Source organism: Cupressus sempervirens, chromosome 6 (assembly GCF_028749045.1).
Source record: "Cupressus sempervirens isolate cs-2001-9-10 chromosome 6, ASM2874904v1, whole genome shotgun sequence".
Taxonomy (NCBI): Eukaryota; Viridiplantae; Streptophyta; class Pinopsida; order Cupressales; family Cupressaceae; genus Cupressus; species Cupressus sempervirens.
Window position 1 is genome coordinate 411981729 of NC_143123.1, and position 143752 is coordinate 412125480.

Below are 143752 nucleotides of genomic sequence, written 5' to 3' on the forward strand. Positions count from 1 at the left end.
TCTATCTGAACATGGATCCAATATGCAGTTAACATTATCAAAAGCACTAGAGATGGTAATCCCAGCTAGACATAAGCATATGAAGTTTTGAGCATGTATATCAACACCTTGAGTCTTTTGGATACATATTAGTGCATTTTATATCTATGTTGAGGTAGAACTTTTTCCACATCATCTTGTGGTTTTGGATTTCTAGTTTGTAACCTATAATTGATCCAAATAAAGGCATCTTTTTATAAGTAAAAATCAAAGAAGGTTATGTGGATTATATATGAAATAGCCAAGTAGAACCATTTAGGGGTATAGCTCTGATACCATGTAAGAATTTTCCTTAGGGCAACATCACACCAAGATCAAGAAGCTCAAGCACTAGCATAATATGGACCAATAAAGTATGATCAAAATAACAATAATGATAATATCATTGTGTACATACACACTAGAAGTGCCTATATATAAAGGCCTCTAGAATGACTAGGAGTCATCAAAGTGATAAGTCTCACAACTAAGCACATGTCCACCAAGAGTTGATTATCCTCCATTGATCACAGAAGTTAGTGTAATGATGAGAGGATAAGCTTAACACACTAATACATTTGGCATTGATTTGCGATGGCTAAGTGTCACAATTACGACGGTAATGTGTCGCCACTGCGATGGTAGTAGTTGTCGTTGTTTTTTAGTCACAAATTATGACGTCTATCCTCTACCGTCACAATTTTGATGCCACTCCATCGCAATTTCACCATTCTAATCCGGCACAAATCTCGTCGCAATGCGTGCAGCTCCCATCGCAATTTCGATGTCTTCCCACACATTGTGACGGGGTCGCGTTGGCATTTGGCCATGGGGTCGTTATGCCCATTACTTCCCTTGACATCACAATTGTGATGTCCATGGAAAATTGTGATAGGGACACACGATGGCACCGGTGGCACGGTAGCTATGGTGTCAATACCGTCGATCATCACAATTCTTCCAATGGCGTCGCAATTGCAATGTAAATGCAAGAATTGCGATGGAGTTGCTATGCGTGCGATGCATGTTCCGTCGCAATGGATGTGCAGATGTCGCAATTGCGATGTCTGCGGCTAGCTCTTGGGCGGGGCCACTGTGGCAGCGATGCCAACTACCGTCGCCACCACAGCGACCCCACCGCAAGCATATTCAGTCTGCAGTGCCTTTTGCTTCACTTGATCCTGACTAGCAAAAGCTTTTTGCTTCTCTAAAAGTTGAGATGTTCAGGAAGATCAAGTGGGAAAGATAGAGAGGAATAGATAAAGAGATATGGAGGAATAAGGAGAAGGGGCGATAAAGAGATATATAGATGGTGAATGAGAGAGAAAGATATAAGGAGATATAGAAAGAGGGTGATATGGATAGAGGGATAAATAGATTATAAAATAAGTAGAGAGAGCTAAAGCAGAGATGGAGATAGGGAGAGGTAGCAAGAGGAAGATAGAAATCATGAGATATGCTCCTAAATTTTCCAATTAGAGTCCTTTCTCATTGGACAAATAAGGAAGATATTCGTAATGGTGCCTAGTAAGCATGTATTACATAAATACATGCAAAACATAGAACAATGTATTTTTTCTATTTGATTTTCTACCTCTTCAGTGTACCCATTGCACATCAATGTAGTATTGCTAGTTTTTTATTCATGTTATGCATGGCAAAAGCATATAGTAAGGGTCACATCAAAGTTTTCATTGGTAAGGAGAAACCCAACAAATTACCCACCATATTACATGGGCCTAAGGAAAGCTTTATGCTTGACCAAAGGCAAGGCACCTACAGCTAAAAGTCAGGATGATTGAACTGGAGTGAACAATGACTTTATAGAAAACACTTTGAAAACTTGTTAAGAAAATCTATCAACCTGCAATAAGATTGTATTAAAAGTAGAATTATACAGATCCATATTATTAAAACTTAAAATACCTGTCAGTATTAAGTGTTCAAAAAAGCACATGCCGGACACCTCTTGGAATGTTCAGGGCCTCCATAACCTTTGCTACAATAATAAAGAAATCCAAATAATATTAAATCTTTGCTGAAACTCCAATTCACAAGGATGTATAGTTACGCTCTAATAATCAAATACTAACAGTAAAAAACACAAAGCTGAAATGGATATGTCGCTAGTTTTTCTCCATTCATTCATAAAACAAGCTTGATACTAAAATGTAAGTGTTTTCTTTTTAAATTATATCATGCTGATCACAAATACTAATCACAAATTAGTTATCCAAAAGGGTGCAATAATGACAGAGGAGCCAAATACTAAAAGATGCAATGAAGAGTTGCAATTCTTCAAATGATATTAAAAAGACATCAATAACCAGTCCAAGGACATTATTCAGATAGAAGATTACTTTATATTCTATATAGACATAAGTGGTAGTAATCCACTAGACATCAAAAAGCCAGATCCCGTGAGTACAATGATTAAGATCAGGAATAGTGACATATATATCACATAAGTAACAAGAGTTACATCAGAAATTGCAACAGTATAGATCACCCATCATTGGGTCATCACCATTATAAAGATATTATATCAGACAGAGATCAAACAAATATCCAACATCTTTACAAACCAAAAAAAATCAATCATATCACATTTCAATAAGGCAGATATTAGATACAGTGAATAACTTCATACTAGTATGGTAAATATCACATTTACATTATGATAAATCTGTAACAGTGATTACCTGGTCTTGCAAATTGCTCTACAAAAATTCTAATGATACTTATTGCAGATCAGTAATCAACATTAGATCGTCAGGATCTATGACATTAGGTCATTTAGTTGATTGTCACTATACTTACAACTTCAATATATATAATCCTTGTTTAGTCTTTGATATTGATTGGATTGGGAATTTTCACAAAGTCATTTCCATCATTATTGGAAGTGATTTTGGTTATCAAAGTTTGATTGAAGATATCAGAACTACTTAAAAAGACATTTGCATATTGTTCATCTATATTCTTTATCAAAGATCAGTTGCATCTCTCTAGCATTGAATTAAAGAATATATCAGAAGCATGGGTGATATTACTTGTACATAACATCAAGATACATGCACAATTGCATTGATATATCTACCCCAAAAAAATATTGTTATTAATACCTAACATTTATTTGTGGCAAAATAAAGAATTGACTATAAGTAATAATAGAAAGAAGTTTATTGTGATTTAAAATATAAGGATTTAGTTACAGACCCTTAGGGGTCATATAAGGGAACATCAAACATTAGCTCTAACCTCAAATAAGGGATTGTTAACAAGCTGAAAGTTATCCTTGTTTCTGAAGTCAAATCTCTCTTCTTCCAAACTTTCCTTGTCTGATTTCTCTGGACAACGTTTTAGGTCATAGGTCTCAGCTAGGTTGTCCACTTTATCATTTCTTCCTTTGTCTTTTGGTTCCTTGAAGTGTTTTGTTCCTACACCTTAATTTTCTATTTTTTATGTTTTCATGAACATCTATCAACTTATCATTTTTTCGCTTATATCAATCCAAGGTCCTATGATATATAGTTGTTGATCTATTCTTGCTTACTGTCTTGTTACCTCATCCTTAAAGGACTTCAATGCTATATGTTGAGATTTTTGACAAGGTAAATGTGAGTGAAGTTCTTGAAGCAATATTTGAATTACAATACTTAGTCTAAACAATCTCTCCTATTTAATTTTCTACAACTTCTCTCTTTCTTATGAAGCTATCGTCTTGGCATGCCTAGATATCATAGAGCTCTTTCAACATCTTCAGCACGATCCCTTAATTTCCCTAGTTCTTTGCTTGCCATAGTTTCATCAAAACATTTTCTCACCTACTTGTTCCTATCCTTCACTATCACATCTCTTTCTCTATCTTCCTCGAGGTGATTAGATTTGACACACAATGTATTTTTTGATTGACTGACATTAGAAATATTACTCTTCTCATGCACAAACACTGACATGCTAGTCAATGTCATGTACTTTTTAAAAGGTGAAGGATAATTTTGATCAACATCCTTATCTTCAAGTAGCTTCACATAATCTGAATGATGACCCCTAGATTCAATCCCTACTATGTCATCCTCAATGTATGATGTTGAGATGCAATAAGAATAATCTCATAATCATCATCAATCCATGTACTCATTTCATTTGTGACAAAAGGAGGACTCAAAAAATTAACTGCTTCTATTCCTTCCAAGTGTCAAAAACTATTTTCTCTCCTTGTATCTTGTTACCACTATTTTTGGTGGCCTATTAAGGTTAGATTCTGAAAATCTTCCTCCCATTCACTTCCTAACTTGGTTTTTTCTCGTTCTTCCTTTTTCAAGTGAGGCTTCAGTTTTTCCTCTTTCTCAGTTTAAATGTTGTGGTTGTTGTATGGATACAAGTAGCTTTAGGATTTAAATTCTCCACCTCTAGCTCATGGAAACCCTTTGCTTCTACATATGCACGAATCTGTCTTTTGTACATAGCACTATGCATTGGAGTGGTAATTAGATTTGTACTTTTTACACCACTTACCAATATTTGGCATGAGTAAATTGAAAAACAGAAATAAACACAATTTGAAAGTTAACATTATGGATGGCCCCAACACATGAATATAGAGGATGGTCCCTCACAATGACCTTAAGACAAAATTTTGAAGAAGTTTACAAGGACATAGACATAAGGCTGTTATCTTCACCTTTATACATTAGAAAAGTAACAACTTTGTACAAATAAATAAATAAATCAATCATTTACTAAAACTTTCAATTTATTTTCCAGCTTTTCAATCTCTAAATTTTGTCTTTGTAGATTTGTAGTGAGAAGATTGTGGTGCACAATCTTCGAAGTTTGCCAGCCTTGTAGCAGTTCTAGTTGTGAGTGGAATTTGAGCACATTTGAAGCCCTCCACACCAAGAAGTGCAAAATACTGACTCAATAGTACTTAAATAACCCTGTTCTTGTGCAATACATTTAGCATCTACCTCTCATTGACCTTCATGACATACTTTCATATTTAAATTCAATTGTCAATGATATGGACAAGCCTAAGAGACACTCTTTTTTAAGGAAGGTAAAACTAAAATTAATAAAGAAGTAGTAGAATGGGCAGAAGGTATAACCACATAAGAAGGCAGAAGGTATGTGAATGGATGCAGCTAATAATTTTTCTCAAGTTGAATCAATATCATCAACTTCAAGAGACCCATACAGCCACTAAGAAGTTCTACTCATAGAAGAAATTTGTAAAATATTAATTGTAATTGCAATTTTTTATCATATAACACCGTGATTGTATTAAGCTTCTTTATTGTTTGTGAATGAATGAAAAACCACTTATTTTCTCTCTGATATTAGTTTTATAAATGTTATTAAATGTGCTTTTTTTATGTTTGGAAATTTTGTTGAGTTGAGTCCAAGTCAAATTTGGGTTTGTCAAGTTTTATAAAGTTACAAGTTTCGTAATTAGTAACTAAGGAATAAATAATGAATTCATTAGTGATGTCACAGTCACCTTACTGCTCATGAAAAGTAACTCTTCTCCATTTTCACTCTTCCATGAGGTCACTTGTCCACCATACAGCAATACCTACACAAATATAACATTAATAATTTATACATATGACCTAAAAGAGAATTGATAAATTGAAAATGACATCAGAACCACTTGCAAATGGTAGTGCTGATGGACTACCATCTTGCAATAAAGATAAATTGGATCAAGCTATCAATGTCTTAAGCTTTGGTGGAAAGAATTTCAGTGGGTTGTGTTTCTTCACTGACAAAAATAATCTAAGCTTATTAAATTTCTTCAAAGATCATAATAAAATATTTTGAAGTAGGAACAATCAGTATACTATATAGTGTAGGTAACATTGATGTGCCTAGAAGCCTTTTGTTTTTAGCATAAATAGATTTAACATAAACTATTAGTCTATTAATGAGGAATGTAGACCTGCTTGGACTTGTTACAATCCTAAAAACTAGAACCAATTATTTTTTCCTTTACTCACAAGGTTATAAAAACTACCATAACCAAAGTCCAAAAAATCCAAAATCCAAAAAGGCATGAATTGGAGAGAAAACTCAAAAGCTTGATAGAAAGAACTTAAAACAATAGATCATTTCAAATCTCAATACAACCTCAATGATGAACACAATTCAAGAACAAAACTTATTTATTGACCAAAAGAATACCTTGGAGCTTCTCTTAGATTGAGATTCCTGTGTAGATTTACTATTATTTGAACCAGACATTGATGTCCAGGCATGGTTCAGCATAACTTGAGTTTCTAAGCCTAACTTTCTAACCTCTGAAAATGGAAGTTCAAATGTCGATCCCAAAAAATTAGTTGAATAATTGACCTACAATAAAAGAAAGTGAGGAAAATTCATATACATATTCTATTAAACATTTGAAGACATGAGATTTCTACATTCCATCAGGTGAAAATTGAAAGAGCTTCTAGCAGTAACTGTGTAGACATTTGTCAATCTAACTAAATCAAATTAAAACAAAAATTATGTTAAAACACCATACAATTAGAAGTTACAGACTGCACAACATTTTTGTAGTAATAGAATCTTGACAAAAACGTAAACCATATCTAATACAATGCAATTACATACTTGGGTCTTCCCAGACAACTAAGTGGTTGGTCATGACTAAAAATCTGAAGTACAAGATCAAACATTGTTGGATAGAAAGGCTTCCCAACTTCAAGCCATCCAATCTCATGTTCATTTTTTTCCAGGACTAAATCCCCAGGTTTTTCCTCCTGAAACTCGTCCAAGAATTGAACAAATGCCTCAAGTGTCAGATAGCCAATCTATTGGGGGAAACTAAAGCTTTCAGGGTGAAACCAATCATGTTTGTTGAAAAACATTTTAGCACTTCACAAATAGTAAGGACATGATTTCTATTCAATATAAATATCATAGAAAATACTATCATATGCTTACTAGGTTTTATGAGCAATAGAAAATCCTCATTTCTACTAAGCATGCCCGAGTGACAAACCTGTATTAGACCAGTAATGATCTCTAGGATATCAGTAGATCACTACAAATTACTCACCTGAAGGTAGATGCTTGTCTCAAATTGGCTCTTTAGAGCATATTCATTAAAAACTGAAGCCAAGGAAGCGATTTTTACCTACAATGTTTCCAAATAGATAAGGATGGTATCGTAAGAAATTAGAGTTATGATAAAATAATAATCTTGCAGTTGTTTATGCAAGCTGAAAGGCAGTTAGATAAAATAATTAGTTGTCTTAGAAAATCCTGGAGTGAAAACAAATAACTATATTATTTTGGATTTTTTAAAATTAGAATACTAACAATATTTTTATCATACTATCATAATAGAAATAGAAAATTGTGGATGTCCAAACCTATCAATAAATGCTTAAATGCAACACCTTTTCCTATAGAATAATTCATCTACTCTAATTTTAAAAACTTATAGAAATTATATTTCAAAAGTTTGTTAGGTAAAACACATAGATAGATGTGACATTATTCTCATGCTCAAATTACACACCCAGTGATAGAATAACATATATTAATTCAATGAAACTAATTTTAAGAAGGGTTCAGTAATCTAGATGCATATTTCACATGTGAGCAGTGGTACTCTGCAACAATAATGAGATGATGTAGTTTAGATTTTGGTGAGAATGTTGAAATGTGTTAAATAAATTTAAAGTTTCATCTAGAGTTACTTGTTATTGAATGTACATGTAAGTTCATAAGGATCATTGTGATGAAACTAAGTTACAATCATTATTCCAGGAACAACCTGTCAAATAATAAACAAGTCAGAATATGAATTTTATTAAATTTTAAAAGTTTAGAGATTAGAGATTGGGTCTGTGAAATTTTAAAAGGTTATTGTTTCAAGTGGTTCATTTACAAATCTTGTTTCATTTGATATGGTTAAAAAATTGAATCTACCAAGAATAGCACATGTTAGGCCTTACAAAGCACAAGGATTGGATGTTGGATGTTATGTTGATGTGAAGGATCAAGCTTATGTTCCCTTCACCATTGGATCATATAATGATGTTGTACTATGTGACATTGTACCTTTGAGTGGTTGTCATATAATTTTAGGAAGGGCTTGGCAGGTTGAGAAGAGATCCCTACATGATGGCAGAAAGAACACCTACACTTTCACAAATAATGGAGAGAATATGGTATTAACACCATTGGAGGAGCACAAGACAACTTGGAAGGTGTCAGCAAGCATTGGCGTCTTTGAGAGGGAAAGGTTCCTAAGAAAAGAGGAACATGGTGAAGCAATGGAAGATGTTTTGATAAAAAAGGATGATGCTTTGAAGCAAACAGCTAATGAGAATGAGGTTGAGGAAAAGAACCTAGAAAAGGATGATATGAAGACAAGTTGTCCATTTGAAGGACAAATAAAAAATGAGCAGAAATCAAGTGTTGAAGAGCAAGGAGATCCTAACACCAAAAAGTTTCAAAAGGTTGTAGCAGAGGTAAAGAGAAAGGATGTTGATGAAGACAGAAAAAGATCAGGTCTTGAAGGGCTTGAGGGAAAGGAGATGATTGGAACAAAGATGAAAAGTACAAATGCTGATGTAAATAGCAAAGAAATAAGGGTTGGAGAAGCAAATATGATATTGATTGGTTCTATATGGTGTCCATTGAAAGTTGGACAAAGAAAATTCACAAAGACAATGATGACTGAATCAAATAGAATAGCCACCAACCAGGAGTTGGTATACCAAGGCAAATGGCAAGGGTGTGAAGATATGTTGCAGACAGCAGTAGAGGTCTCAAGGTGCAAAGAGACTAAGGATGAGAAGACAGTGGAGATGAAGAGCCAAGGGAAGGCTAAATAAGGTGATTATATTCCAAGCATGGAGAAGCATGAAAATATGAGTTATTTTTGGTTTTTTATTCTAATTTTGTTGCAGGCATATGAGAATATGATGGAGATTCCTAGTGTGCGGAAGATTGCAATACTTGGTAAGAGTTATGTTCTAGAAGGAGCTTGTTATTGCTTCTTGTTTCTAACTATTATTAGTATCTTATTGAGCTTCACTTTGTTTCGAGAATAGTTTAATATTATCTACTAAATAGGGCCAACCACGTGAAGGTGGAAGCTCATTTGGCCCTACCCCCCTCCCCCTAACATCACTCTACATTCCCCGTTAACATCTAACATTCATTCATTCTTTCAACCATTCATAAAATGTAACATTCAATCAATATCACATGATAACATTCAATCAATATCACATGATAACATTCATTAACACATTAGATTCATTAACATGCAACATTCATCAATATTTTGCATTAACACATAATTCATGAACATTCATTAGCACATAATTAAATTCATTGAGACATAAAATTCAGTCATTATCAATTAAGGTATGTAGATGACAATCATTTCTTTTTTTTCTTTCTATTTCTTTTTTCTATGTAAGCTTTAAGAGGAGCATCAGTGTCATCATCAATTCCCCCCTCATCAATTGTTCTGTTCTCTGTTCTTGATGATCTCAAATTCCTATGATGTTGCAAAGGGGGGTCCTCTGCTATTTAATTATTTTAAATAACATAACTATGGCACTCTTTACCTGATCTGACCACGTCATTTTGGCTAGACTCAACGTCAACACAGTCATGAACATTGACCCCTTGATCTTCTACAGCTTCTATACAAAATGTTACGTTAATCCAAACACCAATTGCAATTACATATAAAAAATTTAATAGCAAATTTATACCTCCACCACTGGGATGCACATCATGTGAACCTTCAGCATCCACAGATTGTGTAGAAGGATTGTTAGGCTGCATTCTAACATCCTATGCATTGTTATCATTGCTTGCTTAAGACAGATATACTCACTTTATATTGGAACTTAACATCAAATAGACTAATTGATAAAGTATTCAATTTGAAATAAATTTCATTTAGCTTATTTACCTATGGCTCAGATGCATCATTATTAGAACCTTCCACACTAATTTCAGCTCATAGCCATTCAGCCACGGCTCTATAGCCTTGTTGGAAGCCAATTCTCTTATCCTCTTCTATGAGGCATCTCTTGAACTCTGAGCCCTACATTTTTGCATGGTATGGTGAATTTTACTTGCATTGTTTCATCAACCAATGGAGGGTAGTTAAAATATCAAAAGTAAATGGTAAATAGTTAGCAGGGTTTCCAACCCTTGTTATACCTTATTTTGGTCATGTTAGAATTGTTCTAAATTGTCTTTGGTCTTTGGGAGTCCTAGAGGATCCAATTTCACTCTTGGTTGGGTGTGTAGAATAAAGGTCAAGTGCTACAATCTGCCCTGTCACTGGTAACAACAAGTTTGCCTTAGACCTAATTTGTTTTGGGTTGTGTTGATGTTTGTTTTGGTTTCCATTTATGTTAGAGGGTTGGAGTTGTCCAAAACACTTGGTGTCAAGGTTGGGTGTATGAGGCCTTGAATGGTACAAGGGAGAAGTAACTAGTATGCAGCCTTATGTGATGAGTTGGGTCCATGAATTAAAGGAGCAGATGTTGTAACAGTAGATTAGTTCTTAGGCCTAAGAATGGTTAATGGTTATTAAATTAATATGATGATCATGAATGATCTTGGATCCTCAAAATATGTGAGGATAAGAAGCCTATAATATAGGATTAAGGCATCTATCAAAGTTGCCAAGTGTTGTAAGAATGTTGTCATAACAACATTTTGCACTTATTGCAAATATTCCATGCAACATGGATAGCCTTGGATTCCTTTGATTGTGGGAGGTTATTTTCGACCAAATAGGCCCTGGAATGGTGGAGAAGACACCTAATGGAGTGATGTCTTGAATCTCCAAGCATTGGTTGCATATTGTAAAAAGTTTGAGTTAATGAAGTGGCTGGAAAACTCTATTTTTGAAGTGATATTTCGGTTTTTGAAGGAACAATCATACTTGAAGCCTAAAACATGTTGATACAGTGGTTGAGACGTGTTCTATAGTCATTTTTAAGACTTTTTCATGTTATGTGTTAAGGGTTTGGATGAAATCTTGAATATGATAAACCTAAGAGCCAAGAACCTTCCCAAATCAGTAAAATGGGATGAAATCTAAATGAATTCAATGTGAAGAAGGTCCCCACAATGAAGTTTGAAATTTGTGATGTTTTAGTGGATTTGGCACTGAGATCCATCTAAGTGAAAGTGAGAAAGAGAACCAAAATTAAGGTGTGGATCATCCAAGGTGGAGTTTTCAAGGTGTGACTCTTGTAGTAAAGAGTGAATAGGATTTAGTTAATGATCTAATCCTATTAGGAGATCCTATAGAAGCATAGGATACTAGGAGATAAGAGAAATCTCTTGGTGGAAGTGGAAAACTAAGCCTAGGAGTTTTATCTTACACCAGTGCTTCCAAAGCGTGTTACTCTGCATCATATATTGGTGTAGAGGAACACTGAGATCCAAGTTGAGGATTAGGAGCATAGACAAGCTAGTCTATCCTAGAATTTCCCATCACATTATATAAAAAATTTGATAGAATTTTTCATTTACTAATACTTACAACTCTTGTTTGAAGTTTCGAAAAACCACCAAAGCCGAGCTTGTGTGTCCCGCGCTTTTCTAGTCTTGCCTTTGTTGCCTTTGGTGTGTTAGGCAATCTATAAAAAATTTGAAATATGTTAGATAGTATAAATATAGAGGTTTATTAGTACATAATTAGATTCTCAACAATATCACATACCTTCTTGTACTCTCCACTGGTGTAATATTATTTTTCTTGTCAGCTTTATACTTTCCATCCAAAATCAGAGCCTGGCACTCAACCTCAGGAACATAGGGCGGACGCTCGTACCTGGGGTTATCCCGTAATTTTTTTCTGTACTGGTCCCTAATATACTTCAAACATAAACCAACTTTTTCAAGGAGCTTGTTTCTCTCAAATGCACGAGGTCCAAAGAGTTGGGTCATGCTCTCTATAAGATCATCCTTCAACGGTTTGCATTGGTTATTCCACCTTTTAAGTAAAAAAAAAACATGTTAGACTCATAAATGAAGTGAAGCTACCTTTAATATAGTTCAAGAAATGGATGAAAAGGAAAACTATTATAGCAATGATATGAAATCAAAATAGTGGTTTGGGGTTTTAGTTAGGATATGATGTTCCACCAGATACGCAGGGTGGGCCCGAATATTCACAAACACTCATCACCAAGTTTTCTCCAAAAAAGATCATTCCCTACAAAACAATCATGGGATCATTAGTCGATGAAGAGTGATCAAAAACTAAATTACTATTATATCACTATAGAATAATAATAACTTTAAAGTACTTGGAACTTTGGCTACTTTTAATGGAATGCCTTCATCGTCGCTGACAATCAATATGACATCCTTCACCGTTCTCATACTAGGAACATAGGAACATCCAGGAAATGATGTTGCAGCTCCTATTGCAAAAAGTTTCATAAGTTTCATAAGTCTTTATCACGAAGTATAAAAGAACAAATGATAATTGATGTTAAAAAGTTGTAAAAAAAAAACTGTTTGTTGCGTGGACTAGCATGGACAAGATTGTTAGAGCATTAAAAAAAGGATTGTTCGAGCATGTATTGTCAATGATTATGATCATGATCATTCCTATATATATTTAGTGGAAAACAGAAGTGGGGAATGGAACATGCGATCTACCTGAACCACCTACAACACCGTCATCATGGGAACGGGGCTCGAAATCACGCAAAAAACTCTATAAAGACAATGCATCCATATTTTAATTAATGCCATAAAAGAGTATAACATAAAAACCATTATTGAACTCTTGTTATAATTAAAAATTTCATTAATACTTACTTTTAAGGTTTCAGAGGTGTGCATCAATTCAGCTCCCCTTTCTCTTATTTCCTGAGTAGTAGGCTTTATGGTTGCCAAACGTAAAATTTCTGTGCCAATTTTCTTTAGCAACTTTTTAGTCAAACTGATTGGGTCATCAGTGTTTGCTAAATCAATATAAAAAGGGTCCTCCTCAGGGGGGGCTAATGATCAGGGACTGCAAGTTCCTTTCCCTCCCTCCGACCACTGGCCCTCTGTGACAACAATAGTATTTGTATTATCAAAATTACTCCAAAACAATGAAGAAAACAACATTAAAAAAATAACATTTTGCTTCTATCTAGTTTGCACAATTACAATGAGTTTTACCTGCTCGTGTGTAGATGAGTCGAGAACATCGCCAGCATCGCCTCCGGGCGGTTGCTCCATATTGTGCCCCTATGTCAAAGATCAAGTATAAAAATGTTAGCCAAAAATTTATTGACTAAATGGTATGTTGGAGTCACTGATTAGAAGTTGGTTTAATAGTATGTACCACCCCCATGATAGTAGCCTCGTTTGTATCTATGTGGTTCAAATTGTAATCAATAAGAAGCTCTTCCCCTGCACGTATTGATTTTATCACACAGATGAATACACAATTTCCCTCGCGCACCTCAAATATGCAATTGGGTTGCTTTATAGTTGACCCAGGTCGTGTACTATTTATAAAACCCACAATATTCCCTGTTGCTTTTGGCCTTCCATCAATGTATATAGCCACACTTTTACTTTGATTATTGTCTTGCTGTTGTATATAATTTGTCGAGAGGGCATACCTACGCATACTTTTTTTATATTGAACAATATGCATCCAACTTTTGTAATCATAACATGGTCCAACATACTCCATCAATTCAGAAACTTTGTTGTAAGACACCTTTACGCTGTCCATAGAAAATAGGCCCAAACCATGTAGTGATGATGGTGCTATGCAATATATCCTCTCGTTAACACAAAAATCAGTGTTTATTGGAGGAAGTTCCTTGGGTACCCAATGTTTTTGTAGATGTTGGTACCTCAAGGGCAACTCGATGTCACCTTCCATCTCATCATCATAAGAACATGACCCCCCTTGAGCAAGAAAAATTTCATGTGTTTATTGAATTTCCTTCTAGTCCTTTGACCTCTAGTTAATCTCCCTGTTCTAGATAAATTGCATGTATCACTTTCCTCTTCTATTCCTATATTTCCCTCACTCGAGGAAGACACTTCTGAAAAATACCTATTCATTGGTACCTGCAAATGGGAGAGATCTTAGAAGACATCAATCTTACTATTGATAAGTGTATTAAATAGACTATTTATAAGGAGTATTGACTTATACATGTCAATCCATGAGACTGTGCGGGATGCTCCTGAAAGGGGTTCAGTTTCCTGCAAATGTAATTCAATTATCATGAGCATAATCATATCATAATCATAATCACATCCATCATTAGCATCACATAAAAATTAAAAACATTAAAAGGTACACAATAAAACACTTAAATCAGGCTCACATTATAAGCCTACTAGGGAAGTAGGCCTAGTGAAGGGCTAAAACTGGGTTTTTGTATCAGCTGATGAGTTGAGGGCTTAGTCACCTTGGGGACATGCTATTTGAAGTTGTTTGATGTGTGTGGAGGTGGAGGAAACACCTAGTTAAGGTGAAGTCAAGTTTGGCGCCTATTGAGGCATTGTGAGCATTTGATAGTTTATTGATTAGATTGCTTAGATGAATCCATTGGATGGATTGAAGGACATTCATGGGATTATTCCAAAGATGTAGAACCTAAGGTGGCATAAGGATTTGGTGTGCACTCTGATAGGTTATGGAGTTGGCTTGGATCAAGGAGAGGGATCTTATGAAGATGCTTGGTTGGTGTTGTGAGACACTATGGAAGTCCCTCTTGTTATGAATGATTGCAAGTCCACCTAGGGTCTCTACATCACCTACAAAGGCAGAATTATTAACCAACAAATTGGGTAAGCACTTATATTATGTTTTCCCTATGAATTTTATTCTAGGTACAACTCCCTTTTATAGATATTTAATGAATTCCCTTTTCTAAACTAAACACTTAAAAATGCTTTTGACCTGAAAGAAAATAAGGCTCAATACATTCACGCATCAATATGTGTTTTAAATAGTTTTATTTAATTAATTTAGATTAATAGTTAATTTAGATTAGCAGTATTCTATTTGTAGTTGAAACTTGTAGCTTTTAAATAGATAATGAATGAACTATGTAACCATATATATAAGAAAAATATATTTCTATCAAGAAATGAATATTAAATAGATTAAGGATTCATGGCATACCTCTAAATTCCATCATCATCATCCTCGTCATCATCATCATCATCATTCTCGTCCTCATCATCATCATCATCAGTGTCATCATCATCATCCTCGCCATCATCATCGTTGTCGTTGTCGTCGTCCTCATCAACATCATCATCAACATCAACATCATCTTCATCATCATCATCAGTAGCAGCATCATCATCATCATCTTCTTCTTCTTCTTCATGAAAATTTGTGTCAGGAACATCATCCAATAACTATCGATCTTGATCACCATCTACATCATCTTCTACTTCTTCGATATCTTCTTCTTCCATCGCATTATACTTTATTGGCCTTCCTCTCGGTTCATGTCTAACAACAAATGACCAACCCAGTTTATGTGGAACCTCTGAGTAAAATACCTACTCACATTGGCTTGGAAGAACATAAGGCTCATCCCTAACTGGCTCAAATGACCTTGTATTAACCATTGTAAATCCATTATCATGTTCAATAACAGTTCTATCAGGATCATTTGGATTAAGTCATAGCCTGTACCATTTGACAATGAAGAGTACTAATTTGAAGAAACTAAAGTCACACTCAAGTATCTCATCCAAAATGCCATAGTATCGATTTTCAGACTCTTGAGGATGTAAGTCATTTCTAGATGAAATATTAGTCACTTGAAAGACTGCAGTTATTCGTAAATCACAAGTTTTCTTCATGTCATCCAACACTTTGACGCGAAATTTTTGACCATTACAGAACATAGACTTGTGGTGTTTAACCTACAATAATATGTGAAACATGTCAAAATTATTTTATCGTGAGTTGATAAACATACGAGTGATTAATAAATTTGTACGTACCTGGAAATCTCTTGAACAATGTGCTAAATCTATTTCCCTTTGCGTAACATTGGAATCTCCATTACGATGAGCTTCTTTAACCAATGAAGATACACCTTCCCATGTTAATGTGTGACCAGAATGTTGACATCGTTCAGTCCATACCGTCATCCAATCAAAGATTGTTTGCAATATACAAATGTAGTGCATCCCACTCTCGAGCACCTGTACAAAAAAAAAAAATACACAACTTACAATCGATTTATTTTGAAGATTAAGAAATAATTTATTACAATAACATCTTATAATTTATTACCTCTCACTTTCCTCAATGTACCTTTCCCCATCAAGTACTCCCCTTCTAATTTTTTAAAAGGCTCGAGATCCCAAATGCGATCTACATGGATATTTGATGCAAACTTAGGAAGATATTCAGTAATGTACACCATAGTCTGGTATACCATATATCCCTCTACCATAGAACCCTCAAGATGTGCTCTTTGTCAAACCAAAGCCTTCAAAGATTTCAAATGCCTCTCAACCATCCACATTGACCTAGTGTGTACAGGTCCACACAATTCAATCTCCTCAACTAGGTGTATGAGGTAGTGTTCCTGTGCATTGAAAAAAGTTGGAGGTAGACACTTTTGCATTTCACATAGTAAAATGAGGAATTCTTCTCTTCCAATAGTTTATATCTTCTTTATGGATTTTTTTAGATGACAACCACCTACATTAAGAGATTCAAGTCACAAAAAATATATAGATATGAGACTTTACAAAATAATATACAATAGATTACATAGCAAGAAAAAAAAATCGCGAATATTATAAATATATACAACAAATTGAATAAATATTACTGCTTACCTCATATATTTTCCAAGACCGTATATCACTTGTTTGATGTTATTGTTGAAGTGCTCTGGGAGAGACAGAGGAAGCACGTACTGCAATAATTATAAACCAATCATTTCATTATTTTCTAACATAACATAATGAACAATACACATAGTTTATGAATATATTGTAAATACAGAAGAACATAACTTAGCTTGACGAAAGTATGCCAATCATGCATTTTGAGCCCTGGCCCAAATTCACTTTTTTTTTATATGAGATTGTTTATGTTTGCAGCAAATCCTATGGGAAATCAAATTTTTCGTATGACTTCTTTTATGGCATCACTTTGCTACTCCGTTAATAACCATGGAAGGGAACTTATATTAATCTGATCTCTGTTGCTATTTGAGTGAATGAAATTCTTCAATGCATGATTGGATTCATGTATGTCATTACAAATTTTGACAATTTTTTCTTTGTCACACCTTCCATCCAATATTTTCCACAATTTCTCTATTATATTCTTTCCAATATGCATAGTATCAAACAAATGCACAATTTGTAACTGCTCGTAGTAGGGCAACCTACTAAATTGTCTGGGATAGCTTTTTAGTCCCTTTGGAAGGTTGTCAGTTTTGCCTTAACGACCTTCACGATCATCAATTACACAATTAGTCAACAAAAATCACAATAGAAATATATAAATTACAAACATAAACCATTAGGTGGAACGACATTACCTTGACGATTGATTCTATTATATTCCAACTTCCATAGGCGAGGTGTCATTCTTCATGGCTTTTATGTAGTCTCTTCTTTCCCATTGAAAAGATGTTTTTTCGTACTTCGATACTTATGATTCCTGTGGAGGAAGTGTCTACACTCATCAAACACCTGGTTTCCTAAACTTTTTAAATGACGAGATTTCATCTTTGGACCACAAACTGGACATGCAAATTTTCCCTTTGTTTGAAGACCTACAAGATAATGATATAATTGGATTATTAAATATGTTGAATTTTATAATTAGAATTATTGTGTGCAACTTGAATTCACTATAACATACCACAAAAATGTGTTAGCCCTGGGGCATCATGTATTGTCCATGCAAGTATTGCATGGAATTGAAATTGTCTTTGTCCTATTGGTCTAGACACGTCATACATAGTGACACCATTCCATAACTCCACCAACTCATCGATAAGAGGCTCAATATATACATTCATATCTTTTACTTGATATTTACCTACTTGAATGAACAGTAACATTACATAATTATTGTGACCGTTTTACTGCAAGATTTGTAAGTACATGTAAATTAATAACTATCAAATGATAAGATACCTGGAACAATCATTGCCAACATAATGTGCTCCCTCTTTATTGACATCCACGGAAGAATGTTATTGTTGATAACCAAAATAGGCCACACTGAGTAAACAGATCTCATCTCTCCAAATGGATTAACACCGTTCGCTACTAATGAAAGCCTGAGATTACAAGGTTCTTCTTTGAAGTGTTGTCACTTTTCCTCTATGTGCATAAATGCCGAACCATCTGCAGGGATCCGAATAATGTCATCTCGACTTCTATTGCGTGCATTATAATCCATAAATTGAGCCAAGCTACTACACCTGAATAATTGTCGCATCCATGGAATAATGGGGATGTAACGAAGAACCTTTTGAGGCACCTTTTTTGTTAGTCGATATGTTTAATATCTACTCGTATGACATACAGGGCATTGTGTTGCAAATTCATGTTCTTTAGAATATATAATATGATCATTAGGACAAGCATGTATTGCTTCATACTCCATTCCAATATCTTTCATAACAGCAGTTAATTCTCGATATGAGTGAGGTAGAATATTTGATGATGGTAACAGAAACTCGCCTATCAATCTACAGCAAAAAATATAAGTTGTTAATATAAACAATATTAGTGGTATATTATTCACCCTTTGTTAACTATAAAGACATATATGACATACCTTAACATACGTGACATTGTTATGTTGGATAAACCATTCATAACCTTCAAGTTCAACAACAACAATACAAAAGAGAGAAGAGTTGTTTGGGAGTCTTTGTATAGGGGCTCGTATGCCTTCTGAAGTAGAGGTACATCGAGGCTATCATCATCATCATGATCAGATACGCTTGGACTAGATGTGTCATGGATCAATGTATTTATACCATCCTCTTCAATTGTGTTTTCTGGTGCATGATCATCATCTTCCATGGGATCATTATCTTCACCTTGGATATTTGCAACTCCATGTTCCTCCACTTCGAAAACCATATTCTTCAGATTGTTGTGGTTCATATCATGTACTTCCCTGGGAAGATCAACCTATATAAAATTGATTAACATAAATAAACCATGATCATCAACTCATCATCAAGTGATTTCATATGTATATAAATTGTTAAAATGATATAATGAACGACTTACCAGTGGATGATAGTCATGCCCCCCTTCAATATGACCATTCTCCCTATAATGTCTCTTAATTGTTTTGATTAGCAGTCTTCTACGGTTTAAGCCCTTACAAATATTACAAGGACAATAACATTTTCCATCACCTTTTCTTTTCAAGTTAGACCACAATCTAGCGATTGTCTCCCTATTTTGTTCTTCACTTATATTATCTGACATGATCGTTCTTTGTAGGAAGCAAAAATCGGGCTATGAAAACTTCGGTCTACAACTTTCACAAACTAAGCAAAATTTTTGAAAGTACACAAATCTCTTAGACCTAGCTAAATACTTTAATATTTTAAAAATACTTTCTTTGACTTTATTCCTAAGATTATTTTTAAAACTTTGACCAACCGCCTGAAGGTCTTATTTCAAGAGACCTTACAACATTAAGCCACTAAAAGCAATTTCAAAAAATATAAGCTAAAATTCTAGTTAAAATATACATTAGAATAAAAAAATATACAATTTTCATACTCGAGCGCGCGGCTATAACTTGTGCAACGGCCTTCTTGCTTAGCTGTAGAAGCTCTCCAACAATCAAATTATACAAACTACAAGGCCTAACAAAAATTTCAAAACATATAAGCTACAAGTCTAGTTAAAATATACATTAGATTAGATTCAATAATAGCAAGCAATGTTATTCAAAATTAGATTCAACAAACCTTAGTAGTGTAAATAGCCATCTCCTCTAAACTGGACTCCAGACACGAGGGGGCATTCACATACTCTTCCCCTAAAGGTATCCTAACGAACAAAAGCCACTATTCTTGAGTTTGTGAATTACACCTCGAGATAAATGAAGCTTAAAAGGAATGAAATTTTTTTTCATACATTTAAATCAGGATGTAATATTTATTCATAAGTATATACCTTGCAAGCACTTAAAATTGTTGTTATATGTGTTGCAAGAAAAGAAGAAGTTTATACTTATGTCTATAGATGCACTTCCTGTATGTGATCCAAAGCTCGAATGTTATCAAGTGTGTCCAATGATGGGGAGAGAACTCCCTGCAAGCAGAAGATCTACAATGAAACAAAAGAAAAGAAAATTTTCTTATAGTAAGAACAAGTTTGGTATGTTGGACAGGGTACCAACAAAATAGTGTATAATATATTTTTCTTTACCTAGCTTTCAATTCAACATGAGAGCCTTTAATAGAAAATTCAATTTGATAACATATTTAACAAGAGTTGCAGGGCAGCATAGTTCCTGCGTAAGTCCAAGAAAATGTGTGAGGATAGACATAGATTTGCGTAACTCCAAGAAGATGTGTGAGCATTGACAGATTTTGTGAACATTTTCTATCTAATGAAGATTTTACTGCAAATGGAATGAACCTAGGGGTCGATTGGTAAACTGATTATTTGTATCAAATGGTGTAAAATTGAAACTAAAACCATTTCAATTGGCCACGCCACTCATGGACTGTTCCTCCATATGTTATAATAATTTCATCATATATCACAAATATGAAATAGAATATGTAGCACACTGAAATAAAGCATTAAAAGATAGTGTCTAAATGTAATTAAATATATGGAACTGGTTATAAGAATCTATACAAATCAATCAGAATGGGTTGAAATCAGTGCCCAACTTAAGAAGATCAACACGATAATATGTCAAATATTTATTGTTAATTTATGCTCGTAGCTGTAGGGAAATTAGCTAAGCGAGCAACAAAAGAGCTAATAGTTTTTAAGAGTATACCATTTAAACTGTGTATGCTCATTTAACAAGAGAGCCCATAATTTGGCATGAAATACTCAAGACAATAGAGGAGCTTCTACCAAATTCCCAAGAAATCTAGAAATTGGATGAACTAAGATGATTTTTTAATTTTATTTTTGCCCAAATTTTTTAGTTTCCTTTAAGCTTTCCTTGTTGGATTATATATTCTTCTCCCATTCTCCTTAGAACTTATAATCGAATTAGTTAGCTAGCATATTGTTGTGAAAATACGGGTCATTTTTGAAGATACCCTGCTAGGATCCCAAGGAACTTAATATGACTATTAATAATGAAAAACTCAGAGAGTACGTAAAAGAGAAGGGCAACCATAGATTCTTGTTTTAAATTATAATTAGTTTCAGGTCACTTATATGTCATGTCAGTGGCATGAAAATTATTTTAATGTGTTCTTTGATTGAGGCTTGAATATAAAGTCCATAGGAGACATTCCAGTTTATTATAACTAGATGAAAAGGTAGAAAAAGTGTTACATAATTGAAAGGCAAAGGCAACTTATGAACAAATAAATAGGAATTCAAGCAACAAATTAAAAAAGACTATGTGAGAAATTGATATATGAAGAAAGATGAAGAGTAATATCAAATATGAATTGAAAAACACAATATTATCTATTGAGAAACAAATCCCAACTAGCAGGAGAGAAAACATGCAATAAAACAAGAATTGATTAATTGCTCGTCTCCAGCCACCTGAAAATTTCTACGTGTTGTCATTGAAATATTTTACAAAAAATCCATCAACAAAACCCTAATTAGTATTACTATTTGGAAAATGATTCAGAATCTTGGACCCAAGGTTTGGGGCACTAGGGCCTAGATCTCATAAGCTTATCAGCCTTAGCGAGGCCAAGTACAAAAGACTCAAAAGTTGTAATATTCTGCACAATTCTCTTGTCAAACTCCTAAACCAGATATAAATTTAGGCTATGAGGCACATACAACAATTCCCATTGCCAGGCATGAAAAATGAAGTCAAGCTCATCATGCACAGAATCATAACCGTAGGCAGAAATGCCCATGTCTGAGTTGGACATAACACAAAAGCCACAACTATATATTTGATATGCATCTTACTTCAGCATTTCATGTAACATAGCCAAATCCAAAAGAAATCTCGCAGATAAACTACTTGAGATTTATAACCTTTATCTTCCAATATCCAATGGCTCCTTATAGGCGTTAATACAAAGAAGCTAACTGTTAAAAACTATGGCAATGATAAACATTTTGAAAAATAAAATTGTATTAGGTATAAATAAAAAATAGTGAAGAATGGTGTAGACTTGTAGCCAAAAGATAACACAATGAAAATTGATGAGCTCTTTGTTATCACCCACCTCAAAGAAACGTGCATATCAACTCCAAGTGTCAAATGTCAGTTGTAAGTGCAACAACGCAAGTTTTCATCTGTGTAACTTGTTTTTCTACTATAGTCAATGCTGATACATCCTGCTTTAACATAAATAGATTGAAAAGGAAGCATTGTCAACTTAAGAAAAATAGTAAAAATATACAGATGGATAAATGATGCATTTGTTTGGTATATTGTTACCTAGTTGAGCAATAACAGAAGCTACGCTGACTACTTGAAACTTTTTGTAAGGCTTTTCCTGCCCCTGTGAAGAAGATGAAAAAATGCCATAGATAGTAATCAAAAGGAATTAAGCCTACTAACAACAGCATGATTTGCATTGACAGAAAAAACCACAAACCCATATATTTAAAGAATGACTTGAGTGATCTTTCAAACAATTTGAAAATGAGTTCTGAACAAATACTTTTAACCATATTTCCTTTTATTATGCTATGTCTTCCTGCAAGAAAAATAAATAGATCTACAAGAAAAATATTACACATGCTCATCTGCATGCCAAACTAAACATGCAATTAAACAAGTGTTACACCATTTGTAGAAATGGGAAGCTCAGGAGCACCCTCTGTGAGAATGATAGGCCCAACACTTTGGTACTTGCTCCCTCATGCCAAAATGTGCCAGCAAGCACAACAACCTAAACACTAATTTTTTGATTTTTGCCTCTTCTCTTTCATGGCCAAATGCTACTCAACGAGTGTTATCGAAACTAAATCTATGCAGAACATCATACAAATTTATAGATACTCTTTTGTTGCAGACATTAGAGAGGACGAAAATGAGGTGACTTGAAATCTCTTGCCATCTTGGGCACAAAATTGCGAAGGCATATGGTATTGATTTCATAGCTGGTAGCCTTCCTCTCTTAAAGTGATACCTTTATTAACCTGGCTCTGATACCATGTTAAATAATGAAAGATCTGTGTAAATGTAATGGATCTCTCTAGGTGATAATCAATATAGAATGGATATGAATTAATTCAATATTGAAAAATGTTTGCCAGGTCTGAATATATAATTAGATCACTTATTAGAATTCCCAATCTGAAGAGATAGAATCATTTATGAATCTCGATAATCCATCTCTTGTGATCGGTCATCTTATTTAGTGCAATCAAGAGGCATATGAGGGGCGGTTGTAACTGTTCAACTACATGTCTCCTTGAGGAGACACATAGGCATAAACTTAATTAGCCAACAAATCCAAAGGTTATTGATTATGATTAGTCACCAAACAAATTATCAAGAGACCCTATGGTCATCGTCATGATTATTTGCTAAGCCAATTTCAACATCAAAGCCTCTAATATGAATATAGAGGATCATAACTCGATCCCATATGATTGTCATTCAATCCATCTTGATTAGGGATATACTACCCGATCCAAGAGATAGATATAATGTGATTGTTCATATTTTCATACTTAGTTTAATAATGACAATATCAACTCAATACAAGGATGCCAATCAACTCACTGTCATCACTGCTAATGCTTCTAAATTAGCACAAGTGCTCTATATTATGTTTTTGGTACTAAGTTAAACGAGAAAGAGAAAAGAGCATGATTAGTTGTCACATATTATTTGGCAATCTTAGTGCCAAAAATACAACCTTTAATGTGAAGTGAGGAGCTGCAATAGAGTGCAAGGATTAGAACCTCTCCCCAAGTTTTTAGTAGACTAGGGAAGATGAAGATTTAAAATGTTGTAATGCAGTTTATGAATCATGATAATGATTTTTAAAGATAATCACTATAAAGACAATCCTAATTTTGGTTGAGTCCTAAGTATGCCAACCATGCAAGGAACTTTGTATGATGCTGCAAGGAATGCATTGATGCATTTTTGGATTTAGTCTTCTCAATTAAATTCAAATGAGTCAACCTTGATAGAAAACACTTTTGTACTCATTTTTGGACTCATTGGATATATTTTATCATTTAATTTTTAAAAAAATATATTTTTCTATCCCTTCTGCTCTCTAACATCTAGATGATAGATCATAGAGTGAGATCTGAAACATTGTGATTCAAAAAACATATACAATCTCTTCTAGAACAACATCAAGTAAAATCTTGGATAGCAGAAAAATTGTTATGTATAACAGAAAGTTGTTTTTAAATAAACTTAAGCAATTTTTAATTTACCAAAGTTTTTGCTAAGCCCACATTTGCCAACTGTGTAAGGAACTTCATATGATGCTGCGAGGAATGTGTTGATGAAGCCAAAAAATGTGATTTTTTGATTAATCACTAATTGCCAATGTTCATGATTATGTAATTGTGAATGACATGTTTGAATTGTATATACTCTGATTTACAATCAATTTTCATCCTATCACTATGAAAAATGGTAGTGTGATGTTGCTTGTATTACAAAAGGGATGTTGCTTGTCAATCTTGCTGAGGGTACTAACCCCAAATCCCTATAAGGGACATTGCCTCTTGACCCTTTTAGGTGCTCCATCCCTAAACCTGTGCCAACGATTGTCCCCAAATCAACCCTTGCTAACCACCATCCCCAAATCAAGATCCTAGTTCCCACCCTTCCCAAGACTCTAAAGGAACATAGAATTTTTTGCAACTTTGTACTTAGTTTTTATGTTGACTTCATACAAAGGAAATTGTAATTGAAAACTATCAACAATTAGTTATCATTTATGCAGTGTGTAGTATGTATTGTGCAATAGAATTTAATCAAATACAATATGAACATAAATAAGAAAAAATGTATCTCATAATTTATGGAATAAGCTTTCATTTTATTTTATTTTTGTATCTCTATTCTATAAAACCATGTTTTGTTAATTTTTTCATCTTTATTTTACGTGTGTTGAAAATATGATTTTTTCTTGATTGATTCGTGATAGTTCGATAATTTCTGAATCTTTTGGTTTGCCTTTTTTTTACTAAGAAGATTTTTACTACTATGGTAGATACTATAGACCTTGGCAATGAGGGCCATACTTTCATAACTATGCCAGATATATAATACCACTGAATTTATGTGTAAGATACATGCAACCAAATGTGCTTTTTATTACTGGCCATTTTGTCGACTTAGGGCCTTTCATTTCCAATGAAAATAATGTTCTATTATTACTTTTATACTTGAATTAATGAATATTGAGCAAGGATTTTTGAATTTTATTCATTATATGAACGTTTAGACTTGAATCTTGATCTCATGTAATGGGATACTTGTAACAATTTTCCAACTTGTATCCCAAATTTTTAATATATAGTCGTAAATCTATTGCTACCATCCTACCATAATGGGCTTCGGGAGTGAGATCTTACCACCCAAGGCTATGCAAAATAAAATAAGCTTTGATGCATTGGACTATGAGGAACAACAAATTTTCATGGATTTTGCATGTCTATTTGTTGACAAATCCAAGCACACTGCCATGGAAGTATGGGAGGCATCAGCATGGAGCTCTCGGCATGCAATGGAAACACTTAAAAACAAGTGTCTTGTTCAAGAAATGAAAGTGCATTCATGAGAAACATTAACAGTTATAATGAGAATGCATGACCATCTACGAGACATGGGAAGATAAATTGCAAATAGCTTGAGCCCACCGCATTTTTGACGGCCAGGAGATAATTTCCATCTGGTATGGTTGTGTCTCCTCCCATTTTCTACTTCATATCTATAATAATAATGATTGGAGAACAAAGGAGTAATGGGTTTGTTTGTTTTGCACCTTGCCATCATCCTCCTCTGAATGTTGCCCTTGGACCTTTCGCCGCAGAGATCCCCATACAATATAGTAGGTCAAACAAGCTCAATGCGTCAAGTTAGCCGTTGCGGGTCTCTGCCCCTCTCAATGCGTCGAGTTAGCCAATGTGAGTCTCTGCCCGGCCCTCTCAATGCCTCGAGTTCACCTCAATGCCCCTCTCAATGCTGCTGAAGTCTCCCGCGCGCCTTTCCTTTCTGAAGAATCCTGTGTCAATTTCTTTCAAATGAGGTTTTTCGATTTTTTTTTCTCTTATATCCCGGTGGCGTCGTGATTGCGACACCTTCCATTGCAATTGCGACAGAATCAGGCTAAAATTGAAAAAAAAAAAGCCAAAAACACATTACCTTTTCTTGCCGTCGCAAATTGACCCCTAATGTATTAGTGACATAGGTGTATCTCATAAAGAGATGTTGTAGACATCATGTGCTCAATTAGAGTACAAAAAACTGTGTTGTCTACATGACAACTCAGATAAATATGTAAACTCCTATGTTGTCAACAAGACAACTCACCTAACTATGCATACTTCTAGGTATCTTTATGATAAATAATAAAATAATGCATTTAACCTAAGTAAACTTAAGTAAAGTGTAATTAGTAAATGCTTAATTACACCAACAATTTCTCTTAGCAAAAGAAAGGAAGTTCATTATTAGCCTAAACTACTACAATATTTGATTCTTGATTTATTTTCTATAACTTCTCACTCTTGATGAACTTTTGTCTTCTTTTCTATAATTGGAGCCATATAAAATAAATCAAGAGTTGAATTGGTTGAACTTTATTGTACCCATATGAAGTTTTTATGCTAGGTCAAGTTCAAAACTAACATCTATGTTTTTCCAATGCTGAGTCATGTTTTAGATCTTGTCTATTTTATTTTGTCTCATAACAATTGATTTTTTTCTTATCATTGTAGGATTGTGGAATAGAGACTCATGAAGACATTTGACATGGAAAAGGAAATAAATTCTTTATGGAGAATTTTTTTAAGACTAAGATCAAGAATACATAAGCAACTTCTATGTGGGGTGCTAAAAGGTGTCATGGCCTTGCCAATCTAAAACAAGTCACATGTTTATGAATTATCACTTCCCTTACAAGTACAAGTAAAAGACCTTATAAGTAAGCCTAGATTATATAGATTAATTTCTAGCAAAGGCATGTCTAAAACTATTGCCACATGATAAGGTTGACAAAGGCTATTATCAATGCCTCATAAAAAGGGTTGACCCAGTAATTAGTTATGATAGTACAAAGTTCAAATAAAAAAGAAAAAATGTCTTAAGGGGCTCAAAAGTTATAAAAGTAAATGTCAAATATGGCAAAAAGAAAGTGAATGCAAGAGACTTGATTAGTAAAAGAAAAGTCCCAATGGTACGCTATATATGTGAAGAGTATGATGAGGGCACCAAGACAACAAATAAAAATAAACAATCACCATGAAAAATACAATGAGGAAATGAAGACATACTATTGAATTGTAAAGTCTATTAAAGGTTGAGATGCTTGACATGAAAATATGGGCTAGAAAGAATTGAAGGAAGGAGGATAGTGGGCAATGCACAAAAGTGATAGTAGATGGGATATTGAGAGGACAAACCATGTTAGTACCTGGGTATGCATCCTATGGGTTTGGGTATGCATACCCATATAGCCTAGTAATATACTAATAAATATTAAACATACATAATAACACTAAAATATCCAATCAAAAGGGATAAGGAAGGAACCTACAATGAGGGAGAACAACTTTAGGATACCTTGCCATAGTGGTGAGTAGGTGGAATAGCTATTAGGGCACCCTAGTGCATTGTGAGAGGGAAATAATGGTAAAGGGTGCCCTACCATAATTTTTCTTTCAATCCCTAGATTGAGTAGTTGTTGATGAAGATAATATCTCCAACCATGTAAGAATTAAGGTGGATTGCATGGAGGGTGCCTTTTTATTTCATATTTTATATGACTGAGGTTCACATTCCTATCAAATTTGCCACTTACTAATGAATTTATGTTTTCCATTCTCTAATGATAGATTTATTTCATGAATTGTGTCTGCAATGTTCCTAACTTAATTATAGGTTTCCAGAAAAAGCTTAGCTCATGTTGTTCTTGTGTAAAGATTGTACTTCTAACTAAATTAAATGCCTTGTTTTATTTGGTTGTATGAATTTAGGGAAAATTATAGAGTGTTCATGGAAACATTACATGAAGCATGAATTACTAAAAAAATATTTCAAAACATACTAAAATTTTATCTTGCTTGCCTCTGATTACAAGTGTCATTTATCCTCCTATTGCACCAAGTGACCCAAGTCATTTTTCTTATGACTAGTTCAACATCTTATGCTTATCTCTTCATATCTTTAGGAAGCTCCTAAAGTGTGACCTCTTGCATCAAGTTGTAAGATATGCTAATGAAAACATTTGATGCAATGCTCCATCACTAGCTTAGGTAGCCTCAATTAGGGGAATCACCCATTTACCTCTTAGATATTCATGAACATCCTTAGATAATGACTTAGTAAAAATATCACCTATCTTCTCCTTTGTATTTATGTATTCCAATCTTACTTCTTTGGCTTGAACTAGCTCTCTCAAGTAATGGTACTTGATAGCAATATGCTTGCTCTTGGTGTGCATCACAGGGTTCTTAGATATGTTTATAGCACTTGTGTAATCACATAATATAACAACAAGTTCAATGATCTCTTCCTTCATTCCTTTCAACAATTTCTTGATCACACTATCTTTGAACAATTAAGTGTTGCAATGACATATTCAACTTCTATTGTGGATTGAGAAGTGTAGTTATGTTTCTTGCTTGTCCATGAAACCAATGTCTTTCCTAGAAAAAAAATCTCCATCACTTGTAGTCTTTGTATCATCAACATTTCCTTTCCAATCTACATCAGTGTATACTTTCAATTCAAACTTGTCATTTTTCTTGTAATATAGTCCATAGTCCTCTGTTCCTTTCAGGTATCTTAATATCCTTTTCATAGCCAACATGTGATTCTTCTTAGGATTTGTAGAAAGACTAGCAACAATCCCAACTGCTAATGTAATATCTAGTCTGTTGTGAACAATATATTGTAGCTTTCCAATCATTGATCTATACAAGGTTTGATTCACATCTGCAATATCATCACTCTTTGAAAGTTTATGTCTAGTAGCCATAGGTGTACTAACCGTTCTTGAGTCTTCCATCCAAAAGGCTTTTAATATCTCTTTTATATACTTTGATTGTGTAATGTATATGACTTTCTTATTTTGATATACTTGCAAACCAACAAAGAATTTGATCTCTCTAAACATACACATCTCAAATTCCTTCTTCATTTTATTAGAAAATGATTTACACAATGAATCTTGTTCTCCAAATATGATATCATCCACAAATATATCAGCTAACAGTATCCCTTTCTAGCTTCAGTCTTCAAGTATAGATTACCATTTCCATGAGTCCTTGCAAAACTAATCTTCACCAAATATGTGTGCAACCTTTCATACTATGCTCTAGGAACTTCTTTCAATCAACCATACAATGCTTTTTGTAGCTTATACACCATGTTCCTCTTTCTTGGATCAACAAATCCTTCAGATTGTTCAATATAGACTTCCTCTTCTAGAATTCCATTCAAAATTATATATTTGACATCCATTTGATACACTTTGAATCCTTTTTAAGTAGCATATGCAAGTAGAGTTCTTACTCCTTCCTCTTAATCCCTCTAACTAGGCCACTCCTAATAGGGTGATGAAATCCTTTAACAGGGTCAAACCTAACAATGTGTATTGTGAAATGTCCCTTTACTGGTTTTGTATGATATTTCCAACCTCTAATCAGATCTTTAACATCAAACAACCAATCTTTCAAAGATCCACCAATTTCTCAAATAAACCCAAATCAGGTATGTCCGAAATAGTGCCAAAAAACTTCACAACTTCACTAATTATTAATAAATCTGAAAATGGACATTTTTATAGAAATTTCAGCAGTATAATGGCCTACAAAATGACATTTCCAGATCTATATAGCCTTAACACAACAACTCACAAATGTAGGACAAAAACTATGCTCATCGGGCTCTTGAAATTAACACAAAAATGCCCGGAAACACCACAAAAACACTAATAATCTATCTCAAAAGTTTAATCACATCCCAATACATATATTCAACTCTATTTTAACATCTTAAAGTCTGAAATATAGTAGCAACCCAAACTGATATGAAATACTCAACTGGAAACACCAAACTCATACCAAAAAACACACCCGAAAACTCACAAATCTGCATTGTTCAGCACAAAGGAAAACTCTGTATGAGCATGCACATGGAATGGCTTCAAACTCCCATCCTTAGACTTCTTGGAAACCTGCAAAATCCTATTCTTGGGTCTCCCTGGAAACCTGCAAACTCCCGTTCTTGGGTCTCCTTCTCCACAGGTTTGGCAGCCTCTGAAGAATAACAAAGAAATGAGCAAAAATCAAATTCTGGAATGAGCCCAGAATGCCTCCAAACCCCTTAAAAGAGGGCATAACCCTAACTCACGTTCAAGAGGGGTTAATAAAACATATTTTAATAATAATTTTTATTTATTAGTCCATTCGCTTCCAAAGATTATCCCCTTTTGTTGAAACTTCACCTTTTTGGGCCTGCCTGCCTTAGCAAAGATTATTATTTTTTTAATTATTTGAAAAGGGGACATGACAAGATCTATCATAGAAGTATAATCATATCCAAATACCACTGAAATGTCTCTTTACTGGTTTTGTATGATATTTCCAACCTCTAATTAGATCTTTAAGATCAAACAACCAATCTTTCAAAGATCCACCAATTTCTCAAATAAACCCAAATCAGGTATGTCCGAAATAGTGCCAAAAAACTTCACAACTTCACTAATTATTAATAAATTTGAAAATAGAAATTTTTACAGAAATTTCAGCAGCATAAAGGCCTACAAAATGACATTTCCAGATCTGCATAGCCTTAACACAACAACTCACAAATGTAGGACAAAAACTATGCTCATCGGGCTCCTGAAATTAACACAAAAATGCCTGGAAACACCACAAAAACACTAATAATCTATCTCAGAAGTTTAATCACATCCCAATACATATATTCAGCTCTATTTTAACATCTTAAAGTCTAAAATACAGCAGCAACCCAAACTGATATGAAATACTCAATTGGAAACACCAAACTCATACCAAAAAACACACCCGAAAACCCACAAATCTGCACTGTTCAGCACAAAGGCAAACTCTGTATGAGCATGCACATGGAATGGCTTCAAAATCTCATCCTTAGCCTTCTTGGAAACCTACAAAATCCCATTCTTGGGTCTCCCTGGAAACCTGCAAACTCCCGTTCTTGGGTCTCCTTCTCCACAGGTTTGGCAGCCTCTGAAGAATAACAAAGAAATAAGCAAAAATCAAGTTCTGGAATGAGCCCAGAATGCCTCCAAACCCCTTAAAAGAGGTCATAACCCTAACTCACATCCAAGAGGGGTTAATAAAACATATTTTAATAATAATTTTTATTTATTAGTCCATTCGCTTCCAAAGATTATCCCCTTTTGCTGAAACTTTGCCTTTTTGGGCTTGCCTACCTTAGCAAAGATTATTATTTTTTTAATTATTTGAAAAGGGGACATGACATATTGTAACCTTTAACATGGTTTGGTTTTAACCCAAGCTCACTTTAGAAGAGTGCAAAATTGGTAGCATGTTACTGGTGGTTTTTCCCAAATTAGATTTCCATGTTAAATCTTGGTGTCATACTTGTGTGAATGTTATTTGTTGTGTTTTATTTCTTATTGCTTTATAGTCTGCAAGTAGGCTATTATTGGATAGTGAATTGCAAGTTATTGTTACTACTATGTTGATATAGAGATTGAGTGGATTACTGAATAAATCTGAGTTTATAAAAGTGGTTAAAAGTTAATTTCGAATATCTAGACTCGAGGATAATTGATTCCCCCCCAACCTCTGGGTTTTATGTGAAATCACACCATAATGGATGGCATTTTAGTGGCTGATGAGGTGAAACACTCGGCTCGAATCAACAAAAGAAGGTACATGCTGCTAAAGCTTGATATTTGAAAGGTATACAATAGAGTTGACAAGGAATTCATGTTTTAGGTTTTAAATAAATTTGACTTCTGTCACAACTGGGTTAATTGGATAAGGGGCATGATATCGAGCTACTAGAATTTAGTCCTTGTAAATGAAAACCCTCAAGGATTTTTTGGAACTTCTTATGGGATCCAACAAGGAGACAAAATTTCATCTTTCTTATTTATTCTCCTTGCAGAAGTCTTTGGCTTTCTTATCTCTTGATACAGAGCTAATGACCAATGGAAGGGAATAAGGGTAGTGCATGGTTTAGACCCTAAGCACATTCTCAATTCGTTGAAAAAAATTTCATTTTTGGTGGACCTTAATGGCTGAGGCCAGAACTATGAAAAAGGTTTTGGATGCTTACAATGTCACTTTTGGGCAAGTGGTAAACTAGAACAAGTTAAAAATATATTTTTTGAATACAAAGGTAGGTTCACAATAGGACATTGCATGTCTTTGGGGTACGCATTGGTAAATTGCTAAGAAAATTCCTTGGTGCTCCCCTTTTCTCTCATGCAACAAAAAGAAATATTGGAAGGAGCTAGTGGATGGCTATTGCAGACACATGGAAGGTTGGAAACATTGACGGCTAACTTTTTGGCTAGGCAAATACATATGCTAAAATCAATGATTTCAGCTATGCCCATTTACTCCATGTCTTGTTTTGATATCCCACCAAGGTTATCTCAACTATCCAACAAAGAATACATAAGTTCCCCTGGAATAGACATAGGGCACATGAAAAATTCCTATTGATGGCTTGGGAAAATGTTTGTCAACCAAAGGGCCAAGGTAGAGTTGGCCTTTAGGATTGGAAGTTAATGAATGCAGTAATGGACACAAAGCTAGTGTGATACATTTATTCTCAACCAAAAGGCGGGCTAGCATATTAAGGGCTAAGTACTTGGATGACATGTTTGATGAACACATTCTTACTATAGCCAATCCTAGAAGGGACTTTTCTATTTAAAATTTCTTCATGGAGTGCAGGAACCTCATTACAAACCACCTCACATGGTGGATAAGGGATGGACAAAATACATATTTATGGTACGATTCTTAAGATGATGAGAAACCTTTGGCTAAATTGGACAGAGATGGGACATTCATCAAGGCTACACATAGATAATGGGGATGGAAGGTTGCAGATTTTAAGGATCAAGGCAACCTCTAGCATGACTATCGAATGGATTGGGAATGCTCTAAAACATTGGACCTGCTAGAGAAGGGGAAGGAATTACTCAATTAAATTATGAGAAGTAGGCATATTACGACATCAAATCAACAATACTTCCTTCTTTGGTGTGGAACAAAGAGTTGATGGTATTCGATCAAGGTGGGTTACATTCTCCTAGACAAACATCATGATTCATTCAAGTTGGAGACAAAAATGTGTTGGCATAGATCTTGCCTGCCAAAAGTTGGTGCTTTCCTTTGGCCTTCTGACCATGCCAAAATTCTAATAGGGGATAGGCTAAAGCAATTGGGATTTACAGGACCATTTAGATGTGTTCTATGGAAGAATTATAAGGAAATATTGGATCATTTATTTTTAGATTGTGAGTTATCTTAGAAAGTGTGGGAATTCATTTATAAGAGGATGGGTTGGCAAGACCCAATGCCAAAAAAATTGATGGCTTGGTTGGATGCTTGGCCAACCTTTTCTCATACAACCCACTTCTCCTCAATCCAAAACATAGTTGTAAAGACCCTTGCTCAAACTGATCACAATTTGTCCAAATTTTCTGCTTGTAATTTTGTCAAACAAATCACATGCAACCCTGTAACTTGCTAATTTGAATGCAGAATTGTTATACCAATGATATTAAAGATATTTACTATTTGAAAAGAGTCCTATGATGTTGAGACAAGGTCCTTGATGCAATGTAGATTTCTCTTTTGTATTCTGAAATGTAATAGATGTAGTATCATGTCCTAAATGTGCAACTACAACTCATAGACATTATATCAAACAATTGACATACATCCTCTGATTTAACATTCAATGCTCAAAATCAACAAGTGATAACTTTCAACTAATGATATGGTATTAAAAATGCAATTTTCTAACAATAAAGTTAATGCCAATGCCAAGACTTTTGGTTTACAACTCATATAATAATTCCAAACAGGTCTGATACAAAATGTTCAACTACAGCAACTACCATGAATGCACATAAAATATCATTAAACTTGTATGAAAGAACCTGTTTGTAGATGGTTGTAATAATTTTCTCCAATGCTGCCTTTCTGCTTTGTTTTTTCCGATTTGCTTTTTTCAGATCTACTTTTTTGCTTTGCTTTTTTGAACTGCTTTTTCGGATCTTCTTTTTTTGGACTGCTTTTTTGGATCTACTTTTTTCAGACTGCTTTTTTTAGATCTGCTTTTTTTGGACTACTTTTTCGGATCTACTTTTGTCGAATTGCTTTTTTGGATTTGCTTTCAAAAACTCAAACCCTTAGGTAGTCTAAGTATACAAATTAAGCTCAACTTGAAATGGTTGAATACCACTTCCAAAGTGCAACCTTTCAGAAGATCTTTCACTTCCTCAGTTATGCAATCTCTTGAGAGGTATCATTTTGAAGGATTATGCTGAATATTTGTAGACTATCAAGCTCCACAAATGCTCATAGAAGATGTAGTTGAGTTACCAAATCCCGTGTGTCCAAATGGGAGGCCAAGCCCTCTATTTATCAACTTTCCTAAGAAGTTACTAAGAACTTCTAGAAACATCCTTTTCTAAGAAGTTACTATGAACTTCTAGAAACATCCATTATAAAATCCCATTATAATGCACTTTTTTTATAATAAATAACTTTGTAAAATAAAAGTGCAACTCAACTTAGAATTATAACATGTAGGCCTCGTATAAGAAATGATGATAAAATATAAATAAAATAATATCTTCAAGAGCATAATGAGCCATCTAATCACCAAATAATGCCAAAAATGACTCTCTCATCAACCCCATCTGCTTACGAGAGTTTGGAATAGGAAAATCCATGATTAACGCCATGTCGAACTAAAGAGGGGACATTAAAATAGTGCCACCTATTTCTATGTGGGAGATCTGGAAGGACTGAAACAAGCGATTTTTTTAAGACAAAACAGAGAACTTGCCTAGATTCCTAATTAGAATGGAGAAAGTAGTTTCAAAGGTTGTATCAAACGTAGAAACACGAAATAGAGACACCTTGAATAAAAAAGACACATTTATACAAATGAACTAACCAACGATCAAATACCAGCCCATTCATAGGCTTATGAGAGTTGATTCTCTTGGTCAAGAGAGTCATCTTGAATGGTACCCCTTGACAATGGTTGGTTAAAAATAAATTTTGTTAGTGCCACTAAGGGGAATCCAAGACCTTGAAGAATCAATGTAGTGGCAAGAACTCATGAAGTTAGAAATGTGGCATTACACGTTAAAAGAATAAAGGATGCAACCAATAATCAAGAAAAATGTTAGGTTGTGGTTGAGGTTGTGAGGGTTGGCATATCGCTTGGAGATCATAAGATTCATTTGGAAGGGGATTCCCAGATAGTTGTAAATGACATCATGAAGGGGCAACTTGAGGCATGGTATTTAGATAAATATGTTAGCCAAGTAAGATTGTTTCTCCAAGGGTTTAAGGAATTTAAGGTAATGCATGTGTTAAGGGAGACTAACACTTCCGCTTACAAACTCTCTGAAATTGGGGTGACATACTCAATTGAAGATAATTTTGAGTTATGGGAGGATTTTTGAAGCATTTGTATTGAGGACTTGGATGGACCAATGGGGCTTACAAATTTCCAATGATGAATGTGTGTTGAGGACTTTAGATAGGATTGCAATGATTAGTGATCTAATTCAAAATGGATTGGAAGGAATTTATTTGGTTGGCACGAATACATGTGTGGATTGGAAATTCAAAGCATGTGTCCTTCAACTCTTGTCATTTCTCAAATGTTTGATGCAAGTGCACATGCTTACAAAAGAAGTCAATTTTCTTTTGACACAATCATTATTTAATAACATTGTATCCTCCTCCCAGGTTCACATGATTTCATTATGGATTCACTATATGGTGGCACTTTGTAGTTAGAGAAATGGTGGCATGATCCCATCACCTTGTATGATTACCGACTTGTGTCACATGGATAACATCACCGAAGAACACTCTAGAGTCTCTCTTTGTGTTAAATTAAAGGATGTGAATGATTTGGTCATTTCGAAGACAACATTATTTGATAATTGATTCCTTGTGATAATTGAGGCTAACTTCTCCCTCAAGACCACTGGTCATATTAGTACATTCGAAAGGTGTATCACTATTGGAAGGATGAGGAATGTCTTCAAGATGGATGAAGACACATTAGGGGAGGCCATTCGACTGATTTTTGGAGAGTATTATTTGGAGAATGACCTCCAGATGCATTCCAATTTGGACATTTAATTCTTCTCTCCTTTTGACTCTTGGACTCATGGCAGCTGAATCCAAACTAGAAGTGCATATGGTAACGCCCAACTGTGTGGAGGAGCAATGCTTAGTGGGTTTTGAAGACATAATTCATAGGGCTGAAATCAAGATTGGCTTGCACATGAGGGACCGACTCTAGTGAATGATTGCAGGTGATTTGGGTGAGCTGCAACCATTACTCATTTCGGCCTAAAATTTGTAAATCCTTAATAAATTGGCCAACTTTTATCTCACTCCCCTTTTAACTATTGTTTTTATATTTATTAGTTGTGATCTCCACTTTTAGCTATTATTTTTCTTTTTCTATTTATTTAAAAAAATAAGTACTTGTGATCTCCACATTAGCTCATGTTGTGATGTCTATTTGTTTAACTTTTGATTTTTAAAATTGATTTAGATTTTAGTTTTTAATTTATTTTTTATATTAGTTTTTTTTTCCTTTAAATATTGTTTTTTAGTTTCCATAATTTATTTAGTCAATAGAATATTTGTTAGAGACATTGCTATTTTTCATCTTTTTTGGTATTTTTCTTATTAATTTTTCATAATAGATTTTTTGATGGGGTTTTTAATTTTAATTTTTTCATATTTGATAAATTGAATTTAAATAAATAATATTTATTTATCTATTTAAAATATTTAGTAAACATTATGTTATTTAAATTAAAAATTATAAATAATCTAATTTGTTCACATAGGATTATATTTTAAATCTCTTTTAACTTTTGTTTTTTTTTTTTCTATTTATTTAAAAAATAATTACTTGTGATTTCACCTTAGTTCATGTTGTGATCTATTTATGTAACTTTTGATTTTAAAAATTGATATAGGTTTTAATTTTTTAATTATTTAAATTATTTTATATTAGCTTAGTTTTTTCTTTAAATATTATTTTTTTTACTTCTATAATTAATTTAGTCAATAAATATTTATTAGACATCGTTATTGTTACTAAAATTTTGCACACTTGTAAAAATTTTGTATAAGAGCAAGTAATCAAAAGTGCACGAATGTTATTCATCATGTACCAAAAGAATATAAATGTCCTTGTATTTTCATTTTTTGAAATACAACTGATATTTACATAAAATGAATGAATATGAAAATGCTCGAAATGGAAATCTCACACAAGCCGTGAGTCTGACTACTACTTCTACACATATTGAAAATAAAAAAAATACAGCATAGGAGAGTAGAGTCAGAGGTAACCAGTCATTGCCTTTCAGCCTTTGACTGGTTATTCGATCTTTATTGCTGCTCTTGGTCCAGCTCTCGGCCTGATAGCTCTGTGATGTTCGTCCTTGTCCTACATGAAAAGCAATGGGGTTAGATCTTAAACGATCTAAGCAATGATTGGTTATCACCAACTTGGTACCCACGCATGCTATATAATTCCTATTCTGAATACGTGTAAAAATAGTAGAATAAATTCTAAATGCTTTAATGTAAAAAATTAGAAAATATAATGTTAAAGGGACATATTATTTATCTGATATGAATCCTTTCATCATAATCAAGCATCAACATATTGATCTCAAAAAGCAGTACTCTACATGTTCAGATTCACATCACAAAGAGGTAATTTCTCAGTGTCACGAGCCCGTGCTCGAACCTCGTGGAATACTCTTTTATAAAATCTCAGGATAGAATAGTAACAAAGGAGAATATTGTTATGCACTGCAGATATCAGAGAAGGACATGCAGGTTTCCTTTTCAAGTATTTTTGTTACAAACAGATTAGAGTTAAACAAATGCAGAATCGGTTATGATTGTTCTTACACTTCCAACAATAAATTTTCTAATACTCTCAATGTAAGCCCTGATACAACAGTCAAGAAAAGATGAGGAGTAAAGTAAAATTCATAACAACAGGAAGCAGTGATACTTTTCTTTATAATCTTGGAACAAAGCCCTTACTGGCAGCAAACAAAGACCGAAACTAGAACAAGTTCGAATATGGAAAGCTAGGCAGGTATACAGAAAGCCTAGAAAAGAAATGAGCAGCTATAGTGTCCATCTAGTGGAATTACATAATGGTGGTGACTTATTTGCGATGAAAACTATGGATAAAACGATGGTATTAAACTGCAATAAGGTTCATCGAGTTTGCACAGAAAGAGAGATTCTTGACATGGTGGATCACCCATTCGTTCCTACTCTTTATGCCTCTTTCTAGACAGAAACACATATATGCCTAGTAACAGATTATTGCCCTGGTGGGGAGCTCTTTATGCTAATTGACAGACAACCTACAAAGGCTCTTCAAGAAGATGCAATAAGATTCTATGTTGCAGAAGTAGTAGTTGCCCTTAAATATCTGCATTGTCAAGGCATAATTTATGGAGATTTAAAACTAGAAAATGTGTTGATTCAGAGCGATGGACATGTAATGCTGAAAATTTTTGACTTATCATGTTTGACATCCTATAAACCTCAAGTCATGCACCTATAAATGTCTCTGAGAAGAAGAAAGAAGAAAAGAAAGTAAATCATTTTCATTTTTTTTATGCCAAGGTAAAACAATGCTTACTGAGTGCATTTTGTGCCACAAGTTGAGGTTTTCTGGTGTTTAAATGTAGCAGAGATGGGGCAGAAATGGAGTCCAAAACCCATGCAATAGCAGCAAAGGTGGAGACTTATAGAGGCCTAGGAGAGTCAGGTTCCCACGTCTGCAAAAGATCACGGCCTTCCATGGAACCCGCAACGAACAACAAGATACTCGCAACAGGATGCATTTTCAGCAGAGAAGAAAGTGCATCAAAAAGTGACTACAATAGCTTCATTATTCCCATCCAATGATAGGCAAATCTCATGGAAAATAAAAGAATTACGACATTACCAGTAATAGGCAAGGTCGTGGCGGCCCGAGCTAATAAACTCATAGATGCAAACGCTTTAAACAACAACCGCATACCTTCCAAGTTCTGCAACGGCGGCCTGATCCAAAAGACAGCAAAGATGCATGGAGGAATGGCAGAAAAATGTGGCAAGGGTCTGGTTTTTCCCCATCAAACCCTCTTTCTTCACAACTACAGGTTTTTCTTTTTTTTGCAAAGTGCGGATTAAGCAAAAATGAAGAATGTGGCATCGTTTTTAGGGTTTGAGATGCCTTTGTATGACACGTCCCAAAAAAGGCTTTTGCCTTGTGTCTTTTTTTTCCTTATCTTTCCTTTTACCTTGGCTCGACTCTTAGTCATTTCTTTTTTTGCAAATGATAATGTTGTTTATACTTTAAGGGTTTTATTAGACATTTATTTCTTTGTAAAATAATTCATTATTATAATGTAATTTATTCTTATTATTTTAGTAAATACTAATTATTCTAAATAAAATATTAAGTGATTAAATATCACTTAAATGTTTTATGTAAAATAATTAATACTTATTAAAACAAAAACAATAAATATTATAATAAATTATTATCTAATAAATATTAAACGCCTTATATTTTGTTACAAGATATAAATCGTTTGAATAATTATTATTGTGCAAAGAAATAAATATTTAATTTTCCTTTAGAAGATTGAAAGCAGATATTTTTCAAATTATTATGGCTAAGTATTGAGTCAGGTGTTGATGGGACTTGGAGGCCATAAGAGTTACTGCTTTTTGGAGACTTTTGGAGTCTATTTGGGGCTAATGACTGCATTGATGAGGGGCAGTTGGTGATATTATCAGACCTTGCCCTTTGGGGGGATTTGTGGACACCTTTTGGAGTCTTTGAAAAGACTGAATTTTGGCCTTTGGGGCTTAATCTGACCTAGCATTTATGGCTTTCAAAATGCAGTTGGTTGGAGGGGGGGATAAGTATGAGTTGAAGGCTCATTTTTGAAGGGTTCTTCTTTTTCTTTGCTTGGCCTATTTTGTAAGTTTTTCAGACTTCTTGACAGGAGCAGGGATCATTTTGTAACCCATTATTCAGAGATATATACAAATCTGCAGCACTTTTGGGCATTGATTTCAGCTTATGCCTTCTCTTTTTTCTGTATTTGTGTGTCATGTTGATGCCTTCTACAGGGTGGTTTCAGTTTTGCAGGTTGAAAGTTGTGTTACAAAGATGTTTTTTGGATTGTGAGTAATCTATTCTCCTTTTTGAAAACTGTTATTTTAGCCCTCTTATTAGCTTTTAGCAAGGATTCTGATTATTGAGTTGTGCAAGGGAGTTTTGTTATTGTTGTTTCATGGTGTTGCCTATGTGTTAGATCTCAGGGATACTTTTCTGGTGCATCACCCACTAGGTTTTAAAATTTCCATTTTCTGTTATCTTTCTCCCCTTTTCCTCCATCAGAAGTTCAGTTTAGTAGTATAAAGTGATATACCAGATAGGAAGTCGGCCTAGAATCCGGAGATTCATTCCATCCACGGTTCACCCACAACCTTGGAATGTTTCCATGTTTCTCCAAAAGGTTAAGTTTTTGCAAACTTAACAGGGTGCATTTTTGGTAGATAACAGTTTTGGCACGCCCGGTGGAACGGTTTTATTGACTAAAATCTTTTAGAACTGATCCTTACATAGTTTTTATGATTTTTTGTTGATTCTGATATGCTGTCAATAAAAACAGACCTATTTAGAAGGTATTTTGCTGCATATCTGGCGACTCAGTCTCATGGTTATGAAGAGTAGTGCTGTATGAAACGCATTGAGACTAGAAGCTCAAAGTCTTTTGAGTATTTAGAGCTTTCTTCACCAAAAAGAAGAGGGAGAACACTTAAAAGAACTCCTCCTTCAGAGAGAAATCAGTCTACACCATCTGGTACAAAAGAAAGACCGTTGTTGTCTTACGGAAGAAGAAGAAAGTGCTTAGACAAAGAGGTTAGAAGGCATTCAGCCTCACCATCTTTCAGAATAGGGTCTCTGTCTTTATTTTCCACACCATCTATAGCAGCACAAAATAGTACACATTCAGTAGGTGTTGTTGGAACAGTTTCAAATCAGCAAGTACCTGTGCCGCCACCAGCAATGGCGAGGCAGTTTGCTTTTGTGCCTTTTAATCAAGGCAGCCCTTTGAATATTGCTCAGCATGACAATATTCCCCTTGCAGCACTAAAAAATCTACTAGAATATACAGGGGAAGGGCAAACCATAGCATTAGAGCACATTAGAGACGTGGCAACCCTATGTTATGCCCATCATATCACGCAAGATAATGTAGTTGTAAGATTGCTAGCAACTTCTTTGAAGGGGAAGGCACTTCAATGGTTCAGAGGATTGAATGTAGGTTCTATCGCCACATGGGACGACTTAGGAGATGGTTTGAGCAAATATTTTGAAGACAAGTCAGACTATTTGTCCTTGGTGGAGCAATTAACTACTATCAAAAGGGCCCCCCCAAGAACAAATGATGGATTTCAATATGCGGTTTCAAAGGACTTGGAATAGGATTCCGATTCAAGTTAGACCCTCTGTTGAACATGCCTTTTTATACTATTTAAAGAGCCTAAACAATGATATATCAGTCTTAATCCAGTCTATGGGAGGAATTTCTCTACCGCAGTCATATGATTTAGCTGTGAGGGCAGAAAATTGCCTAATTCAGGCTGGAAAAATAGCACCAAGGTCTCCAATGCCTATATTTCCTGATATTCAGTCGAATATGCCACTGATCATCCCTCCTTTTGCAACATTACCTACTATTCCAACATTACTAATTGCTGCAACGAGTGATTCAACTGCTGCAGGGCCATCTCAAGAGTTACAAGATATTAAAAGTAGTTAGCAAAAAATGGAGAATATCTTGCAGACTATGGGAAATGAGTTGGTAAGCATCAAGAAGAAACAATACCAAGGATGGCCCCCCTACCAACAGCAGAATCAAAGTGGGAATCCATATTACCAACAGCAACAACAAAATAAAGGTGTGAGGCCGCCTTATCAGAATAATTATCAAGGAAATAGACAAAATGTGAACCCGAGGCCATTTCAAACATATGCACCAGCGCCTTTGAATGCTGTCAAAGACATAGTACCAACCCAGAATAATTTAGCTGCTGAATATGAATGGTGCTATCCATGTAATCAGCCGCATAATCAAGCAACATGCTCTAATGGGGTCATCAACCAAGCATTGATGGTCCAAAATGCTGAAAGTACATAATCGAAAGGAGCTGGAGATACAACAGAACAACAATATGATCCAATTCTAACTAATGCTGCTTTTATAAATTGGCAAAGAGAGGAATTTTGTGGGGTGAATGGTGATGCACCAGTTGCAACTTATACCAGAGCAAAGAAAAAGCTTTGGAAGCAGAGCAAGCTGCAAATAAAGGTAAAGAACCTGCAGTCAGTGAGGCACCATTTAACCAAGGACATGTGTCACAAAGAAATCCTATCATGCCAACTAAAGAGCAACCCCAGCCACAATTAAATCAGGCTGATGTCAAGGCGTATCCTAAGATACTCCCACCTATGCCTTACAACATAGTGGACAACATGAAAAAGGTTAATGTCACAATGTCTATGTGGAATTCATTAGCCATCCCGGGACAAACTGATCTGCTGAAGAAGGCCTTGACTGAAGAGAGGAGTTCTATGCAAATGACTGATGGGAACCCCAAGGTGGTTTTAACAAATGCTATTTCGGAGGTTGCTTCTCAAGACAACAATAAATTTCAAGGTAAAAACGTGAAACCACCTCCCTTTTACATATCTTTGATAATTGGAGATAAGTTAGTACATAATTGTATGGTAGATAGTGGAGCTACCAGTTCTGTAATGCCCAAGAAGATTGTTGATTAGCTGGGTTTGGTTTATCAGCCTTTAGAAAAGGGGGTAGTGCAGTTGGATGGTTCCACTGTTAACACTTTAGGGGTTGTTAAGGACACCAATTTGACACTCCATGCATGCCCCAACTTCTCCATTCCCCAAGATATCTTTGTAATTGATCTTCCTCCATATTTTGCCCTTTGTTTATCAAGAGAATTTATCGCAAAAATAGGAGGATACCTTTCCTCAGATTGGTCCCACATGCTGTTTAGAACCCGTTATGAGACCAAAGTGACCATCAAATCAGAGGGGCTTGCAAGGAACCACATTGAGCTGTATATACCCAACGTGATCAATGCAAATTGTGTTGCATTTGATCAAAATGAAAATTCTGTTGTCTCAGAAGCAAGTACCCAAGTAGAAAACATTCCTGATATTCTCCTTGATGAGTGGGCAATAGAAAATGCTTTAGGAAATCAAAGCAACACTATTTTGGAGGCCGGTTTGGGAAACTATATATTCCAGGAGGCTGGTTCAGTTATACCAAACCTTGTTAAAAGTTCAAACGAGTTTAATGGTGAGCAAGAAAAGGTCTAGGAGTTGTACTTTGATGGCTCTAGAAGTAAGAACAGTTCTGGCGGAGGTGCAATGTTAGTATCTCCTCAAGGAGAAAAGTATTATGCAGCTTTTTGATTCAATTTTGCATGTACTAATAATACAGTTGAATATGAGGGGTTGATTCATGGACTCGAATGGGCTAGAATGAGGGGTGTCAAATGCTTAAAGGTATTTGGAGACAGTGAATTAATTATCGATCAGGTTAGGGGGCTGAATGTGACTAAAAATGACACATTGAAGAACTACAAGCACAAAGTTTGGAACGAAATTGAAAATTTTGATGCTTTTAAGCTTATTGCTGTCCCCAGAAAGTTAAACCAGCACGTTGATAGGTTGGCTGCTGTAGGAGCACAATTTGATATCGCTACAAATATTAACAAGGAACAGGTACAACAACATATCAAGATCATAGTCAGGCCTTCTATACTTGATAATGATGTTAATTGGCAAGTGTTTGACAGTGATGAATAGATTTTGAATTTCTTGCTTGAAGAGGATGTATTTTCAACATCCAATCAGCATAAGCTAGAGCAACAATATGGCGATCAGATCATACAACTAAAGTCCAATAAGCTGCCTAAGGGATTAGTTACCCTTGAATCAATTTTTAATGCTGATGATCAGGCCAGAAAGAACAAAACCGGCCTGCTAGTCCAACAGGACCATTATGAAGACCTTGAAATTACCAAAGAAAAAAACTTAAAATTCGGAAAGGTAATTTCTGCAGAAGAAAAACAGTCTTATGTTTACCTTTTTCAAGAATTTAATGACATTTTTGCATGTGAGTATGCAGATCTTAAGGGTTTTGATCCACAACTTGCCCAGCACACCATTGATTTAGAGCCAAACTCTAAGCCTATAAGGCAGAAGCAAAGACCAGTTAATCCAAAACTTGAACCTTTAATGCAAAAGGAGGTATTCAAGCTTATTGAAAGCGGTATAATCTTTCCCATCAAGCATACTAGCTGGGTATCAAACCTTGTTCCCGTTAGGAAAAAGAATGGGGAACTAAGGTTGTGTGTTGATTTCAGGGACCTCAATAGAGCATCACTGAAGGACCGCCACCCTTTACCATCCATGGAGCAAATGCTCCAATATGTTTCTGGTTCGGAGTGTTTTTTCGCTTCTTGATGGTTATTCGGGATATAACCAAGTTTTGGTTAAAGAGGAAGATCAGTTTAAGACTGCATTTACTACAAAATGGGGTACAATGGCTTATAAAAGAATGCCTTTTGGTTTGTCCAATGCAGGAGCAACGTTCCAAAAAGCCATGGACATGGCTTTTCATAATCTGATGTACAAATTTGTGCTGGTTTATCTCGATGGCATCACAGTTTATTCAAAAAAAGCTGTAGATCACATTGGTCATCTTACACAAATTTTTCAGAGATGTAGAGAGTTCGGTATATCCCTTAATCCCAGGAAATGTGTATTTGTTGTGCATGAAGGTAAGTTATTGAGCTATGTGGTGTCTAAAGAAGGTATAATAGTAGACTTGGAATGAGTTGTGGCTATCTTAGAGCTTCTCTTACCTCATCATAAGAAGGGCTTGCAAAGTTTCATAGGAAGAATAAATTTTTTTAGACACTTCCTACTGGATATAGCCACCCTGTTAAAGCCATTAACAACAATGTTGAAGAAAAATGCAGTTTTCAGTTGGACCAAGGAAGGAAAGAACAGTTTTCAAAGGATCAAAGAGGCCTTAGCATCAGCCCTGACATTGGTAAATCCTAACTTTAAAAGGGATTTCATTTTATATGCTTATGGCAGCTATGACGTCATTTCTGCAATTTTAGTCCAGCAGAATGACGAAGGCTTTGAACAGCCTATTGCCTTCTTTGGTAAGGGCCTCGAGGATCATGAGCAAAGATACAGCTTTGTCGAGAAACATGTATTGGTTGTTGTAAAGGGCTTGAAGAAATTCAGGCACATGTTGTCTCAAACAAGGTACATATTATGGTGGCTCATCCTAGCGTCAAAGAGTTCCTACTAAGTAAAGATCTGAATGAAAAGAGGGCCGGGTGGATTACTAAGGTGATGGAGTATGACATGGACATCCATATTATTAAGCTGGTTAGGGGGAAGGGTCTTTGTGAGCAAATTGCTGATGTAACTATCACGGGAGATAAAGAAGCAGCAGAAATAGCTCTGGTCATACATGGAACAACAACAAATGACCAACCAACAAGCTGGTTAAGTGAGATCACTCATTTCCTTCAAACTGGAGAGTGCCCCCCTGATCTCAACAAGGCCAAGAGAAGGTATTTTCGATTACAATATGTTCCTTATGTATTAATCGATGATATTTTGTTTAGGAAGGATCACAGTGGTATGTTGTTAAGATGTGTAGACAATGATCAATTTGACAAAATCCTTTTTGAATTCCATGATGGACCTTCAGGAGGTCACTATTCACCTAGAACAACAACATTTAAAGTTATGAGGGCTGGCTATTATTGGCCAAGCTTGTTTAAGGATGCCCATGCTTGGGTAAGGAAATGTGTGAAATGTGCCATGTTCGCTGGAAAAGAAAAGCTGCTAGCTTTACCATTACAACCCATTCAGGTACAGCAGCCCTTTATGAAGTGGGGAATAGATTTTATCGAAGCAATTAATCCACCCTCAAGTGCGGGGCACAAGTGGGTCCTAGCTACAACAGATTATTTTACCCACTGGACGGAAGCAATAGCCTTGAAGGAGGCTAATGAATCGATCGTCCTTGCTTTTTATGAAGATATTGTTTGCAGGTTTGGGGTACCTGATTCCATTATATCAGATAATGCCCTTGCATTTATAGGGTTGAAAGTAAGTAATTGGGCAGTAAAAAATGGTGTTTACCTTAACACTTCTTCTAATTACTATCCTCAAGGGAATGGATTGGCGGAATCCACCAATAAAAATCTGATAAGGATCATTAAAAGAACCTTGCAGGACAATCAGCGTGACTGGCATTCAAAATTGAAAACTGCATTATAGGCTGATAGGATCACTCCTAAAAGGGTGATTGGAAATTCCCCTTACATGCTGGTATATGGGAGAGAAGCACGACTACCAATATCTACCAAGCTTCCAGCATTAGATCTAGCTAGCCAGCTGGTCCTATTTGAACCAAGTGATCCCATGGCAGTAAGATATGCTGAACTTTTGGAGTTGGAAGAAATCAGAAACAAAGCGATGCAAAGTATGGAGTTCCAACAGCTGCAAACTAAGAGAGCCTTTGATAAGAAAACAAGGTAAAGATCTTTCAAAGTTGGAGATCTAGTTCTCAAGTGGGACGAACTCAAAAGTAGGCCAGGTAAGCATTCCAAGTTCGATGCTTTTTGGAGTGGTCCATTCGTCATCATAGAGTGCAAAGAGCACAATGCCTTTCAGCTTTCAACGATGGATGGAGATGTCCTACCAATCTCGGTAAACGGGATTCACCTTAAACCTTGTTTTGAGGTATGATCTATCGGGCTTTTCTTGTATATAATAGTTTAGATGTTTGGTTTTCCCTAAGTGCTGTTCCAGCACATGCTTGCTGTAGTTTTGAGTGTTTCTTGTTTTCATTAAAGAGTTTCCAAAGTGTTGCACAGCTAGGCAGAGCAGAATAATGCTGCATGCATGCAAATATCATAACTACATACCCATGCTTACATACATGCACATGCAATAGTATCCTCAAATCTGAGAGTCATTAGGTAGTCCATGTACAAGTCCAAATGCACATATCTAAACATGGATACCTAGCTATAAAACCTACATACACCCAACAATACCCTAACCTGCCTATCTGTGTCATGTTTTGTGATTCGGCTATATGAGAATACACAATAATTCCTTTTAGCTTAGTATCACGAGCATAACTCATAATGATGAAGAATTTCTTCTTCACCACTACAAGTGATACCTGTGACACTGAGCCGAAAACAACAGTCACCCATTCTCATATACCCGAAGTCACTCTATTGCCCAATGGTCTGATCGGTAAGGCTACTAGTTTTGATATCTAGCAGGTAGACATATAGCAGATGTCGTCAAATTTGTTACTAAAAATTTGCACACTTGTAAAAATTTTGTATAAGAGCAAGTAATCAAAAGTGCATGAAAGTTATTCATCATGTACCAAAAGAATATAAATGTCCTTGTATTTTCATTTTTTGAAATACAACTGATATTTACATAAAATGAATGAATATGAAAATTCTTGAAATGGAAATCTCACACAAGCTGTGAGTCTGACTACTACTTCTACACATATTGAAAATAAAAAAAATACAGCATAGGAGAGTAGAGTCAGAGGTAACCAGTCATTGCCTTTCAGCCTTTGATTGGTTATTCGATCTTTGTTGCCGCTCCTGGTCTAGCTCTCGGCCTGATAGCTCTGTGATGTTCGTCCTCGTCCTGCATGAAAAGCAATGGGGTTAGATCTTAAATGATCTAAGCAATGACTGGTTATCACCAACTTGGTACCCACACATGCTATATAATTCCTATTCTGAATACGTGTAAAAATAGTAGAATAAATTCTAAATGCTTTAATGTAAAAAATCAGAAAATATAATGTTAAAGGGACATATTATTTATCTGATATGAAGCCTTTCATCATAATCAAGCATAAGCATATTGATCTCAAAAAGCAGTACTCTACATGTTCAGATTCACATCACAAAGAGGTAATTTCTCAGTGTCACGAGCCCGTGCTCGAACCTTGCGAAATACTCTTTTATAAAATCTTAGGATAGAATAGTAACAAAGGAGAATATTGTTATGCATTGCAGATATCAGAGAAGGACGTGCAAGTTGCCTTTTCAAGTATTTTTGTTACAAACAGATTAGAGTTAAACAAATGCAGAATAGGTTATGACTGTTCTTACACTTCCAACAATAAATTTTCTAATACTCTCAATGTAAGCCCTGATACAACAGTCAAGAAAAGATGAGGAGTAAAGTAAAATTCATAATAGCAGGAAGCAGTGATACTTTTCTTTATAATCTTGGAGCAAAGCCCTTACTGGCAGCAAACAAAGAACCAAAATCAGAACAAGTTCGAATATGGAAAGCTAGGCAGGTATACATAAGGCCTAGAAAAGAAATGAGTAGCTACAGTGTCCATCTAGTGGAATTACGTAATGGTGGTGACTTATTTGCGATGAAAACTATGGATAAAATGATGGTATTGAACCGCAATAAGGTTCATCGAGTTTGCACAAAAAGAGAGATTCTTGACATGGTGGATCACCCATTCGTTCCTACTCTTTATGCCTCTTTCCAGACAGAAACACATATATGCCTAGTAACAGATTATTGCCCTAGTGGGGAGCTCTTTATGCTGATTGACAGACAACCTACAAAGGCTCTTCAAGAAGATGCAGTAAGATTCTATGCTGCAGAAGTAGTAGTTGCCCTTGAATATCTGCATTGTCAAGGCATAATTTATGGAGATTTAAAACCAGAAAATGTGTTGATTCAGAGTGATGGACATGTAATGCTGACAGATTTTGACTTATCATGTTTGACATCCTATAAACCTCAAGTCATGCGCCTATAAATGTCTCTGAGAAGAAGAAAGAAGAAAAGAAAGTAAATCATTTTCGTTTTTTTTATGCCAAGGTAAAACAATGCTTACTGAGTGCATTTTGTGCCATGAGTTGAGGTTTTCTGGTGTTTAAATGTAGCAGAGATGGGGCAGAAATGGAGTCCAAAACCCATGCAATAGCAGCAAAGGTGGAGACTTATAGAGGCCCAGGAGAGTCAGGTTCCCACGTCTGCAAAAGATCACGGCCTTCCATGGAACCTGTAGCAAACAACAAGATACTCATAGCAGGATGCATTTTCAGCAGAGGAGAAAGTGCATCAAAAAGCGACTACAACAGCTTCATTATTCCCATCCAACGGCAGGCAGATCTCATGGTAAATAAAAGAATTATGACATTACCAGTAACAGGCAAGGTCGTGGCGGCCCGAGCTAATAAACTCATAGATGCAAACGCTTTAAACAACGACCGCATACCTTCCAAGTTCTGCAACGACGGCCTAATCCAAAAGACAATGAAGATGCATGGAGGAATGGCAGAAAAATGCGGCAGGGGTCTGGTTTTTCCCCATCAAACCCTCTTTCTTCACAGTCGCGATTTTTTCTTTTTTTTGCAAAGTGCGGATTAAGCAAAATGAAGAATGTGGTATCGTTTTTAGGGTTTGAGATGCCTTTGTATGACACGTCCCAAAAAAGGCTTTTACCTTGTGTCTTTTTTTCCCTTATCTTTCCTTTTATCTTGGCTCGACTCTTAGTCATTTCTTTTTTTGCAAATGATAATGTTGTTTATACTTTTAAGGGTTTTATTAGACATTTATTTCTTTGTAAAATAATTAATTATTATAATGTAATTTATTCTTATTATTTTAGTAAATACTAATTATTCTAAATAAAATATTAAGTGATTAAATATCACTTAAATGTTTTATGTAAAATAATTAATACTTATTAAAACAAAAACAATAAATATTATAATAAATTATTATCTAATAAATATTAAATGCCTTATATTTTGTTACAAGATATAAATCGTTTGAATAATTATTATTGTGCAAAGAAATAAATATTTAATTTTCCTTTAGAAGATTGAAAGCAGATATTTTGCAAATTATTATGGCTAAGTATTGAGTCAGGTGTTTATGGGACTTGGAGGCCATAAGAGTTACTGCTTTTTGGAGACTTTTGGAGTCTATTTGGGGCTAATGACTGCATTGATGAGGGGCAGTTGGTGATATTATCAGACCTTACCCTTTGGGGGGATTTGGGGACACCTTTTGGAGTCTTTGAAAAGACTGAATTTTGGCCTTTGGGGCTTAATCCGACCCAACATTTATGGCTTTCAAAATGTAGTTGGTTGGAGGGGGGGATAAGTATGAGTTGAAGGCTCATTTTTGAAGGGTTCTTCTTTTTCTCTGCTTGGGTTGTTTTGTAAGTTTTTCAGACTTCTTGACAGGAGCAGGGATCATTTTATAACCCATTATTCAGAGATATATACAGATCTGCAACACTTCTGGGCATTGATTTCAGCTTATGCCTTCTCTTTTTTCTGTATTTGTGTGTCATGTTGATGCCTTCTACAGGATGGTTTCAGTTTTGCATGTTGAAAGTTGTGTTACAAAGCAGTTTTTTGGATTGTGAGTAATCTATTCTCCTTTTTGAAAACTGTTATTTTAGCCCTCTTATTAGCTTTTAGCAAGGATTCTGATTATTGAGTTGTGCAAGGGAGTTTTGTTATTGTTGTTTCATGGTGTTGCCTATGTGTTAGATCTCAGGGATACTTTTCTAGTGCATCACCCATTAGTTTTTAAAATTTCCATTTTCTATTATCTTTCTCCCCTTTTCCTTTATCAGAAGTTCAGTTTAGTAGTATAAAGTGATATACCAGATAGGAAGCCGGCCTAGAATCTGGAGATTCATTCCATCCACGGTTCACCCACAACCTTGGAATGTTTCCATGTTTCTCCAAAAGGTTAAGTTTTTGCAAACTTAACAGGGTGCATTTTTGGTAGACAACAGTTATTTTTTCATATTATTTTTTTGTATTTCTCTTATTAAACTTTCATAATAGATTTTTTGATGATTTTTTTTGTGATTTTTTTGATATTTGATAAATTGAATTTAAAAATAATAATATTTATTAATTTTTTTAAAAGATTTTTTTATAGGTAAATGACTAAAGCCTAGATTATTTATTATTATTATTAAGATTAATCATTATTATGTGTTAATCATGACTAGATTCGAACCCAAGACCTCTCCGATGAGAGGCTCACAATTTATTGATGCGTAGGCTCTTGCCTATCTTTTAAAAATATTTTAGTAAATATAATGTTATTTAAATTAAAAATTATTAATAATCTAATTTATTGATATAAAATTATATTTAAAAAAATAATTTTATTATCACAAGCACAAAAGGGTGCAATTGTTAGTTTAATCAATTTGACCTTATTCTCCTGTAAAAATTCTTAAAAATAGATATTTTCAAAATTTTTAATTATCTAAAATTGTTTCAATCTTAATTGAACAAGAGCTTTGATGAGCTTTAGTCCCGCCTTATGCAAAAGGATATAATGCAAAGATTTTAAGATGAAATAGTAAATTGTAATATATAAATATATCAATAAATTATTTATTATTGAAGATTATATTCAATTTGTAAATGTATAATTTATGAGATGTAGCAAAATAAAATTTTATGTGACAAAAAGATAAGTTTAATAGGATATGAGTGAACCAATTCCAAAAAGTACCTGTCAACGACTAACATTAAAACACATGTATCTAGTTAAAAACTAGTTAATTTGTACCTTTCAAAATTGACTTGAAAAAATGACTGCTGAAAATAGATTCCACATTTGTCATTCTATTTTATTATAAATAATTTTAATAAATTAAAAAGCAATATAATAAATTCATAATGAACTCATAAATTACATATTATCTCATTGAATTAATCCATATATTCAAATCTTTGAAGAAAAAAAAGCAAAAGCTACTATGTTTAAATTTGACATTTATCATTATATTTGAATGTAAGTAACTATTTATTGAAATTTAAAATATAATATGATTGATACACGTTGAAATCTTATATTTCATATTTCTCATCCTATTCCACTACATATTCAAATCTTTTAAATTAAAAAATTAGATGATATTTCAAAATTAGATATATAAAATTGAAATAGACGAGTCTACGAAAAGAAACAACCCCCACCAACAAAATCATAGAGAAAAAAATAAATTATCTTAAGTCCACCCAAAAACAAAAAATAATATCATTAAATTAGCAACTAAAGTGAAAAAGAAACCAATAGATTCATGTCACACAAAATCAGATTTCAACAAAGACATACTCTTGCATTCCTCCTTCGTTATCCGAGATTCTTTCACTTCATCTACTTTGAGTCTTATCCTCCTCGCCACCATGTATATATTTATGGTTTTAAATGTCCACTAAGGTTTCCATGTCACCAAATGAATACATGGGAATGTTAATTCATTTTCATTCAATGTTCAGTTTACCGGATGTGACCAGTATGGTCGGGCTATTGACAGAGAATGTGGACCGCTATCTAACAAAGAATGGCGTGGGGTCACAGAACTTTTTAACATGGATGCAGGCCTGGATAATCCTGCCGCTAAATTTAAAATATGTTGGTCCCTTTTCAGATTAATTTCATCCTTCTGAAAACATTAGTCTCGCCTTTAAAAAGGCTAATAAGCATATAGAGGGAAAAAAATATAGAATTTTTGAATGTGAAAAATAATAAAACCCCTAGGAAAAATAGCAAGAGCCAATAAGAAAAGAGAAATATTCATTCAATAATTCAAAATAAAAATAAAGGCACAATGAACATTATAGAAACTATGAAAAATAATTTTAAGTTGCACTGTTTTCGAAAGAAATTAATGGTATAAGCGTTCTGAAAACAATAGTCTCTGCCTATCTAATAATCTTGGTATTTAATTAATCAAATTTCACACTTTAAATATTTAATTATCCAATACTAACTATTGTTCTACTTCCACCTCTTCAATTCCACTTCTATTGAGTCTAGTCAATAATCCATTTGAATCGTGATCTCTATAAAAGCAAGTTTACTCTCCCATTTCCATTATTATAGTTTTCAAAACTTGGAGCAAATTGGTTCTACGAATTTGAGAGCCAATATTACATCACAAAGAAGACTTTACATGGATTGTATGTAACTATATTTTATTTGGAATTCATTTGATACTTCATATTTATTTTTTTTGTTTGTCTTCTTTGGTGGAGTAGCATTTTCACTTTGAAAAACTACATTTGTGATGGTTGTAACATCTCTTTCGACACTTTTTGAAATCTTGTACTAAACTAATTTAGTTGACTAGATATCCTCTCTATCATTGATTTTCAACTAATTTCTAATTCTCTTTTCTATTTAAAATATGTAGTTATTATATATTATAAATTAATATTTTTTAATTTTTATTAGTAAGATGTCGAAGTCATGATTATTATTATGTGTTATGATTAAGTTATTATTATTTTTTAAGTGCTTTCAAACCCAAGACCTATCAGATAAGAGGCTCACAATTTACCATTGTGTTGTAGGCTCTTGCTTTTATAAATTAATATTTTTCATTCAATTAAAAATATTATATATATCTATATTATACCATTTTTTAATAAATACTATTATATTATATCATTATTATAAAAATATTATATAATATTTTTAACAATAAAATATTTAAATTAATAAAAATATTATATAATAAATTTATTATTATTATTTTTTTTACTATAATAAATTTATTAATTAAATGAAAACTAATAGAAGTACTGAGATACTTGTTAAAAATGGTAATAATAACATAAAAATTAGAAAAAAAATTAGGTAATTACATCACACGATAAGATAGTACCGATGACATTTACCATAACCTAAAATTTCTTCTTAATAATAAGTTGCAGTCACCGGTTTTATTGTCAAACAAAAAAAATATCTCTTTTTTCATATCTACCCAAAACGCATGTCATCCATGACTGAACATGTCAAACGCACAGTTTACCGACCTCGAAAGTCTTCTTTTTGAAGCGGAAATTTATCTTTGACAGGGACAATTTTTTTCTGTAAATCATGGCCGCCAGCGCTCATGATGTACAGAACTCTCATAATATTCCTGATTGAGACAAGAAATTCAAACCTCGGGAAGAGGTTCGTGAGCTTCTACGGTGAAGCAGGAGGAAATGAATATTAAAACCCTAATCTACATGGAAAATGTCGCATCAGTAAATAGTATCGCATGCTACACTTTGTCAGTGGTTATTATGCTCAGTTGACCAGCTTTAAAATGCTCTGTGCATTCATATGCACTTCTCATGCACCATTATTGCTGACGTTGTAAGCGGCTCTATTTTCCGCGCACTCAATTTGTTCAGTATATCGACGGTTTACAGCTGATCCAGTTCTCTAGGAATTAATCTGTTCTGTTCGGTGCACCAACTTTCTGAGCCCCTGTCTTTTCCTTTTTTAAAGCAGTTAGACGACCTAATCACACGGATTGGTAAATTTTTAAAGCCTACAGTGGCGCAGCTTCCCAGAATTGTAAGGTGCGGATTCATTCCAGGGAGCTTGGTAATAAGTGTAAATCGTCCCGCAAAACTATTTTGACAGGAATAAAAAATACAGTTGGAGCCCGTCAAATCCGCGTGTGTAGCTTTTCCACCTGGTCAGAACTGTCAGATTCTCTTCATGCAATGTCCGCGTGGCAAGTATACATGTCATTATTTGTTGACGTGTTAGGTTTTAATTGGCGTAGACTGTGTGATTAGCGTATGACGTGGCAATCTGAACGTCCTTGGATTTGAAATGCGATTTGTCGGCAGCCAGAAAGATCGTCGGGAAATTGACGGGTTACCCCGGTTGCGTCGGGGCCCGGTGGGCAGGTGGGCATAATTTCTTTCTTCCCACCTGGTTTTGTAAAACGAGGGAATCCATCAAGTGCGGGTTGAAGTTATTGTGACTGTTTTTGTTGCTTATTGTATAGGAATTGTCGTCACTCGGCCACTGAAATTGATTGTATATAATGCTCAAAATTGAACAACGGAGGCTTTAAATTCCGGCATCGTGGTGGAATTTGATGCCTGAATTCTACGAGGAAAGGGGGAAATTCTTCTGAATTTTCCGAATTTTGTTGACTCCCTTTTCTCATTTCCCGGTATTTGAGTGCATTTCCCGGCACTCTATAGCAGCGGGATCGACAATTTATGCGTGGTAGATGGTAAGGTATTATCACTCCTTAACATTGTCAATGCGAATTCAACAAAACTTGGAACAGTTTCTGCAAATTAGGGCAAAATGGAGATTATAGATGGATAATTCGAATCTTTTAAAAGAGTCCGCGACTTTAAAAGTATCATATATTATTTGCTCCATTTGCTGTTTTTTTGTGAGGCTCGTCCGAATTGGCACTGGGCTGGACGCTTTGCAATTTCTCTTTTGGAAAATTAATAACAGAGACTAGGTTGGAAGCTTAATTCGCTGTACGTTTTTGTGAAATTGGTCATCTTTTTGCTTCGCTCTTCGTTAACGGGAAAATTTAATTTGGGGAAAGCAAATGGGGATCTAAAAACTATGCAAGTAGAGGGATACGTTATTTCATTTGCCTTTAACTATACAATCCCAATTTCTGGATTTTAGTTCTCTTTTAGCGGTGATGGTTTTGAGCGCGCTACCTTTCGCTTTTGATCGGAGAGGAATCAAAAATGTTTTTCTGTGAAGTAACTTTTGCTTTTAAATTTTTGTGAACTGGCCATGTTTACAGGCTAAATGATATATTAGATATAAATATCAGATAAGCTCGAATTAGAATATGAAAACAATGAAAACGCATTGGTTCGTTTTTCTTGAAAATGCAATGTAATTTTTTTCGTCTGAAATTGTCTTGAATACCCTTACTAACGTCTTGAATAATTTGTTGTTTATCCAAGGTAAGGCCACTTTTTGGTATTTTATAGTACACCTTGTAAGCAAGTTTTAGATCTACAAGCATCTCATATGAACGTCAGATTCGATCAGCATACTGCAACACATTCATACCACCTTCTTAAGTCTCAACCTCATGGCCTCACCTTACGTGTGTAGACATGGTTTTCTACTCAAACAGATCAACCAAAGGAAGTTGACCTGGAAGGGAATATCATATATTTGCAGTGTAAATTAATGAAATTAAGTGCACATTTCAGTCTATAACTTACAATTATCTCTAAAAAATGCCTTTTAAGTATGAGATTCTGAATGGACAAAACTAGGTTCAGGTTTCAGATTGAAGTTTCCTTGACTGTAATTTCTTTTGGATGAATAAAAGTAATAATTAATAATTAAATGGCATAGTAAGGAAACACAATGCACGATAACTTCTGGTTAATGGACAAAACTAAGTTTAGGTTTCAGATTGAAGTTTCCTTGACTGTAATCTCTTTTGGATGAATAAAAGTAATAATTAATAATTAAATGGCATAGTAAGGAAACACAATGCACGACGATTGGTTTCTGTTGGCTGATAAGGGCAGATCAACCAGAAGAAACTTCGCTAAAATTGAAACTATTTTGTTTGGTTACATTATAACTTCTGTTTATACTTAACAAGACCACAATCCTGTACTGTGCTCTAACAATCCCTATCCCCTAGCTGCCCTTGGATGTATGTATCAATGGCTATTGGAGCATTCAAAGTATAGTTCTAAAAAGTTAAAACAATGGAGGCAGCAGATTCTAATGCAGAGTCAGCATGGCCAGGAGATGTTTCAGAGCTTTCATTTATTCCATTTGAACCAAAGCACTGCCTTGTGATGCAAAATCCTCTACTAAGGCTGAAGATTGATTTTGCAACTGTGTTATTTGAAGGAAACATATATGATATTACCAGAAAGCTGTCATAGTAATTTCTTGATTAGTCAAGGTATGACCCTGAATAACTAATCTTTTGAAGTTTTTATTTATTATTATGCAAAAGATAAAAGTTGCTCAATCCTGTTCCTTTGATGAGTAAACTTGTAGTTGGTGGTCAAACCTGGAGAGTATAGATATTTTGACATAGTAAGACTTTCAAGAAGATTTTTCTTCTAAAGAGAAAAGGAGTGAGGTCTCAAGGGAGAATCAAGGAGACCTTAGGCAAACGAAAGTGGATGTGAGAGGCCAATGTGTATTTTTTTGAACCGTGGAAGTTCCATTATGGCAGTTTGGGGAAATTCAAAAAGAGAGTGTTGTTGTGTTTATGGTCCTTGTAGTAGGCATAAATTCACTAGTTTTGACTTTAATAAACACTAAAATAGGTTCAGAAAAAGAAATCAAAGAAACACATATTATGGATCTTAAGTTTTAAGACTGCTTCACACTTGCAAAAATAGAACTTTGTTGTATAATGTGCACCATCAAACTAACTTTATAGGTTTTACTTTTGATTAATACATTTGATTTTGAAAGTTTTCCATTAACAAGAATGCCTTTTCTATGTCACTCTCTTAATTTTCTTTATCTTGGTCCTAATATTCTGATTTTGATCTTGACACCTGATCTAGTGCCTGTGAAGGTGCTCTCATCTTTTGCCTATTGCTTAGGATCTTTATGCTTTAATGACAATGCAGGTATTCAGGCTACATGAAAGAACTGAAGGGTAGGAAAAAAAATCCCAAACCGATTGATGTCGAATGTGCACTTGTAAAGAGATGCTTAGGTATTGTGGGATTAGAGCTAGTGAATATAATAAATGTGTATTTGGTAATTTTACCTTTTACTTCTCTATTTCCATGTTCAGCAAACTTGTTTTTGATGAAGATTTTCCATATTTAGCTATTCAACAGCTCTGCTAAAGATGGATTTCTGCAGTAAAAGATTTCGTTCTAGTTGGGATATCTTTTATAGCTAGGATTGATTTCAGTTTGCAGTTACCCATCTATTAAATACTTTTTTTGTGTTTCGGTCGCAAATACCATTGCAACTTATTCTGGTCCATGTTCCTTGCCAACGATGCCTTACTACACCTTCCCACTAAGCAATTCTTGTCCTTCCATGTCCCATTTTCTGTTGCTTTTATGTCCATTCTTATCAGTGATAGGACTTGGATGATCCTGGCTTACCTCTAATATGTATGCATGCCAGTGTGTTTCTGTTAACTAAATATAGTTTTCCACTTTAGAAAACTTAAAGATTTACATTTTAGAACCTGAGATGATTTACAAACTAAAGTCAATTTTGAATTTTAGTTAATTGAAGCCAAATCTGAAGCAATTAATAAACCAGTAACAGGAATAGCTGTGTTAGAAGCAAATAGAAAGTTGTATTGTCAATGTAGTTTGAGGCATATTATGATTGCACTGTATGTGCTGATGATTATCTGGCCAAGACATAAGTAATGTTAACTCAACATATACCTTGAAACTGCATCACATAATTGAGGTACTGATTTTTTTTATTAAGATTTCTGGTTAATATGATCACTGCCTAGATACAGCTTGTCCCATTGTCTTAGTACTGGAGTCCTATGGAAACACAAATTGTAGTATGTCGTTGTTCCAATAAATTATATTATGTGTACCCGTGTCTCAAATCTATAAGTAAATCCAATCTGTCCAATTGTCTAATTATTGTAATCTTATGGACTATTGTTCCCGTATGTAGAGCTTACATGTACATGTAGGCCTTGATAAAGGGAGGTAATTTCCATTGAAGTTATTTACTAAGTGAAATATTTATGAGCATATGAAATAATCCCTTAAGTTTTTGCTGAAATTTGACCACCAAAGAGAGTTTATTCCAATTATAAGTATTATAAGCATCTCTTCTTTATTTGCTTGAAGTTTAAGTAATGTTTTAAGTTATGTAATTGCATCTGAAGTTTTGAACTCTACTAGCAATTAAGTAGTGATATCAGTTTTGACCTACAGCCGAACATTATGAACGAGTTCTAATTGAATGAGTTTTAATTATACTTGAATGCAGATACTGAAACTTTTAAAAAAGTATGACATGGATTCTTGGAAGGAAGGAATTGGTTCTACTGTATAGTGAAACAATTACCAAACGATAAAGAAGGAAATATTGCAGAAGATGGGATGTTGCGTTTCAACTTGGAGCAAGGAGCACAAAACATGTGCAAAGATTCACCTTCAAAAATCTAAAAGGAATCGAGGGAAAAGTGTTACCCCTGTTTCAGGTGGAAAGAGTTGTCGGACAACTGTGACTTCCAATTCTGGTGCAAAGAGTAGAGGTAAAATCTCCACTCCTGTTTCAGATAAAAGTCATTTAGCATATGTTTGTATACATTTAGGTTGCTCACTCAGATTCAGATACGAGTGTATCTGAACTAAGTTTGGTGTCAATTATTGGACTTGGGTTTTCTTGCAACCTACCTACACAGTTTTGCACTGTAATACAAAGGCAGGGCTACGTTTTAGTTGTTGCAAGTGTGTTAAATAGCAAAGTGGCAACGTGGTTCTCATATGCGCATATTGCTATTTAAAATCTTAGATATAATTAGGCATTCTGTGTTACAAGCTTTTCTATTATCTGTTTCCATTCATTGCTAATTTTGATTATCCATTTCCTTTTCCTGAAGAAGAAGTGTAGCACAATGTGCAGCCTTTTGTGTTTGCTAACTTTTAGTGGGTTTCAATTTTGAAAAGGCTTATTAGGTTCCATAAATTTAATACTTTGCAACTATTTTCCTATATATGTGTATCCTTCTCTTTTGTTTGGCTTTAGTCCAATGAAAATCCCCTCATTTCTCATATTTTATGCTTGTTTTTAGCATTAACAAAGATTTGAGAAACTTTGTATCTTCCTCGCCCAATTGATCATTGAAAAGATCATCTCTATTTCTATTGTGAAATTCATTGAGGAGAAATATATTAAGAGTGGGATTTTTTTGAATTTTGTTCAAGGATGAGGAATATTCTTGATGTTTTTTTCCTCCTACTTTTGTGATTCGCATCTGTAGTGCAAAGCATTTTGAAGTTTTCAACGCCAACTGATAGTACTAGCACAGCATCAATAATGATAAATGGGATGAATGTTCACATTTCATGTTCAGTGTGCTCAACCTCTCTCTTCAAGTTGGGTGTGCTTAACCACCAACATATTGTGATAATTATATGTGGGATGGAGCTGATTAAGCTTCTTTAATGGGCAAGGAACATTTATCATGGTTGTTTGTTTTTCTATTCCCTTGCTTTTGGAGTTAACATTTGTAATGCAAAGTGTTTCCAAGTTTATAAGGCTGATTGATTGTATTACCATGGGACCGCCAATATTTAAAAAGATGAATATTTACGTTTCATGTTAGTGTGCTAGACCTTTTGATGTAGTGGCGGGTTGCACAACACACCGAACACAGATTTGTCACAGGAAAAAAACGATTTTTTAAATATTGAAATGAGCCCAAATCACATTACATTAATGACAAGATAAAGCAGAGGATGAATCCTCATAGGATTCAACAGATTACAACTTCTTTCCACTAGCTTTTGGAGCCTTCTATCCTTTATCTCTTCAAATCTACCTCCAAATTCTGCTTTCGCTGCTTTTGCATGACTTATTATCTTCCTCTCCTTCACCACTACTCAAAAATGCTCTCAAAATCGTCATGTATCTCCTTGGTGCCCTTGAGCAGCACTTTGAAAATTATAACTCCTGACCAAAAATAGTCTAATTTCCTGGAGCCTTAACTTTTGATATGGGCACCCAATTTTTAATTTTGAACTAATCCGGGTGCTCTACATGGTAAAAAACTGCTTTACTCATTTTCCCTTGTTTTTGGGGTCCCAAAACATTATTTGAAGCCTTAAAATCCCATTTTAAAGGTTTTAATTGGGATGTTTTAAAACATAAATCTTTAATTTCTTCCCACCCAGACTTGATTTTGACTTGTAACACATTCATCATGTACAAAATACAGTTTTAGAGCTTTGGAGAAATTTCAAGTCCCTATGTGCTGTAATGTCCCTTTTTAGGATGCCTGGAGATTCTGGAACAATTACTTAAAACCTCTATTATTGCTATGCGCTATAAAAGTGGAATATCATCTGAACTTGTATAAATTGAAAGAATGTAAATAATGACGATTATCAATATCGGTGATTAAATGAATAGATGTATTCTTAGAAGAATTGTCCTTGTAGGTGTACTTACACTTGACCAACAATATGGGCTTTTGATATATCTGATATGGCAATGTAATTGGCCAGTCTGTTCCTTGACAGAGAGATAGTTATAAGATGTTTGATGATGGTTGCTAGTGGTTGGAGATGAACTAGTTTCTATCCTAATATCTTCCCTTGAATACCAGTTATATATATTATATGTATCTTGTATTTCACATTAATTTTCCTCTTTATCTTTTCTTTGTCTTTATCCGATGCCCAAAGCCCCCCTTTCAGATATTGTTGATTGTATATAAATGTACCAATGGATTGCTGAAAATATGAACATACAGATATATGTCTTCCTTTCTATTGTTATCTATCTTTTCCTTCTTATTCCATGCTTGTATATATTCCATGTTTGTTTGTTTTGTTCCTCCTCCTTCCCTCCATACCCATTGAGGATGGATTCGTATACCTTGTGTTTGAGATGATGAGACACATCCCATAATCAATTCCAAATGCACCTTTATAGTATTAATTACTGCATTACAATTAGTCTCTTTATTGATTGCTATCTGCTGATTGATATTCAATTTATCATATTAACTGCTAATTGTGTCTTTTGATGATATTGTTGTATCACTTCTGATGACTAGATCAGAGGCTTATAGTGTAATTATATCTTGTAAGAAAGATGTTATTTCTTTGGGATCTTCCGTCTTTAATTGCTGATTGCAATGAGTCACAAACATTGTAGTCACTGTGTACCTTTTTGGGTTGATATTTTTTAGTAACTATCATTAAGTGATGCTTACATCAGTGTGGGCAATGAACATTAGCCGGAAGCACCTCCTATGGAATATATATATTTATATCTTCTTCCGTTTATGGATAAGAGATCTTTCATGCTGAGTGGTAACAACTAACAAGTTAAGCCACGTTGAAGCACTTTATTGGTGTTGTGGTGGCTAGAGTCGGCCAAAATATGGAAAATAATATTCAGGGAGTCCACATTATTATTGTAAGGTGTATATGTGTTTCACCTTTCTAGAAATATAATGATAATATGGTTCTAATGTTTTGATGCAATAATCTTCAAGAATATTTCCCACCCTTATCGTATATATAATATTTGCCACTTTGACAAGTGAGAATGATTATTTCCTTCACTTGATTGCCAATAACTATTAATCACTTTCATTCATTGTTTGTAAAAAATCATGAAATCTTACAAGTAGGACTATTTTCTAATGTTTGTCAAGGTGATCATGTCAAGGATGTGACATGTGCTTATATGCAAACTTAATAAAGTAGGGGCCTTGTGAAATTTAGCCCTCTTTGAAAATTTGAATGTTCTAAACCACTTTTCAAGACTTTTAAATGGAAATAACCTTCATGGATATCATCAAGTTCAAAACTAATAGAAATAAAAATAAAACATTATTTTGAGGATGCAAGATTGTCCATACATCCTGGATGCTCTTGCATCAAACACCCTGAGTAAATATGAAGAGTGACCTTGTCACATCTCTAATGTTTGAAGAAAACCAAGACGGTCAACCCATGCCCTAGACAACTATGAGAATCTTCAACTAGCCTCCCTTTCCACTTAATCAAATATTCTTCATATTGCCCGTTTCTTGTACTTATGCCCACATAGCTATTTAAGATTTCTTCCTTCTTTGGTGTAGTTACTAATATTTTCCACAATTCTTGTAGTCATCAAACTTCATTGTCTGCTTCATGATGTTTTGTTAGCACGTGTTCAATGTTGTCTTTGATGTCAACTTACTTCGTTCATTGATGTCAACTTACTTCGTTCATTGATGTCAACTTACTTCGTTCATTAATGTCAACATGAAGAAAGAATTGTATGAGTTGAGTATTGTGCTTTATGTATTGTCAACTTGTGTATATGGAATGTGTTTGGTTTATGGGAAGCTAAAATATGTAGGAAATAGCATTTCAAATTTGATATGCTGGAAAGAGTATTTGAAGCTTCTTATGCAAGAAAGAGTATTTGAAGTTTGATCTTGAATGTTTAGATGTTTGGTAATGATGATAAGTTAGAATGTTGAATAATTGGAAGCTGACAAGTATGGGAAGCTAGTATACATAGGAAAGAGTCTCTAAATTCTGTATGGGGGAATGCTTCACATTGCTTTGCAAAACAAGTTGGTAACTTGCGGTTTTGGTGTTGTCATGCACGGTTTGTGAATGTTGCACTATCCCACTTTTGGGTCCATAGAAGCCCAAAGGTTGAAGTTGTGTTCTGTTGTTTGCGTTAATGAGGTTAGCTAGTAGGAATGATTAGTACTGGTCTGGACAATGCTCCAAATTGATGTTTCCGAGTGCGGGGCTCAGGGCTCGATGAACATGTTCCTTATGTTTGTGCAATGTTCTAGTTCAATATCTAGGTTTGCTCCGCAAGTAAAGTTATGTTGCTTTGAGTGTGACATTGTTATCTATGCTGGTCTCTAGTTGACTTAGTTGATTTGGATTATATAATTTATGACTTATTAGTTTTAATATTCTTAGGAGGAAGAGTTAAGAGGCCAGTATGGATCTTACCATGGTGTGTTGAGATCCACATTGGATTATGAGCATTAGAGAATGTTTTTTGGCTTACTAGTTAACATGTTTCCATGCTTTGTTACATATTAAGTTTGGTCTTGTCTTTGGAGAGTGTTGTGGTGCTTGGGTTTTGATTGACTCATTTATGGAAGGTGTGTTCTCATGTATTTAGGTCTACTTTATCTCTTGGGGTCGACTGCATTGAGCGAAAGTGCTTGTGGTGGCCGACTTTGTGTAAATGATGCTTATCTCTACAGTGGCCAACCATATACATGTGTGTGTGTGTGTGTGCATGTGCATGTGTGTGTAGATGGTTGAGTTGAGGTGTGGATTGACAGGGATTGTATTGGGTTCAAATGAGAAGTCAATGTGATGCAAATATGAAGGAGAAGAGGTGGAAATCTGCGAGTTTGATAGAGTTATTGCAGTAGTTGATTAGGAGATTCTATATCTTTTCAGTTCATTATTTCCTGTACTTGTTAGAAGATAGTGTCTCTTTTGGCAGCCTGTGCAAACCTATATCTTTCCTTGAAGAAGTGACCTTTAGTGATTTGTAAGTTACTATATCTTTTCTTAAGGTTGGTGCCTTAGCAGAGTTCTTTTTAGGTAAAGTACACTCCTTGGTGCGTGTCCTAATTTTTTAAAAATTGATATTCATTTAGTGAGTTTGATTCTCATCATGGTTTTCTCCACATTGGGTTTTCTATGTAAAAATTTGGTGTTCATGTCTTTGTGTTGTCATTGCAATCTTTCTTTGATGGTCAAATTGGATAAAGATAATTGATAATTGTGTGATGGAAACGTTTTAAGATCTGGTTAAGGATAATTCATCCCCCCTAAGATTGATAATTGTGATGAAAGTTTTTCCTAGTCTGTTGGTATGTTTGACAAGGTAGTTTCACCTTATATACATTTCCTAAATCATGTTTATTTAGAATGTTTATGGTCCAATTTTCTTCATTTTAAACTTGGTACATGTTCCAATAAGAAGTCTTTAGATTTTTCTCAGGTGAGCCTTAACTTTGTTTCCAACCTTTAAACCTTCACTTTTGGTCTGCTTTTGCCTTGTATTGAGCATTCATCTTATTAATGTGCATCCATTCATCTTCGTTTAAGTTCTTTAGGTTCTTTATGAAGTCCTTGGCATTCACATTCCTTTTCTCTCCCTTGGCCATCTTCCTCAACTTGAAGCATTCCTCAAACTACTACATTATACAATCTAGAATGGGAATTTACTAGCCCATTGATAGAAGTGTTGTAAGAATTTTTTCCCTATGGTAAAATCAAATCCCATCCCTTGGGCTTATGTCCTCCTAAGCATTTCAATAAGTTGGCTAACCCTTATTCAACACTTATTGTCCATCATTTTATAGATGGTGTGTAGAATTGAACTTCAAATCGGTCCTCAACTACTTTTATAAGGTCTTCTAGAAATACCCTACAAATTTGGTATTGCTATTTGAAACTATACTCTTTGGTAGACCATATATCATACCACCTCTTAAAAAGAAATTGTGCAGTGTGATTTGGATCATTAGTCTTTTGACATGGAATGAAATGTGTCGTCTTATAAAATTTGCCAACCACCACAAGTATTGAGTAATGTCCTCTCTACGTCCTTGGTAAACCAAGTAACAAAATCCATTTTGATATCTTTTCTTATGGTCTCTCTAGTATATGTAATGCTTGATATAGTCCAATGATCTGACTCTAACTGTAATACCCCTAAATTGGCACATTGGTATTCTGAACCAATTTCAGTTTATCAATCTTACTTAAGTCCTATTGCACTAGGCATTTCTGATTTTGATCATCTTTACTTGACCTAAGTGTCAAATACAGAAAATCATTAATCTGTATTAATCACTTACTTTATTTAATTCCTAAATATTAATTGAATTAGCTAAATTAATATATTAATTTAATTATAAGTCCTAAGTACTTTAATTAAATTAAATCTACCCCTTTAGCTAATACACATAAAGAAGGAATTAAAATACAATGATATTAATTAAATATATTATAAGTGTTGAAACTAATTATTTATTTAATTATGATGACATGTTTGAATGGATCAATATCCTTTCCTATTTCATCTCACATGAAAAAGGAATTAATAATATTGATTAATTCAAATATGCTCTTCATAATTGTTGGAACTAATTATTTAATTAATTAGAAAAAATATTATGAGCACATATTTGAATGGATCAATGTTATCTCCTATTTCATCTCATTCAACCCTATTAAAAATGGAGGACTTAATCTCACTTTCAATCAAGACCGTCCATGTGGTTCGATCTTGACCGTTGATCAGGTCCAAAGTTCTATTAAAGAAACCTTCAATCTCTCATTTTGGAGGATGCACATGAAAAGTATCGAATTAATGCTAATTTGATTAGTCAAGTGCCTTGCATTCGAATTTAGACTAAAATGCATTCATTCAATTATTACTTTCCATTGTTCTTAAATTAATTTCAATTTCATTTAGATTAATCTAATATCTTTGCATTCGAAAAAACATCAAAAACATAGATTAGATTGCATTTGCATTCTTCCAAATCCTTTTTACTAGTTTGGTCTGGTTATTGATCTCTCAATCCCGAGAGTGAATAGTAAAACCCCATCTAGTTAGAAGGAAACAGATCGCCTTGTGCAGGCATACCGAATGGATAATCCCATGTTCATTTCAGGATGTTTCTAACATGTAATGATCATGTTGAAGTGTGTGTGGATTTAGAGGCCCATAATTAGCACTCACGGGAGTGCTAATTATCAAAATACCTTATCAAAATTTGGAAGTGCCAAAACAGGTTGCATTGTGACATTCTTTCTTCTTCAACACATTGAAACTTTTGGCTACTTCTGCAATTCACTTAAAATTCCTTTTATCCCCCCTCATTGTTTCAGTTAAGGGTGCACAAATACTACTACAATTCGTAATAAGCTTTCTATGTAAACTTTCCAAACTATGAAATGGTTTCACCTCTATAAGTCTCCTTGGCATAGACCATTCATTGATAGCCCCCACTTTCTCTAAAATCATCTTAAGAGCCTCAATTGAGACAACAAATCCAAAGTACATCAATTCTGTCAGAACACTGCTTTTATATAAGTTTATCAACAACTTCTTCCTTTGCTTCTCAAAAATTCTTGAAATATGCATTATGTGCTTCTGTAGAATCTTTCTTAAAATTAAAATGTCATTCAAATAAATATTTACAAATTTACTCAAAAATTCTTTCAATGACTTGTTCATGAGCTACATGAATGTGCTTGTTGTATTGGTTAGCTCAAGTGGCATGAGCAACCACTTGTATAACCCTTCATTGGTTTTGAAGGTTGTCTTGCACTTGTCTCCTTCTTTGATCCTTTTTAATGATGTTTTCTCTCCAAATCTATCTTCTTGAAGTATGTGGATCCACTCAAGCAATCCATTATGTCATCCATTCATTCGATGAGAATCTATACTTGGTCATAATCTTGTTGATGGCTCGAGAGTTAATACAAATTCTCCATTCTCCGTCCTTTGGTGTTAGTACTATAGTTACTTTACAAGGACTCAAACATTTTGTGATTAGTCTAACAACAAATCTTGAATTTTGTTTGTTTAGTTTGACATACTCTCAATAAAAGGTTTCCTTTTTCAGAAAACTAGCTCATAGTATCAAATCCATCTGGCAGTATGCTTTCATAGGTGGCAAATACTCAAGTGCATTAGTTGACACAATTTCATGACACTCCAATAGATTTGAGACTTCTATTTGTATATCTAGTTCTTTTTTTATTAACTTTAGGAATTAATGCATAACAAATGTTTCTTCTTCCTACCATCCAAAAAATTTCTAACCTCAACCAAATAAACTCTTCCATTACTACATACATTTTCTTCCACTTCCTTTCACAGGCTTCAACTTGTGGTAAACTCCATGAATACGTCTTGGCATGTCCATTATGTGCTATATTTTGATCGAATTGCCAATGCTTCTCAAATAATATTTGATAAGCATCTATAGGTGTGACATCATATAGTACCTCATCATGGTAATCCAAATCTTGAGCTTCACTAGACATTGCTCATTGACCAAGGCTCTATGGCCCTTCTTCAACCATGCAATCCAATATGGATGTGGATGTCTTCTTTCCAATTGCAATTTGTTTACCATTTCCCGTGATGCAAGATTATTAGTGCTCTCAACATCAATGATAACATTACACATTTACCTTCACACTTGCCCCTTGTGCAAAATAAAATCTTCCTTTGAATGGGCTATTTCTCCTCATCCACCCTGGCTCTTTTTGTGACAAGAACTTCTCTTCCTACATCTTCAAAATGCTCAAGCTCAACATTTTCATCTACGGTACAATTTGTGTATTACCCTTAGGTCTACTAACTTATTGAGCCACAACTCATTTGGAGTAGCTAGGACTTGAATCTAGGACCACTCATTTTCTATTGGAGTTCTCTAGCAACTGAGCTGCTGGCCCCTCTTGGCCAGACCATCATTGGTCTGTGTGTGGCTTATTTCAAATAGCCCACCTAAAGCCAAATTGCTGGTGTGTGGGGCTCCTAGCTTGGCTTTGATACCACTTGTTGAGTTACAACTCATTTGGACCAGCTAGGACTTGAACTTGGACCTTCCATTGGTTGTTGGAGTGCTCTACCAAGTGAGATACTAGCCGTTCTTGGCTAGCCCTTCGTCGGTCTGTTTGTGGCTTATTTCCAAGAGTCAATTTGTCCTCCCTTGATGTTGGGACACTCATATGCTCGATGTCCTCCACATTGAAAGTAGGTTCCACAAATACCTCCTCTTCCTTTGCTCCACCTCTTGCTCTTCTTCTTTGTTCTCCATTATTCGGGTAAGGAGGGTGATAGGCATTCTCTCTTTTATGGTTCTAACTAGTGCTAGCTTTTTCATTCTTCTTTTGGTATTCATTTCATCCTTTATAGGATCTTCCACTAGCCCTTCCACCAAGACCTCTTCCTCTTGGCTTGATTTCTAATTTTCTATCAGCTTCTCTACTACCTTCAAAGAAAATTGATAAGCATCTTCAATGGTAGTGATCTTGGCCAAACTTTGATCCTCTTGTGTACTTGTCCTGAACCCATTTATATAATGAGCTACCTTCTCCTAGTTGGCTTTAGAATGACTTGTTCTAATCATGACCTTGTAGAACTCTTCTTTGCACTCTAGGATAGACTTAATTGCCTACTTCAAACCTTGCCTCTCTTTCAACAACTCTATCTTGTAATCAATGGGATTGAATTTTCTCTTTAACTTTTCCACCCTCTGGTCCCATCTTGTTATTTTTTCTTTTTCTCTTATGTTTCTCTCTAGGTGTACTTCCACCAAATATTAGCATGACTTTTCAGCTTGGTCTTTGCAAATTTGAACCTCTTAGGATCTTCCACCTCCTCATATTCAAATCATTCCTCCATATCATTTATCTAATTGATCATCTCTTCCAAGATAAGATTTCAAAAAATGTAGAAATTTCAATCCGTGGCCTGTTTCCAATCTTGGAGGCGGCCTTAAAGTCCTTGACTTGTTCAGGATCTTCTACAACATCTTGTTCTTCTTCAAACTGTTCTTCACTGTCATCTCTTCTTCCCAGTTCAAACCCTTTTTGTAGCTTGTATTGCAGTCCTTGAACTTGCTTTTGTTGGGCTATAAAACCCTCTTCTCGTACAAAAATATTTCTTCTTTGTTTGTTTCTTCATGGAAGCATTCTGATCACTTTTCTCAGAAACCCACAACCACAAGTCTTTGTTGAAATTGCCTCATAATCAGCAATCTGTTTACACTCTTAAAACTCCTGCTCTAATACCACTTGTTGAAGGGGCGTATCGCATAACACACATTTCTCATAGGAAAGTATTGAGTATTATTTTGTTGCAATTAACAAAAATCACATTGCAGAGATGACAATTTAGAAGAGAGGATGAAACCCTACAGGATGCAACATATTGCAGCTTCTTTCCACTACTTTCTAGGGCCTTCTGTTCTTTATCGCTCGAAATCTGCCTTCAAATTTTGCTTTACTCCCTTTTGCACGACTTACCACCTTTTTCTCTCCACAATAAAAAATGCTCGAAAAATGGTCATAAATATTTCCTCGGCAACCTCGAGCAGAAAGTTGAATCCTATACCTCCCACCCAAAAGGCCAACTTCTGGGAGCCATAACCTTTGATCTGAGCACCTGATTGAGCTTATTCTTTTTTTAATGGTTTTTTGAGTGACAGGGATATGTTTCTGGTTGCTTGTAAGGTTGAAGATCTCCTGTAGCATGAACTCATTCTCATTGTATTCCTAAATTAGTCTAGCTAATATAATTGATGTGCTGCTATTGTCTGTTGAGATTCTTCATACAAAGGTTTCCAATTCCATGGTATGTGCTGTTATTTTGCTGAAATTGGTATATATCTCCAACTTGCATAGTTTCTCCTATTATATTAGATATTCACATTCTTTTCACAGTCATGCTTGCAGAAACTCACATTTTCTACTGCCTGATTTGAATTTGTGGGTGCTTTTATCATTCAGTTCTTTCCTTTCACTTCTACATTTTAGCTTTCCAAATGAAATAGATTTAAGAAATGTTTTAAGTGTAGTGAGAAGTGCTAGAATGGTTAACACAGAATTCCTGTATTTTTGCATTTGATATATCTTGAACAAATAGAAAAAAATATTTTCTAACCAACCATTGTGCATTTTTTTATTGGTGAAGTTGAAATCAAGGAAGAAACATGGTTTGATCCTGCAACGCACTTAGAATCAGACTGTGATGAAGACTTCTTAAGTGCCCATGGAGGTAATATATACTTAACTAACAGTTATGTCTATACCACCTGACAGCTTACTGTGTTTTACAGTTACAGATGGGTCTATATCACGTACTTTACAACAGGATTTAGTTTGGTTGACTACACATTTTTCAAATTTGAAAATATCTTAATGTTCCTTGTGTACATGTTAGTTTTATAATAATATAAAATAATTAGGGTTTTTTTGCCTGTATGGTATGCAGACTTTTTGTCTTCAACATGCAACACAGTGAGTCATCCAAACAGTGCCAATGTAACTCCTCGACATAGTCTATGTGATAACAATATAACTTTGATCTCTGGTGAAAAACCACTAAAATTGGGTGAGCTATTAAGTGAAAATTTGCCATCACAAGAGGTTAATGCAGGTGATGAAGCAAGCAATTTTCATGGACAAAATAATGTTGATGAAAACCAAAATACCTATGGTGACCTTCCTTTACCAAAAGAAATAAAAAATGAAAGGAGCAAAGTTTTAGGATCTTCTGAAGGAAATTCCCATTTATTGACAGAATTCACAGTTGGTTCAGACTGCGAGGAAGAAAAAGTAGTTGACTATTGTGGTGTGCAGTTAAATGCATCTTGCTTGCCATGCTTGATTCCAAACGTGGGCTTAATTGAAAAGAAAAGATCATTAAGTCCTAGTCCACCATCCTCCAAGAAAAAGGCATCATTGTTAAAGCTATCCTTCAAGCGTCGATCTGCAGATGGGCATGAGAACAACAATTTCTGTAAGTGCGCTATGCTTATCTATTTTAATATGTTCTGTGAATATATTTAGAGGAAATGTTGACTTCAGGAGAAATATGGTGTAATTCAGGAGAAACGGTATGTTAAGTGTATGCCAAAATCAACAATGTACTTGGGTGCTGTACATTACACAAGTCATTGACTGGCATGTTCTGCAAGCATTTTCTTAAACATTGTCCATGTTTGGTAAAACAATTGTCTGGAAATACTTATGGCAATAATGTGTGTGTATCAATCAATCTAACAAAAGAAAAAGCAAATAGACCAAGAACTTACCTTTTCCACTCATTGTAAGCTTGCAAAGGTGTAGGAATGAGGCAGAAACACTTAAAGAAGATCCACAAACCAACCATCCAACTCCTTGCACACCAAACTCTTGCTCAACCATCAATTTGCTCTAGCTCAAGAAAGAATAACCTATTTGCACACCACAAATGAGATGTATAAGTCAGCATAAGCCTTTCAAATCCTTTTTTTAGTGTCGTGGATGTCAAAAAATTATTAAATTTGCAAAAAAAGCTTGGTCACTGTCTGCAGGCCCCTTTTCATGCAGGTTCGCCAGATTTGGAGGTGGTCTTCCCAGGTCTGATCGACCTGTGGCCTAGTTTGAGCCAAGCATGTGTGGCATGGACCTTGTTGAGACCCACAAGTAGACCGGACTAGTTCAAAGACCAATTCAAACCGTGGTTGGTCCAGTGTCTAGTTTGGATGAGTTGGACATCCTAGGCTGAAATAATGAAATTTGTAAAGTCTTCATACTAACCTTTACATATAGAAATTTAATTCTTGGAATTTGATGACCCTATTGAGTATTGATTTGTGGTATTAGTACTACGATTTCCTAGTTACATTCCCCATAAATGCAACAATAGATGAGAGTAATTAAAAAATATACATCATCATCTAGTAGACATAACCACTATATTCAACATTAGTTAGTCAATGTAATCGATAGTATCCATGGTTGCATGAGGCAAGATTAAAGCATTCTCATAACCATTTATTCAATATTGGTTAGGGCATGAGTATTTTGCAACTTTGGGAACTACAAGGATGGAAAAGATCCTAAAGTTTTTTATGAAACAAATTTGAGGCAAGGCTAGGCACATCAAATTAACATTAGTGCTTGTTTTAACCATTCAATTACATTCTTTCTTAGCTCCCTTGCCTAAGACTCCTCTTCCATACTTTAGTGGCAAGGTGATAAATGAATAGATAAGACTTTTGAGCCATTGTTTATTTGAGAAATTTTTAAGTAAATTTTACAACATTTTTGGAATAACTTAAAATTTCAGAGTGTAATTGCTAAGTTGTAAAAGGTAAAAGCACAAACCTGTGTCACCTTTTATAAAGAAAAAGGATCCTAGAATGCAAACTGTTTAACTTTAATGACATAAATATGGTAGTTGTGTTTAGAATTTGAAGATGATGTAAAGTGATGAAATGTGTGAAATTGGATGAATTTTATGCCTACAAGTTTTTTAAATTTTTCAAATAAGAATATATTCATTTAAAAAAATTTAAAACCCTTTTTTAACTGCAAAAAATATAGAGTGTAGTTGCCGTCAAACAAGTATATGCAAATCATTTTTTTTGCTTTGATTTGAAAATATTTTATTGATGACATGTATAGCTAGGGCACAAAAATAGAAATATTGGGTTTTGATGTATATTTTCTTTGTTATAAGTACTCAAGATCGACCTTATAAAAAACCAATAGTTTTCCCCTCCCATCAAAAATTCCCTTCCAAATCTACACCTTTTTGAAAAACAATTACATATTCTTGAAGAGGACTCTCTCCTCTAGGGATAGATATAATTTTTAATTTTTTTTGATATGATGTACTATTTTTTTCCTTTTTTAAGGGAGCATCTTCTCAAATGTTAAAATACATTTTTATAGTATTTTGAAAGTATAACCTATTATAACTAATCAAAACACTATGAAATTTATATGAAGATGATATTGACTCTGAGATTTATAAAAGGGTAATTTTAATTTTTTTTTAAAGTTGAGTTTTGATAGAGAAACAATATAACACCAGTACTGGGGTACGTCGGGACGTCGGAACAAGTTTCCTGGACGAGGGAAAATGAGCCTCATTTTCGGGATAGCGGGGGACGGTCAAGGGATGACAGCAAGGGGAGGAAGGGGCAGGGAGGGGTGTTGTATTGTATACATATAAAACTTGAAATGCTTGTTATGCAATGACGTTTCAGTAGAACATACCAAATTAAAAACCTGAACATAGCAAAATTGCAACATGAACTAGAACTATTGAACATTTAACATAGTAACATATTACATACCCAATAGTAACATTTAAAAATCAAAATTCAAATAGAAATCCAAGTTCCTATTTTAGCGGCAACATGGTTGCATAATGGCGGAGGTGGGGTACTTGGGTACGCAAGTACCCGGTGCGGGGATGTCTTGGGGACGGGTACTTCGAGGTTTGGGAGGGGGGTGCCAGTCCTCGTGTAACACTGTTGAGAAATGAGATTTGACCAAAATAGGTTTAGTAGTCCCAAAATGTGATATGGATCTGTGCTTTTACCCTAAATCAATTGGAGGACAAGAGCACTAGAGGCTCTCATCTATCACTACTGATGGGGTTGTGAAATTGTATTAGTGACAAAACTATTTGTACCAAATTGAATAAAGTCAAGAGGAACATTTGATGGCAGTGACAGATTCATATGCTATTAAAGATCAAGTGGCAATGGTCAATAATGATGGGTACAATTGAGAATATTGTAAACTTTCTCGTACAAGTCCGAAAGAGGAGATTACAGACATCATTGCTATTGCAAACAGTTGTATAGGAGAGTAGTTGGGCGGAGATCCTAATGATTTTTAAACTTCTTAGAAATGTGATTGATCAATGATAAGTTCATTGTAAGTGAAAGGGAACAATTTCTCATATGGAGATCACGTGCAACTAGATCAAATAGTAGTGTGCAAACCTATATTTATTCACATGCCTACAATTTTGTTTATTTTGATGTACTTTATCTCCTTAGGAATTCACGCTAGTTACCATATGGGTTAGAATAATAATGTGTGAAGGAATGAGGTAAAGTAAATAGTAATAATAACTCCCATATTTATTATGGATGTTAGGAGTATTTTATTATTGAGAATCTTTGTAATGGCTTGTTAGTTTAAATATTATAATATCAAGTGCTACAAATTCTTGTATGAGATTGTAATATACAAGTTAATAAGCCCGTGCTTTAGCCACACTGTGCTCCACCTATACCCTACTATTATAAGGGTAAGGGCCCCTAAAATAGAGATTGTTGCTCTCACTCTTAGAGTGGGGCGATGGGCGAGCTTTTGGTGACATTTATCTAAACTTTGATTGGGTGGTCCTAAGTGAACCTCCTTCCTTGTCCCTCGTGGTTTGCCTCACCCGATCTCCGCATGCCAATGACCAAATAACTTTTCTACAAATAGAAATGGTTACAGGAGGTTATACTATTCTCCCATAGTTTAGGAGATAATAACTCCTATAAATATGCAAATGTATTGAATAGTATAGTATTATAGTTGTGCAGACATTTTTAGCTTCTATAATTTATACCTTAATTTTCTTATATTGAGAAAGGTGATATGCCACTGTATTTGCTATCAATACTTGGTTATTTGTTTAGTCTTTTAGACACAATGGTATTTAAATGAGTGACAATGAATTAGAATTAATCCAAGCGGCTTTAAAAATTGGCACAACATGGATCCTATGAGGTTGGCATCCATTGCCATTTTTCTACAATAGTTCATGTTTCTCTCCTAACATGTTCAAAGAAAAATGCAACAATATAGGAAGATAATATTCCATGTTAGCTTTATAAGTCCTTGTCTTGTAATATTATATATTGGTTGGTCCAGATAAAACTTATAGTGTTGGTTCTTTTGTTACATGATTTTAAAATACCCACTTATGCTACATGTCTTGTTTGTGATTACAAATAGGGTGCACATATAGCTTTTGCTCTAGTTGGTTCATTTGAACATGATTAATTAAAAGCTCAATGCACATCTACTACATGGTTTGGTGCCTTTTGATTACAAAGAGGTTGCAAGATATCTTTTTCCTAAGAATAAAGTAGGTTCCATATTAGTATGGAACACGACATTGTATTGGGGTTTTTTAATTCTGTTGTTTGAAGCTCACAACCATACTTAATATCAAATAGCAGATATATAAATTTTGATGCAAAGGAGAACTATTGAGCATGTTGAGGGGTGTAATGCCCCACCAAGGAATTCTTGGAGCAAAGGTAAAAAATATGCCAAAAGAGATAACATATTTTTTTTAAAACAATAGCATGAACATACAATGGCATAGTATTACCAACACATGGCGAATAAGAATCATGCCAACAAGGTAAGCAACAAAGAAACAAAAAAGCATAAGCAAAAGACTACCAACTTCTTCCAAGGGTTCTATGAGGACCCTTTACACAGTTTATTTTAAACACCCAAGCCAAAGGTTCTTATACAACCAATCATGCCGATATCCATTTAATCAGAAGCTAAACAAGATCCATCTATTGGCAAACCACTCAAAAGCAAGCACCAATCATCCTGAAACTGCAAATCAGTCAACAAACTTATTGCTTGACATAAGTAGGCAGAGATATCGAAGAATAAGAATAGAGGTCGATAGGTAGGCACAAATGCCAATTTCCAAGCGTTGGTGTGTAACAAACTGATTTTCATAACAAAATAAAGGTGATCTAAAAAGAGTTTTCCTCAACTATTTATTGAACAAAATATATTGAATTCTTTTTCATGAGACATTAATGCTTTTAACTACCAAAACTCAACTGAAATAACTACAATGATCAACTGAAATAATTGTAACAATGATCAAATGTAATAACTGTAATAATGATTAACTGAAATAACTATGATAACAATCAACTGAAATAACTGTAACAATGATCAACTATAATAACGAATAACTGAAATAACTATGATAACGATTTACTATCTTTCCTTGCATACAAGTAAAGTAAATGCATAACATGAAAAAGAAAGGAGAACATACAAGAAATATCTGGTGAGTTTTATTGGTTGTGCAAGCCTCGGCTTTCGATAAGAGGAGAAGCATTGACTTAGGCTTAACCTCCCAACCTCGGACCATATTCATCCCCACACAATCTATTGAATAGAAAGACCCTCCCTACCCTGGGATCAGGCTTGGGATATTTTTAGTCCAGCCACTTGAGCATTCCGGTGTTTAGAATGTCTGCACAGTTATGGACGAACATATCTGAATAACAAGCACTACTGACATCAAGTGATCATAGATGGCAAACATGCCTATAACGACCTTGGCCAAGTTTTTCTGATGGGTTCAATGACCCGATCACCACTGCTCAACTTGACAACAGGGAACAATAGTATGAACAAGCATGAGCTATTAAATGAAATTAATTTAGAATTGTTATGTCATGTCCGACTTTTACTTCCATTTTATTGTAGATTTTGTCTCACCTCTTCACCTTTTCCATGGCTATATAGCTGGTGAGTCATAGGTGTTCGAATCTCAGAGCAATCGGCTCTGTCTGTTAATCCTCAAAGAATATTATATGTTTCTAACTTATCACATTCTGTGATCCAAGAAATGTAACTTTAAGACTTGCAGAATAAATATCATTTGATTCTGACTTTCAATGGCATAAATAAAATATGATATCATGTCATGAATACTTGGCTTTTATTCATCATAAACAGTTCTGTCCTAGGGAGGGACTAACCAATGATATCTTAGACAAAGATGATTTGCATCATAATTTGGAGCTGTATCTTATTGCTACATTATTCAGAATGTAGTAATATTTGATAATAAAACATATTGCAATGCTTGGGATATAGACAACCACATAACCTGGTAAAATTCTGGAAATAAATTGGAGTCTTGCTGGACGCTAATAATCAGCTCCTTCATGGCATAAATCCTCAGGCGCAAATCTCAGTGTAATTATCAATCACATCTTCAGCAAAATATCAATGAAATAGGGCAAAATGTTGCAAGGAAAATGCAATAGTTATTAGGTGGTATTTTGCAGGGATATCGTGTGATATATGTAGAGGTATCGAGTGATATGAGAAGAAGTTGGGTGTTATGAAAAGAAGTTGGGTGGTATGAAAAGAAGTCGGGTGGTATGTTTTTATGTACACGATCTCTCTAGGCTTCATAATATAAGAAGGTATTCGAAGTCTCTTTGGCTTCCAAGAAGCCGTATCTCATAAAGAAGAGACTTGACTCTTGATCGCTAATAAAATCTACCAAATGTGCATTTCGGTTTAGCATGAAATTGAATAAATATGGAAAAAAAATTGAAGGTTATAAATCAAGGATAATAATAATATATATCTATTTACTTGCACGTAGATGTACTTATGAGGTGGCATCATATTATTTATTAAAGTAATATTATGGTGTCACTTTTATTCCTATATCTATGTGCACGTACATATGTATACATTATAATGATGTGGTGGGAAAAATCAATCAAAAACCATTTGAGGTACGCATCATTTTTAATTAAAATAATTAATGTTTTAAATGTTTATTTAATAGCTCATGCGGGTCCATCGATTGTATCTCGATAATTGGACTACGCTAGTATCCCATTCTGTTGATCTTGTTTAGCAATGCTTCTCCCCTTCATCTTCTCTTGCAATCACCCGTGCAATATTTATATGATAATAACAAATTCCATAATAACATTTGATATAGATAAAGAATTTAATTATTAACCATAATTCCAAATTCAAGCAACTGCTAATCATCACATGAAAAATAATGGATAACAACCATCTTCATTAAACAATTAACTACCATCTTCACATGATTATGGAAGAAAATCTATTCAATCTAACAGCTATAAATAAATTTAAAATTAGGTCAAAATTTGGGATGTAACATACCAGTTTGTAGATGCATGCTCTGGTTTGTATTTTGTTCTAGAGCAGAGACTAATTTGTCTCAACTGGAGGGGCCGAACATTGCAAGCTTTGAAGGAGAGTCATTGGCATTGCTTTAAGGATTTCATCAAATAACTAAGTAAACTTAACATGAAATTAAATAAAATTAAATGCATGATTACAATATCATCTAATCTGCTATAAGAACATTAAACTACATCATATCAAGGCTCAAATCACCCAACGTCAATACATAATCATATCCACGTACTATAGTATATTGTAATTAAATAGAAAAGGACATGAACTACATAAATGATAAGACAATAGTGCAAGAATTAGAAGAGAATCTTGGGGCTGCTCAAACTTGTACACTAGTCTCCGACAGTGATTTGTCATGCCACCCAAACACGTGGTACCTCAGGTCCACCCCATTGTGCTCACAGAGATAACTATATGGCTCAAACAATCATACAACAATAATGCAAGAGAGTTAATAATCACAAAAGGATTAAGTATGCAATCCAATCACATGAACACCCTATATAGATGCCAACAATAACACATACAAGGGGAATGACCACATATAGAATCTCCATAGTGTGGTATGGGTGGAGTTCAGAAGTAGGAGTGTCATTGCATAGTCCCAAGAATGACTTACGTGGAGCCAAGTAGTCCTCTTGTGGAGATGACAAGGCTTGACTTGTTTGAAAACCATGCCTTCTACCAATGCGTCCTTTGGTCTATGAGAGCACTTAAGGCAAACATGAGGAATATCTATTATTAGTGTCTACCCCATTAAATCTAATTATGTTATCACTTGTATTAAGCATATCTCCAATGGGATTCCAGTCAACCCCTTTGTGCCTTGACAATTGTTGAGAGCCACTCCCCAATTCTAGCTCCACGCCCATCTCAAGTTTGTGACCAAAATAGAAATCACAATGGCACCACATACAAGTTCTCATATCTCATTTTTCCAATTTCTCATTATATACTTGCCAACAATGTCACAACATCTGCTCCATTGGTACCAAACCAAGAGCTTGCATCATCATTGATCCTCCAAAAAATCTGATTTTCCATGCCATGTTACCTCATATCCATGACTAATTTCCATTCACAACCAAAGCTTTCCCAACTATACACACACATCTTATTATTATGCGTTTACCACATTATTTTAAATTATGTTGTCACTTGTATTAAGCAACTCTCCAATGTGATTCCCTTCGGCCCCTTCGTGCCTTGACACCCATTAGGAACCACACCCTAGTTTTGGCGCCACACCCATCCCAGACTCATGACTACATTGTTCTCAAATCTCATTGTTTCAATTTCTCATTATATACTTGCTGACAATGTTCATGACATCTGCTCCATTAGTACCAAACCAAGTGCTCTGATCATCATTCTTCCACTTTTATGCCATGTCATATCGCCTCATATCCATAGCTAATTTACATTCACAACCATGGTTTTCACAACTATAAACACATAGACACAACTCTATGCGTGTATCCAAATTCCTGGAACACCCATTGGTTCCCATGCATCCCACATCACAAAAATGCAATCAAATCAATAAAGTTCCTATCCAATGAAAATCTGACAGCACACCTCATTTCCAAACCTAAATTGATAAAATATGCAATCTCGAACCAAAAAAGTCAAACAAATAATCTTTGAATCCATCAAATTAAATATATCTAAACATCTTTGACTTTTATCCATTAAATTGAGAAACAAAGGAGGAACGAGAAAGTCTACCTCAGCTGAGCAAAATTATCAAAATGAGAAGAAGTACCAAAATGCTCCACCAAATGAAATGAAAATCCAGAGGCAAGTAGAGCTTGATGATAGAAATCCATCAAGCTAACACTTACAAAGACTTTCCAACTCCAACCCATAATCCATGCAAATCCTCAAATAGAGAAGAAGAGAATTTTTGCAACAAGTCAATTTGCAAATTCACAGCTTGTCAAAAATGAACTTTTGGCATATTAAAAAGAGTATTATCCTGAAAATGATAAAATATAGCAAAACCTCTCAACTATAAAATTATAAAATGGACTTATAAAACTCAAATCCAAAAAATTATAAGATTCCAATTAATTAAATTGACCGAACATTAAATAAATTTATTATTAATTTAATACTTAATTGGGACAACTGCAGATAACTAATAGTGCACAAACGCTTGTCATTGCTATAACACAATATGCAAGGGAAGCAAAACATTGCCAAATGGGGATTGTCGCCCAAGAGTAGGAATGACAATAGGATTGATAATATAAATGGTCATATGACTGCCTCCCTTTCACCACCATTGGGGATATTATAAGCACACTCAAACTTGTGAAGCTAGGTGGAGTCAATTTTTGGTACCTGCCATCACTCAGCATTCTCGCGTCAAGTGTACTTGCTCACATATAAATAGTCAAAGCACATAGAAAATAGTCAAATATCACAAATCATTGAAAAGGGAATTTTAATGGCATATTCATCCTTCTGTAATTGAATGTTAAGACACCCTCCCTTTTCTCATCTAGCTAAATGCATCAAATAATCAATAATAAGTGTTAAATATCAGTAATTATCATTAAATAATATGAAGCATCATTTAAATAACATAAAATGTCATTAACAACAATAATGAATATATAATGGATCCCTCAACCTGATTTATAACAATACATAATCTACAAAGAAACACCATATCAAATTATTGGCACAACATCAATGCTCATCATGAAATCATCAACAACCCAAAAGGTTAAAATAATATCTATCTATACAATTGTATCCAAACATCATCATATAACATCATGCCACATCATTGTTAAGTCATCATGCATATATGATGATCACTGAAATTGCTAGTATATTCTACTATCCACATCAGTACTACCATCCCAAGAACAAAAGAATATAACTATAACTGGATGCATCATAAGAATGCCAATACAACACATAATATGTGAACAATCATATGATAACCATAAACAAAGTCTAGCTTGGTTCAATGGTATAAGCAACAACCAAAAGCATGATAATAACTTCAACAAATCTAGCGTCCCTGTCAAGCATGCAACAAGCACTCTATCAAAGGTTCTCACAATCAGGCAGGAGGAAATAAACAACATGCCCATGCAACTGTAGAATCGAGATCACCAAGAACTAACACATCAGGGGTCCTTCAAGGTCAAACAACATTTATCCTTCCAGCAAACAATATGCACACAAAATTACATAAGGCAACGATGAAGCATCTAGAACCAGATTATGATATCACAGTGGAATCCATATCCCTCTACACAGAGGTACAACCACATGCGCAGTGCTGATTTTGCAACCAAACAAACACAATGAAGAAAATAAAATGGGAGGGGCACTACAAGTGGCTCAAATCTATTTAAAATGTGATTGAGTGATATAAGTACTAGCTGGTTGAGATGGGTGAATACACTGAGTGTTAAAGTTCACCCAAAATGTAGAGGTAAAAGGTGTGAACACAACTATGAGAAAAAATTATCTTTCTTGCTTTGTTCATGAGGCTACAAAAAACTTGAACCTTCATCTCAAATTAAACTCACCTCATTTTGGCGATATGGTTTCTTGGAGTTTTCTATGCCCCCTTTTTTGGCACCTTGTATACTTTTGTTTGGAAGTGGATTGATTACGAAGGTTTATAATACTTTACTGCCATTTCAAGGATGAACATCAAGGACTTTTATATGGATGCATTATTCTTATAATATTTATGTTACATATTTTTGAGCAAAACTCAGACCCATATTTCAATAGTAGTGGCTCACATGAATCATCTTGCATGAGAATTAATGGTCTACTTCACATATTTTGCATTTAGGTGATGCTCATAAGGGTGAAGCATTGTAACTACTTAGAAGGTCACCCATCCTAGTATTGCTCTAACTCATGCTTAACCATGTTATTTTTCACAAGATGAAGACCACTTAGATTGCTACCCCATTTGGAAAACCTTCAGCAAGCATTGTGCCTTATGAAACATTATATAGCCCCTTTAGTATTAGTTAGATGCAATGAATGCTAAGTGGACCATTCTATCTCATGAGAGATGAGTTCATGTGAACTATCACTCATGCAAAATGCTTAATGTGTTTCATTGAAAAATTACAAAGTTGAATCCTGTTACAACTATTATAATTTGACACAAGTTGAAAAATACCTTCTTATTGTTGGTTTTCTCAAATCCTTGCAAATGTAGATATATTGCTTTCTTGGTATATACTTTCCAAATGGTAGCCACCTCTCTTATATTAGATGAAATATGGATATACATGTCTTTTTATGGGCCATGTCTATTCATTAGTATTTAATATAATAGTTTGTTATTTAAGACACACACACACACACATATATATTTGTATATATATAAATATCATATATATAATATGTATAATATACCTAATTAAATTTATATCTCATATATGTATATATGTCTTAAGTGAATTTCATCTGACTGAAACTACACTAACATTAATACTCCCTCTTAGTTAGGGAGGGCAAACACAAGACCATATTACCTCAATATAATAATATTAAAATCTTTGATCAGAAGATATTCAACATTTTGATATCACATTTGATATCATGAGTATTGGCCTTAAAAATATCAACAAATGATACTCACCAAATGCTTCGAGTAATAATATTGGGAGTAATCACCTTCTTAATGTCATCTGATATGAAATTCACCATGTACTCTTTCAGCAATCACCTCCTGAATGTCAAGTTGCAAGATATTCACCAAATATTGTAAGTAATGGCCTCCTGAATGTCATCTCATATGATATTCACCAAGTACTCGGTGTAATGGCCTCCCGAACATCAATTTTCATAACATTCACCATGTACTCAAAATGTTTATAAGGTATGTGCATAGACATTCTCATAATGCTTACCATATGAACATCCACCATGCGAAGTATGATCTATCATGATCTGCATAGACATTGTAAGATATCCATCATGATAGAAAATTAAGTTATTTTAAGATCGTCACTTTTCAATAACTTCTGCAAATACAAGTGATAATCATTTGGAAGTAGTCACTTCCTCATGATGTACACATGGGGCAGCCCATTAAAACCATGTAGTCACACAAATGGACTTTCAGACTCCCTTTGAATATAAATCATCTGAGCTTCTCATCCAAAATTTCCTTTGAAGAAGTGTCAAACTCCCTCTAAGTCTAAAACCAATCTCTCTTTTCTTGCAATAACATTCTCGGAAAAGATCAAGATGAATAGCTCTTATAGTGTATAAATTCAAATAAGAGAGAAACTAATTAAATGTTTGACATAATTTTATAAGATCATTCCAATATAATATGGTTAGATTTCTTTAATTTGAACATAAACATATATTCCATCTTCTGCATCTTATATTCCACTATACATTTTGATTTTAATTTAGATCCATAAATAGTTGCTTATTACTCTTAACATAAATATATTTTAAATAGGTAATCATCCTATATATAATATTTGAACAAAGTAAGGAACTTATTTTACCCACATTACCTTAGTTCCTTATGCTGGCCAGACGACTCTCCCAATTAGCCATGTAGTATTCTCTTTTGCTCTCTAATATGATGGATCCCTCTTAAAGAGATCAGTTCCTTAGATCACTTCACCAGGTCACTGATGAGTTGACTGTCCTTCGACCACACTGCTGATGTGTTGTGATTTGATGGCAATATTCAGTTTCTTAGGTTAACCTTCATTTTTGTCTTATCCACCATTATATGTTGATTGTACCAATTTCCCAATTACTCCCACTTCCTTCTACCTAATCCATGGTCGCCCACCACATGGTCGATTGGGTTGTTCCCTTGTTGCATATGAATCTCTGTGAACTCTCATTTTCCTACTAATAGTTGGGATCTGTTATATCCTGTGGATGCCACATAAGGCTCATTATTCACCACCTATCCTTATATCCTGTGAATATTCCTTTTATTGGATGGCTGCTACGTAATAGTCTATTTTCTCCCCCCATTTATTTTGGTTATATATTTCTATTTTATATCTCTTCCTTAACTGCATATTTTCCATTGTGCGACTCCACAACCAAATCCTCTTTCGCATGTGCATACTGGAACAACATAGGTGGATTGATCCTTAGCACTTCATATGTTGTCGACCGAACCAATGCCATGTTCTCCAATACTGCCATCGCAGTGTATTGTATGAAGCTGAAAAGAACATTCCTCCAAAGAAAATGTTGAACATTAAATTATGGCACAAATCATCTAGCTTTAGGCCGAACTATATCCAGAAGAAGTCACAGACTTTGTTTCAATCCCCATGCACAAGCAGTGGTAGCAGAGGGATCATGTAGATTGTGACCTCATCCAAGATCTTGGGAAGCATGCCCATGCTCGCAATTGGAGCAAGCTGGAGCTCAATCCACTTCCAAATATAAGTTTTCCCATTCATTCCTAGGCTGGCAGGTCACACATCTGCAAGATCTCCGTTCAACATTGATCTTCACAGGAAATTAAAACACATCTTCTCACCTTCAATAGTTGATTTCCGGCCTTGGGCTGTTTGAACTCGTAGGGTGATCCAGTATCCCCTAGCCCCTTTTTGTGAATATGTATCTTTAATATTTTAATTAATGGAAAAGGTCTATTCATAAAAAAAAATCATGCTTCAATATCTCTCAATGTCGTTGCTTATTTTGAGAATGAATATTATCTAATATTATGTGTCACTTTGTTGGATTCTTTCTTTTATCATCTTCATTTGCAGCTTGGCTCTGATACCATGTTGGTTCTCTCAGATCACTGCAAATGTAGATGTATTGCCTTCTTGGTATATACTTTCCAAATGGTAGCCATCTCTCTTATATTAAATGAAATATGGATAGACGTGTCTTTTCACGTGACATGTCTATTCATTAGTATTTAATATAATAGTTTGTTATTGAACACACATATATATACTTGTATATATATCAATATCAATATATATTATAATATATGTAATATATCTCATATATCTAATTAAATATATATATCTTTAGTGAGTTTTACATGACTGAAGCTACACTAACATTAACACTTATCAATGCATCTTCTTGCTCTCTCGTTTAGTGAGCAAGATAGAAAGCCATATTAATTGAGAATATTACTAACTCATCTTATTGTGATTTAGAAATTGATAATATTACTACCAATAAGGTTTTTCTTTCGGAGGCTTTAAAAAAATTCATGCCATGCAATTTTATCCCTCAAATCTTGTACGAAACTTTCATCTCGTGGTGATTTCATTTTCTAGTATGTGATAGTGGATGTTCTAGGAAAATTTGTTCATTATTGATTTTCTGGCCAGTTGCCAATTTTTTATAGAATGGCCACTGCACTTAACATTACGAGAACATGAATCCCATTGTAAAATATCATTAAGGATGTGAAGAGTTAAAACATGTGAATCAATCTCTTCTAGATCATCTTGATGACTTCTATACGACACTTTTGCAAACTCTTTTGGTCATCAACCTTTTCCACAATTGTAAACCATAGGTTTTGTACAAGGAGTTCCTTGGTAGGATTATCTCTTTCCCATAGTTAATCCGGGCATGGGTATGCCAATGAGGGTGTTTTATGTTGTCACATTGGCTGAGAACAGCTTCCATTATCTCCCTCAAGTCATTCTTGTCTATGTCATCTAAATCTAGGCAACAGCTGAGAAATTTAATTATGATCTCAATCTTCCTATCGGCCCATGGGTGATAGTGAGTTGAAAATGAATGAAAAATTCTTATTCATTAATTAGCTAATTAATTATTTTATAAATAAAATGGGTACTTTTGTCACTTCTTAATTGTCAAGGGATATAAACTTGGGTGTTATTCTGCTTTTAGAAAACCTTAGCTATGCTGGCAGTTGATTTATTAAACAGATCTTTGATTCAGTTTGAATTCTTGGGTTCCTTGTGATAAATGCTATGTACCAATCTCTACTTGTGACACACTTCTAACTAGGACCAGTACACAGTAACGACATTTGTCAAAAAACATTTAAGCAGTTTTTCCAGAAAATACCTGGTCATTAAAATCACAAGCTATGGAAGTTCAGAGCTTTAATCTCCAAGTAAACTAAAATATCTTAATGCAAGTATTCAATAAGTCATTCTAACTTTGAAAGTGGTGAATTTTAAATTTCACATGCTAGTATATGTGGACAGTTGTAAAATTTGTTGGAAAAGAACTCGTCCAATATTTTAATCTTTGTGAACACGTCATATCACTTTTGAGTGTTATGGTGATACGTGGGGACTCAGTTATGTCATCAATATAACTTTGATATTCTTTTTTGTGTCTGATGGTGGAGATTGGGCTCACCATGGTGTTGATATATTGCTTTCTTGGAATACTTCCATGTCTTATTGAGTTGGTTCTCCATTTCTAGGCTTGCAATACCCATCTTTGTTAGAGTTACGTAGGTTGTAGCCAAGTTGGATCTTTATAATGGATTCTTTATATGAAGTTGAGCTGGAGTCCCTCCCAAAAGATGCTTCTGTTCAGGGAACTGCCATCATCCCAGTTAAGGATCTCACACTGGGCTGTTAAACCATGTCACTAACCCCATGGGGATAACCTGGACACTTACCAACAATCTTCTCCATGACATTACCCAAAGGGATTCAAACTTGTGACCATGCTCAGATATTACTTGGAAGGAGTTGAGCTGGCCATCATTTCCTAAAGATGCATCTTTTCAGGAAACTACCAGCGTCCCAGTTAAGGATCTTATAGGATGCTGTCAAACCATGCCACAATTCCCAGGGAGATAAGCTCGATACTTACCAACATTCTTTTCAAACATTTCTAGTGTCTTCTATGTACAGTTTGGTTCTCTATTTATTCAATGAAATGCCTGTCAATAGGTTGCAATCTCTTCTTGGTTAGTTCGTTTTTGTTAGCAATCTATCATTATAGAAAATGTAGAAATGACATTTTTCTCTTTCTCATGCCATTGAATGCTGAGTTTTCTATTTTGTTTCTATTTTTTCTATTATATTACATTTGTTTAATCTCTCAATGAATGTTTTTATCATTAATGAAATCTCTACACAGAGAAACTCACTTTTAATGAAATCATATATTAAATGTTTTACTTCTTGCATATTCCTCTTCAATTTGAAGGTTATAATCTAGTCATGCTAGAACATGTCTTTTTACAATTTTACTTTTTTTTCCAGTAATTTTAACAAGAGATGGGAGCCTGGAGCACATATGATAATTGATAAGCTATCTAGATTTGACCATTCAATTGCTAAATTGTGACTGCGGACATTTTTTGCAAAGGAAAAAATGTTTTTATTATTAACATAGTTGTTTGGATGATCTGATTATGAAGCTCTCTGACATATCTCTTTTGGGCTTGTTTAAATTTTGAAGTGGAACTAATATTTGACTTTATGCAGTTTCTTCAATAAAATTTGTAGAGAGGCCTAAAGCAGGATCACAGGTTCCATTTTGCTCAGCAGAAAAAGCAATGCCAGGATCGTGGTCACCAATTGAACCTTCTTCGTTCAAGCTTCGTGGTGAAAATTTCTTAAAGTATACAAAATTACATTTCATTTCAATTGAAGGATGAACCAGAAGGCTGCATTTTCAATTTTATGAGTTTTTATTTCTCTCCTGCATGTCTATGCAGTATGAAATGAAATATTAGCAATAATTTCACAATATGTAAATGTTATATTTGAGATAATATTTCAAATCAATGTAATAGTATGCATCTTTCTTTCCTTTCATGTCAATTTGCATGCTAAATTATTCAGGATAACATTGCAGGGACAAGAAAAAAGAGATTGCACCAAATTACGCAGCATATTACCCGTTTGGTGTAGATGTATATCAATGTCAAAGAAAAATTGATCATATTGCACAATATGTGGAACTTCCTGATTTTGATTCAAGTGGCAAAATGCCATCTATATTAATTGTAAATATCCAGGTATTTTCACCAATCAACTCAATTTGAAGTGTGAATAATATGCAAACTAGAATGTGCATTTAATGCGATGCATGGAATCGGTAGAAGTAGATTTTGTTCACACTTGATGCAAAATATATAGTTTCTGTTTGAATTTCTGATAACTGTTTACACCTTAGTTGTAGCTTTTTAAAATGACTATTCAATGGATATTTATTTTGCTTTCCATCAATTGAACCAGTCTATAATGTCCCTTTGGATTTCTGTAGATTCCATCTTATCCGGCTGCAATTTTTCTGGGAGAAAGTGATGGTGAAGGGATAAGCATTGTGTTCTATTTTAAGCTTTCTGATAGCTTTGCAAAAGAAACCACTTCTTATTTTCAAGAAAGTATCCAGGTGGGATATTCCTGACTATCTCTTTGCAGATTTTTTGCTTTTTTTAAAGATGCTTTGATTGGAAACCTTGATGGCTATATGTAGAAGGAAAAATAATCTTGTACCAAGTCAGTTGGAACTTTGTAAGATCACAAGTTATTCTGAGGCCAATATCTGTTATGCTGAAGGATTAAATGAATCTGCTGTACATTTAAATGGATTTCTGGACTTTAACAACTGAAGCTTGAGATGGAATAAATTAATCTCCAAGCTGTAAATTATTTGAATTTATCTGCATGCTATAAAGTTTATTTGGGTCTGATAGTACTATCCTTGGCAGACTTCAGTTTGGTATCACCAAATATTAGCTTAGCGTGAGAGTTATGAAAGAGTTCTAATATTTCTGTGAACTTGTCATTGCCATACATTGTCTACCAGTCAGTAAAATACTAAAAATGAAAATGTTATCTTAAGAGTCAGATCATTTGCTTGTTTCATGAGGGTCTTCTTAGCCATAGAGGGAGATCATGACTGCTTAATGAAATGGGCAATTTTCATAGGTTCTGGACTATTTGATGTAATATGTAGTGATACATGCTGTCACAATTTGGAGTATTTATACTCATAAGAATTACCATCTCTACATAGTCCAGTCAAGTGGGATCCAATAGTGAGTTAATAGCGAAATTTGGCTGTAATAGAGCTGAGCAATGATTCAATGCAGAGTTCAGACCCAAAGTAGTGACAAATGGATCATGAAAAGCTAAGCCCTAAAGAACTGAACATTAAAATTAGCCAAGAGATATATCATATTTTCCACACCAAGTCAAATTGTGATATTGCTAACAAGATTCAATTGGGTAGTTTTCAAGCCAAACTTATTGACCAATGTTTCATGAGTATGAATGGAACGCTTAGCACTCATTGTATCTAGGTGTGTTGACAAGGGTGAAGCATCGGGCTTTTCTTGGAGATCACCAACTGCAATTCTATTCCATCTCAAGCATTTTTAACTGCGAATTTCCTCCAAGGTTAAGCTCACTTGTTTTGCTACCCCATTTGCAAAACCTTCAGCAAGTGTTGTGCCTTATGAGCCATTCGTTGTAGAGCTCCTTTAGCTCATCAATTGATCAGTAGGAGATATTTGCCACAACAAGTCGAATTGTGATATTGCTATCAGGATTCAATTATATAGTTTATGAGTCAAACTTATTGACCTATGTAACCGCTACTCATGAAACATGGGTGAATAAGTTTTTTTGGGTGGATATTTTGCAACTGACAGTTTTGTGAAAATCTAGTTGCAAAACAAGATGACTAGCAACAACATATGAGACAAAGTCTCTCCTACCTTAAAGAGAAGGCTCCCCCTTCTCACCATTCCTTGGATCAACTCAAGGTAAGCAAGGAGTTGAGAGATTTGTAAAGGGTGTTACCTATATTCTTTTCTCTTAGCTTTGAGGAAAGAATCCACTTACCCGCAGAGCGAGTAATGGGCAAGATGAAATCTCTAACTACACTTCTATCTAATAGTTGGAAACAATGATACTGATAAACCAACACCAACTCAAAGGCTGATTGAAAGCGTACCGATTTGGCTCTAGGTCCGGTTTTAATCTGTTATATCAAAGTAACCTCTACTATTGGGGAGCAAAGACTTCCAAAAGTAGGGAATTATAACTATTTCTTTGTGAACTGAGACGACAATACAAGCTACAGTCAAAGTTTCTAATCTATGTATTACCATAACCACCCCCAATCAAAGCTTTGGCTCCGATTGTTTCTTAACTTACCATGATCTATGACGGAACACAATAATAAAATGAATCAAAGACAATAGGCACAAACTATAGTCAAAATTTCTAATTTGCACTATCACAATTGCTTTTAGTCAAAGCTTCGAATCCAATTACTTCCTTTACTGACTTTTCCCCCAAATTGGTACTACACAATCAAAGTTATGGTTGCACAAGTTTGGCAAAGCTTTCTTGCATACAACAAAAGATGACTTTTACAATGAGGGGGGTACTTCTTATATAGTCAAAAGAAGTGAGAAAAATGAGGAAAAAATAGGAGCACCTCAGCCAACTTTGACCTAGTCTAACTAGGTGAGAAGAATTATTGGATTACATGTCTAAAGGACATGAAATCAGATTACATGCGATTGCATTACATGCTTTTGAGTTACATGTGATTGGATTACATGCAATCCATCTTCTACATCTACAAAGCTGGAAAACACTTGAAGGAAATGTTGAAACTATTGATTCTAAATGAATCAATCCTGTAGACTATCAACAAAATCCTTGTACTTTGTGATGATTGTGGGATCACGGATTCCTATATTGTGCACAATTGTATTCTCTTTGATGAGTTTGTAGTTGTCATTTGAAAACCTGATGTGATCAAGATTTTTCTCGTTCGAGTTGTCATATATTCTCCTTTGTAGATTAGCAAATTCTAGAGTCTCTGACACTTTGAAAACCTTCTCGATGGTGTCTGGATGTAACTCAAAATAACTTTCCATCAACACTTTTAACTCATTTTTTTTGAAGCAAAGTGCTTGGCGTATTCCCACACGAACTTAGGTTCTCGGACAACCCTTGGGAAAATGGAGACCAAATGAATTATTTCTTCTTTTGCTTCAAAACACACCTTTATTGGATGTCTTCATTCTTTGTTGAAATTTTGGCCTATCTTGACTTGCTGCAACATGAAAGTTTCAGTGGGATTCAATCTATGAAAGCTTTGAGACTTTCGAGTGTGAATGAAGGATAAGTGTTCGAAGTATGGATTCAATACTTACACAACACATATAATGGCTGGAAATGAACCGGAAAGCATATGTATTTGGGCGAAAAGGGCCAAAGTCAGACTCTCAAGGGTGAATTGCATGTGAGCAAAGATGGGCTTTTGTGGGTATGGCAAAGAATGCATAGTGGGACGCATATGGATGTGTGGAAATGATGACTTTGGTGTTTAAAAGTGTGAGCTTTTACCAAAATCGGGTTCTTTGGAGGCACTTACATGTAAAGTGATTTACATGTAATTATTACTTGATGTAAACATGTAATTGGGTTTGAAAGATGGAATTACATGTAAATGTGGATGGAGGATGGAATGTAATTGCATATGTTGGGAAATAGACCTAATTTGCCTTGACATTTGTTGGTAAAATATGGAAAGATGTGATGCATTTACATTGAAAGGTGCAGAATGCTCTTGCATTCTTGGGAAGGAATCCTCAACTTTCTTCCAAACAAGCTTGCAAACAACAAGCAAAACTATGCACAAAACAAAAACATACCTTCAGTTTTTGACTTGAACATGACAAATACCAAGTCGTTCTCTTACATGTAATTTCGAAATTGGACTTTGGGGAAATTCCAAGTATTTGAGAATGAAAGTTTTTCATCGTATTTAAAGGAAATTTGCAAAATACATGGCATGTCTTTGAACAAGTGTACAATGATAAGCCAAAACATGCAAAAAATAGTAAAGGTTTGAAAACTTCAACTTACATGGAGATCAAAGAGCCAAATGTGGAAGATTGATAGGTTTGAAAGAATGTTTCTTCTCCAATTTCGAATTTTCAACAACTCCCGTGACCTTTTCAATACTTGCAAATGATGGCTTTGAATAATCAATGCATGAGGCGTTTTTGTATGTAAATGCTCAAAAACGTGATCTTAATACCTCAAATGCAAAACATTTTCAAAGCATTCATGTATTCAGACATTTTTTTATTATCAAAAATGCAATCTACAAAGGCCATGACATGAATCATTTTTTGCAAGGAAATGCAAAAACATGACCTCCAATGGCAATAGCATGTATAAAACTCCAAAATATGCCCTCTAGATTCAAACGCATGGGCTGTAAATGCCATTTTCTGGGCGTTTTTGGTAAAAACTTGGCTCCTAAATGCATATATATTGGTTGTTTTTGACATGTGAATGCAAAAACGTGTTCCTAAATGATATAACATGGATCCAAATGCAAAAAGGTTGCTCCAGAATGCAAAAATGTGGATAAAAACCCAATTTTCTGGGCGTTTTTAGCAAAAATGTGCCCTTAAAATGCATGTATTTGAGCCGTATTTGGCTTGGGAATGCAAAATCGGGGTCTCCAATAGCATTAAATATAACACTTTAACATTTAAAAGACCATTTTCATGCAAAACATACGCTTGGAGGCCCTTTACATGTAAACATGTAAATGGGTTGAAAGTGTATTTGCATAACTTAAGTGATCAATTAAGCACATGTTTAATTGATTTATGAGGAATATCACTTAATTGGGTCAAAAATAACATTTACACTATATAATTAATATATCATGTGCAAATATTATTCAAAAAACAATATCTAACTTAGATGTTTTGAAATAAAATATAAAGTAACTCAAAAATAAATTAAACTATATAGTTAATAAAGTCACTTAAGTGTAAAATTAAAAAGAAACTCAACATGAAAATATAATATAAAGTGCTTTATAGTCACTTAAGTGATAAAGTAACTTAAAAATATAACACAAAGTGAATTTATATTATATTTTTCAGAAAGTGAATGTCAACATTAAAAGATAACATGGTATTTCAAATATGCAATTGCATCTAGAGAGTCCATGTTTTGGGCACTTAGATGATCATATCTTTTGACTGCCAAGTCTAATTAAGCCCTAAGATATACTAAATCGAAGGGAAAACAATAAGCAAGGGTTTGAACAAAACCAAAAGACCAAAAGCAAACACCCACCCACTCAGAAATGCGAAAAATGACGTTGAAGGCTTAAACGATCAAGCATAAGCTTATTAAAACAAAAAACAAAAAAGACTTGACGAAAACCTTCAATAAAAGGATTCATCATACCAATTGGGGTTGATTGATTGATCAATGTTGACCAATTAAGTAATGAACTAATGTTAGTGAAATGCGAAACCATGGTTATCGGGAGACCCATCTCCCTCCCAAAAGACACGTCTCGTAGATAGAGACACACCTCAAAGACTTTTAGCGTTTTCGGAGACCTCAAAAAAGGTTGGAGACTTCATGACGAAGTCTCCGGAAGTTTCCCAGTCTCCTAATCCAAAAATTGAGGTCTCCCCAAAGTCTCCTAGATAAAAATAAATGTAAAATATAATATTAAATTATATTATGTATTTTAGCCCTCATTTTAATAAATTTTAATGCAAAAATTAAGACCAATGACAATTTAAATGTTTTTTGGAGAGCATGATAGCTGAAGACCTTGAGATGGATGATCACAACCTTGTGGAATAGATGATAGTACCATCAACATACTAGTACTAGATGGATTTTTGGTTTTTGTTTATAGTACTAAGCTTGTTGATTTTTGTTTTCGTAATGGCAGTTTAGCATCAAACTATACTTTTTTGAATTTAAATTTGAATATGTAATGATAATCTCAGCAATCATCAATCTGATATGATTATGATCAAATGCAATAGTTGGAAAACAAGTATGACTATGAGATACAATAATGTGACTATGCGAGTTTTGAAATATTTGACTCTATAATAATGTGACATTACTATTATTATGTACTTTAGTCTTTTAGTTCTACAATATTACTATTTTGTATTTACTATAGGACTCTTTAAACTATTGAAAAAAATTGCCGTCTCCAAGCACCTCCGTCTCCTATTTTTGAAAAATTCTCATCTCGGTACCAGTACCAGAGACCTCCCCGTCTCCCTGTGATCTTGTGTGAAACTAAGTTGAAAAAGTTTCGTACTGCTACCTACATTTTGTGGTGACAAAATGCAGGACAACAAGTTTGACTCGAAAACTACCCAGCTGAATCCTGATAGCAATATCACATTTACAATTACCTGTTTAGATAAGTAGGAATTTAATAATTTTAATAATGTCTTCTTGATTTCATTTTCCCTATGTGAAGGAAAACTATTCAAAGTACTACACCTATAATACATATAGGCTGCCTAGATAAACTAGATGCCATGCTTTCATATGCTGAAACTCTGATCAATACATCAGGTATCCAGATTTCTACTGTACACAATCTATTATGAAATATAATTCGATATAATGTCTGTTAAAAAATGTTAGGTACTCATCTTTCTTGTATCAGGATTTTGGTGATTCTTTTAGATTTTGCATTTTGTTTTTGTGTGCGGATCTTTGGTTTGGCATCTCATCCTTTGAATTTTTGTTGCCAATTAACTTTGGGCCTGCTGGTCTGTAGGAAGATAGCTTTTTAGGGGCTTGTAGCATTAACTTCTTAGTAACATCTTTCCATCTTTTTCTCTAAGCCAGGCCCTCCAGATGATTATGCCCTCTAGATGAGTATTGATGTTTTTAGTGTTCTCATTGAATGATTTTATTAAGATTTAACATATCGTAATTTTGGTATCCATTTTTCTCATATGAATATTTGAAGTTCGATTTGAGCTCTTCAATGTTAAGGGCTAAGAATAAGGCTTTACCATGTTTTTTGGGCTTGTTATTATGGAAATTTGGATTTAAGGTGTTAATTATATATCTCAGTGTTTTGTGCCTTGGCCTGTTTTAGGAGTTGGGTAGTATTGCATCTAAGTTTGTGTTAATTATATATCTTAGTGGTTTGAGCCTTGGCCTGTTTTAGGAGTTGGGCAGTACTGTGTCTAAGTTTGCTCCCGTTTTGCTGTAGTATTTGCAATTTTGCATCAAAGTTTGGCTAAGCGTTAGCCATTGTCTAAATGCTTGTAAAATGTCACTTTGAGAACAAACTTTGTCCTTAAACAACTTATTGTTTTCTAGTGTCTATGGGATGCTTTACAGCCTTCCACTTGGTTTGAGCATCACTGCAGCATTTAAGGGCTAACAGATAACCAGGAATACTTGTTTCCCAGTGAAATTTTATTTATCATCCGTTGGGTAATAACTTGTTATTCCTGTACTTGGTTCCACTTTGTTTTAGTGGGTGTGGGGAATCTGACCTGTAACTTGTTAGTTGCTAAAATGCCGTATTGACCTTGTTCTTTGCAAAGCACTTTAGTTATTTTTGGCAGTTCAGCTCTTGAGTTGGCATTATTGACCTGCTAACCTTCGTTGGTACAGTTTGAGTATGGCCATGGGTCTGGCATGAACCTTTTCAATCATCTGTCCAATAATAATCTTGCTATTCTTATACTCGCTTCCACTTTGTTTTTGTAGGCATGGGGAATGTGACTTGGAACTTGTTTCTTTTTAAAAAGTGTGGTGTAATTCCATTGAACTTGTTCTTTGAAAAACATTTTAGTTATTCTTGGTAGTTCACTTCTAGAATTAATGTTGTATCTTCTGAAGATTTTTCACTAGATTTACTATTGTTGTTATTATAGCTTATAAGTTGCTGGTTCAGGTAAAGGTTTGGAGTTTGCTGATTTTTATCTGGGCTTATTATGGTGGTTCATCACCTTGTTAATCCGGCTTCAGTATGGCTTGAGTATTTGTACATGAATGTATAAAATATTCAAAATATAAAAAACAGTAATAATTTGTAGTACATAAAATTAACCACAAAACACACAACTGATTGTGTAGTTACATTTAGTGTAAGAAGACAATTTTGATGTGCTTCCTTATGATTTAAAATCAAATAAAAGCTGGCCATGGGCATTGGGTTTGCCCCAGCTATGGCAGGGCACAAAGGTTCCGTGACTTGGTGCATCTCAGGCAGATCTGGGATGGACCTGGGCATCACACCTTATTCAGAACGGACTTGGGCCATCTAGGTACACAAACTGGCCCAAGCTTGAAGCCATTATGGACCTGATCTGGTCATTGGACTATATAGACGGCAGAACCTGGCTTCATGGTCCTTAACTCTTGCAGGTTGTTCAATTTTATGTTCTAGGTTTGAGGGTCATTACTTTGTCATATGCCAAATTAGAAATCTGTATTGTTTCTTTTGGTTTTTGTGGATACATAGCTGTTTTATTCATTGCATTTTGACTATTAGGGAGATGGCTTTCGCTAAAAAGTTTGTGTTGGTTTTAATCCCATACACAAATTGTCATGCCCAAAAACGCCAACAAGTTATGTTTTAATATTTAAAAGTGATAATAGGATTAAATGTAATAAACAAGTATTCAAGTAAATTCACTTCACTTCCTCACGCTCATGAATAATTATAAAATTTAAACACAACTCGAAAGCAAATTTCCTTAACATATTTTAAACTTAAAATTGCATAGCTAAGTATATATATCAACATATTATCTGATTAATCTAATTTAAACGAATGTGATTACCAATCATAAAAAAAATACAGCAAGGTAACACCATCACATCTCATTTTTAAATTACATATGCAAAACTGAAAACAAAGCTATAAGATTCAATACAAGCATATTTACTCAATCTCATTTTTCTATTAAACTACCTGGTTCAAAGGCTCCACCGGGAAAGAACCAATAAGAAAACCCGGCTTCGTTGCCACTTCAACAGAAGTTTAAAATACATTTCTACACAGGATTCTAATCCCGAATGTAATTAAATTTCAACAATCAATAAATATTTCCATCATGGCCCTTAACAAGGGTTCCATATCAATTTTTGCAACACATTTCTAAGAACCGTGGAGAGAACAAAATCTGATCGAGTGACAACCAAGCATAACCAAGAGACAATCAAACATGCATATTCATACATGGTTTACACAATAGGATTCACAATGAATCAAGACTAGAGAAAGGTGGATTCTTCCAACCAGGAGAAGTCAAGCACAACACCAAACAGATGCCCAATCGGGGCTATAAACCAAGAACTTCCGTTCTTCCATTTCAACATACCATAATCATACAAGGTTTGTGCTGACAGATAGGGGCCCATAACACCCTACCCTTTCTCCCTCTTCTCATCCTGAGAAGAGACTCTGCACTGGTTGGAGTCCAACTAAACAGACCTTTCCCTAAATTGGTCACTTCTGCCCTATCCAAGGGTGAATAATACCAAAACACCCATGCAAGAAAATCTCAAAAATTTCAAACATAAACATGAAAAGAAATCATCCAAAATAACATGGTTTTCAAATCTTCCCAACATACCCACAAACATACAAACATTCAAACAACAACAAGGTAGCATAAGCATGAAACAAACATGAAATCTGAACAAGGGAGATGAGAATTCCTACCTTCACAAAGAGGTAATGGCAAATGCACAAGTTTGAGTAGAGCTTTCCCCTTCCTTGCTCCAATCTTCCAAGACTCCTCTCTAAATGTAGAGATTGGGTAACAACCTCCACTAGTCCAAGAAGGGCCTCTAAATAAGCCTCAAACTCAACCACCAAAGGGATCAATAACTTCTCCCACCCACCTACAAATCTAGAGGCTCCTAACTCAACCCATACTATGGTTAAACACTAAATGGAGGTGGGGTGATGAAACTCATGGTAGCCATAGTCAATTTTCGCACAAAAGCAAAAAGAGACTTTTTGAGTGGCCTCAAAAGTCAATAAAAGGGGCTTAGGGGTTGGAAAAGACCCCCAACCCATACCCATACCCCTTGGGTATAAATATTCCATGTTTTAAAGCCTTAGGAATAGGTTTGGAACCAAACAAAAACTAGGAAAATAAATAAGACCAACTAACAACTCTAACAATGCAAATTAAGCACTAATCCAGATTAAGGGTGACTAAACTTGATTAAGAACCCAATTAGCAAACTAACACTAACTTAAACCGACTTAGTTCCAAAGGTTACATAGCTAACTCTAACTAGCACACTGAAGAACATAAACAATTCACGAGTGTCAAGCGACACTAAAAGAACACAGTTACGAACATTATCATTTACTGATCACAGGAAAATACATACATACATCTCACAATTAAAATACTTGAATTACGAACAACAGGGTTTCTCAAAATTAACACATAGAGATCAGTTCTGTTCCTCCGTCGGTTTCCTCAGCTAAAATATATGCACACTCATTGCACACATCAGTAATCCCAAAAATCACATGTACATATGTATATATATACGTATCAAGAATTCACATAAATTGAAACATACATCAATCAGGGTTTCTTTCATCCTACTTATATCTTTAATCATAAAGATTCCAAAATCAATGTGTTAATCCTACATTTTACCTAATTCATCTACATACATATACCTAAAACCTTAAATGACGAACATCAAATATTTAGAAGTAACATCACACAGCATGAAATAATAAAATATGTTCAAGCATCAGATAATGTATCGACATCTCGAGTCATGAGTATCCAAATAATAATAATGTATCACTATGCTACGATGGATCGAGGCGAACTCAGAACATAATGCTTCAATTACTTAACTATTTAATTCATTTCTACTCACATTTAATCATCAGTAATTACATAATCAATATGACATATAACTTATTCATTAATTCAGATTAAATACAAGAATAATCATTGTTAGGCATGCATATACCTAAACATCATAACATCACCAATAGTGAGTATTGAACTATCTAAATGCATAGAGTCCTAATCATTGAGGTAACAAAATCAATAACATCATCATTAAGTGAAACACCTTGTATTATTGTTAGTGCAAATTAATGTTTAAACAGTCGAGACAACATAGTCGTTCTCTAATCTTTAAGTATTAAAGCATGGATGTATCTGTTGTTCTCAATTTTCATTAGGACATCTAAAAACCTACAACATTACTCCATATCCATTCAAATCTCCTACAACAGATTTGACAGAGAAATTCATATTTAATAGGTACATGTGAGGAGGGACCTTACACAAATGTACATATCCTATTGATTTGACACTTTCTTATTTCATTTTAGTACTTACCAATGGTAACTGCAAAAAAAGATGTCCAAGTACCTATGACTCACACTGATAGTAAATTCTATGAATATGAGAACTTTTGGATGGGAAAAATGCATTTGAGATATGGATTATATGGATCTAATATTTACAAGAAATATGTTATTGCCCATAAATGGTGCATTTGCTTGAACAATTGCCAGATTTCATTGTAATAGATGTTATAGTGTTTTATTTATTATAGTATCTAGTGCTATCATATTATACAACATCTATTTAAGCATCTGATGGAGATGACCTTTCTATTTGCTGTGATGCAGAAATTGATGGATGATGAAATTGAAAAAGTAAAAGGTTTTGCTTTAGATTCTTTGGTCCCTTTTAGAGAAAGATTAAAAATCTTAGGACGGGTGGTGAATCTAGAGGATCTTCATGTAAGTGCTGCTGAAAAGAAGCTTATTCATGCCTACAATGAAAAACCTGTTCTTTCACGTCCTCAACACAGTTTTTATAAGGTAGTTTTTCTTTGCAACCTTATCTTCTTCCTATTGACTGGTTTCAGGATGAACTCTAACCTTTTTCTTGATTTATTTATTAGCAAAGGCTTGTAGATTGAAGTTGTTTTAACTTTTATCAGACACCAGAAAAGATGTATTCATAAATTTGGTTTTGTATGTTCAGAATGAAATATTGGATCATATCTACTATATTTCTTTGCCAATTCTTGTTACTTACATCTTATATAAAGAAACATGCATGAATATAATAGTCTGGATGCTTCGTATTTTTGTTTAGTAGCTCAAGAAATTTATGTAGCAACATCTAAAAGGTTGATAATTACTTTTATTGTAAAAACAGGTAAAGAGGCATGTGAGTGCATATGACCATTATCGAGGTTTCAGATGGTTTGTTCCCATGCTTTAGTCAAATTCAAAATGTTCCCTGACTTTGATTTGTAAAACCTTTTTTAATAAAAAGTTTGTAAGGAACAAACTTGGATACTATACTTTTAAGCCAAGGCTTTATGAAAGCTCTTGAAATAGGTACCTAATCTTGTGGCTAGTTAAATGCTTAGGGGATTTGGATGTTATGTGTCTGCTATCTGGAGAATTCATACTCAAGGTTTCCCTTCAATCTTCTTGCAGTATTGTTTTCAATATTCTTGCAAGGATAATGCGTAAGTCACGGATATAAGACACCTCTTCCTTATTCCTTGACAGTCTTGTGATCATGAGAAAAAATCATTATTCTAGGACAATCCCTTAAAACAAATAATGATTCTTGAAAAAGGAGGGGAGACGGTGGCAAGGAGGCATGGATGAATGAGGGTTGATGAGGAGAAAATATGGTAAATGCATAAATAAAGGGTGATGTGCTAGAATATTGCATTTCCTCTCTAATGCATGACCCTACCTCTGTACCTTCGTCCACAGGGAGTACCATCTTCATTGATGAAAGAAATAGTAGTTTCCCGCTTCTCAAGGACTTGCCCAACATGCTGATCTTCACCAATCCTCTAAGACCTTTTGTCACACTCTTTTCGCAAGAAAAACTATAGCTTTTGATATCAGCACTAAAGGCATTTTTCCTATGCTAGCTCTCTTTATGATATGCCAAACAAACCTATTGTCATGGTCCTCACTCCTGATTTTCTTGTATTAATTGTTGAGAGGGTTATTTTAAAATTGCATATCAGAAAAGTAGTAGATTGTGAAAGCCTCCAAACTAATTTCATCTTTGGAAAAGCTTTTAAATGAGGTTTGTTAAGCCTTCCCTTAGCCTTGGTCCCAATACATAATTCAGCCTACTCATCTCTCTTCAACGTTGGCAAAATTATAGAGCCATCACGATTCTGTAAATTTTTCAAAGCTATGCCACAATGCTATACATGCATTTTTTGTAATCACTTGGACACTTGGAGAGAGATGAACAGACTGCTAACCAAACCTTTACATTATGGTTTATATTGAGAAGGCTCATTACCAGTCCTCTATAGTCCTTAATTGTTGTACAAACATCAAGAAGTCCTTTGACTTAGTTTTGAGACACTTTCTTTTCTAGAGGATGCATGATGTTTATATTCATGATTATCTCATTATGGCAGTTTAGATGGTCTATGAGATAGTTTTTGGATAGTTCAATACTTTTCACCAAAGTTACCGATTCAGAAGTGAATGCAGGATACGGGTTTTTTTTTTTGGATACGAATGCGTTTGGAAACTTCTCTCTCTCTCTCTACCCCCCATCCCCCCTCCCCATATATATATATATATATATATGCAAATAATTTAAGAAACAACTACAATAACTTAGACTAACAAACTTAGAAATATACAAACATACATCATTTAATAGTATCACATGATACTTCACCATTGATCAAGATTCAAGATTCAAGACATTTCATATGTTAATTAAATAGTTCAAACTTCAAATTAAAACTTCATAGGCACAAATATTCACATTGGAATTTACTCAAGTTTTAGACTCCAAACTACAAAATCAGAAATATAGTTCATGATTCAATATTCACTAATCAAAATCATAAGGATTCTCAAGATAATTTGGATCCTCATCTCCAACCGCTGCAAGGTCAATATCAGTTGATACAAGAATGGTTCCACTTGTGCTAGATGCACCTCTAAGGTTAAAGTCCTTTGTGGAAGCCAACTCTTGCCCTAAAATCGATCATCTTCGAAAATAATCAAGTTGCCTTCAAAATGCCAAAATGGAAGCCAAATGAGAAGAGTAAACCCAGCTGCGAACAAAATGGAGATTGAATGGTTGAAAGGCTTCTATTAGGGCTGTTTTAGGGGTTGGCACAATAAAATATATTAAAATGTGCAAATAAGCACGTCTTTTTGGTGTTTTAAGTGAAAAAGGCTTTTTTTGTGTTTAACTGGGCATTAGCTCGTGGATGCACCTGGGTGCCACCAAGATGCACCCATAGGTACCTGAATGTGTCTGGATGCTTGAAACGCTTCAAGGGGCTTATGGGTGGCACCCACAGGGCACTTGTCCACCTCTAGGTACCCGCACGCATCCACTTCGGCCTCCACTATCTAAGCACAAGTATGGGTATTTGAACTTTTCACGTTTTTAAAAACTTGGTGAATAGTACCATTGGGATCAAGCAATGTTGTCCTCTCTCACAAAACCCCTTGAGCAATTACTTTGATTGATTGCAGGAATTTTTTAGTATACATGGATGATGGCTATATTTTATATGAAATGCTTAGTCATACTATTTTTTTTTATTGTGTTCTCTCATTTTTTTTGCAATGGGACCTTGATGCCCTTGTCATTTTTGTGAACTTGCTAGCTTGTGGTCAACCATGAAGGTCACGATTTTCAACATCTCCTAATGTTGTCTGTCTCTAGGTCTTTTACAAGGGGCATCTTGGACATCATATTGACTTAAGCGTACCTAGAATTCAATTGTCTAGTCCATCTTTTAGCATGAAGCTTACCTCTTAATTACATCCTTGTAAGGGTTATGCCTCTCTATATCTTGGAGCATTAGTGTTTCTTTATCTGCTTGAAAGATGGTCCTTGAAACATACATCTCTTTACTAAAATCATCAAGTTTACAATTTTAGTTGTGTTTTGAGGTTTGGGCGTTAGAGTGTGGGATTTGTGAATTTCAATATGTATTGAGTGGGTCCAAACTCTCATGTTGTGCATGATCCATTGCACATAGGCCGTTTCTTAGAGCAATTTCTGGGCCCAATTTATTGCCCACCTATTGTTTCACATGACTATATCTTGGCTTACCTTTGACATCCATAGATTTAGATCCATTGAGAATTCAAATTTTAGTTGTAGAGGTATTTGTACTTAGCACTTCATTTTCATTAAGATGATTGCTTCATTGGGCTCCAATAGATGCCAACATTCTTGGTACTCTAAGACTAGCTTGCACCTCTCTATCAACATTTCTATTGATAAATTGTCTTCTTTCATGTATTCCTTGGATACTCCTACTTAGTTCCTTTGGAGTAGACCAAAAAGGGTTGTTAGAGACGACATTTTGACCATACATCTAGGGGGTTGTTAGAGACGACATTTTGACAATACATCTAGGTCTCCTTCTCTTTACCACTTAGCTTGAAGCTTGCTTTTTAGGTACAACATTTCTTATAGGTGGAGAATGGTATCTTATTCCTTCCTCACTATATCTAGTGTCAATTGTCACATGGTTCAATGTTTTCTCCTTGGCCAATTTAGGGTGTGTGTATTCTCACCAGCAACGAGCTAGGGTGGATCATCATTTTTCTTTTCTAAGACCAAATCTATCATCTTTACACCCTCTAGGAGGTGATTATAGATGAGCACTTCATCTTTAGATGCCATTTCCTCTAGAGGAACTTAGGCAAAACTCTCTCTACTTTCTTTAGATATTTGAACTAGTGATGCTTTCCTTTTTATCTATGAGAGGATGCCATGCTTAGTATGGATCTTTGGTAAGGTTCTCTAGGGGCCACACTAATGCATAATAAAATAACAAGGTATTTATCCTTCCTTTAAAAAAATCCCATGTGTGCTAGGTTGCAAAAGATCATACAAGTGAATCCAAGGTTCTTTTCTGTTAGGTTTTGACCTATGGATGAGCTCAAGGGTCTTTGTGATATGCTGGTAACATAAAGGGACTTACATTTGGATTGTTCTTCTCCTCTTCTGCAATGTAGGATGAAACTCGTTCATTGAATATTGCAATTTTGTGATGCTTCTTCCTTGAATGAAAAATGAAATCTAAAGTAATAGGGGGAAGGGTGAAAGAAGAATCTAAATCTACTCCCAAGGGATGATATCAATGGATATTGCTTTGATGGACAAATTCCAAATAGCCAAGCTTTGCTTTGCCAAGATCAACTACAATCCCACAAGTAATGGTGCAATCTTCCAAGAGTTAAGAAAGGTTTTCATATCATAATGTACACCATCATAAAACAATGAACATTTAGGTTGGGGTCCCATAGGCACCCGCTTGCTTAAAAATAGAGTGGGTGTTGCTGAGCTTTTTTAGGAACATTTAAAGGGGAGCGGTCTCATGGGCATGACATTTAAATTTGTTTAAAAAAATTAGCTCCTAAATTGAAGTAAATATTAAAAATATAAATTGTTGTTTTTAGAATTTTTGGTAGGATGATTTCAATTTGGAGGGAAAATGAAGGGTAGGTTCTTGCCAAGTGGCAGTTTTCTTCCCTAAACAGTAGGGGCGATTTCCAGCCCCCCCCTTTTGCATCCGCTCAACTAAAAAGTAGGGGCTCCTAGTTAATAGGAAAAGATTCGAAATTAAGCTTTAGCCCCCCCAAAATATTATCATGGGACCTCCAGCTCCTTAAATATAGAGCCCAAGCCCCCCCCCCCCATGGGACCCCAGGGTTAATGATCAAAGTTGAGCATCCATATAACAATGGTTTAGGCTAAATTAACATTGCAACTCACAATTAATAAATGCAAAAACTATGAGCCATGAAAATTCATCAAACACCATTACATTTTCCATCAAAATCAAAGCACTTTATCTAATAATTGAGCAATTGGATGAACACCATGCAACATGCTGAAATAAACATGAATCCACCATATCTTCGATGAAATCAATTTTTTATTTCCTGAAGTCTTACAACAATGTCTCCCTCTTCTCCTATCCTACTACTCTAAGGAGCAAGAGCTCTTTACTTCTAATAAGCTAACTATCTATCTATCTCCCCTTCTTTTACATTACAAATAAGAAAGCATGGCCTTTATATAGGTTTTCAAATTACAATTTGTAGCTCCGGGTGAAACAACATTGAGGGCCATTGAGGGCTTGAACCTTGCCACCTCAACCCTAATTAGGGTTAGGACAAGGAGAGAGATACCATCATGAGTGAGTGCACATGGACAAAGCAGAAGAGGGTCGCCAACTTAGTGGAAAGTGCTCAAAGATAACCTATAATGAGGTAGGATGTCCACTAAGCATTTAATGGCCATTTTCCTAGAATAGATTATGCTCGATTCTCATCTTTAAATGCACCAAATTTGGACGTGTTGACTCGAACACCTATCTTTAGTTGGTGAAGATGACTTAGTGTCATGTCAACATGTTGGGTACCATGTAGGCTTGGGCATTTTTTGTATGCATCATTTGGACCAAGGTCCAACTTTGATTAACTTTTTAAAACTATCTCGCCTTGAACATTCTCATACTTCAATGCAATCGCTTGAGAATTCACCTCCTAGAAATGGATTGGACTCCCTTGTTGATGATTCTGTCATTTTGGAATTTCTTTTATACATGAATTAGATCTCAAGAACTAAAATGTCTTCCTTGAGGGCTTGTTTGGTTGCAGGCATAGGAATGGAGAATAGGAATGCATATTGGAAATAGGAATGGCTATTCCAATATCAACTATTTTTTGGAATGGGTATAAGCTCATTTTAGAAGCAGAATGGGAATATGTATTCCTATTCCCTAATCCAATTGACGAACCAAACGGAAAATAGAAAATGTATTCCAAATTTTCTATTCCTATTCCAACAACCAAACTGGCTTTGAGCGTTTGGGATTTGAATTCTTCTCCCTTGTTCCTTCCTAATTGGGATCTTTGGATCTCAGGAGGAAAATTAAGATAGTTTTAGATTCTCCTCATTTGTACAAACTTGACCGACTTGCCAAGCCATATTTTATCAAAATATCTCCTTAGGAACTTCAATTTTCATTTCTCTAGCCACTTCTCTTCACGGGCACACATATTAGATATAGAAGATTACTTGGCACAGTCAAATTTTATTGTTTTATTCAACCTTGCTCTTGAACGCATCTTAGATATACAGAGGAGGGATTCCATACTCACACGGATATTAACCTCCTTTTTCAACCTCTTCCTAAGGTACAAATACGACACATAGGAGCATTCCACACTTTTGAGAAAATTCCTTAACAACAGTGAACTAGCATCCTTGAGTGCAAATGAGATATAGTTCTTCCATGCATAGTGAAATTTTAACATTTTCTTTGTGGATGTTTTCAAGAACATTCTCAAACTTAGTGCATTTTGGGTCAATTACCTCTTTATTCATTCCTCGAGATTCAAAACTAAATAGTTTTTGTTTCTCTATTAGTCTTTGTCACCTATTGCCAAAATACACCTGCCAAAAATATACTTACTAAAAATAGTAAGTTTGTCTAAACACAAAATCAGGCCAATCCAAGGCACATTGAAACTTATAAAAAATTGAAATTGCTAAAATTAGTAATTTCATCAAAACAAAAAATTTCATTGGCACACCCTTCGAAAAATTAAACTCCTTTCCAAACTTAGCCAATTTTTTGTTTTTCATTCCATTGGAACGCTTTGGCACACTTTTGGGATAGAGGAGGATTTTTCCTACACTTAGCCATTCTTTCAACGTTTTCATGCTCTTTTGTGTAAAGTTTTATGATCGTTTATTGCTGGAGACTTGAACTGAAAAAATAATGAACCTTATGTGAAGATTTCTGATCTTCTTAATATCTATATTCTGAAATCTTCATATATATATATAATATGCAGATCTGAGCTTTACTGAGATAGTAATGCCTTGTAATTGATTGTATTCAGAACTCACGAACACATATCATATATATATGAGTTGAGGTATTTTTACGTAGGGGTATGACCCTACGTAACCATACATCAACACATAACTAAAATTTGTTAAGAAGAACTGATCAAGTGCAATAACATTTATCATAAACTAAACCTTATTTAAGGCTAGTGACTGATCATGCATCGGTTCATGTTATAGTCTATACAAGATCGCTATTTACCTTGATGATATTCAGACTTATGATAACTTGATCAGCATTCTGAATAGTGATATATATATATATATATATATATATATATATATATATATATATATATATATATATATATATATATATATATATATATATACACACATTAGTTCGAGTATAAGTAAATAACAATACATAAATCTGTACATACATATGTGTGTGTGTGTGTGTGTGCATGTATAATCATATTTAATATACTGATTTATCATCAGACATGTGAACCATATAACTAATATTTTGCTTCAATTTCATTAAGCTAATATTGTTAACATTTTGATCAAACACTATGCCACCTTGATGAATTTTCTCAGACTTCGTGAAATTTCATCTCCCTCCCTTTTTTGGATGTTCCTTAAGAATTAACCATTGTGGGATCAACAACCTCATGTGCCCATTCTTCCAGCTATAGATCTAGATATCGTTAGGGGTCCTTAGTTGTCAAAACAAAGCTGCCAAAAATAGACATACTATAAATAGTAAGCTTTCAAACACAAAATTAGGCCAATTAGAGACCATGAAACTTACTAAAAATAGACATACTAAAAATTAAAATTTATAAAAATAGAAAGTACATTAAAACACTCAACATTTCACTGGCAACCTCTCCAAAACATCAATTCCTTTTTATACATGGTCGAATTCATTGTTTTTCACAAAATTTCTTTTTTTTCCCTATAGCCAAAGGCAAGTAACCCTTAATTCCAAACTTTGGACAAATCATCAAAATAGTTCAAGGGTCAGGAGACAATATTGACTGCAAAAAGACTAGACTTATTCAGCAAAAAGAGGGGGTCCCCATTTGCAATGGGACGATGTGTGAAAAGGTCACAACAAGCCCCCAACTTGATCACCTCTTAGCCAATCTAGGAGCTTGGCAACCCTAAATGGCCTTTGGATACCATTTACACATATATGGGGATAGACTATGAGGTGGCATTTCTTACAGCTTATCAATTCTGCTCATGATCTAGCATGTTGCCCCTTGATACGGTCCTGCTTTGTTCAGGCAAGGAACTTGATTCATTGATGACATAGATCAGCTTGTCTTTGGGTAGCTCCCAACCATGGGGTGGATGCATATTATGAGCTTCCTTATTACGAGAGTCTCATCAGCCTTTGACTTTAGCAACTGATTCTAGAGGGAGCGTCTTGCTTACTCATAAAATCCCCTAGCTTGGTTTTTATGGCCTTCGGCATTTCCCAATAAATACTATCAAATCTTCTATTAGTTCAACTGGAAAAGACACTAATGACTAATCTATAAGAGAAGGCAAAGAAATTTGCTGAGATGCATCCCCCATCTCTCCAGTACTTTTTCGCTTATGCTCTTTTAGGATCCTGTTTCCCTACTTGGCTATTATTGGTTTCTTGATCATGCATTAGTGGTCACAGCTGTATTTTAGTTTTGGTTTTGCTCCTTCCCCTTTTTGGAGCCTCTCTAGGATTTTTCTCTTCCTTGATGTAGTCTAGAGTTTTAGTGACCTACTTTTGGTTACCTAGTGATGCTAAAATGATTTCTTAACACACTGACCCTGGGTACACGAACTTAAAGTACCTGTTCACTGAACTTGTATAGAAAATATTGCATAATTCTGTGATTTGAGGTGTTGCAGATTGGACAATTACATGGTATCCAGAAGAAAATCATTCTTTTAATGCTAACTTTCTGTTGCCTTTGTCACTTTTTTCTAGCCTTGATACTACATGAAAACTTTAGCAACTGGTTTCTAGCATTCTATTTTGACAATAATTTACAAATTTGATTTTTCCTAGTTCCATGCCCAGATGGAAACTTAATAGTAATACTCTTAACACTCATGTGCCAGGGTCCGAATTATTTTGAGATTGATTTGGATGTACATCGATTTAGTTATATTGCAAGAAAGGGGATTGAAGCATTTCAGAATCAATTGAAGTTTTGCGTCTTGGATATTGGTCTGACAATTCAGGTATTTGACAAGAGAAAAGTGAGAGATTTCTTTACTTCTTTATCTCTATGAGAACTATTCATATTTTTATACATTTTGGAGGTACACTGTTTTTCCCTTTCTGCTTACTGTGGGAAAGGAACAAAGGTGCTATGCAAATGATTATGCTGTTCTAAGCACAGGGAAACAATAAACCTGTGACCATTAGGGTTTTTAATTTTACTTCCGTTTTAACCTCTGAAGTTTCCAAAGATGTCATTTGGAAGTTGAGATTTTGTAGGAATGTGCCTATTATCAACTTCACATATTTTATTATTTCAAATTGTCCTGCTAATCCTCAATATTGTGAAACAGGGGAACAAACCTGAAGAATTGCCAGAACAAGTTCTCTGTTGCTTGAGATTAAACATGATTGATCCATTGAATTATAAGCAATTGCTTACCACCTTACATCAAGGTAATTCTGAGGGAAGGGTTAATGACTGATGGCATTGATGCAACTTTTCTGAATTATCTGCAGACCTCTCTATTGAGAGCTTGGGTCTTGTCACTGTGGAGAGGGCCAGAGGGTCTGTAAAAATATGCCAAGTTGCAATTAAATGTTTAAATGTAAAATACCTTATATGTCATCTTTCATATCAATAATTATAATGTAGCCTGTGACATGATCATGGGCGCTGCAGATTCCAAACCTTTCCTCGCTTCCTTCCTTTATGATGATTGAAATGTTTGTTGATTTAAAATTCATAACATTTATAGTTTATATTCAATGTGAAAAGTTTCTATTAACATATCTCTATATAATCTTTGCAATATAAGTTCCCTTAATCCAAAAAATAGCCATCCCTGTTGTTGTGGCGTAGTACAAACCTTACTTATTTGAGCAACATATTAATACTATATCGTGGTATTATTGCCCCCAAAAAATCTAAATTGCTTTTAAAAGACATAGAAGTCTGCCCATTCCAGAAGAAAGAGGCCCAGATTTACTCTGGAAGATGAGGAGTAGTTTCACTTCCAATCAGATGCTGTAAAGCAGGGCTATTACTTTTGATCAGAAAAGTTACAATATGGTGCTTTCCATGAGGTCACCTATCGGCTATCCCATTACTACCTTTGTGTAACATTGCTCAACTGTAGGGTGCTAATGGAATGGAGTGCACCAGAGTCATGCATTGTTTTAAAAACCTTTTCAAGCATAAATACGTACCGAACATGGATTTAGAACCAATAGGTTTAAACTTCCCAATTGTCTTATCTTTTGACATACCAGGAATGCGCATACATACATAACAGTTATGCAGGAATTTTAACTGTTCTAAATGTCTAATTTTATGGCTCAACTGTAGGGCTCTGATGCAATCGAGTGCAAGATAGTTGTGCATAATTCTAGAAACCTTTTCACGCACAAATACATACCGAACATGTTTTTGGAACCAATGGGTTGAAAACTCCTAATTGTCTAATCTTTTGACACATCAGGAATGTGCACACATGCATAACAGTTATGCAGAAATTTTAACCGTCCTAAATAGCCAATTTTAAATATATAAGTTTTTTTGTTTCACCATAAAAGACTTGCTTGTCTGAAATTCTTGGATTTCTTACGTTCCAGATGCACAGCTGAGTAAAGCATGGCCTATTATTTGAGTTCTTAATCTTTTGTTGCAGAGTTTGGCCAAGGCCACCATTTGTCATTCTGGTGAGGGCTAAGCTGCTGTACTCAAAATGCACTATTCCTAAATCGAACAGATTAAATCAGTGAAAGATTAATGATTCAGTGTTGAACAGAACAGAATGTCATGGAAGATTCTATGAAACAGTAGTCATGTGATTAAATTTTTTGTTTCTCTACATGGTCAAAAGGAAATGCTTGTATGCTATATGCCTGACTTGTATGCGCAAGGAGGCTAAGCCAATTCAGATATGGTACCACCCATTCAGGATTTAGTTTGAGTGTCATGCTACCCGTCAAGATGGGATTCGCATGCTATGGCATGAAGTGGAAACTGAAGCATTTACAAATGTTTTGGCACCCTGCGCTTGGGAGATAGAAAGTTTTGGATACTCTTTGGTTCAATTTGGTTTGAAATAACGAAAACGTTCTATATGCGGTTGAGATATTACTAGGACAATATGGAGACACATTCTCTACCCTACTACTATACTATAAATCAACACCCTGTAATTCGATGATTTTTAGAAAGTTGCAATTAGCTTAATGGTGAAAAGGCCAAGATATTTGTCACTTATTATGGGCACGGGCTATAAGTTCCTACACAATGTATCAAAAATAAAAAAAATGTGAATTTTTTAATTCCAGATTCGTAATAACAGACTTTTTTCAATTTTTTTTGTAGTTTTCTACCACAAAATATAAAGATCATGTATACAGATCATGAAGAACAAATGCTTAAAATTTTGTAAAAAGTTGATATATATATTTTTAATAAAATTTGATCGTGTTACATTTTTTAGGGAGCTTAGTCGAGTCCAATGCTATGAGGGTGAGGATAAAATCTAGGTATACAATACCCTAGATTGATTATCTAGTTCATGCTTCTAATATTTCTTAGAAATTGATAATTTGAAGCTTGGACCATGCAATGCTATGAGGGTGAGGATAAAATCTAGGTATATAAATACCCTAGATTGATAATCAGTTGATGTTGCTATGAGGGTGAGGATAAAATCTAGGTATATAAATACCCTAGATTGATAATCAGTTGATGTTTCTAATATTTCTTAGAAATTGATCATTTGAAGCTTGGACCATTCCATATAGCTATATTGGTGTATTCAACATTGTTGTAATGAATGTTTTCTACTTCCCCACTTTGCCTTTTCCATATCTTCAAAGGCACATCAATATTCCCCTTGTGAGGTCTACATGAAATCTTCTTTACCATCCGAAATAGCTTTTATTCATTTTTTTGTGGCGTACTTTTGTATTCATATAATTGTTTTTAATTAAGAAAAGTAGCAAGAGGGTGTTGGCTCGTGGTACAAACAACTCGCACTAGATACTGCTAAACAAAATTAACAGCACCTAATGCCAAATCTAGGATCACCAAGGATCTACAATATAGACTTACCTCTGTCAAAGACAAGTCTAAGAATGACACACCTTGGGACAAGCCCCCATACAAGTTGTGAAACATAAGCAAAAACAAGAACCAAGGACTTTGATGAGCCCTTTAAAACTTTCAGCTTACATCGAATCACGAGAAGACAAGAACCAAGAAGAATGAGGCCCTTTCATCACCATAAAAATTGAACAACTAAACAAGGCAGCAACCTGTCTATCCTTTCTTCTCTATTAGAACCAGAGATCCATAACCATCTTGGCCCCTTTCTCAAGCCAGCACTTTCAAAGATCTTCCACCACACAACAGTCTCCGCCTTTCCCACCTCAATAGTGAAAGGGTCCCCCACAACAGAAACATGGTGAGAGAAGATCAAAACATCGAGGTTAGGAAGGTGGAGCCACCAGCCCCCCAACATATTACAAGCAACAGCCTTGAAAATGTACCCCTCCATAGGAGTCTCCAACAACTCACACTAGATCTCCACCTCAATAGGAGATAGCTTCACCTCCATAGAAGCTAGGCAAGGAGTGGTGACAAAAATCCAAGTCCACCACCTCTATAACAACATTTTACTCATAATGAGAGGACAATGGAGAGCCCTCCCAACAAGGAACCAAACATCAAGGTTAGGAAGATGGAACCACCAACCCCCCAACCTATCAAAAGCAACAGCCTTAAGAATGTCACCCTCAATAGGAGTCTCCTCCACAACTAGCAACTCACACTAGTTCTCCACCTCAATAGGAGATAGCTTCACCTCCATAGAAGCCATGCGAGAAGGAGTGGAGATAAACATCCAAGCCCACCACCTATGTAACAACATTTTACTCATAATGAGAAGACAAAGAAGAACCTTCCAAAGAAAGAACCAACCACCCACTAGTGGGGGAACCCAAGCCCGATCAACTAGCATAAAGGCACAAGAACCTAATGCTTGAAACCAGTAGTGCCCAAGAGAGACAAGCCGCATGAGCCTCCACAACCCAAGATTGCCCCAAAGGTAGCAACCCATCATACCATCTAGCATAGGGAGCGGGTGAGGAACCATCCCAACCCAGTCTTTATCAGCATAAAAGCGAGGAGTTCCATGCAGATAGCTAAGCTCTCTTGGGAAGACACAGGGTCCAAAAGACGTGATCCAAAAAATGTCATTCCAAGGTAAGATGAACTAGGGAGAATGAGAGCCTTGGAACAAGCTTTGAAATCCAATACCTCCACCCTTGCCCATTTTACCATCACAACTAGCTACGAAACTAGGGGAAACCTCTCTCCCCATAGCCATAGAAGGGCGAAACCAACCTTCACAAAAATCGAACAACAACCCTCAAAAGAAAGTTGTCCCCAACCAAGAGCGACATCCTGAAGGAACCCGTCAACACTGTCATCAGCAGGAATGGTACCAAAGACCAGACCCCAATCTCTGCACATCCTTCTCAAACAATAAAGGCCACAACCAACATGAGTTCCAACCCAATGGAAAAAAACTCTCAGCCAAACTGCACAACACAAGATCAAGATGATGTGTTTGAAAAACCCTTGCCTTCAGACCAACAAACAGAGAGCACTGGGACAACAAGATGGCCAGATCCAACATGGAAAAGTCCACCAAAAGCTCGCAAAAACAAACTCTCTCACTGCCAAGCACATCATCATCCTCATCATCATCATTATCTTCCCCCTCACCAATCTCAGACACCCTTGCAACACTCCCGCATCTACAGGAAACTCTCAATTTGAAATCTCCAGACCCGCTCCCTTTCCCGCTTATCACTCTCTATTTATTCATATAATTGTTATGGTGTTATTTTCTACGAATATTATTTCAATGATCTTACCATACACAAATCTAGGGAAAACAATAATTAGTACTTTTGGAGCCTAAACTAAATACAAATTGCAAATACCATATGCATCTCAATTGTCATTATCCATTATGATTTAACAATGATAAGAGATATTTTCTAGAGCAAGGAAGATTGTGATATTTTTGTTAGGACAGTGTTGATTTTTTGGTCAAACTCATTGACTCATGTCTCATGAGTATGGTTCACAAGAGCCCATCTCTCATGAGAATGAATGGAGAACACTAGACACTCATTGTATCAAGGTTATGTTCAGAGAGGTGAAGCATTATGATTTCTTGGGAGGTCATCCATTCTAGTACTACTCCAACTTGAGTGTTCTTACTTACAGAGTTCTCTTTATAGTTTAACCCACTCTACTTCTAATCCTATTTGCAAAACCTTCAGAAAGTGTTGTTGCCTTGTGGTCTTTCATTTTGAAAATTGAATACAAATTCTTGTCACTACTTTTCAAATGTGAAGAATTTCAGGAAATAAAAATAACTCACCATAACTCATTGAATGCAAGAATTTTTTTGAATGCTCTCCTTAATTTCATTGAATATGATGGATAAAACAAGATTATGATTTTGTGTTATCCATTGAACAATTGCAAAGGGTGAAAATTACACCCTAAACTTTGCCTTTGTTTTCAATCCAATGGAATGTGATTATTTCATGTAAAAGTTGGCAAGTAATACAAGCTTTTATAGAAATATTTTAACATGATCTACAATTTTCCACTTGTTAGCCAAAGTCATTTTTTAAGGTTTAAACACGAATTTGGTTCGAATTCGCTTTGCAAAGTTGACCCTCAAGTTTGACTATAAATTTTAAAATGAGTCAGTCAACCCTGTTTTTAATAGCTATTATTCTTCGACTTCAATGCATGAGTATTCAAATTGTCCTTTTTGGTGTTCTATCAAAGAATAAAACCTAATGTAGTTGGATGATAAAAGAGTCATCAAGGGAAAGCGTCATTATAGTAGAGAAACATTAAATTAGCATAACATCAACATTTACAATGATTAAGACACTTGTTTGCTTCACTTTTTTTTTTTTGTGAACACTATTGAATCAAGATCTTTACACAATAGGCTCCCAAAAAGGCTGAATTATCTTCTTGCTTAAATTACCAAGACAAACACATTTGATAACACATTTTGAGACAATTAAACTTAATTCATGCAACAAGATCATTTATGCATTCAAATTTATTTATTTTCTTATTTTTAAAAAAAATCTACAAACTTGATTTTGCCAATTGTGGGAGTTACCTAATTCATGTTATATCGTTTTGCATATTATGAATTGAGCTCAATTAATTCTTCACTGTGATAAACAAGTTATAACAATGACAACACCCCTATTTTATCAACCATTGAAATTATCTTAGTAGTTTTACTCTTCTTAATTTAGGTTTCTAAATTCTATCATTTAATTTATACAACTCTCACTTAAGCCAATTGGGTTGTATTATATATAACATTCACAAAGTTATCCTTGGCCTTAGTGTAAATAACATTCAAATGGTAGCTGGCCCATTTTCTTTAGAGGCCTAGATAGATTCTACTAATGACTCGTGGACCTTATTGTCAACAACATGCAAGTAATGGACATCTAATGTATGCTAGAGGGTAAGATGGATTTCACTAGTGGCATGTGGGCCTTAAGGCCATCAATGTGAAGGCAATGAACCACATTTCATGTTTAGTTGTCTAGTGAGCTATAGAGATAAGATAATTCTAATGATGAATAGGTGAGTAAGAGATTAATCCACAACTCATCCTCTACAATTGGCACATCTTGATATGGGAAGTAGGAAGAGGTAGTTGACATATTGGTGACTAGTGATTAGGAAGTTGAATTTGTGCTTGGTAGGTTGGTAGTAATGTTTTTTCTCTCACCATTGTCCACATAAGCCACTTAAATGAGGTGGATAGGGATTGTATTCATTGTGGTTAGGATCACATTGCACCCTACTCTGAACAATACCAAGATAAGGCTAAGGAGTAGGATTCAACATGAATTTTGTACAACACTTAATGTGTGCTTCAATGTAGTATCACTTGTTAACCTTCATTGCTCATAATATCATCTTATTTGTATTATTGTGGACGATCCTTAGTTATATATGAATTTGTGAAATGTTATATAATTGATAATACATTTTATTGTCATTTTCTAGTTGTCTAGTTTATTCATTTGTTAGTATGGTGCTATGGAATGATGTTTAAAAAAGTGTACACAATATTGTAGGTGATGAAGGATACTCCCTTTACTCACCCAAACACATACACCACACTAGAGAAATAAATAAAAACATGAAAGGATAGAAATTCTTGTTGTCTATTATCTTTAATGAAATGACATTACAACATTTTCGAAATAACTTGCTACAATTGCAAATGGGCCTTATTTTTATAATGATTGGCAAGATACATTCACAATCTACACTTTTGTAACACTATCTTACAACCCTCATTCATCCTTGTCTATGTAACACCAAAAATTACCTTAGAATATATTATAGAGTACAATTGTCCTCTTTTGACACCAAACAGTTCACTAGTTCAATTTCCCGACTAGGTGGATTTGTTTTAATTGAAACTTGAGCTTTGACGACATAACTTCTAGGAGTCCTAACAATCCAATTTTCTATTATAACATATAATTGGAAATATCACAAAGAGACCTACAACGAGAAATACATCAAAGATCTATTTGTCATGAACTTTTCTAGGGTCTCTAAGGTTTTCAATTCTTCATTACTCTAACCTTATTGTTGCAATAAATATTCCATTCATACTGTATCATAGTAGGCCTCTTAACAAGAAGTTGTGGAAAGTACATGAATCTGATCATGAAGCAATAATGATCTAGAAGGTTCTCTTGATTGATTGTGTGCTATATAGCTGAATCATTCTACATATGGTAGAATACTTTTGAAAATCTTGTATATATGTTACATGAAATGTTGCAACTTCGCAGTGATGTGCATAGGTAGATGCCAACTTTTGTATATAAATAAGAGAAGACATGTAACATGTGCATATCTATATGCCATATTTTGTATAAAGATAAAATAAGAGATGTAACATGTGTGTATTTAGATGCCAAATTTTGTATATAAAACTGATAAGAGAGATAAATTTTGTACATTGTTATATGTTGTTATTGTTATAAATTTGTGCATAGAATTTATTGTTACAGTTATAAATTTGGCTCTTGAACTCTTTTTCTAGGTTTGATGATAACGTCTCTTTCAAATAATTTTCAATTACCTTCAACTTATATGGATTTACAAGGGAAATAGAAAGTTCATCTAATAGGCCTAATGTCACCTAGATGGCTGTTCTCTTGCATTTTTCTCCCAACTTTCCCCAAACATCAAACAAATAAATTATATATTTGGATACCTATTTGGCCTCTCTACAACCTATGAAAAGATTTGACAGGGTTATTTGATGCAGGCAAAGGATGAATAACTAGGGCCAAAGGCTCACCCAGTTATCGAAACCACCCTACAAGAGTTAACTCAACATAAGAAAACACAAGGAACAACAACCAAAGGAGGACGTGAAATACTTTTATCGATTCATCAAAATATCTTCATACATGCCCAGCTGTAAGGCCTTCTGGGTTACGACCAATTACAAATAGATTCAAATCTAGAAAACCAACTTCAAGTTCACATAATCTAGCTGATCCTCTCTAAGTTCTACCTTTAATCTAAGCCTAAGCACTCTATTTATGCTTGCCAAAATGGCTTACAGAACATTCTAGAACATAGAGAAGCCACAAGTCAGCTCTTTACAAATATTAACTACCTAATAGAAATTAAATGCGAGCAGAGTTGGCCCAAACTAGAACCAGACACAAACAACTCAGTAAATGGAAACTGGCACTCGACATCCACACAAGCTCGGCATCCAAAGAAAATAACTCGGCAACAACTATGAACTCGACACCCAAAGAAAATCACTTGGAACCAATAGGAACTCGACACCCAAAGGAAATTATTTGGCACCAATAGGAACTCATCACCCAAAGTAAATCACTTAGCACCCAAAGGAAATCACTCGACACCAATAGGAACTCGGCACCCAAAGGATCACCTAGCACCAATAGGCAGAAACAACAAAGTGAAGGTTTTGCAAGGAAACCCAAGATGCTCCTACATTAGACAACCGGGGTTGGAGAAAATGATTCTCCTGAATCATGCAAGTGTCCCAACCTGAGCTGAATCCAACTCAGATTGAGAAATCCATGTAGCATCTTCAATTGGTCTATTCTTCCACTTCACTAAATATTCATAGTAATGTTTTCCTCTTGTGCTCTTGCCAACTTTTTGATCCAATATTTGTTCAACTTCTTCAATCTGCTTCTTAGGATAATCATCTAATACAATAACTTCATCCTCTGACTCATGATACTTATACAAATCAGGAATATTGAATATAGGAGATATATCCATGTCATTAGGTAACTCAACTTCATAAGCATTACCACTGTCAAACTTCTTCAAGATCTTACAAGGTCCAAATTTTTTCATCTTCAGCTTACTATTTGTTCTAGCTGGGAATCTTCCTTTCTTCAGATGAACCATCACCTCATCACCAACTTGAAAATCATGGTGTCTTCTAGACTGATTAGCATTCTCCTTATATTTTTGATTACTTTGTTCCAACTTCAACTTCACTTCCTTATGCAAAGACTCCATAAAATCTACAAATTCTTCTCCTGCAGTGCTTCTCTTTTCTTCACCAACAACATCTCTCAAATCTGATATACCTCTAGGATGCATTCCAGTAACAATCTCAAAAGGTGTCTTCCCTGTACTCCTATTCATAGAATTGTTATATGCAATTTCAGCTTGTGCCAATACCATCTCCCAATTATTTGGCTTATTCTGAACTAAACATCTCATCAAATTACCCAAGCTTCTATTCACAACCTATGTCTGTCCATCTATTTGTGGATGGAATGTAGAACTAAACTTCAACTCAGTACCTATCTTTTTCGAAAAAGTCTTTTAAAATTAACCAACAAACTTACTATCTTTGTCAAAAATAATACTTCTTGGTAATCCATGCAATCTCACAATCTCTTCAAAGAAAAGTTCAGCAACATGCTCAACATTTGATTTCTTCTTACATGGTATGCAATGAAAATCTGTCCACTACAACAAATACGGAATCATACCCTTTCACTGTCTTAGGTAATCCAAGAACAAAATCCATACTGATGTTAGTCCAAGGTTTCTTAGGAACAGTAATAGGTGTATATAAACTAGTATTTTGACTCACTCCCTTTGCAACTTGACAAACTCCACAACTCTTTACAAATTTTTGAACATCCTTATACATTTGTGGCCAATAATACTTCTCTTTCAACAAACTCAATGTCTTATCAATTCCAAAATGTCTAGCCAATCCACCACTATGTTTTTCCGTAATCAGATTCAACCTTATAGAGCTTTTAGAAATACAGAATTGAGTACCTTTAAACAACATGCCTTCTTGAATGAAATACTCATCATACTTACTTATGTGATTTGTCAGATTTGGTGCTCTGCACTTTCTCTAGGCCTCAAAAAAATCAAGATCAGCATCATACAAATCTTTCATTTCATCAAAACCAAGAACTTCAACCTTCATTTTTGTCAGCAAGGAACGTCTCCTACTCAATGCATTAGCAACTCTGTTAGTAACTCCACTCTTATGCTTAATGAAAAATGTAAGACTCTGCAAATACTCAACCCACTTTATATGTCTCTAATTCAATTTATGTTGACTTTCCAAGTATTGTAAAACTTTATGATCAATATACAACACAAGCTCCTTAGGAATAAAATAATGTCTCCACTTCTTCAATGCTTGAACAATGGCATAAAATTCTTGATCATACACAGAATACTTCCTTTTAGCATCATTCAACTTTTCATTAAAGAAAGCAACAAAATTACCTTCTTGACTTAATACAACTCCTATAGCATTACCACTTGCATCACATTCAACTTGAAATACTTTGTTGAAATCAGGCAAAGCCAAATACAGGTAATTTAGCAACCTTTTGTTTCAAAGTCTCAAAACTCTTATCAGCTCCATGTGTCCACTTGAATTCTTTTTTATCTCCCCTCATTGTTTCATTCATAGCATTACAAACAATACTGAAATTTTTTATAAACTTTCTGTAAAAACTAGCCAAACCATGAAATGATCTTACCTCACCCATACTCTCAATTGTAGGCTATTCCAAAATTGTTTTAACCTTCTCAGGATCCATCTTCAAACCATCAGCTGAAGTCACAACTCCTAAATACACAATTTCCTCTTACATGAAAGAACAACTTTTCAGATTAATTAGCAACATTTCCTCCTTCAACCTCTGTAATACTTGTCTAATATGCTCAAGATGTTCTTCCTTAGTCTTACTGAATATCAGAATATCATCCAAATAAACAATCACAAACTTACTCAAAAATCTTTTTAGAACTTCATTCATCAACCTCATGAAAGTACTAGGTGCATTAGTCAAACCAAAAGGCATAACCAACCATTCATACAAACCATCTTTTGTCTTGAAAGAAGAATTCCATTCATCACCTTCTCTAATTCTAATCTAATGATAGCCACTCTTCAAATCAATCTTGGTAAAATATTTTGCTCCACTCAAACAATTTATTATGTCATCCATCCTCGGCATAGGAAACCTATATTTCACTGTGATCTTGTTAATAGCTCTGGAATCAGTACACATTCTCCATTCTCCATTCTTTTTAGGTGCTAATACAATAGGTACAACACATGGACTCTAGCTTTCTCTGATCAAAACTTTCTACAACAACTCATGCCCTTGTATGTTAAGTTTTTCATTCTCTGTAGGTGTCAATCTATATAGTACTTTGTTTGGCAAACTAGCTCCAGGAATCAGATCCATACAATGACTTATGCTTCTTATTGGAGGTAAACCATCAAGAATGTCATCAGCAATAATGTCTTTATACTCATTCAACAATTCTTTAATTTCTACTAGTACTCAACTGTCACTATCTGCTGTCACTCGGTCATTACTACCAACACTCAGTGCTCTAGGAACTATGGCAAACCGACTTGATTCCTTTTCATTTCCTTTTCAAATTGTTTCCCATTAACCATGCAAATTTTAACGGCAGTACAATTAACCTCATCTAGACTTCCAATCAAAGGCAACAATGTTTTTTCTTCCCATTTACCCAAAAAGTATATTGATTAAATCTTTCATCATGTACGACATATCTATCATATTGCCAAGGTCTACCTAACAAAATATGACGATAATCCATGGGCATAATATCACACAAAACTTCATCAAAGTAATGTCCAATTTTGAACTTCACAAGACATTGCTCACTTACCAATATCTTTTGCTCATCTTTGATCCATGAAACATGATAAGGTTTGGGATGTTTCAGCCTTTGCAATTGCAACTCGGTAACCAGCTCTTCTAATGCTAGATTTGTAGAACTTCAACTGCCAATGATTACTTTGTAGCATTTTTCAGCCATCTTACATCTTGACTTGAAAAGACTTCTCCTTAAAACAGGTTCCTCATCACTTCCCTTATTATATAAGGTTCTTCTCGCCATGAAATTTTCTCCAACCTCTGGTCCACTTGGTAAACCCTCATCATCTTCTTGAATCACATCATTTTTGTTACCTTGCCTACTTTCAGAGGATCTACATTCAAAAGATCTATGTCCCTCTTTACCACATCTAAAATAATTACCATGAAATCCACCTCTAGAATAGGAATTACCTCTTCCTTGATAAGAATTAGTGCCTCCTTGATAAGAATTACCACTTTTCCATTCACTCTTGCCTTTGCCATCATTCTTCCATTCATATTTGCCTTAATCCTACATAAAACTGTCAGATCTGCCACTTTCTCCATAAGATCTACCTTTGCCTCTCTGGAATCTACCGCCTCTACCTCTTTGTCTTTGTTCATGCTTCTTTATCAAGATCTCCTCAACTTTCAAGGCATATTGATATGCTTCTTCTACACTTTCCAACTTCACAAAACTTATTTCATCTTGTATTCCAAATCTCAATCCATTAATGTACCTTGCAATTTTCTCAACATCATTCACATGTCCAGATCTGATGTCCAATCTATAGAATTCTTTCGTATATTCTTTCACAGTCATGTCTTTTTGTTTCAAATTTTGCATCTTTATCAACAAGCTAACTTGGTAATCAGCAGGGAGGAATTTGTTCTTTACCTTGTTCACCATCTTTGGCCAAGTTTTCATCTTCTCCTTTCCTCTCCTTTTTCTATTAGTTTGCAAGTGCCCCCACCATAGTGATGCATGACCTTTCAACTTAGTAACTGCAATCTTCACCTTTCTATTATCAGGAGTGTTTTCATACTCAAAGAACTTTTCCATATCAGAGATGCAATCTAACATAGCATTTGTATCCAATTTTCCATCATAAGGAACAACTTCTATAGTAAACTCTAAATTTTCCCTAGACAACACTCGCAACAATCTTTCCTCATCTTGATCTTCTTTAAGTTTTGGATTTATGGTTTGGTGTTTCTGCTTCATCATCACTTACATCATCAAGATGTGCTCCTCTCCTTTGGGTTGTCTTCACAACATTTAATCTGGCTACAATTTGTCTCAACTGATCCAATATAACATCATCAACATTTCTTCTACTACAAACCATCTTTACAAATCAGGTTCCTGCAAGATCATAACCCTCTGCAAGTTATAGGTCAAATCCGCAGATCTACCACCCTACAACGAAATTCAAATCAGGGTTCTACACGATCCAATCTCCACAAGGACGAACCTCAAGCTCTGATACCGACTGAATAACTAGGGCCAAAGGCTCACCCAGCTATCCAAACCACCCTACAAGAGTTAACACAATGGAAGCAAACACAATAAACAACAACCAAAGGAGGAAGAAGAGTGAAATACTTTCATCGATTCATCAAAATATCTTTATACATGCCCAGTTGTAAGGCCTTCTAGGTTACAACCAATTACAAATAGATTCAAATCCAGACAACCAACTTCAAGTTTGTATCTTCTACCTGATCCTCTCTAAGTTCTACCTTTAATCTAAGCCTAAGCACTCTATTTATACTTGCCAAAATGGCTTACAGAATATTCTAGAACATAGAGAAGCCACAAGTCGGCTCTTTACAAATATTAACTACCTAATAAAAATTAAATGTGAGCAGAGTCGGCCCAAACTGGAATCAAACACAGACAACTCAACAAATGGAAACTGGCACTTAGCATCCAGAGAAGCTCGACATCCAAAGAAAATCACTTGGTAGCAACTACGAACTCTACACCCAAAGAAAATCACTCGACACCAATAGGAACTCGGCACCCAAAGGAAATCACTCGGCACCAACAGGAACTTGGCAGCCAAAGGATCACTCAGCATCAACAGGAACTCAACACCCAAAGGAAATCACTTGGCACCAATAGGAACTCGATACCCAAAGGAAAATACTCAGCACCTATAGGAACTCGGCACCCAAAGGATCACTTGGCACCAATAGGCAGAAATAACAAAGTGCAGGTTTTGCAAGGAAATCCAGGATGCTCCTGCATCATTATTTTGCACTGTGTCTTTGCTGTCACACTATGACACCCCTTTTTAGGCTTAAAATAGGCCACTTTTAAAAAGAAATTATTCTTTATCCTTAACCCCTGAATCCCCAAATTATACAATAACTACTTAGGTGTAAAAACCATAGATTTAGTAGGTTTAAAGTATGCTTGGCCTTTTTTACATTCCCAACCATCAAAGCCTCACCACTTGCTCCTTAAAATTAGGGCCTTCTAGAAATTTACTCTCTAATCACTTTCAAAATTGATTCTTTCAATGTGTACCTTCAATTCAATATAATATAATCAACACTAACTCAAAAAATTACCTCTTGTTAAGGAAAATAACTTGCTAGTATACCCTTGCATCAACTTTATATCCTCCAACAATGCTTTCTCATGGTGTACGCCTACCAATCCTTCTTTCCTGCACCTTATTTGATTAATCATGTGTAATACATGTTATATTGGACCTTCACTCATATGTACTCCACCACTTAGATATACCTTGGATGCTATTGACCACACTGAACGAAAATCTCCCCCAGGGTCTCTAAACACTATTGGGATACAATCTTTTAGTGGGCATATCTTTGATCTCGTGGAAGGTATTGGAAAAATTTCGGATGCTACAAGATCGTGTTGTTTAGGCCTACAACAACCTATCTTAGTTTTAAGAGATTCAACTTTTTTTGGATTTGGCATCCCTTTCTCGCCTAATGCCAAAAGTTGGAGTGTTTCTTAGTTCAAATGAGCAAGGTTATGTATATTTCAAACTGTTGGTCCTATGATTGAATTGTCTGCTCCATTAGCTCTGGTTGGCCAGGTTTATTCTTAGGGCCAACATTGTTTCAGCTACAACGTTCCTTAGACAGTATCAACCATAGTAAATGGAAGCGTCCCTAAGGGTCTCTAAGCACTATCAAGCTACGGTCTTTGACACAAATACAAAAATCATGACATAATTTTACCATTCATTTTTAATTACATCAAAATAATTTACATATGAGTTTTATTACATGTTATAATGAACACTCATGTGTTTGATTAATTGTAAGAAAGTAAGATGAAATGTAAGTTTAATGTAAATCAAAATGAACAATATATTGTGTCATATCAATCATATAGTTATAAAAATATGTGATGTCTCATTAGTATAATAAAAACATAGAATATATAGAAATTTTGAATGTTTACAATAGAAATGTTAAATGTGCACTATACAGATCTTGAATATATACAATACAAAAGTCAAATATATGTCAATGTCATGTAATGACCACAACTGCATATGTATATCTATATCAATATCTATGACTATGTTCAACCATCAAAACTGAGCCTCTTTGAAGTAGTCTATGGCTGGCCAATTGTTTGTAGAAGAAAAATTAAAATGCTATAACTGTAGGATACAATTGATTAATTGTGTATTATCTTTGATGTTACACAAATTTCATATCATTATCAGTCAGTATATGCCGAGCTCACTTGGGCAGTAAAGATAGTTTTCCGTGTCTACCGAGCATTCCTATGGTTACCTAATTTAGAAGGAAATGTCTACCAAGTTCATTTGGACATCAAAGGAAAGATTACAGAAGATGAGTGTTAACAGAGCTCATTCGGTTAATGAAGGAAAGTGGGATGGAACTAGTGCTAACCAAGCTCACTATGCTACCAAAGGATTTTCGCGAGTTTGCAGTGTTAACCGAGCTTCTATTGGTTAACATAGGAAATCACTTCTGAGTTAGTTTCTACCAAGATGGGTCGACTAATGAAGGATTTTCTTATTTTGGAATATTAAGCTTAATTAATTTATCTATTGGTTCTAGCCAACTGAGGTGATGAATATTAATTATTCTAAGTTATATTTGAGCTGACTTGACAATATGAAAGATATAAGGTCAAGTTGTGGATTCAAAAGTGTGCAAGTATGAAGATGTTATGAATGTATTGAAGATGAAGAGAGGAAGGGAATTTGAAGGATAAGTAGAATATCCGTGTGGAGCAGAAAAGCTATATTCAATCAGGAAGGATCAAGTACAAGCTAGAACAGAGATCTATAATTAGCAATTTAGTTGCATTCAAATCAAGTCATCTCATTGTTACTCTCTAACCATTGTAGCAGCGATCTAAATCTTCGAACAGAGTTGACTTAACAACTATTTGTAAATTGTTTAAGAAGGTGACAGTTCTATTGAATTATCTCAAGACCTCTAACAAGGCCACTCCTAATAGGGTGATTAAATCTTTTAATAGGGTCACATCTAATAGTGTGTTTTGTAACCTTTAATAGGGTTGGCTCCTAACAGGGCTCACTTCAGAAGAGTGAAAACAATAAATAGTTGCAATTGGTGGTTTTTCCCAAATTGGATTTCCATGTTAAATCTTGGTGTCAAATGTGTTCATGCTATTTTCTTTTATGTGTTTGCAACTAAGTTAAAGTAATGGTATTCACAGATAACATCTAAAATTTGTATTTTAAGCATTTACTGAGCACATTCAGTAATTACCGAGTTACAACATTTAATGTATGTTTACTGAGCATCAACAATTTTCAAATTTCAGATTGAATTTTTTGTACCAACATATAAGGGAGCTAGGATTTATTTTACTTGTAACTGATTCACCCCTCCCCTTTCAGTTACTCCTCTTATATTTCCAACAATTGGTATTAGAGCTTTTGGTGCTTATAGAGAAGGTTTCGAGGACCTAAGATAAGGATCAAGATGTCTTACAAAAGAGAGATTCCCAAACTAAACAGAGACAATTTTGCAGCATGAAAAGGACTTATGAGGTTACACTTGGCTACCATTAGTGACTCATGATGCAAATATCTTGATACTGAATACAAGACTCCCACTAGAACATTATCTATTGAAGATATTGTTGAAAAGAAGAATCATAACATCATCTTGATTGATATTGCATCTGCTCTTAGTTATGTTGAATTTGATGAAGTCAAAGACTACAAGATAGCTCATGAGATGTGGATCAGACTAAAATACATATATGGAGGAGATGACAATGTAAGAAGTGCTAAGGCTGGAAGTCTTAGAGGTCATTTTGATCAAATTAAAATGAGAGAAGATGAGAACATTGCAAAATATGTGGAAAGGATCAAAGCAAGTGTAAGTGCAATCAAAGCATCTGGAGGAGACATTGAAGAGAAAAAGGTTGTAAGCAAGGTTCTTAGAACTCTTCTTCCTATTTATGCAATTAGAGTGTCTGTTCTTCAAGAGATGAGATGTGATCCAAATAATAAAATATTTTTGGATGTTGTATTTGGAAGATTGATAGCTTTTGAGTTAGATAACTTTGATAACTATGTTCCTAATTCAAAGGTTATTGAGTTTTCTTTTAAAGCTAAACTCTCACTCAAAGAAAAGGCTAAAAAATCAAAGTCCAGTCAGTTAGGAAGTGAAGGAGAAGAAACATAAGAAAGTTCAGACAATGATCTTGAAGTTGTTGAAGCCCTACTTGCCAAGATGTATTCAAAAGACAGAGGTAAGTAAAAAGGTAAAGTTCCTCTAATCTACTTTTTTTGTGAAGAAATTGGTCACATTGTTGCAAGGTGTTCAAATAAAGAGATCAAAGATGAAAAGAAAAGCAATAAGCACAAAGGCAAGAAAGATTCAAAAAACTACAAGAACTACAAGGACAAAGGTAAGAAGTCTTATTTTATAGCTAAAGATTTTGATAACAATGAAGATGAAATGGTATATGTTGTTGTAAAAGATGAATATGATGATGAAGGAGATAAGATGACACTTATCTCTCATGTTAGCAAAAATGATATATGGATAATTTTTAGTGGTTGTTGACATCATATGACTAGAGAAAAAACAAAATTTGAGCACATGGAATATTATGATGGTGGTAGTGTGACATTTGAAAACAATAAACCTTGTAACATAAAAGGAAAATGATGTATTTCATTGACTAAAGTACTTATATGTGACAATGCTTATTGGGTTGAAGGACTAAAGCATAATCTACTGAGTGTGGCACAATTGAATAACATTGGATTCAAGGTACAATTCATGAATGGATAGGCCAAACTACTGAATGGAAAAGAAAATTTAGTTGGATCTAGCAAGTAAACTAAAGGTAATATGTTTTATCTTGATCTCATTGATTGTTCATGTTTTATTGCTCAAGTAGAAGAGAGCTGGTTACGACACAAAAGACTATGTTATGCAAACTTTGATAATTTGATTAAGAAAAGAAAACATAGAAGAGTAAGAGGCATTCCTAGTTTGAAGAAGCCTGATATGAGTCTATGCAAGAATTGCCAAATTAGTAAGATGGAAAATACTAGTTTCAAAAGTAAAAACTATTAGTCAGAAGAAGTCTTGGAAATTTTTCATACAGAATTATGTGGACCTATTGGAATTTAGAGTTACAGTAGAGAAATTTTTTTCATTCTTTTTGTTGATAACTATTCTAGAATGATGACCGTAATGTATCTCAAAACAAAATCAGAAGCCTTTCAATAATTCAAGTGGTATCGGGCAATAGTAGAAAAGGAAATTGGAAAGAAGTTGAAATTTTTAAAATCAGACATAGGTGGTGAATTCATCTCCAATGAATTCAATGATTTTTGCATTGAAAGAGGAATTAAAAGACAAGTATCGACCCCTAGTACACCACAACAGAATGGTATACCTAAAAGAAGAAATAGATCTATCATGGATTGTGCAAGAAATTTGATGATTGAAAAAAATGTTGCTCGCAAATACTGGAAGGAAGCTATCAGCACTACAATTTATACCTTGAATAGAGTACAATTGAAGAAAGATTCAAACAAAACTCCTTATCAACTATGGTATGGATACAAACCTAATGTGAATTACTTGAAAGTATTTGGCAATAGATGTTATATCTTGAAAGAGTCTAGAAAAGAAAAATTTGATGTAAAAGGTGATGAAGGCATATTTCTAGGATACTCTTGTAGAAGTAAAGCATACAAATGTTTAAATTTGTCTACTCATAAAATAATAGAAAGTGCACATGTTAGAATTGATGAATTTGTAGAAAAGAGTGAAGAAGAAAGAAACAAGGAGCCAGAGGTTTACAAAAGATTTGTTTACTATGAACCTAATTCCCTGCCAAACCTATCAAAAAGAAAGGAAACTTCATCTCTCGAGTTCCCATAATCTCCAACAATTGTCGAGTTGCAAACTGTGCATCTCAAGTTGCAGTATGAAGAACTCGAGTCACAATAAGAGGCTATCGAGCTAATTCAAACCGAGTCTAATGGACCCGAGTCACAGATAGAAGGAACAGAGCTTGAAACCAAAGTTCATAATAAAGATAGTGGAAATCATTCAAAGCCCAAAGAGCCTATGTTAACAAGATATGTCAAAAGACCTCATGTACCTAATCAAATCATTGGAGACAAATTTGATGGAACAATGCCAAGAAGCAAACTAAAAGGTACATGTTTACTTGCTGAATTTGAACTTGAAAATGTTAAAGATGCTTTGAAAAATGAAAGTTGGATTGAAGCAATGAATGAAGAGATAAAATAAATAGAAAAGAACAAAAATTGGACCCTTTGTTCCTAGACCCAAAGATAAAAATGTAATTGGTACAAAGTGGGTATTCAGAAATAAGTTAATGAAAATGGAAAAGTTTCAAGAAACAAAGCAAGATTGGTGTGCAAAGGATACTCTCAAGAAGAAAGCATTGATTATGGTCAGACTTTTTCTCCTGTAGCAAGACTAGAAGGTGCTCGAACTTTGCTAGCATATGCAACACATAGAGGATTTAAAGTGTATCAAATGGATGTTAAATCTGCATTATTGAATAAAATCCTCGGTGAGGAAGCCTACATTGAACAACCAGAAGGTTTTGTAGTTCCTAGCAAAAGAGACATGGTTTGCAAGTTACACAAAGCATTATATGGTCTCAAACAAGCTCCTAGAGCTTAGTATGAAATACTTCATAATTACTTGGTACAAACTGACTTTCAAAGAACAAATGATAATAGTAGTTTGTATATCAAGGAAGGACTAGACAAGAAGATTGTGTTGGTAGAAATATTTGTTGATGATACTCTATTTATAGGAAATGATGACTTCTGCAAAGCATTTTTAGAAGAAATGAGTAAAGAATTTGAGATGTCCATGTTTGGTGAGATAAAATTATTTATTAGATTGCAGATACAATAGAACAAAAATGGTATCTACATCACTCAATCTAAGTATATCAAAGAAATACCAAAAGAGTTTGGAATAGAAGATTCAAGACCAATTGGAACCCCTATGTCTACTGTGCATAAAATTTTGAAGAATGATGATTCCAAAGAAGTAGATCAGACCACATACATATCAATGATTGAAAAATTGCAATATGTAGTACACACAAGGCCTAATATTGCTCTAGCTATTGGAATGGTGGCAAGATTATCAACAAATCTCAGAGAAAATCACATGATGGCAATCAAGAGAATCATGAGATATCTAAAAGGTACTGAAGACTATGGCTTATGGTATAAACTTGGAGGCAATTTAGACTTGAGACTATTTACTAATGCTGATGGGCAAAAATTCTTGATGACAAAAAAAGTACTAGTGGTGGAGCATTCTTTCTTGATAAAAGACTAGTGTCTTGGACAAACAAGAAACAAAATTGCATCTCTCAATCTACAACAGAGGTAGAATATGTGGTAGCAACAATTAATTGTTCTAACATTGTTTAGTTCAAACAATTGTTGAAAGAAATGAAAATAGAGATCAAGGATCCTATAGTTATATACTGTGATAATACTAGTGCAATCAATATACCAAAGAATTCTGTGATGCATACCAAAACAGAGCACATTGCTATAAAATATCACTTTTTAAGAGAGTTGGTGTAGGATAAAGAAGTCATATTGGAATATGTTAATAAAAAAGAACATATTGGAGAATATTCACTAAGCCATTACCTAAGAATGCATTTTTGTATCTAAGAGGTAAGCTAGGGGTCATTCCCCTATCTGAAGCTCACTAAATAAAGTTTAGAAATGCATCAACAAGAGTTAAGTTGAAGATCAATTAGTTGGTGTAGAATTGACAAGAGCATATTGCAAATGAATTAGTACCTGAGGTACATTAATATTAACAGAGTTGTTGTCTTTGGCATGTTTTGTCAAAGAGGGGGAAGTTTATTGTCATATCTTTGGAATTTTTTTCATTCCAAAGAAGAAGTTTTTTGTAAGAGGGAGAAAGTTCTATGAATGAACTTGGCAGAAGTTGTTGCAAATAGAGGAAGAATCCAGTGAAAGGAAGAGTTCAGAGTTCTCAAGAATAAATCCAAAATTTAATTATGCCATGACATGTTGTGTTACCATCAATGTTAAAGAGGGAAATTGTTGGATACAATTCATTAATTGTGTATTGTCTTTGATGTTACAAAAATTTCATATAATTATTAGTCAGTATATGCTGAGCTCACTTGGGCAGTAAAGACAATTTTTTGTGTCTACTGAGCATTCCTGTGGTTGCCTAGTTCAGAAGGCAATGTCTATTGAGTTCACTTGGGTGTCAAAGGAAAGACTGCATAAAATGAGTGTTAACTGAGCTTACTCAATTAATGAATGAAATTTGGAGGGAACTAGTGCTAATCAAGCTCACTCAGTTACCAAAGGATTTTTTTGAGTTTGCAGTGTTAACCAAGCTTCTGTTGGTTAACACAAGAAATTGCTTTTGAGATAGTTTCTACTGAGCTTGGTCGGCTAATGAAAGATTTTCTTATTTTGGCATATTAAGATTAATTAATTTATCTATTGGTTCTAGTCGATTGAGATGATGAATATTAATTATTCTAAGTTATATTTGAGATGACTTGACAATATGAAAGATATAAGGTCAAGTTGTGGATTCAAAAGTGTGCAGGTATGAAGATGTTATGAATGTATTGAAGATGAAGAGAGGAATTGAATTTGAAGGATAAGTAGAATATCCTTGTGGAGCAAAAAAGTTATATTCAATCAGCAAGGATTAAGTGCAAGCCAAAATAGAGATCTATAATCAGCAATTCAGTTGCATTCAAATTAGGTCATCTCATTGTTACTCTCTAACCATTGTAGTGGTGATATAAATCTTCTAATAGAGTTGGCTTAATAGCTATTTGTAAATCCTCTAACAAGGTGACAGTTCTATTGAATTTTCTCAAGACCTCTAACAAGGTCACTCCTAATAGGGTGATTAAATCCCTTAATAGGGTCACACTTAATAGTGTATTTTGTAACCTTTAACAAGGTTGGCTCCTAATAAGGCTCACTTCAGAAGAGTGAAAACAATAAGTAGTTGCAATTGGTGGTTTTTTCCAAATTGAGTTTTCACGTTAAATCCTGGTGTCAAATGTGTTCATGCTATTTTCTTTTATGTGTTTGCAACTAATTTAAAATAATGGCATTCACAAATAACATCTAAAGTTTGTATGTTAAACATTTACCAAGCACATTCAGTAATTACCAAGTTACAACATTTTATGTATGTTTACTGAGCATCAACAGTTTTCAATTTTTAGATTGTATTCTTGTACTAACATCTAAGGGATCTGGGATTTATTTTACTAGTAACTGATTCACCCCTCCCCTCTCAGTTACTCCTCTTATATTTCCAACAATATCAAATATCCTATCTACAAGTAATATAAAAATAACTAAAAAATGGGTTCTAAATTGTGGATAATTGAGTTGTTGATTAAATCATCTCTTGGTCCCACACTTGGACTAAATGATAATGGTAACGGTCTCCTTCGTGAATGGGTAGGACTCCTAACAAAATGATGAGGTGGAGTGACGATGTGGGACACAAATATTGATGACTCAATGCTCATGGGAGGTGTAACCAGTGATGAAATGGTGCTAGTATGGGGCATAACCTATATGATAAGTGATAAAATGTTAGATTTTTCAATATAAGTGTTATGGATTTTTAAATAGAGTAAAAAGACAAAATACATACTACAGCCTGAGATGGATCTCCCGTGGAAACAGTGTTGGCTTTTGATTTGACAGAATTTAAAAGCAAAGAAATACTTAGGAGTTAGTTAAAAACCATGACAAATATTTTATGAGAAAACTATTTAAAAAGACCAACTAATAAGAATCTACAATGTCTTCTCCACTTTGAACTCAACAAAATTCAGGTGGGTTTACCTAGGAATTCATCTTCTCTATTCAAATTTCAAATCTCAATACAAATTTCCCTATAGCAGATAATTGGCCTTAGTTCTTCTAAATCTAGGACTATAAGAGACATGATAAATAGCCAATCCATCAAACCCTAAAACTCCATGATTCAAGTACAAGCTTACTTTTCAAATCTTCAACAATAAAACATTAAAATGATGATTTATAAAAGGATTATACCATATAGACATTCCAAGTTATACCAAATTTAATAGATGAATAGTGCCTTATCTATTGGGCTATTATCTCACAAGAATTTGACTTTTAATATCAGATCTTATCTTAACACTTTGTGAGAAGAATATCAATATTCGGTTCTAGATCTCATTCTTATCAAAATCTTCATTGAAAACTAGGGAATTCTTTCAATTTACATCAAGAATTTACATAACTCATTTAGATCATAAGCAAAATGTAAACTAAAATGTAATTCAAAATGAATTACAACTGAGATTTAGTAAACTTTTCTATAAAATCTCAGAATTGATTGGTAACAAAAGAAGAGACAATATCTAAAATGTATAGCCAAATTTATGTATCTTTGTATTACTTTCTTTGAAAAATATAAAATTTGATGTCAACTCCTATCAGATAAAACTCAATTTGATCAGCCACTGTTAACTCTTACTTCTTTCATTCTATCTTTTTGAAAAAAAACATATACAATAAATATAGACCGACTCATAAAATGAAGTAGACTCATTCATAAAATGATTCACAAACCCTCACTCCACATCTTGGAAATCCTTTTATAGATCAAGGATTGCAACAAGCTTCATATGGGAGGACACATGTTCAAAAACTATATGTAACAATATTGTTCCACATATGAAAAGACAATTACATAAGAGAATGTTGGATAGCCAAAATTGAACAGTTGTCATTCTTGATGTTCATGATCAACTTCATTTGTGTAATACGAGACTACCCACAACAAGTGAACTGCAAAGATAAGGTATCCCATTGATTTAATTATCATTCCTCTATTTTGTCATTCCAACTCCTTCCAGCTTGCTCAGTCACTATCTCCAGATGGCATTGCTTTGATGTCTGCCACAACCTCCTTAATAGTAATGTTAGAATCTTCATCTAGCTAGGTGGCTCCTCTAACAATATTTAGCTCATTCAAACATTTATTCCACTTTGCATATGTTATATCTCCCACCTCTGCAACAATCATATTGATATTTGTCTCAAAATTATACATAACATCAATACCATAAAAAACTGTAACAATTTCAGTTTCAACATTGCAATAAGAAAAAAATCTCTTATGCTTCAAGATGTTATTAAATGAATCAGACCTTTCCTGACATTCCCTTAACTTATTATTATCATCAATTTTTTTTGAAATAAAACCATGTGTCTCATTTGCAATGGTATTCATCTTGTAATTAATTAACTACATTTTTCTCGAAAAGAAACCATATAGATCTTTAACTCTATATATCATCTTCCTTTTGGGAATGATAACCTCCTTTGGTAATTCTTTCTTTTGTGCCAAAATTAGGACAAGCCTATTGAAGAATAAAATGTAAGGGCCCCACTTAGTGAATAATGGAGAAAGTAAAGCCAATGCTTCTGAACATTGGTACTCCACACCTTGTAAAGCAATGTAACTACTATGGAGATTTTGTGAAGCCTTCTTTAGGACACTTATCTTATGTGACAACATGATTTCCATTGTCCTTATTTCTATGCATTTATCCACTTCCAACTCTTCCATATTCATTTTTTGATCTATACCCACATTTGATACATCAATAGCTATCTTGGTCTCTTCATCTTTCACCTCAATAATTGGCTTCATTATATTCTTCAAAGTTTTTTCCTTATCTTTTCTCTCTTCCATGGCTTTGAGCTTCTCTTTCAATGTTTCAACTTCCTTCTCCATCTCCCAAGTCTTGGCTTCTAGCTCTTTGATTCCCTACTCATAAACATTGCCTTTTTTGAGCTCTTCTTCATAGAACTTTCTCACATCAATGTAATCCCTGAATGTCTAAGCTAGTCTTGTTTCAATTTGGCCAACTTTAGCTCATTCATGATGCAAAGTGCTTCATGGCACTTGAGATCTCTCCCCTCACATTACTATCTAGTGTCCACATTATTGCACTCCCCTATGTTGTATTCTTTACATCCATCAGCTTGGGATTATTTGTCTCTGGTGTCATGCTCCATACAACCAAATTTTTTGAGTCTATATTAGAACTAGATCCCCTTTGGAAGCCTTCAACAACCAATGCTTCATAGGATATGGCCTTGTCTTGACTCCTGATTTGAAATAGAACAAAGGCTTTCTTTAAATCCCAACCAAGTACCAGAAGCATGTCATTTCTTTGTACAAGATCTTTGGCTTTAGTAGGGGTCATTAATTCACTCTTAGGGTCATAAGCTAACAACTTTTCAACAAGCTCCTTCTTCTTTTCCAATGATTACCCTAGCTTAAGAGTTAGTGTCAATTCATTTTTCTTGACTTTATACCAGAAGCTCTTAAATTCTGCAGATTTGATGAATTCACCATCTTCAATAATTTTTTTGGCTTGGATGATCCTATCATCTAACCTAACAGTTGTTATTTTCAAGTCAGTCAAAGAATTCTCTGCTGCTACCACTCTATCCTATAAATAATTTTGCCTCATGACAACAAAATATTGGCTCCTACTTGGTATTAACTATATTTTTCTCTCCTTTACTTTCTTAAACATGTGGATAAACCTCTATCTTTTGTGCCCCTTTTCCACCCATGTAGAAGTTTCAGGGTCTTTTTGTGTCACTTCTAAGAAAACATCTCGCTTTACTTAATCAAGATTCACTCCCCCCTTTTCACCCTCAAGTTCTTGTGGCATTTGTGACATAATATGAGCATAATTATCAAGCATCTTGTAAAGTCTATCAGGGTATGATAATTCTATATAAAACCCCTTGAAGTTTGGGTCTTTTCTCTTCATCTCATTCTCTACCCTTAGTATATCTTCATATTTTGCCAACCTTTCATCAGCCTCTTGTAATACCCCAAAATTGGCTCATTGCCATGATACCAATTCTGGTCTATTTTGATCATTGCTAAAGTCCTATTCCATTAGGCAAATTCTTATTCGGCTACTCGCTACTTGACTTAATTGTTAGATGCAGAAAACCTTAATCTGCATTCATCATGCTTATTATTTAATTCCTATAGTATTTACTCATATTAGTCACATTAAACCTATTGATTAATATTTAATTTAATTACTAAGCATTTATACTTTAATTAAATTAAATTATATCCTAAGGCTAATGTACTATGGAATTACATTAATTTAATTTAATAAATGTGCCTATTTTAATTAATTAAACAAAATTATTTAATTAAATGGAGAACTTACTTCTAATTAATTAAACAAAGTTATTTAATTAAATGGGAAGCTATTCCTAATTAATTAAATGAAGTTATTTAATTAAATAAGAAAAGTGTCTCTGATTAATTAAATAGAATTATTTAATTAAATAGAATTATTTAATTAAATAGAAAAGGTAATTATGAGAGCATATCTCATTTTATTAAATTAAATATCTCATCAAAATCTCTCTTTAGTTCAAAAAAGGAAATTCCCAGTTCACTATTGATCAAAAAGGAATTAAATCAGTTAACTCCTTATTCTACTCAAATTAAATCAATTAACTCCCTTTAATTTGGGAATCTTCCTTTATGACTTAACTTCACCTTTAATCTTGACCGTTGATTGAAATCAATCTCAACCATTGATGGATTCTAGGAAAGTCTATTTAAGGATTTGCATCGAATTGCTACTGGATTGTGCATTCATTTGAGCTCATTACTTTCATAAGATATTCATTTTCTAGTTTAATCTCATTTAGCATGATATTCATACATTTTAGCATAATCTTCTTTTACATGTTCTTAGATTAAATGTGCATACTCCATTCTAGATTAATTTGCATTCTCATATAGATTAGTCACATTTTCTTTTAAATCCTTTATTTGTAGAGGGTCTGGTTGCTTAACACCTCAAATCTGAGGATATCTAACAAGCAATTCCATTTAGATAGAAGGCAATAGGTCGCCTTGCCGGCTGATTTTTGGATGAACAATCCAATGTTCATTTCGAGATGAATCTGCAAATAAGGACCATGTTGAAGTGTGTGTGTTAGCATAGGCTGCATTTTCACATATACATTTCTGGCGCCCACCGTGGGGCCAAAAAAATCAATTTTTTTGGCCTCTTTCTGCATTTTTAAAATCATTTTCATGTCTCTATCTGTATTATTCCGTACATATTCAAAAATCTTCACACAAGACTGTTCATTTTTGCACAAGGATCCAAAATCTTTTGGTGAAGATTCTCTGTGTACCGCATGAGAAAGTGCCTAGGCATGCGAAACTTTGTGTGACATTTGTTTCTTCGTGTGGGCCATATTAGAACTTCGTGCGGGTCATAAAACTTCTTCATGCGAACTGTCAAGAATTTCACACAAGACTCTACTGACAGAGGCTATTTTTTTGCATTGATTTTCGTGTTTTTTAGTTTTTCTGCTAATTGCTCACTGTTTCTGGTTTTTTTGTGTTCTCTAATTTTTTGGAATAGCATAACAGCGGTTTGCGAGACAATTGAAAAAGCATGATAAAGTTGCTAAAAATAGTTAAAACATCTACTAAGCGTGTTGCAAGAATTACCAGGTAATTCTCTTTGGCTGATAACACTTCATTTGGACCTAAAATGAACATCTCTCCTATCAAGCTTGTGTGTGTTTCCTTCCATGTTCTCATTTTACAACACATGCATAATTTGATACTAGGTTGTGATCTCCATTAGTTTTCATCTAACAGGTTTAGTTACTAGTGATAGATCTAATTAGCTATCTTGGGTTATTGGACTCACTAATTCGCCGGCCCTTCGTTTCACCTTGTGGTTGCAAGATCAACACCACGTTAAAGAGGAGGAGTCTACAGGAAAGAAGCGTTAAATGCTCCACTAGGAAACCCTTTTGTTCTTTCTAGAACTCACTAGTTTCTGAGTTGTGGACTCGTGTTGGCTTGTGTGAGGGGTTAAATGTTCCACATCTTTGGACTCATCTCACATTAGTTAAAGCATTAAGTGTACCACCTTGTGCTCTTTGATTGCTTTTAGATAGATTTGCTTTCAGGAATTAACATCTGTACACACATAGTAATTAGGCCCCATGAACACTATTTGTGGATCTTGAGAGAGTGGGTTCCTAGTGAAACTCCTCTCTACGACAGATTCCTTGTAGGTGAGGAGGATACTTTGGGCATCTCACATATAGATGAATCTTCAACTTGTTGATTGAGGCATCCTTTCTTTGGAGAAGTTGATAGATCACTAGGAGTTGATATCATAGATCTTTAAGAGATACTCTTAGTTTAGCGTGTTAGATTAATCTGTCTGCTTTGATTGGGCTAAAAGTGAAAAGGTGTCAAAACTTTGAATCTGGAAGCTACCTCCCCTTATGGTACACTATTGTGAGTTGGTCACCTTTAGAGAGGGTTAACCGTAGTAGACAATTCCTCTATAGGGCAAACTGCGTGGATGGAACCTCGAGCGATAATAGCCATTTTTGACGTGGTAGTGACAACTGCTATATAAATATCCTAATGGAAGAAATCTCCATGGGTGTGGTTCATTATGACTTGTCAGATCTCCCTAGCAGCTCTTGAAGATTAAGTTCTTGGACTATGTTGAAACCTCGGTGCACTGGGATTGGAGGTCACCCCTGTGAGTCATAAAAGTTGTAGAGTCAAAACATTATAAAAACCTTAGAGAGGCCAAACTTTTATTTTTCTAGGGATGTATGCATAATTGAAAAACCTTTTGGAAATATACATAATTAGCTCTCTTAGGAATCAATGCGTACTAAGTCACTTGATTGTTCATGTGCAAGGTTGCTTTTGCCCTTGCTCATTATTTTCAGACATGCTTGATATCACCTGCTTGCTATTCTACGTGCCTGTTTTTCTGCTTGCTTACTAAAATGATCAAAATCAGTTACTGTTGTAAAAATAGTCTACCTTCTCATGTGAAATTATTTTGGTCTCGCACGAAATCATATGGTCCTCGCATGAAATTAAACTGCTGTCATGAGTCTTCGCGCGACCTTGTGAACTTTCTCGCGTGAAATTAAAACACTGTCATTGACCTTCGCATGAGCCAAAAAACTTCTTCGCACGGTCTGTAAAACTTCTTTGCGCAGCCTGTAAAAGTTTCTTGTGCAAGACTTTGTGTTAGCATTACCAATTTGGGTTTGTTTTAGCTGTTTATGGCATGCACACTATCTTTTTCTGCATCTTTTTATCGCTCTCTGTCTGCAAACAATCCTGAAACAATGATACTTCACTTAGCTGAAGACTTGTGTCTTGCACCTTGACTAGTCTCATCTCATAAATAATTTTTGGTCCTTGTCTTAATGCTTGTCATACTTTGTGTTGTATTGGTCATAATCTATGGCTGTTCTAGCCTTTAAATTAGATCATTTGGGCCTTAGTGAACAACATTCTTACTATTATCTTGTCCTTTTTGAGACTCGGTCTTAGTGTAGTCCTTGTCCAGGTTCTAGCTTCTTGTCCTTGTCTATGACTATCACAACCAGAAGTGACAACATGTTTTATCCCTATAACCTTATACGTGTTCATGCTAGGGGTCGTAATCGCAGCAGAGGTCGCTTACCTTTCGTTACGCAATCTGTATCCAGTTCGGCTAGTGAGGCATCTTCATGATCTCCCTCACCTGCCAGGTCATCTTGAGTTCAACAAACATTTTCCATAAATTTGCAACAAATTAGGAATCTTTTTTACCAAGAGGATACTGGGACAGGTAGAGGTCTTGCATTCCCAAACACAATGTATGATCCTTTCTCTAGAGACCCTTTCGAAACACAACATATGAAAACTAAACACTTTCCTATAATGACTAATCGTGAACCTGAACATGGTAGTCATAGTAGACATCAAGAACCACCTAGGAATGACAAAGAGAAAGAGAAAGACTATGACATCGATGAGGAATAGGAAGAGGTGGAAATCCTCCCTGAAGACATAGAAAAATGTCGAAGAGACAAAAAATTTCAAAAGGTCATGGGAATCCTAATCAACGAAGAGAAAGAAAAATACTTTCTCAAACTTGCCCAAGAGGGAGCAAAGTTACCTTCTCATTTCAATGTAGAAACCATTGTCAAAACTGAAGAAGAAACTAAGACTTTCAAACTCTAAAAAAATTTGAAAATTATGCAAGACCAATTGGCTCAGATGATGCATGAGAAAGAGAAACCCACAAAGACATACACATTGGATGCTCTTTGTTCATTTCTATTTAACAAAAGTATAAACATGCCGCCTTTACCATGAGGCATAAAACTACCCAAATATGACAAGTACTTTGGTACTACTGATCCCCAAGATCACTTGCAGGAATTTGGTGCTTTGTCTGTGGAGTTTATACATGATCAAACATACCTCATGCGTTTATTCCCTAGAAGCCTATGTGGTTAGGCTTTGGAGTGGTTCTCACATTTACCTCTTGGTATCAAGACGTTTGATGAAATTTCCAATTCTTTTATTCAGCAATATTCTCATAACATACAACACCCTGTCAATATTTGAGATCTATGCAACCTTAAACAGAAGGTTGGTGAACCTTTCCTCACTTTCCTCCAAAGGTGGAGACAACTATACACTAAGTATTCCCATAAAATCCCAGAAATGGAGAAGCTTGACATTTTCACTGATAACCTCTTACCTGATTTCAGGTATAGAGTCCAACTAGAAGGTCCACGTACTTTTGAAGACATGATTACATAGGCTATCCGTATTGAAGAATTTATGGTCAAGAAAGGTGAACTCACTCTTCAGAGAGACACAAAACAAGGTTCCACTTCCAACAAGGATAAAACCAAACATGTCAACAAGAATCGAGAAATTGTACATGATGGAGTTGTTGACAATGTCACACCCAAACCAGCTAAAGTGGCGTTTAATCTCATAGACTACCTCAAAGCGGCCAAAAATGCTGAGAAACCTCCCCCTAACAATAAGATGTCTGGGAACAAACCGAGAAACTCATGGACAACACGACCCAAGGGAGAGTATACGCCTTTGGGAGAACCTTTGGATGTGGTTTACAAAACATTGCTACAACACAAGCTTATTTCACCAATGGATAACCCTCGTCCCTATGATCCACGACCATGTCCACCATGGTGGAATGAGACCTCATTTTTTGAGTATCACCAAAACAAGGGACTTAAAACTGGCAACTGTATAAAATTGTGTTATAAAGTCCAGGACATGATTGATGCTGGTGATCTTGTGGTAGATGGACATAACAAAAACTCGAACCACAAGGCATTCAAAGAACCTTTCCCAGCTTATGAAAAAGGAGAGACTTCGAAACTGGAACCCTACAATAAGGTCAACTATACATATTCCAATGATGAAAATGTCATTCACATGGTTGAACCTATAGATTTTGAATACTGCAACGTTATTACCATCAAGGGCAAGCAAGATAATGACAAACCTAAGACACCATTTGTCTTGAGGGGCCCTACTTCCAATGAAATGGATAATATGTCTTCACAACACTGTGCTAACGCTGTTACTCGCTCTTGTGCCAAGTTGGTGCTCAAAGGCCCTACGCCTCCTACTTCAAATCCTGAATAACACGAAGTCAAAGCCCTTGCTGGTCCATTCGGTAAAGGTGCAAAACCCACAACGAACTTGACTGCAACCAGTTATAGTGTTCTCAATCAACTAAAATGAACTAATGCTTAGATTTCCATCTTTGAGCTGCTTAAAATCTCGCCTGCTCATAGGAAGATTCTGGGCAAAGCCCTCGCTAAGGCAAATGTTCCTCAAGATCTTGATCTTGAGCAATTTCAATCCATGGTAGGTCACCTGACCTCACCTTATCTTATGAACTTCTCTGAGGAGAATGACAACTCGCTGAATCACCCACACAATCAGCCTCTACACATTGAGGTTATGATCCACTAGACATGTGTTTGTCAAGTACTCATTGATGATGGCGCTGGCCTAAATATTGTCTTTGCTGCTCTGCTTAGACAATTGGATTATTCTGAGGACTCTGTTGATCTTCGATGAAAGATCACTATCAAAGCGTACGATGAAGTGGAATGAAAGTCACTAGGTCTTGTAGTTTTACCAATTTGCATCGGTCCTATCGAAAGGGATGTCACCTGTCAGGTGCTTGACATTCCCTTGACCTACAACATTCTGTTGGGATGACCATGGATACATGAGATGTGCGCTGTGCCATCCACATACCATCAATGCATCAAGTTCCCATTTCATGGTTTCGAAGTTACTATTCCTACCACTACTAGCTACACCTGCAATATGCTCAAAGTTGCTGAAACTTTCATCCCTGCTAATCGTGAGTCCATTGATTATCATGATGATAAGTTGAAACAAATTGAGCAATCATTCAAACTAAAAGAAACTAGCATGGGAGAGTATCACATTGAACCAGTGCTGTCATTGACATCTCTCCCAAAGTCTCCTTGACATTATGGGAGACCCTTAGAAGCAAAGAAGCCATTCGTGCTGACACCTCAAACCAAGTATAATGGTGCTTTTGTTAAGGCTACAGTGCCCTTAGAAGATGAAAGTGAAAACAGAGCCATTGTTGCATGGCTTTATAGAGAAGAGGCTCCAGTGGACTTAACAGAACAAGCTTGAGAAATCACTCCTAAGAAATATGGACTTGGTCTTAGGCTTATGAAGCATTTTGGTTACAAGGGAACTAGCCCTATTGGGTGCAATAACAATGGCCTAATTGATCCTATCAAAGCAACATCTTGAAGCAACAGTGATACAACTGGCCTAGGGTTTAAGAAGGTCCCTTTCCATTTGGAATCAAATCAATTCATCCCCAAACCTGAGAGTTCATCTGAAAATGAGTCACAAGCTGAGTCAGATACTCAAGAGGAAGAATCTGATGATGAGGATTCCTACCCTCATCCTATTCCTTATGATCTTTCTAAATTCTTTGCTGAGCCAGATGACTTTGTGCCATGTGTTAGCATTGTGGATGATACTAGTGATTCTTCTAAGGACAATACTGAGCAACTCAAATATCATTCAAAAAAGGGGGAATCTAGTCAGTCATGCCATATTGAATATTTGTGTAAGAATATAGAGGCTAAAGGAGAGTATGTCCCTATCACTGTTGGGGAGTTCTATAGTCTCTCACCATGTAGCACCAATTCTCATGAATATGA

At 34.8% G+C, this 143752-nt stretch overlaps 1 protein-coding gene across 5 annotated transcripts; it reads left to right on the top strand.

Moving 5' to 3' along the window:
* Nucleotides 1-54606: 54606 nt before the first annotated feature.
* On the top strand, nucleotides 54607-110458 carry LOC149552809 (uncharacterized). 5 transcript variants are annotated; one of them, XM_089788341.1, is made up of 12 exons: nucleotides 55017-55566; nucleotides 55668-55901; nucleotides 58267-58355; nucleotides 59621-59888; nucleotides 71066-71149; nucleotides 71366-71893; nucleotides 88335-88470; nucleotides 88708-88870; nucleotides 89119-89247; nucleotides 100330-100524; nucleotides 109664-109786; nucleotides 110120-110458. In XM_089788341.1, exons 4-12 carry the CDS (start codon nucleotides 59729-59731, stop codon nucleotides 110249-110251), a joined length of 1650 nt encoding a protein of 549 aa, XP_089644467.1. In that variant the 5' UTR covers nucleotides 55017-55566; nucleotides 55668-55901; nucleotides 58267-58355; nucleotides 59621-59728; the 3' UTR covers nucleotides 110252-110458. The 5 variants fall into 5 exon arrangements, with proteins under 5 accessions (XP_089644464.1, XP_089644467.1, XP_089644466.1 ...); XM_089788338.1 differs by lacking the exon at nucleotides 58267-58355 and having other exon boundaries at nucleotides 54607-55566; XM_089788340.1 differs by lacking the exon at nucleotides 55017-55566 and having other exon boundaries at nucleotides 55610-55906.
* The last annotated feature ends 33294 nt before the right edge of the window (nucleotides 110459-143752 follow it).

Bases quoted from the DNA above. Each gene is read 5' to 3' on its own strand.
- LOC149552809 (XM_089788338.1), top strand. From the start codon at position 59,729: ATGGGATGTTGCGTTTCAACTTGGAGCAAGGAGCACAAAACATGTGCA. The intron at 59,889-71,065 runs GTAAAATCTCCA...TTATTGGTGAAG, and splicing joins TTCTGGTGCAAAGAGTAGAG to TTGAAATCAAGGAAGAAACA. The intron at 71,150-71,365 runs GTAATATATACT...TATGGTATGCAG, and splicing joins CTTCTTAAGTGCCCATGGAG to ACTTTTTGTCTTCAACATGC.